Here is a 144,179-nt window from a genome sequence, read left to right on the forward strand (position 1 = left end):
GCAAATGGAGTCGCCCAGGCATAAACATTCCTGGCGTTTTGATATAGTATGATAAGTGTTATAGAGCTTTTTATAGAAAATTTCGATATTTTTATCTCGTTACACTTGCATCAATGTGTTTTGAACTTGTAAGATAAAGTAAAACGAGTAACAACACCACTGAGACGGGGAAATTTTTTTTATTCTCATGCATATTGTAAGCCTCAATAATCGACACCTGCGAGACAAAAATAGCATTAGCATTTTCTTAGAAATCTCAATTCATTTTATTGAATTATAACACCAAATTTGAATAAGATGCACCAACTATAATGTAAAAATAACGCATTCATACTCATATTACAAGCTCCAGTTTAAAGATGGCGTTTACACTGTGTTATAAAAAGCTAAGAGATCCAACATTTATATCATTTGTATCAATATTAAGATGACATTCTTCCTATTAAAAAAAACTTTCCATGACTTTTAAAGTACATTCAAATTGACATTGTATGTTGTACCGAACAATGAATGATTTTTTGGTATAAAACAGCGCTCACTATTACTCAGTAAAAATGGCTGTAAGGAGGTATGCATCATGTTATCTGCAAAGTATAGTCCCCCTTCGACCTTGATATGAACAGTAATATGTCAGAACAATAAACAAGTTAAAATTTGCATTTTCTGTCATTGACTAGACTTGTTTATAATAAGACGTTTTCGTCATAATTCCTAGCCATTGTATAAGCATTAAAAAAAAACATTCTATTTAGACCCTTCGCTCTCTTGTAAAGTCAACACAAGAAACGTGTCCTTCGATTCGGCATCTAAGTCACATCGCCTTGAAGACATAGTGCGGTCAAACGTGACCGTTCCGTCTTTTGTTCAAGATGAAGGCATGCAAAAATCTCGCAGGAGACAACGATGGATACGAGGCATTGGTAAACTGGGAAGAAAATCAACTGTAATTTTAAAAGGATTTCGTAGGATTGGCAAAATTCGACGACGATCTCGCATTGGAGTTTTGGAGGAGAATAAACAGGAACATAAGGAGCAGACTGATGACAATTTTGATCTCATTCACAACGAGCATGCGTTGTAGAGAAATTTTGTCACGTGATGTGATATTTAATTAATATTGTACCCTTGATAAGCCTGTTTGGCATTGCTAGCCTTTCCAGTGTCTATTGACATAAAAGCTAAGAGAAGCCCAAAGCCAATTGGAGTTTATGTAATAACTATTTGAATTAATCATTAACCTATCAATTAAATGAAATAAGTATATTATGTGTTGAAGTAAAGAAATGATTGAAGTGAGATAAATACGTTCACCAGATTATTTTTCTGGGCCCGGTTGCACGAAGGCTGAAACAACGCCTTTCTGTTGACAGGATTGAGTTTCAATATGCAAAAAATCTCTTAATGGGATTGTAAAATTTCTTGGTGAAAAGGAAGATATATGTACCTGCTCTTTCTGAAAGTTTGAAATATTTAAAATCCAAAGGATATCGATGTCTAGGCTTTGTGCAGTCTGTCCCAGGACTACAGGTTTTCTTAAAAAAAACGTAACTCGCATAAATTAATTATGAATTCACTGAAATGATTATGCACAATAATGGAAATTAGCATTAAACACAATTTAAGAGCATGGCAGTTTTGCGCCCTTGGATTTCATAGGGTTTGTAAAGTATTTAAAGCAAAAAAAGTTAAAACTTAAAAGTACTGTCATGCGCTGATTTTCACCTCAAATTTATTACATAAAAGCTGAGTAACATCAAAGCAACTTTAACTGAGTTATAACGGCTACAAAAGCAAATCATATTTTCTATAAGTTATTGCGAACATGGACAAGCGTGTAACTAAACTAACCAGATGGGAAAATATAGCTATTTCTGACTAAATTATCTTAGGCAGATTTCATTTAATGCACAGAAAATTATTTATGCGAGGTTCATTTCTTTGGAGACAGCCTTTAAGGCTGAAACACACTAGGCAGTCGCTTCAGTCGCGCGTCCAAAGCGAATTGATGCGCACGCGTCAGTCGCTTGAACGCTAGAAACACACATGCAGCGACCATCGCGACATTTACCGTGGCGTCTATTGAACATGGCGGTGATTTTAGTTTGTTACAGACACAGATATCACTTAAACTTTTTATTTTGGCCTTTATTATTTCTACTAATATATGAATATTTACTCAGTACAAAATACTATGTGGAGAAAAGAGAACAAGCCAGTTAAAACACGCCAATATGATCATAGCACATTACGCGTATATTGTGGATAATCTTATTCTGTGCACTTAGGTTGTGCATTAGGGTTCCAGTTTGTAGCTCCTGTTGTCCCTATTTGATAAGTCATATAAAAACTGAAAGATTCCAGTGTGAATTCACTACACATTGCGTTCGTTTTCCAAGGTATAATCTATAAATTTCGTAGATCAATCAGTGTAGCGACCAAAGTCAAAAGTTCAACATGTTGAACTTTCAAAGCGACTAGCTTACGCGACTACGCTACAAGCTTAGTAACCACGCAAAGCGGTAGTTTTAGACGCGCGACTAAAGCGACTGCCTAGTGTGTTTCAGCCTTTATAACTTCCAGACTGGCTACGCTAGTGCTCAAGCAAATTTTATATTTTACAGGATGTATATAAAAAGAAAACCTTTAGAAATTAACCCATTGTGACAATTTAAGTATTTTCATGATTCTCGGCACACGAATTTGTGAAAATTTTTAGCTACATGCAAATATTATGAAACTTTGTCATAAACGGGAACGCCAGATCGTCGATAATCCGGGTGGGAGAATACTCACACATGCGTGTTTTGCCTGATTACTTTCTTTAAAATCAATTGTTTTTTACGATCTTATTTTGGGTGGGGACCTGTCAGGTTGCGATGCCGGGGTGTGCAAGGTCAAAGCAACCCTTTAATGCAAAACTGGTATACTCAGGGAGGCCGCTACAAGCGATACAGATCGACAGAGATTGTGAGTCTCTCCCCCAAGGACAAAACCAACAGAGAACATTAAGGAGAGATGTACGATCTCTCGATGATATGAAGCCCGAGCACGAATAGCAGTACAACCAACAAAGGCGACCCCCACGGCACTCGACCTTAAACAAAAACAAACGAAAGAACAAAAAAACAGCGACGATGTTACACATTTGTTATCTGAATAAAATTCACTGTTCCCATGCCAACACATATGCTCTCTTCATCCATCAACCCATTCAAGTATCTCTTAACGTACAAATATTCACAGGGCCATATTGAACTCCTGTTTTCCTGCATTTGCACAAGAAGTGGATGGAACAACAACCCCAACAGTCTCCAAATGAAGTATGCCCTTCGAAAAATGTTGAAGAGAAATGCCATTACTGCATCAAAAGATGCAAACTGTTTGGACTTTACTGGCAGCAACAACTTGATGAGACTTTTTCATAAAAGGAAACATTCACCCACATTACATAATTATAAAGGCCAAAGATCACACCAAATCATTGATTATTTAAAGACCAGACCAAAGTATTGATAAGCCAATTGAACATGCTCTGGTTTAAAGTACAGCAATGTATATTTCATTCCAAGTAATGCATTTCACCCAGCTATTTCATTAAATATTTTATTTTTAATTAATTATACTGTACTTCAAAATTATGGCCTAAACGCACAAAATGCAAAATTCAAAAGTATACTATTTACCATATTGGATTGGCCATAATTGCTTGTTGAAGTGGTTAAGAGCTTGTAAATTACAGTCGTATTTCAGAACAAAATGATAATTTATAATCTTTCTATAAAGCACAGGCTTTTAATGTAGAATACTATTGAATCGTTAGCATTAGGGAAAACTTTCCAGTGATTTTTGACTCGAAGAGTCATTCGTAAAGGTCAAAAAAAGTAATTAACTGGCTGTCACTATGGTAATCACATTTTTAATAAAATATGCGTGGCACGAAGAAATTCAATGTAGTGGCTGAACAGTATATTCCTTTTTCTGTGCTTAACATGTTCAAAAATACTTGATCCACTTACATGACCAGAGTATATGATTGGTTTGAAATACAATGAAGAACAATGCGCTATAGAAATGATAAATCCCGAGAACGAAAGCTATTATTTATTGCTATAGTCTTATTAATCCACTTGAAAAGCACACATTCATATTAGGTAGAACGTCGTAAAATTTTTTTCTTATCAAAACAAAATTACGGACACAAATTAATTCTACATTGTTTATTAAAAGAACTGCTTCTCCTTCAAATCAGCCGACATTAATTTGTAATTTACATGATTCAGCAAAAATCATTCCCCAACACTGTAAATTAAACGCAATTGAAAAGAAGAATACATATGGACTGAGGATATTTTACATTTCAAATTTCGAGCAAGAAACACGGTTGAATCGCGTTCACACCCCTCCATGGTGATGAATTAATGCTGAATCATGGAAATTTAGATCGTTTAATTTCAAGGCGGTAAGCCCGTTTATATTTTGAAAGTTAAATAGGATTGTGGACATTATTTCAGTACAAGAAAAGGACTAAATTGCTTTATGCCAATGATATAGAACCCAGTCCCCTTGATGTCTAACTACCGTGTCAAATCTAGACTATCAACTTTGCAACTGTACAGGAACTCAAGAAAAGAAGATATTAGTCGTAAATAGCGTCCGCTTTGCCACCTTTCAAGCTGGTGGCTTGCCTCACTTTTATTTATAGAGTTTTGGCTGAGTCAAATATCTAGTATTGTGTACTTATGTCTTATTCAAAAGGTTGTTTTAAAATGTGCAGTCGGAAAAAAACGAAAAAGAAAAAGAATCGCAAATCACGAAAGCGTGTAAGTAAATATTTTAAAGTCAACCTGAAAAATGCTAGACAAAAGGATTTTCAAAAGATCTAAAACAGCCACTCCAAAAATTCTCAAAAATGATGGGAAAATTTAACAGGCCCCTTTTCCTCATCCAAGTTCTTTGAAGATCGGTTACGCAATTGGATTTTCTTTCCTCCAACATGTAATTTGCTTTCGATAGGCCTTATTTCTACAGCTGATGATTTACAATTTGTCAAGTTATCCATGCAGAGTGTCTCAAAACTGTGTCTTTGGTGGCGAGAGAACTAAATTTGTCCGATAAAAATGTGTGATGTAAATTTGTATGTCATCTCCTCTAGAAAAATCACTTTTTTGAATAAGATTTTGTCGAAATTCCGTTCATAATTAATTTTTCGTTTAAATTTCAAAAAAATTGAATTCTCTTCAAAACACTTTCTTCTCCGATAAGTTACCAATTTATTGCCTGACAAAACTGCAAACTTCAATTACTTTGTTTGTCAGTTTTTGGCAGTGCACGGCGGGTTGAAGCCCCCTCATACCTTCATAGGGCTTACACCCCTGGTGTAGAGTAGAGAGTAAAAAATGTCGTTTGACTTTCTTAAAAGTCAGCAAGCACCCGTAGCAGCAATTTTATTAACCTTGACAACAGTTGCAGCCAAGTTTAAGTATATCTTTTTGATTCTGGCAAAGAATCAAAGATAGTGCGTGTTCTTTGAAAATTTTTTTGCAAATTACGACATTGATCCTGAATTCTGAAAGGCCCTCGAGGAAAGAATTTTTTATCTGTTGAACTTGAACCACACTTGAACATTATAAACATGTGCAAGCTGATAGCTTGGCTTGGATTTTCTAGATAATGCTTTTTGACATAGGGTATACTAACTGAAAACTGAAACTGATAACTTCCTAAACTCAAAAGATTTCTACGCCCATGATAATGATTTGGTATTTTTAATGTGTAACATTAACAAAGATATGAGACATATCGGCATTATGAAACAAAGAGTACCATTCATTCTTGCGTGCATGTCGTAATGGATTTTTCGAGAAAAGGAAATTGGCTTAGGTGAAGTTTTCGCCCCTAAATACCAAACCTCGGGACGTCGCCTTCAAATCAAAACATCGAGCATTTGATCTGTTTTCATAAAGTAATAGGATACGACTTCGGCTTGTATGAAAAAATGTGAAATCGGAGCTTCAAAGCTCGTAAAAACAACATTCCTGTCAACAGCGAGAATCTATAAAGGTTCTTTATTAAATTTGTGACGCATTCTACGCAGTGACAATATACATAAGCAAACTCGTCTCGAACAAAGTTGCATTAGACGCGGGGTCTCCGACTGCTAAACTTTGATCAGAAAACATCCTACATTATAATCAACGAGCCTAACGCACAAAGAAACTTCAACGTGAAAATCTTCAAGAATTCGGGAAAGTTTCAAAGCATAATGTGGCGCGTTCTCTATTGTATTGCTCTCGCGTTTGTCGGAATAAACTTGAGCAAAGGAAGCCGAATCAAAGGTACAAAACTATAACCATTACTCGCCCACATCTCGTTAGATTTTTAGCCTAAATAAGGTGCCCACATGATTTGAAATTAGACTATTCTATCTTGGGAGCTCACGTGCACCCTAAACGAATCACTGGAGATGACGAAACCGTTATTTATGCATCCTGATGACGATGTGAGTTCCAACATATAGATGTGCTATAGCATAAAGGGTAAATGTTGTGGAATCGATACCCAACGATGGTTCTTGTGGCCTAAAAGCTCTCGACAAATATCTTTACAGATTTTCTGAGTTTGATATTAAAAATAACAAAGGGCATTTTCACAGGATTTGGGCTAGCGCGTGCTCACTTGTGTATTTTGAATGCACGAGTCAAGCTTGGGATTGTTTTATTTTACACACAAGCAAGCCGTGAACTTTGAAATTGCGTGCTTTTTTGCCAGTGATTTTCGAATGATCATTTTAGACGTTATTTCTAAAGAACCATTGTCCAACGACCTTAGTTCATAGTCAAGAATTGTAGCTCGATATAATTACAAACCATAAACTATAGGTTAAGTAAGTATGGACTGAAATTTGTGTCTTAGGATTTGAAATGCCTGTTTTACCGGGCGCCATTGTTCATACGAAAACCAATATAATGTAAAGTCTTTAATTTCAAGCCCTTTTGAACATGGGAACTTTGAAAAACCCACCTGCGTAGCCACTTTAACGTCCCTTGAAAGGCACTTATACGTACTGGTTTTGTTCTTGTACGAATCAAGCAAAATCTTGTTTCTTATCTGGATTAGGAAACTTATAGAGTATGCGATTATTGATCAATGTAAACGAGGCCATGTCATTATGCGTTGCTAAAAGTACTTATCGCAAAGGAAGCCAGTTCATAAACAAACGTAAAGGAAATGCAGACAAGCTTCATTGGCTTTTTTGTTTTGGGTCTAGTAAATTGAATTTCTGCATGAGGAAGATTAGTAGACCAAAGAAGGTTTAACATCCTGATAACTGTAAGACGAAAATCGTTATTCGTCTTATTATTTCTCTTCCACTTTTCTTTTGTTCAATTTTCTTGTGATTAAATCAAACTGTCCTAACAGGAAGGTTTCATCAAGTCTTGTTGAGAACACATATATGAAAGATAGATGAACTGAACATCATCGTTATCATCTTATTTTTCGTCTTCAACTTGTCTTTGTGCTTAGTTGTCTTGTGAATACATGTAACTCTTCTATAAAGGAAGGTTTCGTCAAGTGAAACCTTCAAGTGACTCATAAAGAACAAATAGACTATAGATTATTGTTATCAGCTCATTATTTGCACTTTATTTATCTTTGTGTTCTTGTGATTTTACATCAAACTCTCCAATACAGGAAGGTTTCATCAAGACTTCACATCGATGAAACATAAAGAGTAGGACAGTTAGACTAAAGGATGTTGTCACAATCTTATTATTTGTTTGCCATAAATCATTTGTTTCTACTAAAATGACAAGCCCCCATGCACAAATAGCTCTATCTTTGAAAACATATAATGTTCAGAAAGTGTCAATCAAATAACTAAATTAACGTTCGGAATGTTTTTGTCTCAAAAGGAAATAAAGGCAATAAATTATAAAAGCATGCAGGAAAGGCGTTCAAACGACCTGCCAAGAAGTAACATTGAATGACCGTAGGTGAATATGTATAATTAACGCATAGCAAGATGTTAAACGCTGCTATTATTGTGAGACGGTAAAAGTCCCTAAAAGGACGACAGACGAATCTTTCAAATAATTGAAGTTTTTCCCCGATGTGTTTCGTACAAAATCTCTCGAGGAATAGCCGTGAGATCATAAACCCGCTTATGACGTTAAACATTGCGGTTTTTATGATAATTTAGCTGTTCTTTTTAAGGCTCTTTTCCGATTGAATTTCATATCAATTACATAAAAAACCAATATTGCATTTTAAAGTGTCAACATGTGCTCGACCTCTGACACAGACACGCTCGAAGCAAAATGAAACCTAGTTTATATTTACCGTGTTTCAAACTTTAAGACAATCAGTATTGGTAAGTATAAGCTTTTTACGACTTAATTAGTTGTCTCGAAGTTAAGGCTGCGGCGAACTTTTTCCATTTCTCGCAGGTTTTAAGCTTCGGTTCGTCTGTATAACAATTAAGTGAGACGTGTTTTATGTGAAGTAATTACGACAAGCTATTTCCTTCCTTCCTATAATATTTCAATTTGGAAAATAACATGTTGTGAACCTTCCCAGATGGGTAATGTTATGCAAATTTCGTTATCTGCCATCTTCGTCTGGTCTTGCAAATTCATTTCAGCAATTATCGAGATAACTTTGTTTTCATTCAAAACACCATGTTTTAACGTCGTTTACTGATAAGAAACTTCACTGAAAAATGCCGTTTGCACATTGCTGTAATTCTATACCATTCATTTGATATATTTTATTGTCTTTGACAGTTAATCAACTTACAAGGTATTTTATCTTTCATCAATCAAACTGTAACGGTAACGGAAGGGACTTTTTGATACATTTTTCGTTCAATAGGAAAGCTAAAGCTTTCAAGAAATGCACGGTTCTGAATTTCATAGGACATTTTTAACACGCAATGAAATGGAAAAGACTCATTTGGGAATCGTATTTGCAATAAGACCGATACCCAGCATTTTGCTAAACGACATTCGAATGAGATCAAACCATAAAGTTAGTGAAGAATATTGCCCTTAGGCCTAAAAGGGTACACGACGTACTTGGTGGCTTTTAAAAGTTTTGGGTGTTTCATTCGTGTAACATGATCACGCACAATAGTTGTTCTGGTACTGAAACTGCTTGACATTTGTTATTTTCAGTTGTTTTTCTTATTTAACTGTATCATGTTAAAGTGAAAGGTCTGCTCATTGACTGAAGAAGTTAAGTACATTTGTACGACCATTGTAGTATAATATCGTAAACATTTAAGCATGACGTTATATTTGCGTGTGTCCTTCCTTTAAGATAGCCGCACTTCAAAAATAGCGGTTGTCAGGACAGCCAGACACCCTTGGCTTCCCAACACCCAGCACAGTATTCGTTTTTAAATATATTTTTGATCTTTTGGTGATTTTTTTGCTTGTTTATTTTCACTCTCCTGCTTACTTGATATGGGGGATTGGAACGAGTCGTTCTACTTAAGCGAGGTGATGCTATGAAATCAAAATTTAGGGAAAATAATGAGATGATGACGATTTCTTCGGTTTATCTGTCCTTCGTGTGTTTTCAACAAGACTTAATGAACAAACCTTCCAAAAAAGGACAGTTTGATGTAATCACAAGAAAAATGAACATAAAGAAAAACGGAAGGACAAATGAGATGACCAATATTCTTTAGTCTATCTCTCCTTCGTGTGTGTTTATCCTTAACTTGATGAAACCTTCCTATATTGGAGAATTTTGATGTAATCACAAGAAAGGTTAAGCATAAAGAAAAATGCAGGGAAAATAAATTTATTATAACGATATGCTTTTGTTAATCTGACCTTGATGTTTGTTGTTCACTGTTCTAAAATATTACTCCCTCTAACAGTTGTTGAAAAAGTGGTCGTCAATGTCAACAGCACAAAACCACGTGTTCTGGAGGAGACCATTACATTTGGCTCACAAGAGGACAAGTCTTCATCGAGCAGCGGAAGTAGCGACTGGAAGGTTATCAACATAAAGTTTTCAAGCCGAAAACGAGGGAAACAAAACCCGAGCGTTTTGACGACTGTTCAAAAGCTGAAGAAAAAATCTCGAAAGCATCATCACCATCGTTTGCGTAGGAAGTGTTGCACTGCCGGAGAACTGATGGCAAAACATGGTATGAGTTGCTTAATCCCGAGATTTTTCCGATTCCAGTTTTTCAATTTGGTCACCAGTACTCGCCAAAAATATCAGAGTACATCGAGTGATACATTTCGTGGCCGATTCCGATCGAAGAGAATCAAGCGTATTTTCAGAGAAACAAACCATTGTGTCAAACGCTCGAAGAAAGGCATTGTGCAAAAGTGTTGCTTTGCATACAAGGTGAAGATGCGAAACCGTTGGGGTAATTGAGGATCGCGTAGGGATTCGTTTTGATGAAGAGGGTTGCCTCTGTCGAGTATTTGTATATAATAGATTTGTAATACGGCGATATTGAACGTGATTGGTATGAATTTTTGTTATAAATGTTTGAAATTGAATATGGTACTTTGTTGATTTTAAAACTGTAAGGACATCAGATTTGTAAATAATTAAAGAATTTTAGTTCGTTTTTGTTGTTATGCCGAGCATTGTATTGATGCATTGGCTAGCCACGTTTGTAGAAAACTTGTTGTTTTTTTAGTATATAAAATCATTAATCTCAAGAAAGTATTAGTTCGATTCAAGAACTTCTATGAAGCATATGTCATGTTATCCCTGAAAGTCGAAAGAATCGGCGAGTTTTGTCCAGCGTCTCAACAAACAAAATTTTTTTTTTATTAATTAATAAATATTTCCCAAGAGAAATTGTTTTATTAAGGTCAGCGTGGGGTCACTTGTGCAAATAGAAATGATTTTGTTTGGGTTATAGACTTCGCATTCCGCGGGATATGGCGCACTTAATTGATGGGCCTGATCGCATGTACTTTCACTTATCGTAAAATCTGGAAGATAGGTTCATATGATTTTTAGGTCAGGTGTTGATCAGCATTAAGGTTGATTTTCATTAATTCCTAGCGCATTTGCGATCCTTTTATGAACTTTCGAATTTTATGACTTTCGGATTTTATGACAATTGTTGCTGTGGTATTTAAAGCAAAATTAGATGAGACAAAATACAAGAATTTTTCCATTTACAAGGATTTCCAGGACCTGAACGACACATTGCCTTATTTTAAATATACGGAATTGAATTACCATACGCATGACTGCGTTCCCTTTTATGCCGTTCGAAAGTGCTGTTAAAGTTCATCGGTAGTTGAAATGCCCTATGTTTTGTCAACACCACTATCGGTTTTTCCGTTATACCGCATCTGTTTTGATCCCATGCTATCTTTGCGTAACCTTTTATGCCCCAGCTTTCAGACCACGAATTCTTGATTAACCAGTAAGGTATACCCCGTTGTACACCATAACCAATGACTACAACTGTATGACTGTTGTCACTGTCATCTATACATACAGATGTCAAAAGGTAAATAAGAGCAAAACTGTCATTTACTATATAAAGGGTGAGTATTGCAAAGATGAATTATTACCAGTTTAGAGGGAAGCTGTAGGGAGCGAGGGGAAGGCAGTAAGGGGGCAGGAGTAGAAAAGATATGGGTAAAGGCAGTCAGAGTAAGGGTAGATGCAGTATTGTTAGGGGTAGAGGCAGTAAGGGGGCTAGAGACAGTAAAGATGTGGGTAGAGGCAGTAAGAGTAAGTGTAGATGCAGTAAGGGTAAGGGTAAAGGCCGTAAGGGAGGAATTGCCAAAGCAAATGAAACTGCGTCGTTAAAGTATGGATGGCCAAGAACGTTGCTGTACCTTTCATTAAAAAGGCATGCATTTAATCGCACCATTTTTCTGTTTTCATGTAAATACTTTATGTTTACAAGCGTAGAGACTCCACACAAATTAATCATGGCGAACGGTTATTACTGGAATTTTGGGCGTTTGGTTTACTCAGTTTCAGTCAACACAGCCGTCAAAGTCGATTTGGTGTTATTGTCTTAGTGCTAATTAAAACGTCAAGACAAAAAATGTAGGCATGAATGATGGGAAAAAGTTCGAAACTTGAATGCGCACTGGGCTAATCACGAATGTTGTTGCATGATATCTTGTCTTCTCAAGCAAGACTTCGCCATGTTTTTGTTAATGGAGATAATCAGCAAGGCTTTTTGAAGCTTTTAAAAGTTGCGGGTGTTCCATGCAAGCTATTTGGTAACTTGCGATCGATAAACTTGTGACGAAGCAGCTTGATGTTAGTTATTTTTAATGGGGTTGTCTTTGAACTGCATACAAATTGAAGAGTTTGCTTATTGATTTAAAAATTTCCTACAGCTGTAAAAACTGACATTCAATACGTCGCCATTAGAGAAAGAAACTAAATTTGTAAGCGTCCTTCCTATAAGATACTCCCACTTCAAAGATTACGGGTGTCCGAACACAAAGAGACTTGTCACTTCTCAACTCCCTCGTTCGGATAATTTTTAAGATACTAGAGATACGTCCCAATCAGCAAACACGAAATAATTTATATGAAAACCTACCACATTGAGGATCGTCATAGATTCCCCAGCCGTAAAACTTGAACGTCATGGGATTTGCATTAACTGAAACGGCAGCAGCGCCATATTTAGCGAGGGCAATTTTCAGAGCTGTGTTGTTCCTTTTGGGCACGTACGCAAACCCATCAATGGTTACGCCACTTTTGCTTTACCATTGGAGTGACATGAACCCTCCTGAAATTGTCTACACTTTAACGATTTTGTGGGAGAAGGATGGTTGTTATCAAAAACCATATAGTCATGTGGTTAAATAAATCACCACTTAATCTGACATTTCATCCAAGCTTCTTTCTACATAAACGACAGTCGCGTGGTCACTGACACACGTGATCAAAATATTCTACATAGACAATAGTCGCATGATCTATGACGTACGTAATCTAAAATACGTGTTCTACACAAGACAACATGCTCCTAATCCAGAGGCTTTGGAAGCTTTCAAAAGTTGTGGGTGTTCCATGCTCACAATTTGATAATGCGAGAAACTTAGAATAGTAATGAAACCGTTTCATATTAGTTATTTTTCATAGTTTTTTTTCCTTTTTCGGCATATATTACAAAAGTTATCCAAAATGAATTACATACATATGATTTGCATACATCGGCAATGCTCAAATCATTTGAATTTCCAGCTTGCTGGTGCCCGTTAATTTAAAAATTCGGTGTGCTTGCAAAAACTCAACATGCAACATGTCATGTATTTTCATGCCAGAAGCTAAATTTGTGGGTGTCCTTCCTATATAGAACACCCACACTCAAAATTTTGTGGGTGCACTGGCACCCGGACACCCACGGCTTCCCAAACCCCTGTCCTGATCAATGTTCTACTAACTTGCGCCATATATCGTCCGTAATTTTGTTCAGAACGCAAGGAATGCAAATAGACCCAACTGAATGCTTTGCTATACCAGCCACCTTTACAACCCTCGTTACCAGATCCCCACGAGCAGTCCAAGATCTGTTGCGAAGCTAAAGTAGTCAGGTTTCCAGTCTGAATAGGGAATGAAAGTAGATTTTAGACCTAATAAACCGTTTTTTATAAATTATTTTTATCTTACCACAAATCAACATGCACGTGGCTTAAATACATTGTGTGTTCTTAAATGTTCTTCACCATCCAATGGTCAGCCGTTTCATAACTGAAAGCTTATGTATATTTAGCTACCTCCTCCACTGACAACCATATAAACATTGAACTATATATAAACTGGAATGCTACCTTATACCACAATATTAGGTCGGCTTATTAGCTAGTATACTTCTTTTTACGCACAGCCCAATAAAATTTAATTAAATCCAATGACGCTTCTGAAGTTAAAATTTCGCTTCATGCGAGCATAGATATGTTTTCCGAAAAACTACCCTTCCTGTTTGGTTTTGTGCGCTGGTTGGCCATACAGGTGTATATTCAGTTCAGTGGATAAAAACGCTTCAATGTACAGGGTGTCCCAAAAAAACAGAATCCGCACAAGTTGCACGCTGGTTTGTCCCTGTTCGATGGAATTTATGGAAAATAGGATTACGTTTTTGTCAATGTTATAACTCAGTCAATATAGCTTTGACTTCACAAAGATTTTAGGTAATAAATTTGAAAATCAAAGTACGCAGTACTTTGTTTTGCCTTAACTGGTACTAAACAAAGCCTACAAAATCCCAGAGTTGCAAAACTGTCAAGTTTAGTAAACTGTTGTGAATAAATAGTCAATTAATACGGGTTCCCTTTTTTTGGGAAACCCTGCGTATGTTACTTAAAGCAATTAGCATGATTCATTTAATTTTTTTGAACGGGGGTTGATTACCTTCAAAAATTGCGAAGTCTCTATAGTTTGTGCAGCAACCAAGGCATAACACGACGCACAATTTCCCTGACTTGTTACGGGACCAACGGCACCTTGGAGATTGTAGAAGTAATAAAATTTAAGACCACAGAGCATAGATTTATGGCAGCATATGTGAGAAACACATTTTGCTTGGTCATAAATTCAAGTTTTGTTTATTAAAGACATATGACATTAAAAATCGTTATAATCTCATTATTTTTGTCCTTCATTTGTCTTTGTCTTCAATTTTCTTGTGATTACATCAAACTCTCCTATATTGCAGGTTGAACACACATGAAAGACAGATATAAATTATATAAAGAATATCATTTTCATCTCATTAGATGTCCTTTATTAACCTTTGTATTCAATTTTCTTGTGATTTCATAAAATTCCCTAACATAGGAAGATTTCATCAAGTTGGGGCTGTGAACACACATGAAGGACAAATAAACTATATTCATACAAATGTTTGAATTACAAAACCAATTCAAAGAAATACACAAGCCAAGTAAACTATTCAATGTACTAACCATAATCTCGCCAATCCAAAGAGAGAGGCACTCCAGTTAAGTTCACTGCTATATCGTTCATCATTTTCTGGTTGCTATGATGATTATAATACCGATGTTCCTCTTTGGAACCATGGTAGCGAACGTACTCCACGTGATCGACATCTGCCATGTGATTCGTCGAAAGCTTAAAGTTCAAGTTCTTGCGGTTCGTGGAATGGATAAATCTGAATTGAGAGGACAAAAGGATCGCTAGGATCGCTAAGTGAATATCTATGTACATGTCAAATACACTCCGAAAATTGTCTTACTATCTTTGTTTTCCTAACAAACGGCTTTTTATAGTTCGTACATAAAATAAAGAATATTCCGAAAAACGCATCTTGTAAGCTCAAATTTAAGTAATGAACAAGACAATTTAACTGTAATATTTTATTTCAAAACCATCATCAGACAGAATGATATACTTCCAAGATAGCAGCTAGTTATAAAAATATTAAATACAGTGTAGAACTAGCCAGTGCCGGATCCAAGGTACTTCAAACTAAATTACAGCTCCTCATTCATAAATTCAAATTATATTTAGAAAAAAATATTGGTTTTTAATTTCTAAAGAATATAATTTTACCAATGGTTTGCCTCTATGGTGTTTAGAAATGTAAGTATACGCTAAAATGTGCTGCATTAATTTATTTTGAGGTACCATAAATCCGCCTCTGGAACTAGCTGCCAGCTTGTATAAGTATATCATTTGTTATATGTTTGTAAATGATGATCGTCATTTTGACTCTGAAGATGACTACCGCTAAGGTTGTCGAAACGTCAGTCAACAACATCAAAAACAGTCCTTCTCAGGACTTTATTAACCTGGACGATCATCATTTACAAACATATAACAAATGATATACTTATACAAGCTGGCAGCTAGTTCCAGAGGCGGATTTATGGTACCTCAAAATAAATTAATGCAGCACATTTTAGCGTATACTTACATTTCTAAACACCATAGAGGCAAACCATTGGTAAAATTATATTCTTTAGAAATTAAAAACCAATATTTTTTTCTAAATATAATTTGAATTTATGAATGAGGAGCTGTAATTTAGTTTGAAGTACCTTGGATCCGGCACTGGCTAGTTCTACACTGTATTTAATATTTTTATAACTAGCTGCCATCTTGGAAGTATATCATTCTGTCTGATGATGGTTTTGAAATAAAATATTACAGTTAAATTGTCTTGTTCATTACTTTGAATTTACAAGATGCGTTTTTCGGAATATTCTTTATTTTATGTACGAACTATAAAAAGCCGTTTGTTAGGAAAACAAAGATAGTAAGACAATTTTCGGTGTGTATTTGACAAATGGTTGTCATGTACATAGATATTCACTTAGCGATCCCTCCTTTAGCGATCCCAAAATTACCAATCTCCAGTACCTTCTCAGGACTTTATTAACCTGGACGATCATCATTTACAAACATATAACGATACTCCCGGGTTCAAACCATTTACTTTATATCATTTGTCTGATGATGGTTTTGAAATAAAACCAAATTTTACAGTTAAATTGTCCTGTTTATGACTTAAATTTGAGTTTACGAGATATGTTTTCGGAATATTCTTTATTTTATATCTCGAGAAATTGTCGTGTGGTCAAGGATTATAATTTGTACAATGTTATAGTAATGAAATTCCACGGCACTTTTCAAGAAATTCAAAGGAAATATTTTGAAAAATTTAAGGACGATGAAGACCTTGAATCGCACACAAAGCACAATTGAAGTAAGAAATCATTAAACACATTATCAAAATTGAAACGAAAGAACTTTTTAGAGAATCGAGAAGAAACGGTGTGTTTTCATATGACTTGCAACTGTGTTGTCGTTAGATTACTTCAAACCTCTGATATAAAACCCTTCAGCACACGAGTTACTTTTTGGGGTTATAAACGGTTAAAATACAATTTCAGCACCACTTTTGCAAAGAAAGTAGTGCAATGACATGTTTACAAAAATTCGATCAAATTAAGATCTTGCAAGCACATTTTGAAAAATTCAAGAACTTTAAAGGTCTTCAACTTTTTGATTCTAATTAAAGGACATTCATGCTTTGTACGAATCCTCAAACCCTGGCTGGTTTTTTTATTAAAAAAGGATGCATTGCCATTAAATTAAACAACTATTTCACCAGTGACCTCAAATTGTGACGAAATATGTGCTTCCTCCTGCCATTCTCATATCTTCCTTTATAAAATTTCTGATGACGACGTCTAAATATGGAGTAAAGCCGTTCTAGATGCATGTCTTTGTCCAAGTGACGGGATAGCACGAACTCTTGCATTGGATTAGTCATGAGATGGGAAATAAGCTTGTGACTCCAGTTGTGACACCATACATCTTGACGTAAAATTTTCATAGAGATCAGAGTGAAAGACGTAGTAATATATAACAAAGACTTGAAGATGAGAGGTCATGTAAGAAAGTAGTAACGAGATGATACGGAGTTCTGGACTTTAGAGAGAAGATGAAGAAAGAAAGACTAAGGTCAAATGAAGATGAAATATAAAGAAATGAAGGAGAGTTGATCAGAGTTATTATGAAATGAAGAAATGAAAAGATATAGATCGGTAAACATTACAGAGAAGATGAAAAAAGAAAGATTGAGGTAAACAGTAAAGTAAGAAAAGAGGAAGGAGAGATGCTCAGAGATTTTAAGAAATGGACTTAATGAAGAAATGAAAAGATACGTGGTGATGGACATTGAAAAAGATGAAAGAAAAATAAAATATCATGAAAATAAAAAAGAAAACAGGAAATGAAGTGAAAAGAAAGTGTAGAACGGTTAAAGAAACGAAAATTCAGTGATACAAAGTGAAAAAATAGAACAAAAATCATAACAAACCTGAAGCGAGTTCAAAAACTGAAGCATTTGATCCCCACTGCTCAAAAGAGATGTATTCCAACACATAATAATCATAATGAGTCGCCAAGAGGCTGTCGTAACCTTTCATTTCGTACTTGACTGGACGAGGTGACGAACTCCTCGTCACCCAAAATGTGTAGATGTTGTTAAGATCATATGTCTTGTACTCATGACGCCATTTTGACGTTTCTATTCCGTCCAGCACTTCAATGTCTACGAACTAAGCAAGAAAAAGTCATATATGGTTTCAAGAAGTTTTGCTATTCTGGTTGTCGATTTTTCAAAAAAGACAAGTAAGGCATTTGTTACATACAACTCAAGACCTGTTTGTGGATGAAATTTCATCAGTCAAGTTTCTTATAGTTTCGAGTCCAGCACAAATTTGTAGATAGGTGTTAGTTTTACTTATAAAATATCAACACTACAACATGTGCGCTGGTTAGTCTATAGCTGAGATTGCATTAGCATGTGCAAAAATATCCTGAGCTCAATAAAATAAATCAATCAGAGAGGATTCGAAAATCAATCATAAATGCATGTTAGAGGGAAAAGGATTCTATGTTTTGCGTTATTGTCTCAACCTTCGGTCTCGCAGTAAACCTTTTCCATTTTTTAAACGTAAAAAGTGTGGAGCGGGGGGATGGGAGATTCAGAAAATACCTAAATCTATGAGAGAAAAATTTCATCAAAACTTCGGACTTTGGTAGAACGCAACTTTGAAGTGGGAGTGTTCTAGTGGGGAGTAGATTTGTAATTGGTCATTCCTTTGTCAGGAACGCGTGTCCAAAAAACCGGAGAGCTCTGCGTTTTGGGACCAAATTCGTAGTATCTTCATTTCATAGAGAATTGCAACATTTTAGCCGAACCGACTTTCCTTGTCCTCTATCAGGTAATGTAGAGAATTTATACATTATTATACAAAAGCCAGTGGATTTCAGACCCCTTAGCAACACCATGTGCTCCTCAGCTTTTGTGGATATCAGACTATCATTTATGGAGATTTCAGTCAACACAAAATAAATAAACTAATTTATCCAAGTATTTCCGACATAGTTTAGTTGAGAGATTTTCACTGCTCGATTACCAAATCCCAAAGAAAAAACATAACTTATATGTCTTATCCACTTACAAATTACTTAGCAAAAAGGCTTCTATAGGTTTTTTCATAAAAAAATTCCAATACCTCAAACTCCTCGATATTAGGAATGATTGGTTGAGGTACTATGGGCACACTTTTCGTTCCATTCCTATACCAACAGCCTTTGAAATTTCCTCTTCGTTCGTTGTACATTGGAACAACTTTAAAAGATGTCCCAAACTCGCCGAGATCCGAACGCTGGTAGGTCTTGTCTGTACCTAAATGTACAACAGAATCATTTTATACAGTATACAACAAATTTCTGTTTGAATTACAGAACACCCGTCTTTCAGTATCGCAATACATAAGAAAACAAATTCGGAAAACAAAAACCTCGTTTTCTTGATATTCAAGATCAATACAAGCGTTGAAATGGAGTAGTTAATAATTTGTCTTTATTACAAAATTCATCAGAACTTGAAATTTGTAATTTCAAAATTGTTTTTGGATTAAAGATTTTGTGTTTGGTTTTCAAGTTGTACCGTGAACGCAGAATTTTACACAGCGAAGTAAACACTTTGCAACTTTTAGTAAGTCGCTTGGAACAACCCGAGCACCATACATGTAAAGACAGGAAAGAAAAGACAATTGCCTGCCATATCGAACAACCACAATTTTTAAAGCACACGCATCACCTGGAGTGTCGTGGAAAAGTCTGTAGAGGTGCTTGTTATTACGCTTTAATAGAACCGTTACGTTTTAATTGTAGGAAACATGCGTTGCTTAACATCTATTTGTTAAGACGCTGTTAGTTTGAATATTCTCTCAAGATCAATGATTCGAGTTCGGGAGTAAGTTTAGTCTTCAATGCATTCCAAAATTTCTGGCTACCAACATTAAAAGGACCATGTCTAAATGATAAAATATCTAGCTAATTCGTCCTGCGATTTTTTAGCGAAACAAAGTTTCAGCATTTCACACAGAAAGTCTTAGTCCTTTTGGCTGAGAAGCAAGCATACACTGAGCATGTTTTCCTAAAATAAGAATGTTGAGGCTTCTTTATAGGAGTTAGATTAATTGTTTGGTATTTTTAATTATAATTGTGACTACAAAAGTTGCAATGAAGGTAATTGCCACAACATACACAAGTATTAAAAACTTACCGTAGTAGAAATCCACTCTGCTTCGTTGCTGTTCTTTGCTGAACCATATTTCAAAGGGTTCTCTTATCCCACTGTGAGGAAGCATCAGCAGTCCAGTGCTGTGATAGTTCTGCGGAAAAGACGGCCTCGGATGTCTGTGTATGAAGCGACGAATGATCTTCAAAACTTTACCGGTATGAAATGACATAGTCAGATTTGTCACAAGGAAAACGAACGCCGACAAAACCACAACCAATAGGACATAGTGAACAGACGACATGAAAGACATATAGCCGAGTTAATATGAACGATGAAAAGTTGTCGTTATAAATACTTTACGCACAAAATATCCGTTTATAACCCGAGTAAGCAGATTTACTCGAATCGAGAATTCAGCATGGCGGGTACCCGTAGAGGGAGCGAAAGCAATCATTTCATCCAACGCCAAATTAAGCTTGTGACATGACTTATACGTGAATATACAATGTCCCTCCCAAAAACGAAGCACACAAAACTTAATTACATTTCGCTGAAATATTTAGATAGAATGGCCGTTTTTATGCCTAAGACGGATAATACGTCTGGATGACTTAAGACGAATCTTTTTATTGCGTATATTAAATCGTCAGACGGCCATAAGACGAATTAACCGTCCAGACGACTTTAGCGTTTAATTCGTCTTGACAGATGAACTAAAGTTGTTAACTCGTCTCGATCAATTGATTTTTCCGTTTAGTTTTGAGTTAAGTCGAGTTAAAGACTGTTAAGACGAGTCTTTATGCTGAACAGTTTAAAGCTTAGACGTATAAATCGTCCAGACGTATTATCCGTCTTAAGCATAAACACGGCCAATAATGTAATTCGCATTCACAACAGTTTAATGAAGATGACATGGGATTTCATAGATTTTTGTACAGTATTAATTAAAGCATAACAAGCCATGCATTGACGTTTGTTCTAAATTTATTATAACACAAAACCTTTGTAAAATGAAAGCGACATGAACTGAGTTACAACAAATATTCTAAGTTGCAGCAAACATGGACAACCGTGTGACTAAATCAAACCTGGCGGAAGAAATAGCTATTGCAGACAGAATTATCTTATCCAGATTTAATTTAATGCACAGATAATATTTGTGCGAGTTCCGTTTTATGCGTGACACTCAGTATAGAAATTCTATAATTTAAAATGCAAGACGAGCGTTTCAAGAAAAGTCCCACTGTTTATGTGATCAATAGCTATAATTCCACACTGAAATGTGGCTGTTATAACTCAATTCATGTCGCTTTGATATTACAAAGCTTTTGCGTAATAAATTAGAGATAATATCAGTGCATGATTGTACTTTCAACTTGGTTTGCTTGAACTAAGACCGTAAATACCTTTAAACATCCTAGAGGCACAGACCTGTAAAGTTCGTTCTGAATGCTAATTACATTGTTCTGTAAAATAATTTAAGCGAATACGTCATTAATTCATGTGGGTTCCGTTTTTCTTCTGGGACACCCTGTATTAGCAAGTCATTTTACAACTTCCTCAAACACAATCCATATATTGGATATACATCTAATTTGAGATGTCTAGCATATAATTTAACTATCACAACTACATTATCAAGATACTGCGCTAATCGCCAAATGCAATCAATATATCAAAAATGCACATTATAAAGAAAGCAAAGAAATAAATTATTCTCGGTTTGAAGAATCCTTCGTTGTCATAAATATATATACTGTGTAGGTATCTATCCTTTTCCCAAGTCCACACAAACGGCGAAATTTGACGAAGGCAACTCAAACTAAGCATTTGATGCAATCATTTGAATATCGATGTTGAAGTTCAGAAAATTATCACAATATTCTTGGACAACCTTTTTCGCCTTCACTTTGACGAACGAAATCGTTGGCAGTAACTTTTCAAGAGCTGACTTTGCCCCGAATGTAATAAAATAGAGACATTGCGGAGGAAGAAAGCCGTTAAACCCAGAGGCAGCAGACAAGGTGTAGGCTCCCATCTCTTTAAAGTAAAGCCAATCACCCACGTCACATTCTGGCAACATCACGCTCTTGGCAACGCAATCCATTGAGTCGCAACTAGGACCCCAAATGCTTGACGGGTACTTTTCTACGTTGTCATGGTGATGACGTAAGAGTATCGGTTCAACGGTAGCATGATCGAATATGAGACAGTTAAAAGAGCCATAAACACCTTCGTTGATGTAATACATGTATCCCTGAGAATACGAAGGAACAGTAAACGGTATCAATAGGCGAAATTGATTAAATTTTTTAAAGTGTGACCCAGAGCTGGTTGACCGCAGAACGTTGGGAAATGAAATACTATGGGTGACAAATATACGTTCGCAGCTCGTAAAATTTGGAGAAATGTGTAAAAATGTGAAGAATAAATGAAATAAAAATGCGCGTAATGAATAAAAACTTTCACTTTCAAAGTTTATGTGCAGACTAAGCTATAACAGCTAATTATCACTTATTGACTGAGACCGAGCGAAACACACGGTTACCCTAGATTTCAGTCAAAAAGTATTTATTTACAAATGAATTTTTAAAATGAATACTGACAACAGCGTATACAAACGAAATATCTATTTTCCCAGAAGAATATTTAAACGAATAAGACCAAAAAAGCTTTGTAAAAATTCCCGCGCTTTTTCGGTCAAACAAGATGCTGCTGACCAAAGAACTGTGAAAATTGGTATATGATAAAACAGCCTATCTATCATGAAGCAATCTATTGATATCTTTGAACGGCTGTGTAATTTTCATAAGGGGTGGGAGGGGGGAGGGTTTATCTTCTTGTCCACACATTGTACACTGTACATCACCAATGATGCAGTCCAACCACTGAGTCCAACCCTTCAGTCCTTGGACCAAGTAAAAAATAATATTTCTTGCTCTATACACATACCCCGAAAAGCACAGTAGCGGTCATTCTTAGGCACACAGATATATATTAATAATTGATTTCTTACCTTTGAAGACTTTGTCTGAGAAAGATTCCCTGAAAAAAATGCAGAATAAACTTTTATGAGATTTTCAGTATTTCAGTCAGCGATTTACAAATACGTAGGAAAATTTGTGATTTGGAAAGTCAGGATTCTGTTGTCGAACAAGTGTTCCAATGAAACAAACAAAGGCTAGCTGACATTAATAAGACAGAGATATTTTACAGACAAGGAAAAGACAAGCGTTTCATTTAAACTAACAAATGTTAATCCACATTAATAAAACAGAGATATGCTACAGAAACAAAATAACAAGCGCTCTAATTTTTAAAATTAAAAAGTGCTAATTGACATTAATTAGAGTTAAAGACAAAGAAAAATACTCAGTAATACCGTAGCAAATAAAATATAGTGTAACTAAATATTTACGTCCAAATGATCGTAATAAAGTAAATGGTTTGAACTCGGGAGTCTCGTTACATGTTTGTAAATGTAGATCGTCCAGGTTGGTATAGTCCTGAGAAGGACTGTTTTTGTTGTTGTTGACTGACGTTTGGACAACCTAAGCGGTAGTCATCTTTTGACTCTGAAGATGACTACCGTTAAGGTTGTCCAAACGTCAGTCAACAACAACAAAAACAGTAATTCTCAAGACTATACCAACCTGGACGATCTACATTTACAAACATGTAACGAGACTCCCGAGTTCAAACCATTTACTTTATTACTAATAACAGTGTTATAAGCTTTTTATTTTTTTTTAATGAATGAATGCGCGCTTAGTAATTTATTTCAATTTCAATGTTTCAATGAAAACGCGCATGGTAGTAACTCAATTGCAAATGGTGGTCGTATAAAATATTTAATTGCCTTTGAAATGAGAAGTTATAATTTTACTAAGTCTTACTGTACAATTTCATAGCCTCTAATACTGTTATATTAATCTCCAGTATGTACACCACTTCTCTTGAATTTTTCTTGTGGGGGTGCCAGACAACCAGGATTTGGCAAGGTTTTAGTTTGCTAGTATTAATGTGCGGAATGCATACTGTAGGGATGTGCTAATTCCGGTTTTTCAGCTCCGACCTCTTGTCAATTCTGAACTCCGGTTTCAAACTCCGGCTTCGGCAATTTTATGACTCGAATATTTAGTTGTGGCTGGTTAATTTTGCAAGTCATTGTTTAACAGTTTAAAGGTATTTATTAGTAAATTTTTATATGTAAAATTAAATTTCCGCACTCCGACTTTCAATCATAAATCAGCATGTGTGAAGGTAATCTAGCGTCATGTTGTGTCAAGCATAACATGTTTTATTTTCAGGCAAGTTTTTCAATTTTAGCCGATACTTCTTTTTGTTAATACAAAAATACTTTGACTGATTCTTTTACTGAAGTCTGACAGTATTTTGCAGCAGAAACAACTGCTGGAATACACACAGCGGGTAAAAGCTTATACTGCTACATCTCTGATTCAAATGCATACGTAGCCCCGCCCCAATACAACAACTTGCTCACCTTTATTCAAAAAGGTAAACTTCGCGCTAGTCTCTCGTCTTGACGTCACATTCGTGACTAAAGTGAAAGCTGTGCTTACGTAAAAGCGACCTGGTTCGGCGATTATTTTCACATTCTCTGATGGAAAGCATTCTTCCAAGGTTTTATTCAAAACCAAACACACCTACACAATCAAAAAATCATTACGCAAAGAAAGAAGACGGAAGATAAGCTTGTGAATGACTCAGTACTCCAAGGTACCATTGTATATGAAGTTGAAAACCATACCGCTTGCCAAGTAGTGCATCATGGTAATAACAAGTCTACAAGTCTGGTTTAAATTACTAAGACTTACTTCTTCAAAACAAATATCTTTACTGGCGGAGCCGGGAAATCCACCTCCTACGTCCAGGAGTGTGAAATAATATCCAATCTTCTCCTATAACAAATATCCATCAATTTTATAACTCGAGTCTCATGTATTGTTTGTTATCAAAACTCTCGGAAATCAAAATTCACTATTTCCCTCGGGAGCATACATTACGTAAGTGTAAATTATTTTATTTATTTTTTACGCAACTGGTAGTCCTACTGGACAGGAAGAGCAGGACCGCTAACTATGCCACTGTATACCGTACGTACACTCCATATAAACTTCATATAAAAAAGTTGAACATCACTGTTACCCAATGCCAAACAGGAACATGACGAGTATAAATATATGCAAACTTTTCTCCAAAAAGATGACAAGTTATACACACAAAATTATGTACTCACGGCCCAATCAAAAACCATTCTTGCAGATTCAATGGCAGTTTTAAAAGCCGTGGCATCAAAACATCCACTACCAACATGGAAACTTGAAGAAAAAAAATACACACAAATGATGCAAACTAGCAAAAGCAATAGGAACGCAAAGTAAATATTGATAGTAAATTTATACCAAAGCAAGATCATACGTCTCATGTGAACAGTCCTTAAAGATTGTTTGAACATCGATAATTACAAAGACAGAACCTTCGTTTTTAACAAAAGATTTGACTAGCAAACAACACTACGATTTAAAATCCCACGAAACACAACGGAGTTTTTATTGGGATAAAGACAAATCATCATACCTTACACCAACGACATTCAAGTCAAGTTGGTAAGCAACTTCAAGCAAATGTTGACATTGCTCAAGCGGAGCACCATATTTCAGGCCAAGCTAATAATAAAAGCAACAAAGAAATCTGAAATTAGCTCTTCGTAAACAAAACTCGTTTCACTTATGACGTCATAACTTGTTAACATGGCCACTTGAAAGTTCGCACATTAGGTCCGTATTCAGGGGTAAAATTAACTAACTTTTACTAAAAAGAAAATGCTTATTTATATATCAAATTGATTCTAAAACTGTGGATTTTTAGTTAAAGAGAAAAAAAGGAGGGTCAAAATTAATTGCATTAACACTTTAAATAAACAAATAAAAAATAAAGGTACGTAATTCAAGAAAACACTGCAAAAGCGACTCAAACCTGACAAAGAGACTTTGAGTCATCGGTCAATAGTCGTAGTAGTAATCTAAATACCAGAAAAAAAGACATTTCATCACAAGAATTACTACAATCTGAATTAAAAAAAACCCACACAAACAAACAACTTGAAGAACGCTTGAGATTTTGATTTTCATACAGTATTTCATAAGCTAATGAAGTCATGTTAGTAAACTATCATACTCAATATAAATATTAGAGCTCAACAAATAATTTTGAACAAAGTCATAAACAATTTGGTTTTATGAAATTTATTAAAATAGTGACGCTATGTCTTGACTCAAGACATCTTCAGACTAATAAGGAAGTTAACAAGAATTATAGATATAGAGAAAGTTATTTACATAGTTTGAGGTATCAGATTAGTGTGAATGTGTAAGTGTGATGTGATTTATTGTTAGGGCGAGGTGTTGAGACTAGAAAAGTTTAAGAGGGATGGAGCTGCCTTGGGTGTTAAGTGAAGGTTTTAGTTTGGAGATGAGGAGGCTTTCGTGGATCATGAAATCGAACGTGTCGGAGCAGAATGAGATGATTTTAAAATCGTCTGGCGAAGCAGGGTGGTTGGAGGAGTTACTATGAGAAACAATACTTGACATTAATGGGGAAGTATAGCGTTTTCCAGTCAAGGGAGAGATCCCCAAGTGTTCCGAGATTCTGCTGTGTAAGTGGCGTGTGGTTTCACCCACATACGATGCGGAACAGCATCGACACGTGTATAAATAAACAACGCTAGATCTCAGAGACTTGGGAATTTTACCCTTAACGGGAAAAAATGAAGAGATTCGTGTGGGGGTACGAAAGACGAATCTGACATTGAGATGAGGGAAAGCAGCGTTGTAGAGACGATTGATTTGTGTGCGAATTTGTAACGAGTGACAGCCGGGGAATGGGTGACAGAAATACACTATTTTCTTTGGGACACTAAGGACAAGTGGTTCCTGTTCGAATTTTGTGTCAAGGAAACGATGGACAATGTGGTCGAACATATTAGTTGGATAGCAATTGAGTTTGAATAGTTTTCTGGTGGTTTCAATTCGGGCATGAAAAGTCTCATAACTAGAGCACACATTCGACCTCATGATCCACGAAACTCCTCATCTCCAAAACTAAAACCTTCACTTAACACCCAAGGCAGCTCCATCCTTCTTAAGCTTTTCTAGTCTCAACACCTCAACCTAACTATACATCACATCACACTAACACATCCACATTAATCTGATACCTCTAACTATGTTAATAACTCAATATATATCTATAATTCTTGTTAACTTCCTTATTAATCTGAAGATGTCTTGAGTCAAGACGAAACGTCACTATTTTAATAAATTTCATAAAACAGAATTGTTTATGACTATGCTCAAAATTATTTTTTGGGCTCTAATATTTATATGGAGAATCCGTTTCCCGCCTGGCATTTCATTGGAAACAATCATACTCTCTAGCACAAAAAATCAGAAAATAGTACAGCTATGAAACACGTTACTTCGCTTCCTTATCTTATTATGTTATTTTTTTGTTAAGTTATCAGGTAATTTCTATTCTTTGTTGCTGGAAACAAGAAACTCTCACGTCATTAACACTATATCGACTGCAATTTAGTATTCCTAGTATAGGTTATTTTAAAATTTGAGATGCCTTCATTAAAGTGATCTGATATTTAAACTGAGTCCTTATATACTCGAGTCTTGTGTTTTTGTCAGGGGTGATCTGATGTTGAAACTGAGTGCAAATATTCTCCAGTCTAGTAGGTACGTAATGTCTTTAACTGGTAAATATAATTTAGACCCAATACCAACCTGGAGTTTGGAGCAAGGTCCTTGATCTTCCTTAACTCCCTTTCATTATCAAAAGTCATAAGATCAATATCATGATCAACAGCATATTTCAAATGCGTCATTTGCTTGCATGGATTTGCAAAGATGATTTGATGAGGTTTGACATCTAATGCAAGCATCGTCTGCATCTCAACCTGAAAAATTATTATAATCAATGCATGTAATTTTTATATAGTATGGAAATGAATTAACTGAAGTTTGCTCATGTGAATTGCAATTGGTAGGATTATACTTTTTTCCTCCAACATTGCTATAAATGGTCGACTACGTAGTTCCAGACTTCAAATGCACAACAGCAGTGTAATAATGATATAAATGCCCATATCAAGGTCTGAAAAATAACTTCTTTGGATATTTATATCACATTCGATAGGACAAAATGAATTCGTATCATTAATCTTTTTCTAATGATTTCTTCATTCTTAGAAGTGATTTCGCACCGTATGCGACATAAAATAGCTACACGAATTGAAGACAAAGCTTTCATTATAATGAATACAGCTGTTAATAGCAAATTTAAAAAACAGAACTAAAAATTTCAGTTAAGATGCCGGATATGTGTATAGTTTGACGATATAGTTTGTGCGAATAATCAAAGAAAATGTTGAAAAACCTAGAACTGCGTTTTATCCTTTTTACGTCACTTCCGTCGTGTTGTCACCTACCGCCAAGCACAAAAAGACCATGTAGAATTTTTTACCATTAAAATATATAGCAAATGTTCTTAAAATCGATTTAACTATCTAAGGATGTTATTTTCCTCACCTGATGTATGCACGTAAACGCTGACTCACGTTAAACAAGTATTACGACTGTCTTTCAAAAGACCTTTAGCGCAATAACCATGTCCAGCCGACAATTTAAAAAAATATAGTAAAAAACAAATTCCGAAGTAACAAGACACCTTGAGATTAGAAAATATGAATAAGAACAAGACGAGAAGTGAACTGTGAATTTTCGACTTTATTTTAAAGTGATCCTCAGACAGTCATCTTCTTCCACAGTCTCTTTCTGTCTGAGGATGACTTTAAAACACAGTCGAAAATTTACAGTTCACTTCTCGTCTTGTTCTGATTAATATTTTGTTATCACAAGATGACTTGTTTCTGCGCAATTGTTTATCAAAGTATTGAATCAATCATAGTGATTTATAATGAAACGCAACTAATCACCCAAATGATTTTGAAAATCATTAAAGAACATTACTTCACGTAGGAGGTGTGACAAAGCATTTCCGCGAAAGTCAAAAATTAACGACGTCATGAAACTATACTCTCCATAAATAATTTACAATATTTTCAATTAAATTCTGCAGTTGCATCACATTATCGACGCTAACCGGGTACTTTCTTTCTTTTCTAAATTTTTCCCATTGGACAATGTAGCGATGGGTTTGCTAATGGTTTAGTCAACCATGTTCCTAATAACACACCAATGATCCTTACCTTACTAGCACAATCAAATCCCATCCCTAGGTTGACCATCATCTCAAGTACAAGTGGATCCGTATTACACTTGATTGCTGAAACAATATTGCTCAACATAAGAAAAAAACAACTTTATTTTCGGTTCATATCAACTACGTTGGGTAAAAGCAGTTTTTCCGAAGAATAGAAAATCTGCTTTTTAAATGCAATTCCACGTAATGAAGAGAGCACCCACACAAAAATTTGACACTTACCATAAAACGGCTCAATTCGCGGCAACAATTTCTTCCACTGTGAAAGAGACAGTAAATAGAAACATATATTTTAATAACCATTGTACATCGAAGTCTTGCATCATTGCAATCATTGCATGATTGTAGGATGGTACATTGTCAGTCATGGTCATTACATGATTGTAAGATGGTAGACAGGCATGGTCATTGCATGATTGTAGGATGGTAGAAAGTCAGTCATGGTCATTGCATGATTGTAAGATGGTAGACTGTCAGTCATGGTCATTGAATGATTGTAGGATGGTAGACAGTCAGTCATGGTCATTGCATGATTGTAGGATGGTACACAGTTAGTCATGGTCATTGCATGATGGTAGGATGGTACACAGTCAGTCATGGTCATTGCATGATGGTAGGATGGTAGATTGTCAGTCATGGTGATTGCATGATGGTAGGATGGTACACAGTTAGTCATGGTCATTGCATGATGATAGGATGGTGCACAGTTAGTCATGGTCATTGCATGATGGTAGGATGGTACACAGTTAGTCATGGTCATTGCAAGAATGTACTATGGTAAACAGTTAGTCATGGTCATTGAATGATTGTAGGATGGTAGATTGTCAGTCATGGTGATTACGTACATGATTGTAAGATGGTAGACAGTCCGTCATCGTCATTACATGATTATATGGAGGTCGACTATCAGTCAAGGTCATGACATGATTTTATTGTCATGATGGGCAGCTGTGATGTGGTGCTCAATTGGAAGTAATAGAGAGTTAACAAGTTTGAGGTTAAATTGACCTTTTGTTCTTGCAATATATATATTCCTTGACACTGCATTTACAGTTGCTATCTTTACCTTGTAATGTTTCAGTAAAATGTCACCAATATCTACACAGTAAAATGCATCGTCCTAGAGCACAAAGGCAACAAATGACCTTAGTTGTGTTGATTTAAGAGGAGAAACATTCAAATTTGTGGGGATAGCTTGAATATCAGTGATTGGGGGGGTGGGGTGGACTGCAGCAGTGGTGAGGGGGGGGAGGTGACGGAAAATGAATAGAATGATAATCTGAAATATTGCTGGAACAATGAGGCTCAAATGCTTAAATAAGTCATATCTAAATGAATAAATATTAATAAATCTTAACAAATGGTAAATTATCAGCTTTTGCCTGAACTGTTCAATCATGAAAAATATGCAAACTAAATATAAGCTAGACTGCAACAAATACAACATAATAAGTCCATGTTAGGTAAAACGCAAAATTAATTCAAACCCCAACATCAAAGCTTCTTACTGCTGAAGAAGTTTTTTGAAAATTATTTTTTGCAAAAACACTTGTCTTGATGAGTTTCATTTGCTTTCTTAGCTTAAAAGATTTAAGTAAATTAAGGTTGGGATTTGGATTAGTGATCAATTATGCCATTTACATAAGTGGGTTAATTGATTCACTACATGTGAATTAATTATCAATACAGCCTTGAAGTTTCCAGAGCTTTCCAAATGCACATTATATCTGGAGGAAAGTGCTACGGGCTCAGTTCAAAGTTTGAAATGTAGTAGAAACTTTACTTTAAAAACATGCTATCGTGAATCACCATGAAAAGGAAGGCAAATACCAACAATTTGTCAATAAGGTTATATTTCACTAAAGTTGGTTAAAATGTTTTATTTGAGAAATATAGGGGGGCAACCACCCCCCTTTGTGTCTGCCACTGTCGCAGATAAATGCAATGCCCCCCTAGACTGTCAAATGGCAAGACTTAGTACCCTGGAGTTGTTAAGCAGAAACAAAAAATGTAGCATAATTAAGGCATTTTAATACATTTCACCTCCGAGGTTTATAATTAACAGATTGCCAAAACTGATTTCTTGGCAAACAAACATATTCCTTGAGCAGTATAGGGGTGTGTGTGGTCAAAATACAGAAATAGCACTAGTTAAGTTCATGTATTATGGCAAATAGAAAGTAAACACTGTAAATTACATGAAGGAGTTCTGGTAAGCAGACAAAAGATTAAGACAAAAACAATAAAAGACAAGCTGGTCTTATGGCACAATGACTCTGACTAAATAATCCGCAACGTTTTCTACAAAGAAAACTTGGTGAGGGCAAGTTTGTCTTCATCGTCATTCAATAATAGTTGCCAAACAATTGTGTGCTAAACTGTCAACATCAAAAATGTTGGATGACAGAGGGAAGGGTGGGAGAGTACATAACACAATCAAGGTCAAAGAAGATGCTAGAGGGAAGTGCAAATTTCCATAAGTCAATTGAATTACATTTTCTGATACAGAGTACAAACTTAGAAATATTTACCTCATTTTCATTCATTTCCATCATTGTGGTGATGATTTCCTGGGTGGTAACACCATCTTCAAAGAGGGAGACTTCTGGGTTTGGTGTAACAATCTTCATTTTCAAGACGGTCAGTTAAAAAAACTAATGAAAATGAAAGGAAAATGTATCATCAAATGCGTGAAAAAATCCAAGAACGGTAGCTGTGAGAAATTCAAATTTTAGGATTAGAACATTATAATTGCTCGAGGTGACACAATGTATGTTTTGAAAATCAAGTTTGTTATCTTTATCTTATTCTTTTTTACAATGAACAGAATGTTGGAAGATCTAATGTTGAAACTTGAATCCTTGTAAATGTACTCAAGTCTAGTGTCTTCCTTGGGAAGGATCCAATATTATAACTTTAGTCTTTATACACTCAAATCTAGTGTCTTCATCAGAAGTGATCTGATGTTAAAACGTGAGTCCTCATGTACTTCAGTGGAGTGTCTCTACCAGGGGTGATCTGATGTTGAATCTTCAGTCCTTGTATACTCCAGTCAAGTGATCTGAAGTGATCTAAAGATTAGAAGTGATCTGATGTAAAAATTTTAGTCCTTATATACTGCAGTCTAGTGTCTTTCTTCATCAAATGTGATCTGATATCGAAAATTTGAGTTTCATATTGGAGTGGCAGGCGTATTGGGAATTGAAGCATCAGGTCCCAACTATACACGTGCCATATACAACAAGCATTTCAAACCGATTTGATATTACATTCACACATCATGGCATATTTAAACCACTGTTATCAATACAACGACGCTGAAATGTACGAGATAGAACTCATTCATTAAAATTAATAAGTCGATGACAACGCATACCTTGAAATTTTTCCCTTAGCAAATGCTAGCTCGGGTCGAGATCCCGGCCAAAGTAGAAGTCCAGTTTCAGTTTATAGAGCCAGAAGCCACTGATTTTGTTGTCTGTGGTATAAAATATTGCCGTACACCCTCCCTATGAACGAAAATACGAATTCAAAAATTGTTGACTTATCTGCAGACATGCAAGTAGGTTTGTGGTTGATGTTCGCAAAATGAAAACTTTCGAACGATAAATCAACAGTTAAACACTCTACAAAATACATACCCTAACACCAGGGTCACCGAACGAACCACCGATTTTCTTCTCGGACGAAATTGTTGCTGTTGTAAAGGCAAAACCACATAGAAATATAAAAGAATTGAAGAAACGAACAACACGAAAGAAATGAGATGCTCGCAGATGATCCGAGGCATGCGCCATGTGGTGGGATTTCACAAAACTAAATCACGTGGTTCCTAATGATATCCATATATGACAATGATGACGTATTTTATGCAAATTAACGATGCATCCACTGACTGATTTTGCGAGGATATAGGACTCTTTAGACTACAATCTTCACAACTAACATCTTTACATTTTATGTACGATATATTTGTACTATTTTACTGTTTGTTTTCCTTTGCGTACGAAATACGCGAAAGTTTTGCAGATCATATTTTCGTTTAAAATGTAGATCTGCGCTCAAAAATAGTTCTAAAATAAAGCCTGGATGCTCGAAAATAGTACTGTAAACTAATTCCTTACACAATGAAAAAATATTCTTACAAGTAGAGTTCACTGTAGAGTTGACTGTTGTAGAGTTCACTGTTGTAGAGTTGACTGTTGTAGAGTTGACTGTTGTAGAGTTGACTGTTGTAGAGTTGACTGTTGTAGAGTTGACTGTTGTAGAGTTCACTGTTGTAGAGTTCACTGTTGTAGAGTTCACTGTTGTTGTCACAACAATGTTTTCGCGCCAAAATGTCGTAGTCGTACTCGTAGTTCTTGCTAAAGCTCCCTAACGTTGTGTTAGGTTGCAGATAGTTAGGCCAAACATACTCCTTATAATTCCCCATGATTCCTACCTTACTAGTACAGTCACATAAGAAAAACATTGACTATGTTTTCCAAGCAACTAGATTAGATAGGTAAATGCAATTCTACAGAAAATACAATATAGATACATTTGAAGACAAAGTGAAGAGAACATCCATACAACAATTTGACATTAACCATAAAACAGCTCAATTCGAGGCAAAAATATTTTCCACCGTGAAAAAGACAGTAATGAGATACATAATATCATTTGATTAATTTAATAACCATATTATGTCCTGATGATGCATTAATTGCACTCAAACGTTCGAACTTATTTCACAAAAAAACCTTTAAAACAAAACTCTTGCATTTGAAATAATTGGCAATTTGATAGCTAAAATAAACCAAAACGTATGATTAAAAGCATGATCTGTTCAAACATGGTTAAACAGTGGCTTAATGCACTAGTTTAGATTGACCCTTCGCTGGTATGTGGTTGTTTATAGGAGCATGTTGCCATTTGCTGGGTTAAATTTTCGTGAGCAAAAGCTAACTCGGAAGTATATAAATCAGTCGAAGTAAATCAACCAGATTAAATACAGGTAACTAAGTTTACGTACAACAACCACAAACCAGTTTGGTTCGTGGTTGAAGTACATAAAATGACCATGTTCTTTTTTTTGTATAAATTTTCCAAATATTAGTGGAGAAAGGGGTAGCAGCTGTGTATTCTGTAAAAGAATCATAACAAACAAACCAGAATGAACAAAAATTCTTTCCACATGATTGATTGACTGAAGTTGCAGCCTGCAAACAGAAATCAGGACATCAATTTCATTACGACATTGAAAGTACTAATTAAAGCTCTATAACTTACGAGACAATAGAGAGCTTTAGCAAGAGTACGACTACGACAACGAGTACGAAGTTTGACTGTCTAAGACAGGGGTCTCCAAACTACGGCCCGCGGGCCAGATGCGGCCCGTTGGGCCCCCCAATCCGGCCCGCAGAGGTACTTAAGAAAAAATAATATTATTATTAAACAAAATAAACTTTGTGCAGAAAGTTCACGTTATGTCGCAAGCCAACTAGCAAGAGTGGCTTACGTCAATTTTTCTCCCAACTTCTTACTTCCGTTTCAAGCACATTGTGAAATTTAAAAAGCTGAAGGATAACGTGGAAATTTTTATATTCTTCGGCCCTCAACATGCTGGATGAAAGTTCATGTGGCCCTTTGGCTGTAAAGTTTGGAGACCGCTGGTCTAAGAGAATGGCACGAGGAAGTTTGTTATCGTTGTCGCTTCGTCAAAATTTAGTTTTAGTTATAAACAACAGAACGAGACTTTTTATTGTCAAAAACATCGACGTTTGCGAAGAAGCTACGGCTCCATTTGTCAATAATGATATCAAGTAATCGGTAATATTGATTTTGCGAGAACATAGTACTCTTTAGAGTGAAAAATCTTCACTATTTTAAGTTTTATGTACGATATATTTGTACTATTTTATTGTTTGTTTACCGTTCACTTTGCGTACGAAATACATGAAAGTTATCAAGGTCATATTTCCTTTTAAATGTACATATGCGCTCAAAAAAGGTTCTAAAGTAAAGCTTAGATGCTCAAAAATAGTACTGTAAACTAATTTCTTACACAATGAAAAAATATACCTACTTTCTTTGCTTAAAAAGACATCGTAGTCGCGACTACGATCTTTTTACAAAACATCGTACTCAGATTGATGACGGCTACGTGTTGTTGTTGTCAAAACTATGTTTTCGCGCCAAAATGACGTAATTCGTACTCGTAGTCGTACTCGTAGTCTTTGTTAAAAGCTCTCTATTCATTCACTCAGGACAACACTGACTTCGGGACGACCATTTTACACAGTAAGTAGTGACATCATAACATCAATTATTGATGCTGTAAGTCCACCTTGCAGCCCCCAGCATTTTGATGTATTTCTTTTACGATTAAATCAGCGACAACTTTACCTGGATCAGCTACAACTATGTTATTCGGAGACAAAACATTAAATGTAATTAAAGGTGGCTTATACAAAGACATATAGAGTTTCATCTTTCAACATTGGACACTCCAGATTGTTGAAGACATTAGACTGGAGTATATATGGACTCAAGTTTCATCATCAGATCACTCCTGATGAAGTACTTAGACTGGAGTATATAGGGCCTTAAGTATCAACATCAGATCCCTCACTAAACTTCAAGATAGCACACATTTGGGTGATGGCCAAGGAAACCAAGGCATTAGAAAAGTAGTATATAACGATATAAATTAAACATCCATTACTGTTGAAGACACTAGACTGCAGTGTATAAGAGATCAAGTTTCAAAAATATATCACTGTTGATGAAGACACTCGACTGAAGAATATAAAAACTTAAGTTTCAATATCAAGTTTTCCTAATAAAGACACTACACTGGAGTATACAAGACCTCAAGTTTCAACATCGGATCACTCCTGATGCAGACACTAGATTGGAGTAAATAAGAACTCAAGTTTCAACATCAGATCACTCCTGAAGAAGACACTAGAATGGAGTACATAAGAACTCAAGTTTCAACATCAGATCACTCCTCATGAAGACAATAGACTGGAGTAAATAAGAACTCAAGTTTCAATATCAGATCACTCCTGATGAAGACACTAGACTGGAGTATATAAGAGCCCAAGTTTAACATCAGATCACCACTGATTAAGACACTAAATTGGAGTATGTAAGAACCCAAGTTTCAACATCAGATTTACTCCAGATGAAGATACTAGACTGGAGTATATAAGGACTCAAATTTCAACATCAAATCTTTCCTAATAAAGATACTACATTGGAGTATATAAGAACTCAAGTTTCAACATCAGATCATTCCTGATGAAGATATCACACTGGAGTATACAAGGACTTAGGTTTCAACATCAGATCAATACTGATTAAAACACTACACAAGAGTGTACAGTTATGTATAATTTAACTGCAAAAAATACACAGTAATTTAATATCAACGTATAAAATACACTGAAAGCAACAAAATAAATCAATCTTTCGCACAATATGTACGAAGTGCTGGTTCACTCTTCTCTAAACTTCACTCGAACGATGGGACTGTATTTTGACAATTATATTTAACACTTCGAAAGGATATTTACAGTGGTTGTGCACGATTTTTACGTTACGGAGTTCCAAACGTTGGTTCTTTGCGATACGGAATATTTGAATTGATATCGTTAAGATTACGGACAACCGTCACTCCTTAAACTGAGTTTTCGAACTTTATTGCCTTCTGCAATACGACTGCTAATTTATCAAATTTTAATGACCAGTTCATACACCAATAACAGAAAGCTTTAGCAAAGACTACGAGTACGACTACGATTACGTCATTTTAGCGCGAAAACATTGTTGCGACAACAACAACCATTGAGTTCTATAATAACTGGAGCGGCTATCTCAAGCGCGGCCTTAGATATCTGATGATGCCAAAAAAATGGCGGATTTCGTCCTTTGCCGCTGAGATTTACCGAAATTGACCGCTTTTCCGAAAATTATTATAGAACTCAATGACAACAACACGTAGCCGTCATCAATCTGAGTACGATGTTTTGTAAAAAGTTCGTAGTCGCGACTAAGATGTCTTTTTAAGCAAAAAAAGTAGGTATATTTTTTCATTGTGTAAGAAATTAGTTTACAGTACTATTTTTGAGCATCTAGGCTTTACTTTAGAACCTTATATGACCTTGATAACTTTCCTGTATTTCGTACGCAAAGTGAACGGTAAACAAACAATAAAATAGTACAAATATATCGTACATAAAACTTAAAATAGTGAAGATTTTTTACTCTAAAGAGTACTATGTTCTCGCAAAATCAATATTACCGATTACTTGATATCATTATTGACAAATGGAGCCGTAGCTGCTTCGCAAACGTCGGTGTTTTTCACAATAAAAAGTCTCTGTTGTTTATAACTAAGGCTGCGTTTACACGATACCGGATAAGTTTTAATCCGGATTAAATTTGTGACGGATAGGCCCTGCGTTTACACGGATCCGCTCTGATCCGTGCAAGTTTTGTGTCGGCTAAGCGGTACAATTTTGTACCTGAAAAATCGAGGTACAATTCTGTGCCGGTACTGTTCCATTCTATATCAGTTACCGTGTAAACGGTTTAACCAGGTAAGTTTTTAACCGTTTTCACTGTTATTCGACAAAACAGTGAGTCAGTGCTCAGTCAATATTTTTTTAATACTGCATTTTCCAACATGAGACAGATTCTTATGAGCATTTTTGCATTTATTTTTGGTGCTGTGGCGACGTTGAACGTTGTTTATGAACTGGCGTTGGTAAATTTGGTAAATTATCGAAGGCAAAGACAAAGGTAAACGCTTGATGACAAACGGAAATATGTCGTTCTTTGCATCTAAAATACAGCATAAGTTTTGGATTTACGGCGGAAAATAAATAACGCAGTATTGTAATCCACACATATTATGACAAAACTTACTGGCTTATTCACTCAAAAGTTTGCTTCACTTATTTTCAAAAGGACGTTCAATTCTCTTTTTAAGGTATGCTACATTGCTGACACAGTCGTCCATCGTTAGAGGGAAGAAAATAAAAAGTAAAAGAAAGGCAAAAGGATGTTGGGTGAGGCCTGGGAGAACATCTCTGTGGTGGGAAAATTTCTTATCCGGTGCTGTAGTAGGTCATGAATGGAGAGAGAACTTTAGGATGTCACAAGACAATTTCATGAAACTGTGCAACAAAATCAGAATCCCACTTCAAAAGAAAGTCACAAATATGCGTGTTCCTACATCTGTTGAGAAGCAAGTTGCTATGACTTTATACTATCTTGCTGATGAAGGAAGATTACGAAAAGTTGCAAATGCATTTGGCGTTTCCAGATCAACTGTATCATTGGCTATTAGAAGAGTATGTTTTGTAATTTCCACCGTATTAGGTCCTGAGTACATCAGATTACCTCAAACAGAACATGATGTATTTGAAGCTGTCTCAAATTTTTATGAAAAACATGGCTTTCCACAATGCATTGGTGCTGTAGATGGCACTCATATCTTCATTAAACAACCAGCCAACAATGCAAGTGATTTTATCAATAGGAAGCATAGATATTCACTGAATGTGCAAGCTATTGCAGACTACAAGTATTGTTTTCTAGATGTTGTGGTCAAATGGCCGGGCAGTGTGCATGATTCAAGGATATTTTGTAACTCAAAAGTAAATGAGATGTTAAAAGAAGGTTCAATTCCCAGTTTGCCAAGAGTCTTATTGCCAGGCACTGAACCTGTTGGAATTTGCATTCTTGGAGATCCGGCATATCCTTTACTCCCTTATTTGATGAAGGAATTTCCTGGTGGGGGCAAGACTGCACAGGAACAATTTTTTGGGTATCGACTTTGTTCAGCCAGAATGATTATTGAATGTGCCTTTGGACGCCTGAAGAGTAGATTTGGGTGTCTGAAGCGTGAAATGGACATAAACCTTGCTGATTTGCCAAATGTTATTTACAGCTGTTTTGTATTGCACAATTATTGTGAAATGAATGGTGAGATAATAGCTAATGAAAGAGTAGATAATGCAATAACTTATGACAGAGAAGTTCAACCTGCATCTTCAAGTGTACGGAATCAAGGATGTGAGGCTTCAGCAAAGGCAGTAAGAGACATTTTTGTGCAGTATTTTGATTAGAGATTATATCTACAAACACCTTATTGAACAGACTTTACTGATAATAATATACTTGTACAAAGATGATTTAATTGTTCTTGTACATACAATAATCCATTTGTTGCATTTTAAGTAATAAAATTATTGGAATAAAACATGACAAAAAAAGGCAATTTAAAACTGTTTAAAATTATATAAGTACTTTGTCTAAAAAGTATATTCATAACAATAGTTTTTGTGCAATATTTAAGCAATGTATTACATTAGATTAAACAATGGCAACCCAAACACTAACAAATGTACGTTGAAGTATACCTATTAAAAGAATAGAAATCCTGGTTCTATGACTTTGAAAACGGTATAAAATTATCATTGGCATTACTATGGCTAGACTCGCCATTGTTATTAGTTGACATAGCTGCTTGTTGGTATCTCCATGGTTGTTGAAAATTTGGAAAGTTAAATTGATTTGGTTGCTGTTGAAGTGATGCAAGCAATGCAAACCCATGACTTAGTGTATCATTAAGTGATGAAATTCCTTTGGCAAACGCAGTCATGTTTTCTTGGTGCTTCTGTTCAGCTTTTTCCATTTGTTCCACAATCCTGTTCTTAAGACTTAAATCTTCCTTCGCCATGGCTATCATCTGTTTCTCAGCAGGTATTTTCTTATTTAACTTTGAATTTTTCTTTTGTTGTACTTTTGAGATGAGATTCCTTCTAGCTTCACTTACCCTACTTATTGCATCAGTATTTAAAATCTCTTGTTGAGCAGAATTGTCGAGTGTTTCACTGCTTACATCAGAAAGCTGAACACACGATTTATTTGATACTCCAGAAAGAGAGTCTTCGGAATCACTGACAGTTTCGGATGTGCTTGGTATGCTTTCTCGAGCATTCGATATTGCTTCTACTGCTGGGCTCCCACACCAAATACTAGCACATTCATCGTATAAAACAGCTACAACTCTACCGCCTCCGCTGCGTCTTCCAGAATCAACTGCTTTTCGAAAACAAAGTTTAATTCTTTTGGTTTTAGCTATTATTCGACTTTTGGTAAAAACGCTTGATATCGTATCATTAACATGTGGAAATCCTTCTGAATTTTCTATGGGATAACGCTCGAGGTATCTTTCGCGAATTTCATCGTATTTCGATTTAACAGACTCCCAGTCTACACCTTCATTTTCTTTATCCACCTTATACGCAGCAATCACATCAAGAAGAGGACGATTTTTTCCTTTTAGCAACGGTAGCCATTTTTCTCTCATGCTATCATTGCACATGCGCGGTACTCGAAACTTTTATTTCTCTCATAAATGTACAGGTTCCGTGTAAACAGAACGAATCCGTCACAAATTTAATCCGGATTAAAACTTATCCGGCACCGTGTAAACGCAGCCTAAAACTAAATTTTGACGAAGCGACAACGATAACAAACTTCCTCGTGCCATTCCCTTACACGGTCAAACTTCGTACTCGTTGTCGTAGCGTACTCTTGCTAAAGCTCTCTATTGTCTCGTAAGTTATAGAGCTTTAATTAGTACTTTCAATGTCGTAATGAAATTGATGTCCTGATTTCTGTTTGCAGGCTGCAACTTCAATCAATCAATCATGTAGAAAGAATTTTGTTCATTCTGGTTTGTTTGTTATGATTCTTTTACAGAATACACAGCTACCCCTTTCTCCACTAATATTTGGAAAATTTATACAAAAAAAGAACATGGTCATTTTATTAAATGAGATATGATCTTCGCACTTTAGCTGGACAATTTAAGCAATCGTCTCAGGACCTGAAAAAATCAGGTGACTCAACGGGATTCGAACCCATGACCTCTGCGGTGCCGGTGCAGTGCTCTGACCACTGAGCTATGAAGTCACATAGTGGTGAGCAGGTCAATATTGTTGGGCTCATGTTTTCTCGTGAAATGTCCAGCTAAAGTGCGAAGATCATATCTCATTTAATTTCAAACACCGCACTGCATAAAACATTCATATGGTCATTTTATGTACTTCAACCACGAACCAAACTGGTTTGTGGTTGTTGTACGTAAACTTAGTTACCTGTATTTAATCTGGTTGATTTACTTCCACTGATTTATATACTTCCGAGTTAGCTTTTGCTCAAGAAAATTTGACATTGTTGCGACAACAACAGTGAACATATGGCGTATGGTAAGCAGATTGATGCTTCTAAAATTGTTGTTGCCGAAGGACTTTTAGCTATGATTTCTTTAGTGCTTGGGGAGTCGTGGCCGTTATATGGCAGCGAAATCCTACATTCCTGCAAATATATTTGAATGGACAAAAAATCTGTAGCCATAAGGCGCCATACTATTATTTACTTTATCATAAACAAATGTTTGGGGCTTTTCAGTTTATGATCATTGATCATTCAATCATTGGACAGTTATACTACACATTGTTTAAGATTTGAGAAAACTAAGATTGATTACATGAGAAGCTGTTTACTATAACCTGTGACTTTCAGTCTTCTGATCCATGAAGCTTTTTATTTGGACAATTTGACTGGAATGATATAACCTGAGTATTTCACATACATGAAATGCTGTCCCATGTCACATATTGACCCCTTTTCTAACTGAACGCCTCATGTAGAGATGTCAAGGTGTGTTTATCTATGGCTCATGCCAGATTGTTTGCCATAAATTACAAAGGGCTATTGATGTATGAAAAGCATTTCTATAAAGTAAAAATGTGTTCCTATGTATGCAGATAAACCTTGAAATTTGGCAAAACAGCAAAGTATTTTTCATGATCACTAGGTAATTTTTCTGATGATCATTATAATTTCTGAACTAAATTATTTCAGATTTACATTTAAACGAGCTTTGATCATATGAAAAGATATGTATCATAATCAGTAAGCATGACACATGAACCAGTTTTAACATTCATGTAAATATATGATTAAAGGCATGTTGGTTACATTCTGTTTGTATTTGCAAATACAATGCTACTGGTGATTGGTATATAGCACACCTTGCATATACTTACAAAAGATAATAGTCTAGTGAAATGCCTAATAAACATTAATGGCATTAAGCTGTCCTTAATTGCAAATTTTCACTCCGATAATTTTTGTTTAATCTTTGGCAGAAAAAAATTTTGAGTTTTTTCTCAAAAGGTGAATTTGCTGGCACTGTATGTGGAGATGGGTAAAGGGTTACAATAAACTTGCATGGTTTGAAGTCTGAGGTTTTCTATATCTATGAACTGTAGTACTAAATTTCTAACTTAACTCATTACATAAATGTTTGAATGGGGGTCTCTAAGGTGGTCAATGCCTGACAACTTGGTAGAAATTTTTAAAGGCAATATCTTTTTTGGAATGGCATTATTGTAAAATAAATTTTATGTTCCTAGATATGCTAATGACCATATATTTGGTATGATAATGAGCCTAAATATTTGGCTAAAAATTCAAGTATTGTTCACTTCATTTTTTTTTTTTGAAAAAAAACGTAAGCAAAATGTGTGTTTTTACGCAAAAACGATGCCCACAAAATGCATTTTGTATTGCTCTAAAACGCTGAAAATAGCATTTCCAAGTCTCTGAAATTCAAAATTTCCCAGGGGAGAATGCCTCGGACCCACCCAGGTGCTGAGCGCCTCGGACGTTGTGACTGTTTGAAAAATCCCCCCCTGTTATCTTACTATTATAATAATATTCTAAAATAGCGTGAATACTATCATAAAATAGAGAACGGTTGCTGGTTCTTTGCTGGTTTGGAAAATGGAAAATAATCTAATTTATACCTACGATATCTTTTGTAGTTTAGTAAAATGCGAACTGACGCTGCCTCAGTGGGCGAGTCAACCATACACGTTTGCAATATTTGAATAATAATCTTTGTGGAACCGTTGACACGTAACAATATCGATTCAAGAGCAACGTTAATTTAGTCTTTTTAACAATACTATATGGTAAATGATCATTTTGACACTCGACCAGTTTTGGAAGTACATTGACTAAACTACGTTCTGACCAGTCAAATTTATATCAACCGTGAAATACAATCCACTTGTCAAAAACGCCGCCAGTGCCAATGCAAGAAAATGCTCTTCGGAAACCAAATCATAAAAAACCTTGGTCCACGCCTGAGGAAAGTTCATGAGTTTCACAAACACATTTGGCCACAGAATTTCTTCTATTACTAGAATCACGCGCCAGCTCACCGAAAATTTTAAACTCCTTGAAGATATCCAGCGCAACCGGTAACGGTTACAGCATTTGTCAAAATACCTTTGACTTCAAAGTACCTTCAGAACAACACTACTGGTTATGAATTTCAAAAGAAAAGAATTTTACCAATTGAGCTGCATCTAAGGTACTTGAGGTACAATGATCAGGATTCCACATTGAGCGCTCTCCGTGCCTCAATGTCTTGTAATTATAGTCTTGTTTAGTCGTTTGATAATATTCTTTTTCTAGTCCTTCCTCTTCCTTCACAAGCGATACCCCCACAACAACCTTTCCCCTTATATTTGGAGTATTTTTTAAGGTTTACGGTATTACACTGTTGAGACACAGTCTTAAATATATATTATGCTCAGAGTGATGATCCTAAGTGCTTTGTCTGGTTACCCCTGGCAACAAGTTTACCATCAGGTAGTTTCAGATCGGCTGTAGCAAAACCCATGGTCCTGCCAATTTTCAAAGCTTCAGCTGTGATTGTCACAAGATCTCCAATCTTTGCAGTTCCAATATACCTTTGAATAAAATATTTCAGACAAAAACAGGTGCAAAACATCTGACACATTTGAAAATTTGACACACCACAATATCAATAAGTATCTGCTAACACCTAAAGCATCCACTCACTTTTTATAATGTCAAGCAATTTTATGAGTTCAGACCTTGCCAATTTCTTTTAACTGCATGCATGTGCACTGTAGCTCAAAAAAAGTTTCACAGGGAAGTTTTTGAATGTGTAACTACAACACTGGCAAACATGTCAATAAAAATATGAAGGCCTAAAGCAAATTTGAAAAAAAAAACCTTTAAAATAACCATTTTTGGCATAAAGTGCCCAAATTTCATAGTGCCCAGGGATGGGAGCAGAGAAAGTAATGTATCATTTGCCCATGAATCTACAGCATTTTTACACACAGAATCCTGATTGACTGACTTCAAGTAACAAATCAAAATTAGGCCATTATTTTATTACTACACTAAAAGTAATCAAGCTCTAAAACTTACGAGACATTCAGATCAACACTGACTCCAGGACGACCATTTTCTCCACTAAGTAATGCCAATGTTGTCATGCTGTCAATTAATGTTGCTATAAATCCACCATGCAAAGTACCACTTGCATTTTGGTGTTCTTCTTCAACAGTTAATTCAGCAACAACTTTACCTGGATTGGCTGTAACTATTTTAACCTTAAACATAAAATATTAATGTTACAAGAAGTGGTTTATATAGAGACATATAAAAGCTCATCTTTCAACATCAGATCACTTCTTATGGATGAAGACATTTGACTGAAATACATAACTAAGTACTCAAGTTTCAATTTCAGATCATTCCTAAAAAGAAGACACTAGACTAGAGTACATACGAACTCAAGTTTCAACTTCAGGTCACAACTGATAAAGAAACTAGACTGGAGTATAAAAGAACTCAAGTTTCATCCAACATCAGATCACTCCTGATGAAGACAATAGATTATCGATAGACTGGAGTATTCTAGGTTGGACTAAATTAAATTACAACATTAGATCATATGACGACTGCTGATGAATTAATCGCTTTGTGTTCAGCGTTGCACTGTAAATTTTTGCACTAGCACAACAGTAATTTATCTGTGCACATCACAAAATCTCGTTGAAGACTCTTCATGCTGGTCGGTGACCGGCTTGACTGAGAAAATTGACATCGAATAGGTGTAGAGATAACTGATAGAACTAAATAGCATGAAATAAAGGTTGACAAATAAGCTGAAAAACTTTCAATACCTTCTTCAGAACTCGATCAAATATTTTTTGTGTCTCTAGAATTTCGTAAATTCTGAGAATTTTCTCAAGCGTAGACATTTTGTCACGGTTTCAAAAACCTTCCCACGCGGGCACCCATATATGGTCATATAGTGACGCACGATTATGTAAATTAGCAACCGTAGACAAGCGACATGTGACCGATTTATGAAGAATGTTTTATGCAGTGCGGTGTTTGAATTTTTCAGGTTCATGAGACAATTGCTTAAATTGTCCAGCAAAAGTGCGAAGATCATATCTTCATTCAATTTCAAACACCGCTCTGCATAAAACATTCTTCATAAGACATTCCTTTCACGAGAAAACATGAGCCCAACAAAATTGACCTGCTCACCACTGTGTGACTTCATAGCTCAGTTGGTCAGAGCACTGCACCGGCACCGCAGAGGTCATGGGTTCGAATCCCGTTGAGTCACCTGATTTTTTCAGGTCCTGAGACGATTGCTTAAATTGTCCAGCAAAATGCGAAGATCATATCTTCATTTAATTTCAATTACCGCACTGCATAAAAACATTCTTACGACATTCCTTTCACGAGAAAACATGAGCCCAACAATATTGACCTGCTCACCACTGTGTGACTTCATAGCTCAGTTGGTCAGAGCACCGCACCGGCACCGCAGAGGTCATGGGTTCGAATCCCGTTGAGTCACCTGATTTTTTCAGGTTCATGAGACAATTGCTTAAATTGTCCAGCAAAAGTGTGAAGATCATATCTTCATTCAATGTGACAGATTTGGCAATATGTTTTGACGTCATATGCATGAAAGATTTTCTCGGGTCACGAGCTTTTAGACTAGTGTGGCAGTGTTTCACGGAATTTAAAAATTTTGTTGGTCAAGCCATGAAATTTGACCTTGATAGTCAGTATGTGTCTAAGGGAACTTATGCATGAAACAAACAAAACAGTGTTGAAACACATATCAATTCCAAATTTAATGAAACACAATTAAATACATCTAAAATACATGATTATTGAAAACATTGGCGAAGGAAGAACACAGGGGAACAAACAGTTTAAAATAAAGAATTTACGTCACATTGACCCAATGATGTAGAACCCAATGTACTATATATCTGACCCCAGTAAAATTCTATAGTTACAACTTACAAGTGAGACAAGCTGCCATCTTGAAAGGAGGCAAAACTGACGATATTTACGACTAATATCTGCTTTTCTTGAGTGTATATACAGTTGCAAAGTTGATAGTCTACATTTAGTACTCAAAATGTTTGATAGGATTGTTTTTTGAACCTTCTTTTAGAATTTTTTTCATTTTGAGCTTTGCTTTTTGCCAATATAAGCACCTTTCAAGATAGCGTTTGTTGCCTCAACTTGACATTTGGGGAATTGGGTTCTAAATCAGCGCATTGATCTCTCTTAGTGGTACAGTGGCTTGTAATTATAAAAGTTAAGTTTGTTAATAATACTCTATTCCTTCCTCTTTCATAACAAGAAATACAAGCCATCCCACACCAAACAAAATCCTCCTTCTCCCTTCATACTACAGTGGAGTAGCAGAAACTTTCTAAATGAGGGGGTAAATATTCATATATGCAAGTCTCAATCCATAAAAAACAATGGATTTCAAAGAAACTTAACATGGCAGACATGCACTTATAAATAAGTTCTGCTCCCCCCTCAATCATCGAGTTTGCTAAGCGACTGTATTAAAGTATTAGGAGTATTTTCTTGAGGTTTATGGGATTAGCCTATCCACATCATTTTATTGTTAAGTACGTGGCCCAAGCCTTCAACATAATTATATAATGCTCAGTGCAATCAACTTAAGTGTTTAGTATGGTTACCCCTGGCAACAAGTTTACCATCTGATAATTTCAGTTCGGCTGTAGTAAAAGCCAAGGTCCTGCCAACTTTCAAAGCCTCAGCAGTGATGGTCACCAGATCTCCAGTCTTAGCTGCTCCCAAGTACCTTTGAATACAACGAATATTTAGATAAAACAGGTGTTAAATTTCTAACTGATGAATATGTTGAGGATTGCCAGTTTCATTACAAAATGCTAATACAACAAACCATGGTGATTTGTGTTTCATGGAGCACCCTTCCAAAAATCTTCCTCTCCCAATCATAATAAAAAAAGGTAACAGAAAGTAAAAAAAATTTAAACACAACAGAAACAAGAAAGAAGCAAAATCTAAATTCAAGTTAATGCATCCCTTTTCCATAATATCTAGAAAATGTACGTACTCTAACACTCACTATAACACTATCATAATAGCCACAATAAAAATAGATTTCACAGAGAGAAGTTATTGATTGGTCAACTAAAACATGGGCAAACAAAGCCAATACCAATATTGCCAAAAAACCCCTTCAAAATTACCATATTTTTCACATAAATTGCCTAAATATTGATGGGCAGGGGTTTGTTGTATGATTTGCAAATAAACCTCAACAAGCAAACCAGTATATTAAAAAAACTCTTCACAGAAAAACTTGGTTGATTGACTTTGAGTAGCATGCAAAATTAAAACCAGTATTTTTATCACTACAATGAAAGTATATAAGCTCTACAACTTACGTGACATTCAGATCAACGCTGACTCCAGAACGACCATCTTCACCACTCAGCAATGCCAATGTTGTCATGCTGTCAATTAACGTTGCTGTAAATCCACCATGCAAAGTACCACCGGGATTTTGATGTTCCTCTTCTACAGTAAATTCTGCAACAACTTTACCTGGATCGGCTACAAGTATTTTAACCTTAAACATAAAGTATCAAGGTTAGTAAAGTTGCTTTGTAATTTTGTATAAAGACATGTAAAGGTTAATCTTTCAACATCTTATAACTCCTGGACTACATATGAGCTCAAGTTTCACAACTAATAAAGAAACAAAACTGGAGTTTATAAGGACTCAAGTTTCACTTTAAGATCACTGCAGATGAAGACACTGACTGGAGTATAAAGACCTCAAATTTCAACATAAGATGGTTCCTGATTAAGACACTAAACTGAAGTATACATCAAACTCAAGTTACAACATCATATCATTCTTGACAAAGACAATAACCAATTTATCACCAATTCCTGCAGTTTTGCTTCTGTTGAGGCTGGTAAGCTCTAAAACCGTAAATGTGGTTTTTCCACAAGATCTTATTCTTCTGTGTGCACAGTTAAATTTGTACTTATTAATGTGATGAATGAAATGCCTTACAACAGAGTGAGTCCCCTGGACACAGACACAAACGCTGTAGATATTGTTTCGAAAAGAAAATATCATAAAAACGACAATTTTCTTGTGAACAAAATTGATAAAAAACTTACAAGTCACAAGTTACAAACATGCTTCGACAATAGGAAAATGGCAGGACATTGGATATCCATTTAATTAAAATATCACGTTAACTAAAACAAGTTTTAAGTAAGATAAAAAGCTTTTAATACTTTCTTAAGAACTTGATCAAATACTTTTTTTGTCGACAGAATTTCAAATATTCCACGAACTTTGCGCAAGATTGCCATTTTGCTAATGCGGGCGGAGAAGCCTGCATTTTAGGTGTGATGGCAATATGGCTAGCATTTTGTTTTACATTTTCTTCAAAATATCTGGCGGACCTCACCATTCGAGAAAATAAAAAAGTTCACTTTTTAAATTCCATAGAAAATATTTTTAATAACCATCCTAAACCAGTTGTCGCCGTTATATTCATCGTAAATCCTCTCTCTTTTTACTAACGATCAAAATGGTGGTTACCGACCGTCGTTTCCATGCATTTCCAGGAACCGTCGGCACGATTGAAAAATCGAAGAAAAGTTGCTTTACTCTGAGACACCAAATATCTTTTCATAATAGCATTACACACCAGCTGCAATTGTGTGCTGATGCTGGGTAACACCATGATGTAACAGGAATGCTATACTCGCTATTGGGCAATGTACTGGTTTAATTTGTTTTCAGTGGTGTACTGGCAGGGGGAGGGCGTGCTACCTCAGCTATTGATTTTGTGGGCGTAGAAATGAATATAAGGGTCGAATTTTAATATTTGGGTGAGAAAAACGCGTTCGAAATGATACGGTTGGTATATTATTTCATCTTACCAAAGTCCATGAAAATGGCACTTTAGAGCTTCTTCATTTAAAATTTTCTAGGGGAGCATACATTCAGATCCCTTAGTACGACGTACATCGTCTCGGGCATTTGGTCGTATTTTTTAAAATGTTATATCTTGGGGCGCATTTTAGTTGAACGCAGTTGGCCACCCCAGAAAATTATTCCAAGCAAGCCACCGTTTGTTTTCAAAGGCGTACGGGACATGGATCTTCAAGAAATTTTAAAATTAGGAAAGTAGGGTAAATTTTTAGCGCTAATCTAACGAATAATACCGAAATGAAAGAAATTAGGACACGTAATTCGACGTGAAGACGTTCGGTGAGTTGAGAAAATATTTACAGCTCCCCATCCTGGGGCGAGATAAGAACTCTAATAAGCGAGAAGGTGAATATTCCTATATTCTGCTCTGCCGACTGATTTCTTTCGAAAGCGATTTTCATTTTAAAAGAAATTAGTACGGCAGACTTTAGTACAATGGGATCTCGTTAATACGGTCATCAGCAAGACGAAAAAATATGACAATATTAACTTGGACCAAATTTTGGTCCTTAGAATTTTCGATTGTTTCCTTAATATTAATATTATATATATTCTCTGATTATGGCTTTCGAATAAAATTGTTTCCTTGATGTTGACATACAGTACGCTGAGAGAGAATGAGTTAACATCTCATTATTGTAATGTTATTCATGAATTTCAGCCAGCCTACACGGAATTCTCAAACATTGCAGCTCGCCTAGGACTGGTGGTGCCCACAATAGCATTAATAAAGCACTTTTTTGTATTTGACCATCCTTATCATAAGTGATCTGATATAGAAAGTTAAGTTTTTATGTACTCCAGTGTGGTGTCTTCATCAGGAGTGATCTGATGTTGAAGCTTGAGTCCTTGAATACTCCAGTCTAGTGTCTTCCTCAAGAGTTTTCTGGTGTTCAAACTCGAGTCCCTAATTGTATACTCCAGTGTAGTATCTTCAGCAGGAATGATCTGATGTTGAAACTTGAGTTCTTACATACTCAAGTGTAGTGTCTTTATTAGGAGTGATCTAATGTTGAAACTTGAGTTCTTATATACTCCAGTCAGCAGTCTTCATCAGGAGTGATCAAATGTTAAATTTGAGTCCTTATATATGCGCTCTTTGTGCCTCAATGGCTCGTAAATACAAATGAAAGTTTAGTTTGTTGATAATATTCTATTTTCTAGTCCTTTCTCTTCCTTAAAAAGCAATAAACTCCCTCCTCCCCCCAACAAATTTTCCTCTTTATACTTGGTAATTTGGAGTATTTTTAAGGCTTATATGGAATGACACTTTCAGATGATATCATGAACATCACCTTTTTGTTGAGATACAGTCAAAGCCTTAAATTTATATGGTGCTCAGAGCGATGGTCCTAAGTGCTTTGTATGGTTAGCCCTGGCAACAAGTTTACCATCTGGTAGTTTCAGTTCGGCTGTAGCAAAACCCATGGTCCTGCCAACTTTCAAAGCCTCAGCAGTGATTGTCACAAGATCTCCAATCTTTGCAGTTCCAATATACCTATGTATAAAATAAATAATTCCAATAAAACAGGTGTCAAACCTCTGACACATCTGAAAGTTTGACAGAACACAACATCAAATATATATCTCATAACACTGAAACCATCCACCAGTGTGTGAATTAGTTCAGAAAAAACGATGTGCAATTTTTATGACAAAAGTGTTTCTTTATAGGCATAATCAAATTGATATTACGTTAATTATTATGTAGCGCTAATTGCTAAATTAATATTTTCAAACGTGAACAAATTCGTATGATTTACGACAGTGTTTTTCGCTAAAACCGCTGATTTTTGCACATCGTTTGAAAAAGTGATGTGTAATTATTTTCATTTTAGCTAAAACGATGTGCAAATTGCACATCGCACACCGTTAATTCGCACACTGCCATCCACTAACTATTATATTGGCATTGTCAACCAATTTTATGAGTTCAGACCATACTAATGTCTGTTAACTGCATGTAAGTGCACTTTACCTCAGAAAAGAGTTTTACAGGGATGTTTTTACTGGATAAATATAACAATGGCAAATAAGTTATTTTCCATGATCATAAATTACCAAAATTAAATGGTGTGTGTGGGAGGGATAGGGAAGCAAAAAGTGCTATATCATTTGCCTATGAATCACAACTAGAATTTACAAAATTTTACAAGCACAGATAACTGATAGATTGACCATGAGTTGCATAGTAAACAGAATGTACCTAGGCCATTTCTTCATTACTACACTGAACTGAAAGTACTCAAGCTCTACAACTTACATGACATTCAGATCAACACTGACTCCAGGACGACCATTTTCTCCACTCACTAATGCCAATGATGTCAAAACATCAATTAATGTAGCTGTAAATCCACCATGCAAAGTACCACTAGCATTTTGATGTTCTTCTTCTACAATTAACTCTGCGACAACTTTACCTGGTTCAGCAGCAACTATTTTAACCTTAAACGTAAAATATTAAATGCAATTAGAATTGTTTAGTACAGAGATATATAAAAGATCATCTTTCAACATAACAGCACTCCTGATGGATGAAGGCATTAGACTGGAGTACATAAGGACTTGAGTTTCAACATCAGATCACTTCTGATAAAAACACTTGACTGGAGTATATAAGAACCCAAGTTTAACATCAGATCACTCCTGATAAAGACACTAGAATGGAGTATATAAGGACTGAAGTTTTAACATCACATCTCCTGATGAAGACACTAGACTGGAGTAAATAAGAACTCAAGTTTCAACATCAGATCACTCCTGAAGAAGACACTAGAATGGAGTACATAAGAACTCAAGTCTCAACATCAGACCACTCCTGATAAAGACATTTGACTGGAGTATATAAGAACCCAAGTTTAACATCAGATCACTCCTGATAAAGACACTTGACTGGAGTAAATAAGAACTCAAGTTTCAACATCAGATCACTCCTGATGAAGACACTAGACTGGAGTATACAAGACCTCAAGTTTCAACATCGGATTACTCCTGATGAAGACACTGGACTGGAGTAAATAAGCACTCAAGTTTCAACATCGAATCACTCCTGATGAAGACACTAGACAGGAGTATATAAGAACTCAAGTTTCAACATCGGATCACTCCTGATGAAGACAATGGACTGGAATATACAAGACCTCAAGTTTCAACATCGGATCACTCCTGATGAAGACACTAGACTGGAGTAAATAAGCACTCAAGTTTCAACATCGGATCACTCCTGATGAAGACACTAGACTGGAGTATATAAAAACTCATGTTTCAACATCCCATCTCCAACAAATCACTCCTTATGAAGACACTAGACTGGAGTACATAAAAACTCAAGTTTCAACATCCCATCTCCTGATGAAGACATTAGACTGGAGTATGTTAGAACTTAAAATTTAATATCAAATCATCTGATGACCACTAATGAATCAATTGCATTGTGTTCAGCGTTGCACTGTAAAGTTTCATTTTTGCACAAGCACAAATTATCTGATGACCACTAATGAATCAATTGCATTGTGTTCAGCGTTGCACTGTAAAGTTTCATTTTTGCACAAGCACAACAATACCTTGTGGGTACATCACAACATCTCGTTGAGGACTCTCATTACTGGTCGGTCGGTGACCGGTTTGACTGAGAAAATTGACATTCAATAGTTGTAGAGATAATAGCTTGAACGACATAGCATGAAATACAGGTTGTCAAATAGAACGAAAAAACTTTCATTACCTTCTTAAGAACTCGATCAAACTTTTTTTGTGTCTCCAGAACTTCGTAAATTCTGCGAATTTTGTCCAGTGTTGACATTTTGTCAGTGATATATTATATATCATCTTCACATGACATAGTTGATCATTATAGCATGACTTATATGAAGTTCTTCAACACTTACATCGTAAAGTTTATCTAGCAATAATTTGGAAGTTATTCATTGCAGTTGAAACGAAAATTTGGGATATACATATATATAAATGTGATATAAATGAAAATAATTTTCTAACGGGTATAAAGTATAAAATGTGATATATCGTTTACTCAACCGTTAAATCAACACGCAAGGTATGACTTGTATTTATTTATATTTATTCAATCCAATACTTGTGTATTTTTAGTAATTTTGGGACAACGCACCGTGCTGTTTTGTTGTTAGCTATTCAAAAGCATTTTTAAAAAGTTCTCTACCGACTAGAAAAAAGGTTGAAGCTTTCAGTGAGTGAAAACTTTGCACATTGCAAGTGTCTAATGTAAACATATCGCATTTCATCGTATTTCCTGTCCATTGTTTAACACTTTACGAGTCAATGTTCATGGTAATTTTGATATTTTGTAAATCCACAGAATTATTGTTTGTATTTTATTTAAAATTGCAAAGAAAATTAGACTAAATTGCTTTCTGTCTTTAATTTAACACAACAGCACAGAGAAGTGAGAGAACTCTGACCTCGGAGTGAACCGAGCAATCAGAGGCCGCGGAACCGGGGGGGCATTGGGGGCAAGTGCCCCCCCACTTTTTGCAACAGGGAAAAATGTGCCCTTTTTCTGGAATGAAAGTGTCCTTTTTCATGGTGTAGAAATGCCCTTGTTTTAGGTAAAATTGGACTGAAGAAGTTTTTCTTAGATACAAGTAGCCCCGAGAGTAGAACAAAGTCTGTCGGCATCATGCGAAATCAGCTATAGCTTAGTTTTTGATCTTGATTACCCAGATGGATCAAAAATCGCGTTTGTCGATTGGGGTTGTCTTCGCAGACGTCCGCCCAGTAACTTATTTAACCAATGAGAACTCGCAATTTATGATCCACATGAGACTATATATTCTACGGCAACGCATTGCTCCCGTCGTATTGTCTTTCAGGCCATTGGTCCTACAAAACTGTTGACAATTCATAATCATAATAATTGAAAATTTTGCGGTTTAAATCACTTCTAATCAAAATCATCATGCCTAGAGCTGCTAGGCGAAAACGAGAAAAGGAAAAAGAGCTTGTAGAAAAAGCTAAAAGGATGCGAAAACTGATGAGTTTTTTTAGTAGTGCTCCAGCAGAGAACGTTGTTGACCAAAACATCGACTCTAGGTCTAATTTCACACTGCCGTCAGCTACAGAAACTCCATCAACGTGTTTATCTCCTTATTCTCATTCCAAACCAAAATTCGGCGAATCTGACTCTACAAGAAGTGCCGAGAACAACTTAAAAAACACTCTCAGTCTAAATTTCACGCAGAGGCGACTGAGACAGTTTTATTATCTGATGATTCGAGAAGAGATATTGGAGCGATATTGGTCAGTGAATTGAAGAAAACCCAGGAAACTCGAAGAAGAATGTTGCTAAAACAACTAAGTAGTATAAGGTATTTGGCACGCCAAGCCCAAAGTTTGCAAGGTAAAACTGAACTTGAGAGTAACTTGCAACAGTTTTAGCAACTTTAGCAATTAAGAGCGGAGGATGTACCTGATTTGTTGTAGTAGATTGACAACGGAAGATATCTCAGTCACGACATCATAAACGAGTTGATTAATATGATGGGCAATGCAGTCCTGAGATCTATAGTGGCAGACATCCGTAAGGAATCACAATTATTTAGCCTAACTGCAGACGAGTCTAGAGACATAAGCAACAAGGAACAACTAACATGTATTTTGCGCTGGATACCTAGAACCGACTTGTCTGTCCACGAAGATTTCCTCGGAATGTACGAGCTAGAGAAAACCGATGCTGAAACAATCACCACTTCGCTGAAGGACATTTTGTTGCGATGCAGTTTGACGATAGACGACTGTCGATGGCAAACATATGATGGAGCAGCAAATATGGCTGGAAGCAGAAGTGGGGTTGCTGCCCGAATATCTTCTGAGAATCCTCACGCCCTGTACATTCATTGCGGTAACCAAGTCTTGACTTGGCTTTGCGTCATTGTGTAAAGGAGAGCTGGATTATCAGCGATACGTTGAAGGAGGTGCAAGAGTTGGTGTATGTGAACAAGTAGCAACTACCTTGCAGAAGCCTTCAATAACGTTACAAACAACTGTTACTTGCATAAATGCCTTGAAGACAAACTTGCAGCGTCAACGAGAAAACTTCTCTTTGTTTTACGACCAAGTAGTTGCTTCAAGCAAGGCTATCAACTTTGTAGGCGATCCAACACAACCAAGACCGAAGAAAGTTCCGTGGCGACTTCAACACGGAGATGGCGAGCAACATCATTTCCAAACTGCTAAAGACGCCCACCGTGCCCAGTATGTTAAAGCAATTGATGCGTGCTTGGCTTCACTTCAGGAGCGCTTCGATCGAAAAACATATTCTGTATTGATGAACATCGAAACCGTGCTCATTAATGCAGCAAACGGGTGTAAGTTTGAGTTGAATGATGAGGTTGAACACCTTTACGAAAATGACCTCGACTTTGACCAGCTGAAGGCGGAGTTAAAGCTTCTTGAAGAAATTATCTCGCAGCGACTTCCAGAAGTAAAGAAGGCGACATCAATTGACACCATAACATCAATATTCTCAACCGAAGAAAATAACTCATCGCAGATTGTCATGGCAATGTCTAATGTTGTCCGACTCTTGCAGATTTACCTTCTTGCTCCAATGAGCGCAGCCTCTGGAAAACGATCTTTTTCATGCCAGCGGCTTGTCAAGACACTTTCTCAGGAGCACAATGCGGCAGCACGCTACAATAATCTTATTGTTATGCATGTAAACAAGGCCAGAACTGACGAACTGGACTTATGTTTAATAGCTAAGGACTTTGTTCTCAAAAACGAACGTAGGGTTAGATTTTTTGGGAAATTTTAATGATATCGCATTACTTAGTAAAATTGTTCATGTAGTCATCTTAGCACGCACGCCGAGCAGTAGAGAATACGCATAGCATTCTAAGAATGTCTACCAATATTTTGCAGACTTTGAAACTTAATCATGATTCATGAAACAATGCATATCTGTAATATACTAAAACAGTAAGCTGCAAACTCACATGCCCTTTTCGGTCAGTGCCCCCCCACTTTTGAGATACTTCCGCGGCCCCTGCGAGCAATAGATGTGTAGAATAGTGTATGACATGCAAGTTGATCGTCAACTGTTGATGCATAGTCGTTATGACTTCATACGCTGAATTAGTCACCGCAGTGTACATGAGTAACATAACTGGACTAAACACAACTGCGGCGAGTGCTTGCATGCGCGTGGCTACCCACAGAAACCAAAATACATGTCTGATTGCTAGTCTCACAGCATTATTGCCAATTTAAAATCTCACATTTTTCAAAACTTTTTGGACAAGCAAACTCGGCTAAAAAAAGCTGGAGCTTTGTGTAGCTTCAAAGTGTTTCACGTTCTGTTCACGTGTATCGTACAAATTGATTATTGTTTACAAGGAAATTGAAACGTGAAACCAACCAACTGCTAAATTATATGTGTAAGAAACTCGTGAGATACGTATATAAATTGATATACATTATATACATTTATATTTTAGATCACATTAACTTTGTATAAATATGTCGTCGTTTATCCTTCGCATATTAAGTTCAACTGTTGGAGTATTGTGTAACAAAGTCCAAGATAAAACAGCAGAAAAACTTAAAGACGGTGATGTTACTGATGTAAAGCTTCGAGAGTTTGTTGTGAGAGAATTGAATGATATAAAGACTAAAATCGACGGACTGTCACGAAAAGATCTTCTCAGCAGTTATGATTTTTTCAACGAAGGAATTTATCTTTTACTTGATTGTATTGAGAACTCTTCACAACTAAAAAAGGAAGAACAGGAGAAATTAAGAAATTTAACTCTAGGAAGTCAAAATGACGCCTCTTTGACTTCAAGCAGCCAAAGCAGTGAAAGATGTAATGACTTCGATCAAGAGCACAAACTTGATGAAGCTTTTAAGACATTGAGTATTGAATGCCCATTTAAATTAAAAACCGCTGTCATAAGATTTCGAGACGCTAGCAAACAAGCAACTCTTGCATTCAATAACGAAAGTTTATCAATTGAAGATAGAATCTTTGCAGGCAAAATTCGAATTGTTTCAACAATTTGGGAATGTATGGAACGTCCACAAATGGCCATTACATTGTGTTTGCCTTTTTTGGAGAAACTTCATTCATTACCTGCTATTCGTGAGATATTTAATGTTTACATCAATGGTGGTGTAAAGTCACTGTTGAAAAGACACGATCGTATGGAAAATGTACGATCAATGATGTTCATTAACCGTATGTTGTATCAGATTATTAAAGAGTTTGGGAAAACATATCCTATGGCTTTAGATTGGCCGACCATTCAACTGAAAAACAGACAATTTAATCCAATATGGCATTGGCGTAATGTCTCGGAGAGATTTTCATGGCGCAGAGAGGTCCAAGGTCCAAATGAATTGGAGGTTCAGTTGAAATTAAAAAAAAATCAGTTTATCAGTACAGAAAATTTCAGTTTATCAGTCCATGTTAACAGTGGCAATGATTTAGTTTCTTGCTATAACAAATCAATTGGGATTATAAGAAAGGATGCTCATGATGAAGTCGTCTATGAATTTCCTGAATCCGACTACATATTGGCTACCTTTATAGATAAAAATGATGACCTGTACGTCCTTGTCCATCGAATATCGTCCTCTGAGAATGATTGCTTGTATCTAGTGGTGTTTGATCCTCATTTTGGTGTTAAAAGGGAAATATCCTTGGATTTTATTGTTGACGACTCTTGGTACGTTGGCCTATTCGTTTCGGCAGAAAACCTCGTGGTTTATCAACAGTCTAATAATATTGTGCTTGCGTGTGATATGCAAGGAAAATTAATAAAGCAGTTTAAAGTTAAAGAAAAAGAAGACCTTTGTCCGCGGGTAAGCGTTACCAAAGAGAAGGAAATCGTTTTAGGTGACAAATTTTCTATATACATTTATTCGATCGAGGGTTGTTTGAAGTCGACGATTAATTTAAATATACATTTTCAAGACTTTTTCTATCACTTTGGCCTGAAGAAATTCCTCATAATTGAAAACTGTTATGATCTTGAGCATTACCGTATTTACAGTTGTGATCGTTCAGGAAAACTCGAAACATTGACTGAACGTCTATACGTGTTTAATGTTAGGTTTTTACAATCAAGTCAATTTCCTGTTATTTTTTGTGAATCAATTCGGAACTCACCTTATCTTATGCCGTGTTACTAATCATTTTTTCATGTTTGTGGTAAATCGTCGACATATACTGAAAATAAAAGATGAGCGATTATAGACATCATACGAAATAAAGTTATTGATAGGCAGAAGGAGCAGTACGTGTATGTCCTTTGTATATTATAAAAAGATTTATGTCGTGTTTTTTTTTGGCAATGAATATTTAAATACATCAAAGACAAGGCTTTTCACTACAAAGGGCTCGAACTGGATGGGGTCCGATGTCTTTGGGGGGACTGTCTACAATATACTGATAAAGAATAAACATACATCCACTATTCTTTATACAAAATGAACTTTAAGCTCTGGATGGCAAAATGGGGTGAAATTGTTTTACCAGGTGCCCCCTGACGATGTGCTACACCCCAAACCAAAGATGTTCAACGTGTAAGAATAAGTCACTATTGAAGTAAATATTATTGAAGTTAAATAGTCTATGGTAATTTCTCCCCAGATTTTACCTTATTGAGAGCGAAGTCTTTTAGCCAAATAGGCCAAGTCTACTTGTCCCAGTCTGAATACCTGGGTTTTGAGTATCCTTGTAGCTAATGGTTACGTAAATCCCCGACCAATATGGCTGCGTGTTTTTGTCATTGAACTAAAATATATCTGGAGTGATAAGTCAGGGGGTAAAATCAAACCAGATTTTTTCATTTTTGTACGTCGCACCTGTCCTTTAAAAAATTTAAAAAATAGCATTTTTATATTTGAAAAATTTCAAAAGTAAATCTTGCGGCAGTTTTTCAAAATACCATCGAATTTTAAGAATATTAGTCTAAATTATAAAATGTCAAAAAAAAATCTGCCAAATGTCCTAGCATTTTATTTTAAATACACAAGCCTAAAAAGTTTCGTAAAAATTGAGGCTCTTTGTTGCTCAATGGCTTGTAAATATAAAAGTTTAGTTTGTTGATAACATTCTATTTTCTAATCTTAATCTTTAATTACAAGCAATATACTCCCCTCCCCGACAACCTTCCCTCTTTATATTTGATAATTTGGAGTATTTTTTACAGTTTATGGGATGACACTATTTGATAAAATCATGAACATTACTTTTTTGTTGAGATACAGTCTAAGCCTTAAATTTATATGGTGCTCAGAGCGATGGTCCTAAGTGCTTTGCATGGTTAGCCCTGGCAACAAGTTTACCTTTCGCACAACCTGTACGAAGTGCTGGTTCACTGCTCTCGAGACTTCACTCGAACGATGGGACTGTATTTTGACAATTGTATTTAACACTTGATAGAATATTTACAATAGTTTGTGCACGATTTGTGACACGGAGCTCCAAACGTTGCTTCTTTGCGACACAAATATGTTATTGAAACGTTGAGATTACGGCCAACCGTCAATATTAAACTTGAAACTTATTCAAACGCTATCGCCTCCTGCGATACGACTTCTAACTTTCACTTTTGTACGTCTAACAACGTTTGTTTTTCCGAACGCCGAACCAACGCTTGCACTGTAAATTTTGGGGGGTAAAAATTACCCTTAACGTTAGGGGTGAAATGAGTGCCACAGAATGCCCCGGTTTTGAAGGGTAATATTTTATGGGGGTAATATTTATTTAGGGGTAAAATTTACGGTGGTAATATTTAGTTAGGGGTAACTTCTATTAAGGGGTGAAATTTATCAAGGGGTAAAATTTATGGGGGTAAATTTTAAAGGGGTGAGTTTGATGGACATGCAAATGATGAAAATGGAGGCGTAGTATTGGAAGAAAATATCGATACCATAGAAAACACCAGATTGGCTGCATTATATATTCTCAAGATACAAGAAGAGTTCTCGATGCCGAAGACTACTGTTACAAGTATTATAGAAAACACAAAATCACTCATTCAAGACACATTAAAAACGGTGGAAACACAAGTAAAAAGGCGATTAGGTAATGAAAATATTTCGTGTCAAAATGAGCCTGGGCTGCAAGAGATTTTTGAAGAGAAAAACGCAATAGCCAATCCATTGAAAAACTTGGAAACTGAAGCACAACGACGACGTTTTTACAAAGACAATTTTGGATTAAAGGTATTACATTTTATTAACGAGAACGCAGAAACATATGGTAAAACTATGAAAAAGCTTTTCCTGGACGTCTTTGCTTTTTTTAAACAGGAACCACGTAGAATTATTCTGGGTCAAAAGAGAGTCTTCAAAAGAAGAAATGGTGTATTAGAGCAAATTCAAGTTAATGATGAGGCATATTATATACCACTTTTGGATAGTCTGCAACAGCTTCTAAATGACGACTTCATTTTAGCAGAGGTCAGGTGCATGGTCTTTGAAATTAAATAATAGTTAAGTCAAATATACATTATGGCAAATTGGAAAAGTTGCATTTACGATGATTTCACTTGAGATATCATTTTCACAATGATGTTTCTTAGAAGTTATTTCTTTCACCTCTAAATTTTAGGTCAAAAATCCTCACACGAGTTCAGAACAAACGTCTAACATTAAAGAGTATGGAATTGATGCAGTACTAAAACCATTCGTTACTGATTTAAAAAAGTTAGAAAAGGTATGCTCAGCTCACACAGCAGCATAATAAAGTAAACAACTTCACTTTTCCACTTTGGTTTCAGAACAGTGGCCATTCCTTCGACATTAAAGGTGTAGACGAGACCTTCTGTGGATCCATAGCATACACATCTGCTGACAATCTTGGAGCACAGTTGTTAGGAGGATTTAAAGAGAGTTGCAGTGCAAACAAGCCATGTCGATATTGTCTTGCAAGTGCTGAAGAAATGAAAACAAAGGTATAAAAAACATCTCTCATTGCAGCAGCTATCAACTTAATTCAAACTTGAATTAGTTAGTGGTTACTCTACATACAATAACGCAATTATTACTTTTAGTTTCATGAAAAAGACTTTGTTTTGAGAACAAAAGAAAACTATAACACCCATGCTGCTCAAGTTGTACAGTATGGCGAACACTTCAGTAAAGTGTATGGCATCAACCGTACATCAATCCTAAATCTAAGCAGCTACTACCATGTTGTTGGTGGCCTACCACCAGACATAATGCATGACATTTTAGAGGGGGTTCTGCAATACGAAACATAGGAATTATTAAAAAATTATATAAGAGAGGAACGTTATTTCACTCTGGATACATTGAATGAAAAAATTGCCGAATACGACTTTGGATATTACAATGACACCAACAAACCATCACCAATATCAGAAGCAAAGTTATCATCAAATGACAACAGTTTAAAACAACATGGTACGTTGTTCATTGGAAATGCACAATGACTTATAATAATTATTATCGTAATATGTTGATTTAGTTCCAACAGCTAGATAGCTGAGGTATGTGTTTTTATTCTAATTGATTGCAGCTGTTCAGATGTGGTGCTTGGCAATTCACTTACCATTCATAATTGGAAATATTGTTCCTCCAGAAAATGACCGATGGAAACTTTTTCTTAGTTTGCTACAAATCACATCTCTTTGCTTTTCACCTGTAATATCAAAAGATGAAGTGGCATATCTTCAAGTCCTAATCAATGACCACCACAATAAGTTCAAGGAGCTTTATCCCCACTGCAGCATAATTCCAAAAATGCATTTTATGGTCCACATTCCTAGTGCTATAATCAGGTATTGTAAGATCAAACAGTAATAGAGTATTCCCTTCAATAGATATCAAATAGCAAGGTACTATATTTAAAACTTGTAGAATGGGCCCTCTAGTTCGTGCTTGGTGCATGCGATTTGAAGCAAAACACCATTATTTTAAGAAGTTGAGCACTGTAATTGGTAACTACACAAACTTACCATTTACTTTGGCCATGCGACACCAACAATGGGTTTGCTATAAGTTGCAGTCTGGCAATCATGAATCAGGATTTCTCGAAAAAGGCATTGAAGTTGGACCAGGTACAGCAAATAATTTAAAGGATCTAAAGCAAGATATGAGCATGAATTACAAATGTAAATTTAAATTTTTAAATTTAAAGTTCCAACACTATGTGCAGGAGATCATGAGAACTATGACTTCTTAAGCAACCAGGATGTCTTCATACATCAAACTACTTCTATTGCCAGGTATACTTTAAAAATACTCACTGAAACTTGAGTGAAATACGCATGGCAAAGCTTTTATCAATAAGGTAATTTTTAAAAAATTCAGGTAAAATGCAGTTATTGCACATACTTTTTCATGTATCAAGAAGTAAAAAATGTAATTTTAAGAAAAATTTATACAAATAATGACTATTTGCAATTTTCATGATTAAACATTCCTTTTCCTAGTTTTTTTTTAGCTTTTGGCAGTTAGTTATTAATTCACTAATTCAATTAAGCAGATTTGCAGAATGAAAATACACATTGTTTTTCTCAATATTTTAGACCAAAATGGATTTCAGTTCATGGTACCAAATTCAAAGCTGGATGTGTTTTGTGAGTTAGTCATGACAAAGAAGAAATGCCATGTTTTGTGATATTGAAAGAGATTTTGGTGGGAGAAAGGAATTTGGAAAGAGCATGGTTCATTACTCAGAAACCTGGAACTGTCAAATTTCATGAGCATTTCAGTGCATATGAAATGGTTGACACAACTGAGCTACAGATAATTAAACAGCAAGAGCTACTATACCCATCGCCACTGCATTTGATTAATATTTCAGTTCATGGGCAAAACAAAATATTTGTGTGTCCAAAATATCAAATACCTGTTATTTAAGGAACAAAACTTTGCATTTTTACGTTAAATTAAAAGGCGAGCATAATATGAATTAAAACATAATCAGAAGCATAAACCTTCTCTAGTAGGAAAATATGTTTCCTATGAGTTGATCAAGAGCAACAATCGCAAAGAGAAACGTACTCAAAAGATAAATAGTCGGAACCCTAGACAGTTAAGATTCTATCTCCAGGTCATTTTGCCAAAATAACCTAAATGTAGCCTTTTTCATAGTACGCAAATATCTTAAATGGTTAGTAATACAAGAGGCTATTCAAAATACAACGAAGTTCAGAACTTCTGAGTAATGAGAGCATGTATTAAGTATTCGTTTACAACTCTTGCATAGTTACATTACGTGGTGTTATTTAATTATACTATAAATCAATATATATATATATATATATATATATATTTATTTAATATACTTACTTTCTTCAAGAAATCTTGGAGAAATAGACCATAAATGTTAATATTCCGACAAAGTGGTTTGGACTCTGTTGACGAAGAAGCATGTTTCTTCCACTCTTGCTTAATGTTTCTTCCACCCATGTTGATTTTAAAAAATGCGTTGCATTTGGCATTACACCAAACGCATGGGGTAATTTTTACACCCACATGTTGCATTTACACCCAAAGAGGGTCATTGTAAACATTACCATTATGTTGAGGGTAAAAGTTAAACCACGGATAGCAAACTACCCAAGATTTTAGAGTAAATATTACCCTTTAGTGAATTACCCATCTGAAGGTAGTAAATATTACCCTAAAAAAAGATAACTTTTACCCCCTAAAATTTACAGTGTGCAAGGTCTTATTTATATTATAATTATTTGGACATGATTTTTGGGCGTTTGCGTGACTTGCAACTACGCCATTCCGTTTATAGAGTACCGTCGTTACCTACATCCTACCACAATGCCACATTGGGTAGAAAAAGTGTTCCTAAGTATTTTGAATTTACGTGCAGGATTTCCACTGAAACCACAGTTTAATAACTATATACGTATTTTCCTATTTGTCTAGTAATATATGACTAACATTTTACAATTTATCATACGGTATATTGACACACTACACAACATAACATGACAATTTACAACATTACCATCTGGTAGTTTCAGTTCAGCTGTAGCAAAACCCATTTTCCTGCCAACTTTCAAAACATCAGCAGTGATCGTCACATGATCTTCAGTCTTTGCAGTTCCAATATACCTTTGAATAAAATAAATATTTCAGTTACAACAGGAGCAGTGTGCGAATTAACGGTGTGCAATGTGCAATTTGCACATCGTTTTAGCTAAAATGAAAACAATTGCACATCACTTTTTCAAATGATGTGCAAAAAACTTATTTATTGATTACCACCACATAAATTGAAAAAAGTTTTCAAGCTTAATCTTTACTGATATTTACTTTATAAACGAGTGCGCTACACGACATTAAAATCCATTTTTACACAATGTCATCAAATTCAAAGACGTTGTCACTTTGAGACTGGGAAGTCTGTCAAGAGTCGACATACATGGTGCTTATATGCTTGTGACAATAGGGGTGTAATACATTATTAATGTCAATTTTTGTATTTGCGTTGTTTTGTAAACTGTTAAGTACTGTTTTTAGCTATTGGTATCATAGCTATTTTGAGTATTTTCAGTAGAATCAGGAAACATTTTGATTTTGATTCCTGAAACATGTCAAAAAAACTTAAATAAGCCAAATTTGAAAAATAAACCAAAGGGAATTTTGATTTTAAATAAGCCTAACGCGAGAAAAGGACGCCAAATTTGCTCAACATATTATGCCAAACTGGCAACCTTGATCAGCCATACTTTTTGCTTTTATATTTTGCTTGCAACATGACATAAATATGATGCTTTTTATCGTAAGTAAACATCAAGGATGTTACTGTTAAAAATCAGAGAGCAAAAGTATATTCGATCGGTTATTCTCTTTTTACTTTTGCCTTTCTTGCCATCTTCGTCAAAAGGTTGTAGCTACCAGCAAAGTTAATACAGTAAAAAAATGGAAGGAAACATCAAATGCTGACTCGTTTGAGTACTAGGATGATGGCCAAGTGGTGGATTTATTGCGCTTTAAAGTTTGCAGAAAAAAAGAGAGAATAACATGCGCAAATATTTCTCTCATACATTTGTAACTGCATCAGCGGTTGTAACAAAAAACACTCGTAAATCAAATGAATTTGTTCACGTTTAAAAATATTAATTTAGCAATTAGCGCTGTATGATAATTAACGTAATATCGATTTGATTATGTCTATAAAGAAACACTTTTGTCAAAAAAAATTGCACATCGTTTTTTCTCAACTAATTCGCACACTGAACAGGAGTAAAACCTCTGACACATTTGAAAACTTTACAGACAACCAAATCAAATCTATATCTGCAAACACCAAAATCATTCACTCACTATTGGTATTGTCATCCAATTTTATGAGTTCAGAACTTACTAAGTTCAGTTAAATGCATGCACATACGCTAAGGCTCAGAGAAAAGTTTTACAGGGAAGTTTTTGACTGAGTAAATATAACAATGGCAATTAAGTAAACAAAAACATGAAGGCCTAAATGAAGACACTAGACTGGAGTATGTTAGGACCAGTTAGGACTCAAATTTCAACATCAAATCATCCAATGACTATTGATGAATCAATCAATTTGTGTGCAGCGTTGAATTGTAAAATTTCATTTTTGCACTAGAACAACAATAATTTAACTGGGCACATCACAGATCTCGTTGAAAACTCTTCACACTGCCTACTCGCCGGTGACCGTTTTGACTAAAAATTGACATTGAATAGGTGCAGAGATAATTGCTTTAACGACATAGCATGACTTACAGGATGTCAAATAAGATGAAAAAAAACTTTCAATACCTTCTTACGAACTCGATCAAACTTTTATGAGTCTCCAGAACTTCGTAAATTCTGCGAATTTTCTCCAGTGTTGACATTTTGTCGGCCGGTTATAAAAAACATAAACATGGCTGATTTTGGATGAAAATATCAGCGGAAAAGCGCAGGCCCTCAAAATTAAAAACATTTCTGCCCACCCGGATTTTCATCTAAAATTCATCTAAATAATATATCTATATACGATGATAGAAAATTTGAAAGCTTTTTTTCCTAACAAAAACTTTTTAAAATTTCATCGATGAAACGTGCTGCAAACTTGTGTAGTATACGAATGCCGAAGTAGTGCAAGAAAAGAAAATATTTCATGACACGGGTGAGCAAGGTAATATTGTTTCTTATTGCAAGAGTCGAGTTAAATTGTTGTTTGTCAATACTTGTAGTGTGATGGCATTTGGCATGTGTTTTGTTAATGTTTTTTACTACCTTATTATATTTTAATCAGTGTTTTCCAATAATTTTTATTGTTTATTTGAGACGGTAATCAACCAATTCTTTTCGAGCTATACATGTCTTGCAATCAAGAGGACTCACGTATAATTAATTAGGATTTGTTTATATTATTTTTCTGAAAATATGATGGATTAGTTATGAATAGAGTTGTGTTGAAATTGTACAAGATTTAAAAACACTGTGATAAAAGAAGTATGTTGTGTGGGTGTAGGCAGCCTGCAATTTTTTCATGTAATGTAAATATTTTGGTGTTCACTTACTGTAAAAACAATATATTTCTAAAGAATTGAGTAATGCTAATGTAAAAAGTTTACCTAGCATAAACAAATTTTCAGGTTGGCTATGCCACTTTTCTAAGTAGATTGATACACCAAACCGGTATGTGAGAACTGCTCTGTGCCAAAATTTGTTGCCATTAACAAATTTTTATTGAAGACAAGCTTATGATTTTGTGCATGAAAAGTTTAATCTAGCATTGCCTCATTTGATAACAATTTACACTTGGTATAGTCTTTGGTCTTCCAGGATTCACATCAAATGTTTTAGTTGCAATGAAGTCCAAGACAAACTAAAGGAGGGAGAAGAGCTGAGAGTGCATTGGAGAGCTTGTTAAAATTCTATGTTGAGTTTTGGTGTGGTAATATGTATTAGAGCACAATCGTTAAAATTTTGCAATACATCAATGCAAAGAACCTTTATATGTCTGACAAAAATGAAGTAGAAATAAATAAAATAAAAAATTTTGAATTTAAATAAAATCAATAACTACATTCAATTTAAATTGATAAAAATTTTTAAATTGTAAAGAGTCAAGATGGATCTGGGGAAAAAAGTAGTTACCCCCAACATTATTAGTCTCTTTGTACAAGTTATTATTTTGCCCAAACTTTATTTTAAAAACATTATGTATTCTAATTACTTATACTTTAATACACAATAATATTTATGAATCTTGCAAAATATCTTGACACTTACCGTTTAAATGTTTTATTCTTGTGCAGTAATACAATGTAATTACAGAGAAGCAAGAACTCTTTGATTTCAAAAGTTGTAATTTCAATAAAGAATAGTTTTGATTAATGTTGTTCTACTCTGCAGTTGTTCAGGCAATAATTTATGGTCATGCAATTGCTATATTACACAGCATGAATAGTAAATACAGGTGAAAGAAAATGCAAGGACGTTTTCATGTTTCGCAGTAGCTAATTACCGTTAGTTTAAACTGATTTTAAAAATTAATTCCAACAGTGAGCGAAGAAATACGCTAGTGATGTATTGTACTTGTCGTTTGTAAAACAAATAAAAGATTAAAAACGAAGAGTTTCAGTGAACCAGCTGTGGAGCGGATTCATCGACACTTTAAGTGACACAAAACTAGAGCTGCCCTGTCAAACATCATGTGTATATTTCCGTATATTCCCCCTCCACAAATCCTCTTCTATTTTCGGTTATTCCACGTCCATTCCCCTGTTATTTCCCAGTCTCTTCACTTCCTCGCTGTTTTCCCTTTCTCTAACCCTTCACCTATTCCCCTTTCCGTGTTTTAAAGATAGCCGTCGAAAAATTATACGAAAGTTTATTAAGCAGGTCCAAATTTGCACGATAGTATAAAACATGCTTCAAATGACAAATAATATTTCAGTGAATAAAGTCAATGAAAACGCTCTTGCAATTTCTTTCACCTGTCTATACTATCCAGTATCCATAATGTTTAATTTAGCAATCGCATGATCATAAAATATTGTATTTGCCTGAGGCTGAATTCTTAAGTTTAATCCCTAGAACACAGTCCGAATCGGCAGAAAGCGTCCACCAGTCCGCATTTTTCAGTCAATTTAAAACTCCATCCACACTACACTTTAGGCAGTCCGCGAGTCCGAGTCCGCATTTTATCCACACCCGTCAAAAAGTTTGTTTTCTATGGCCCCCAACACTTGGAACATTGAAAAGTCTTGATTTTGCAAATATCACGCTTACGTAATCTATAGGATTGAAGAAATGCTGTTAGCTAACTTAATGACGTGATAAAATGTGATTGGCTAACAAAATAAACAAGCAATGGCTCATCAATTTTGGTGAAATTTTGTTATCAAATACGAAATGTAAATCAACGTTTGAAAACCGGGTTTTTTCTTTTCTTTTTGCTCAAATACGTTAACAGCCTCAACTAGGTCTTTGTCAATACTTTTATTTTCCCATTAAGGGAGGTATTGCGATAAATTTTCGAATATATCCGCCATTTGTTTCTTTTTATAAACATGAATTTTCTATAAACATGTCAATTCTGTGCGTATGTCCTCTTAAAGATCATAGCTCTTGACCAATGAAATTGCTCAAATTTTTCTGGTTATTATAAAAAAAAACGCTAAAGCATATCTTTGCATAGAAAGCGTAATAGTTCTTGAGTTTTAGCACTGGTTGAATTTGTATTGAACAGTTAAATTGAATCCAACTTTAACTATAAACATAGTTTCACATGCAATAAAGAAATCAACAACTTCACATTAAATTAATAGAATATTGAAGAGCTTTTGCATCTAACAAATATTTTAAGTCCACAATTTTCCAGCAAAAAACTTTTGTAATCTATCTGCATTAAATTTTCATGCCTGGATCACATTGCAAAATACGTACTACCTAAGCAAAATTTCATGATTACAGTGCTTCAAAACAAAACTTTGTCCAACTATGGATAACACCGATTTAATGGCAGGCACAGTTTAAGTCAAAATAAATTATAGCAGCTCAATTGTAAATTCAAAATACTTTTTAGTTTTAGAATAAGATTATTAGAGATGAATTTCTAAAGAATATATTTTTACCAATTAAGTTGCCTCTACGGTTTCGATATGTAAGTATAACCAAAAATGAGCTGCAGTGATTTATTTTGACTTATTTTATACCTGCCTAAGCATTGATTCAGATCTGGATGTATGTGTAGAAACAGGTTTTCCCGGCCAAGAATATGCAACCAAAATGTAGAGTATTTTCTTTATCGCTGGTAAATTATAAGCAATGAAAACAAATATCTTGGTGCTATTGGTGAAAACTGCCAGAATATACGTTCCCATACGTAAAAACGCCTAGCAGTAGGTCACAATTAGTTTCAAAGTACGAACTAGTCAACCGCGTTGTCCAAACTCTCCCAATAGAGGGCTCTGGATCTAGACCCCTCTTCCCCTTTAGGTAATTTAATAGAACTCAATGCGCGGGCGCCGGGTGACCTCCATATATGGTCAAGTGGTGACGCACGTTTATGCAAATTAGCAACCGAAGACAAGCATCATGTAACAGATTTGACAATATGTTTTGACGTCATATGCATGATAGATTTTTTCTGGCAACAAGCTTAAAGACTAGTGTGACAGTGCTCCACAGAATTGAAAAATTTTGCTGGACAAGCCATGAAATTTGACCTTGATAGTCCGTATGGGTCTTATGTATGTCACACAAAAAAAACAGTGTTGAAACACATATCAATTTCACGTGTAATAACACACATTATTATGTGGCAAGCGTCACTTCCGGCAAATTGGCACGCTTTGATTAGCTCAGAAACATTTTTGCCGGTCCATTATTTTCCGTAATGGACCACGGTTCAAAACGCGTAATTTTTTAAAGTATAATGTAAACAAACTTCGTAAAGCAAACAGCAAAACGCGAAACAAAACAAAACAAAAAAAAAACATTTACGAATGTTAGTCAAAGGAAAAACACTTGGGAAAACAGTTCAACTATTCAGACGATACAATTTGAAACGATTTATTTTTTACTGACGTAAGACTTACTCTGTCTTTTTGTACTAACATCGCCCTACGGGCTCGGTCTGTAAAAAATGATATCGGTCCCTTATTTCTCCGTAAAGAGCTCGCCGTCGGTTATTAAGGGCTAAATAAAATATATCTAAAATACATGATTCTTAAAAACAATGACTGCTCTTTGTGGAACAACAGCTTGTAATTGTAGAAGTTAGGTTTGCTAATATTCTATTCCTTCCTTTTTCTTAAATGAGAAATACAACCCCCTCCAAACAACCTGTCTCCTCCGCCGTCTTTATATCACAACAATGGGATACCGAACTTGTTAATTGAGGGGGGGGATGTCAGTGGCGGATTTAGAGTACCTCAAAATTAATTACTGCAGCGCAATTTGGAATGTATTTACATATCTAAGCACCTAAGAGACAAGTAAAATTATATACTCTTTAGAAAGTGAAAACCAACAGCATTTTTATGAAAGTACTTTGAATTTAAAATTGAGCAGCTATAATTTATTTTGAGGTACACTAGATCTGCCACTGGGGGATGTATTCATATATGCAAGTATCAATCCATGGAAAACAATTTATTTCAAAGAAACTTAGTATGGCAAAACATACATATATAAATATGTGCCCACCTCTCCCAATTATGGAGTTTGCTAAGCCACTTTATTGGGAGTATTTCTCAAGGTTTATGGGATTGGACTATACACAACTGAGCAAATCACTAACAACACTTTCTTGTTGAGGTACATTGTCCATGCAAGCTTAAACATGATTATAAAATGCTCAGAACAATCATCCTAAGTGCTTTGTATGGTTACCCCTAGCAACAGGTTTTCCATCTGGTAATTTCAGTTCGGCTGTAGTAAAAGCCAAGGTCCTGCCAACTTTCAAAGCCTCAGCAGTGATGGTCACCAGATCTCCAGTCTTAGCTGCTCCCAAGTACCTTTGAATATAACAAATATTTAGATAAAACAGGTGTTAAATTTCTAACTGATAAAGATGTGGAGGATTACCAGTTTTATAACAAAATGTGATTTTCTTTCAATGGAGCAAAAATCACAATGTAAAAAAGGTAACAGAAATAAAAAAGAAATCTTATACACCACAGAAAGTAGCCAACAAAATCTTAATTCAAGTTGAATAACTCACAGCCAAAATCATTGTCAATCCATCCCTGTTCCATAATATCCTGAAAATACATTCACACTAATACTCTTGATATAGACAACAAGTTATCCATTTCTTTTAACATGCACTATCATAATAGCTCAGATAGAAATAGGTTTCACAGAGATGTTATTGACTGGTTAACTAAAACATAGGCAAATACCCAGGGGCGGATCCAGGCTGGTGCAACTGATGCGAGTGCATCAGTCATAAAATTGAATAGTTAATCTTTCACAACATATTATAACTTACAATCAATACGAGGAAAACGCAAGAAATATATCAGATTGGAACGTTTATAGTTTCTAAATGCTTTAAATACCTTAAAACTGACAATATATTGACAACAAATGTACATTGATGATTGAGAAATATTGTTAAAAACCTTCGTAGATTGTTTACATGTGAGTATCATTTTGATTACAGCCGCATTATTAAAAAATGCGTCGCTAAATATGGCGATTTTATGTGTCGAAATTTTTAGCGAAAATTTGTTTCATCACCCAGCTACACTGAGCTGAATTTGTATTTTTACGTCACGGTGGCTAGATTGTAATCACTACGTCACGGTGGGGAAAAAGTGCACCAGTTGGTGCAACAGTCCCGAGTCTCTTTGGCCGAGTGAACCACCTAAACGTCACGGATTTCATTGTTTTTTAGCCTACGTCACGGTGGGAAATCGCTGCTGACTGTTGCACTTAAGCCCACGAACACCAAAATTTCATTCTGACTGGTGCACTTGAGCCAGCGCTATAAATCTTCAAACCTTCAAAATTATAATTACATGACTATGGCATTTGGCTTATTTATATCTTGAAGTCATCATGGCTGAAAGTAGGCATATATACGATTTTGGCTCATTGATTCAAGACAGTAAAACCAGCGAGATTTCTTCTGTAAGAAAGGATTATGAAGCAATAGTCTCTGCTGCCATTCCGACTAAAACAGACCTGTTTCGAAAAGGAAAGCTGGCGAGAGATCTTAACGCAGAGTTGATTATCCCTAACCATATGGGAGATAATTGGCGGGCTTTAATTAAAGTAAGTAGCTTGAAGTGCTCACTGCTTACTATGCTTGACATTGTAATGCATAGCTATAGGTCTATACTTGTATTTATGCAATGCTTATGGCTTACTCTCTTTAATGTTAGGAATATGATGGGAAGGGGCACATTGGGTGTTTATTCCCTGTTGAATTTATTTAAATTTCAAAGCATCCTGACCTGCATTAACCTATTAAATCGAAATTTACTGTATTCTATTTTACAATGTCAATTTTCAAACTCCATGTCCAATATTGTTGGCTCAATGAAATTTAGCCAGTAGTATAATGCAATGCTTTGGATTTATGCCATAACTAGTGTGCACATAATTATGCATGTTGTTGTGCCAAGTTTATAAAGTGTCATGTAACATAAGATCACAAAACATTTTATTCACAACTATATGTTTGAATTTGGGTAATCCTGCATATTTATACTGGAGATTTCTTCCGAACAAAGTCACTGGTAGAAGTCTCTACATACTTCCTGGAGAAATCTCCACTCTAATTCTGCTCACATGGATATTGTGATTTCAAAGTTACTAAATATACATAAAAATATAAGAGCTAATTATTTAATATTACATTACTTCAGGATATTTCATAGATATTTAAATATTCCATGTAATATGTTGTAATATGTGCTCAATGTGACAGACAGAGAGGGCACATTTTTCAAACATTTTGCTTGTTTATAAATACTAACTTTCTGAGCTGTGCAATGTGTTGAATGTAAGAGCTATGCTGGACCAACCATGTTATTCATTAGAGTTTTTCATTTTCAAATTGCAAGCCTAATATTGTCAATTCCCTGAAATTTAGCAAAGCAAACTGTAATTACATATTATTTCAGCCACAACAACTCCTTATTATTTCTTCCACACCTAGCTTGATAATGACTTTCATATGAAGTTGAAATATTGCTTTGAATCTTCTCTGTTTCTGTTATAACTGGAATCTTGAGTTTACAAGATGATGTTTTTTTGAGTGTATGCTCTCATTTACAATCATGCACAGTGTGCCAAATTTCTAAATTTACCATAAAACATTATGATCACAAAAGGGTGGGTACACAGCAAAGCATTTCATTTACATAGATTTGATGTTACTGTATTGTCTTTACATGATTATTATTATCTCAAAATTACCCACTATACATAAAGATGCTAGAGCAACAGTTCTACATTGTAATTCTTTAACATATTTCATTGTATATTACATCCCCATATTTTATTTTTGCATATGTGCATATGTGTATCCTGATCCTTATGTATAGAAGTCTTCACCATTGCTATTTGATTAAAGCTAGGAGGGCACATAGTATTAGCTATTAGGTACGTACTTATACTCCCCTTGAAAGCTGGTCTCATGAATTTGGTTGGGAAAGTATAGCACTGGCATTACCATGCTTAGATTCAATTATCTAAGAAAATATTTATGGTTTGTTAAAGATAACCCAAAAAATTACACTTTAAGGCTTGATGAATGTTCCCCTAAAAGGCTTTTCTTTATCAACATAGAGTCAATAGTGATTTTATTCAATAGACTTTCTAATTTTTATTGCTTGTGTAGAACTAGAGGTGATGGTAACTGCGTGAATATTTTTTTTTCTATATCTACGTATCTTTTTCTGCTGTTGGAGGAGTGATATTATCAATGAAAGAAGAAGAATAACATTTATCATTACTTGTTGCCTGCCTTTGGTACGATGATTACATCGTGACCATTTCTTTGCTATATCTACGTATCTTTTCCGGTGCTGTTGGACGAGTGATATCAAGTGTGATTAATGGTAAAAAACTTGTGCTTCATTTGTGAGATATAAAAGGTTTCTTTGCGTTTCATGACAAAAAATATGCCAAGCTTCTATCTTTTCAAAATCACTCGTGGATTGGAATGATACCTTCCTGATTGTAAGTTTTGGCGAAGGTATGAAACTTGATAAATCTGATAGTAGTAATGAAAATGTTTAAAGGTTAGTGGAAGTTTAGATTTTATATCATTAAAATTTGCGAAAAGTTTACAAACTAAAGCCAATTTTTTTTAAATTCTGTTGTCAAAACGCAGGAAATCGCATTTCCGACGGTCTAAAATATAAAATTTTCCAAGGGGGAATCCTCCCAGACCCCCTACAGAGCTAGCGCCTTTGGCGCTCGCAGTGGTGCACCAGTCACGAAAATTGCTGGATCCGCCCCTGCAAATACCAATTTCAAAACTGCCAAAAAAAGCTTCAAAATGACCATGTTTTTTGCATAAATAGCCAAATTATTAGTGGGCAGGAATTTGCTGTGTAATTTGCAAATGAATCACAAGAAACAAACCAAAATTTACAAAAACACTTCACACAAAAACTTTTAGGAATGACAATACATTATATGTGTATTAAACTAAGTATAAGATATCTGATCATAATACTAGTCACATGATCTGGTAAGCACTTCTTATTGTATTGCACTATCTTATTGTTATTTAATCTCTTATTATGTTCTGCTCGATACCACATGGTTTTGGACAACACTTATTATGTAGCTTGTATTAATAAATATATCTTGTTTTGTTCCTGCACATTTGAATAATAAATGAACAAAAATTTGGTTGGTTGACTTGGAGTAGCATACACAAATTAAACCATTATTTTCATTGCTACACTGAAAGCAGTCAAGCTCTACAACTCACGTAACATTCAAGTCAACACTGACTCCAGGGCGACCATTTTCTCCACTAAGTAAAGCCAATGTTGTCATGCTGTCAATTAATGTTGCTGTAAATCCACCATGCAAAGTACCACCAGCATTTTGATGCTCTTCTTCTACAGTTAATTCTGCAACAACTTTACCTGGATCGGCTGCAACAATTTGAACCTAAAACATAAAGTATCAATGTAAGTAAAGTTGGTTTGTATAGAGACATATAAAGGCTCATATTCCAAAATCTAATCACTCCTGATGAAGACATAGAACTAGAGTATACAAGAGCTGAAGTTTTAACATCAGATCACTCCTGATGTAGACACTAGACTAAAGTATATGATATGGACAAGTGTTTAAACACAACTATTAATCAAAGTAAGCGTGGAGGTTTATAGCAAACTTCTGCAATTTGGCTTCAGTCCAGGTTGGTAAACTTTAAAACCGTACACGTGGTTTTTCACAAGACCTTCTTATTCTTTTGTCAGTGTGTGCACAGTTAAATTTTTACTTATTAATGTGATGTATGAAATGCCTTACAACAAAGTGAGTCACCTGGCCAGAGACACACAAACGCTGCAGATACTGATTAGAAACGAAAGTATCATAAAAACTACAATTTTCTTGCTAACAAAATTCGAAAACGTGCAAGTTACAAACTTGCTTCGACATTGCGATAATGGCAGGACTAAGAAAATCGCCATTTGATATCAATATAGATAACATAACACGTTAATTTAAACAAGTTTTAAGTAAGATGAAAAAACTTTTAATACCTTCTTTAGAACTTGATCAAATACTCTTTTTGTCGACAGAATTTCAAACATTTCTCGAACTTTCAGCAAGGTTGCCATTTTGGCGAATTTGCAGGCGAAGACACCTGCAAATTAGGAGTGGATGGCAAAGTGGCAAGCATTTTGTTTTACATTTACTTCAAAATACATGGCGGACCGTTCGAAACGACAAAAAAAGTTCACTTTTATAATGCCACAGAAAATATTTTCAACCATCCTAAACCAGTTGTCGCCATAATATTCATAGTAAAACGGACACCATACCTGTTCCTTTAAATGCGTCTTTAACAGCCAGTTCAAGGCGATGGCAATGAATAGTAAGCAGCCATGGTGAGTCTTTGCGAAGTTTGGCTGCAAGTCCGTTTATGCTACCCAAATTTACCGAAGCTCCATCCACGTTTAGCGCTGCCAGTTGTCTTGGGAAATTGTTCATGTGAAACCGGGAAAAGCAATCCTGTATCATCTTCTTAAGGCCATCTGCACTTGTTGATGTAGGTGATTCAATTGCCAAAAACCTTATTTGAGGGATACCTGTCCATTGAAAAAATAGAAATAACGCATCTAAAGACAAGAATCGAAATAATTCAGTTCAGTGTATTGCATTTACCTTCACTGCTTATAAAAAGGAGATACAAAACTTCCTATTCAGAAACGCCTTTGTCAGTGCTGCCGTCGGTCAACAAAGAAAAATAGCGTGTTTTCTTCAATTCAGACATCAGCTTCTGCTTGAGTTTGTCAGCAATTGAATCAGTGATGTTTACCATAGCACGCTCGTTTCGGAATTTGGAACTGCGAATCATTCCGTTCATTTCGTTTAACGTAATGATGCCCTCACTATCGCTATAGGGTCTTTCTGAAGTGGCTAAGTAGTAGGCAGTGTTGAAACGAGTAATCATTACTTTCCTGTCAATCTCTGCTATTTTCATCAAACCTCTTCCAATTGGAGATCGTTCAACAACTTGTGCGCCAAAAGTTTCGCCCAAAGACTTCTGATCAAAAAGACGTTTTGCATGTTGATGTGCTTTACCTTGGACATGTTTTTTCAAGCTATCTAATTTGACAGATGTTGTCCCATCTATCCATGCTTGCGAAAAACCAGCTATTGAAGAAATTGTTGAGGAGAAATCCACACAGACAGAACATTTTAACGCTTCTACTTTTTTCTTATCTGTACTAAGACTTTTGATCAATTTAACGTTTAAATCTCGCTCCCAATTTTCTACAGTCTTTTGCTTCGCCATCGTTAACGTAATGCAGTGTGTATTAGTTTGTGACTTTGTCACTTCGCGTTTTCAGATAATATTGAAAATGTTACGTTTCATATTACAATTGATAGCGACGTTTTTTAAAAAGTTGCGACCATTTTAGGATAAATTCCTGTTAGTCACATTCCTGAGGCATGATGTAATAGCAACGCTTTGAAATTATGCAAATAGTGCAAGAAATTTGATCATTTGATATTTCTTTTGACGTTTTTAAAACTTAGGGAGTGGTCGTAAAGCATAATAAAAACACATCCATCGCAGCAATATAAAAAGAGTGCTTTCAGTAAGCAAATTTACATTAAATAACAAGAAATGCGAAATGAGCTTCGCAATTTTACGAAATTTGCTTCGCAATATTTCGCCAAAATCAAAATCACTTCGCAATTTGCGATTTGCGAAGCGCTAATTCGGACCTTGCAGTAAGCATGACACATGAACCAATTTTAACATTCATGTAATTATATAATTAAAGACATGTTGGTTACATTCTGTTTGTATTTGCAAATACAATGCTACTAGTGATTGCTGTATAGCACACCTTGCATATACTTACAGAAGATAATAGTCTAGTGAAATGCCTAAGAAACATTCATGGCATTAAGCTGTCCTTAACTGCAATTTTTCACTTTGATAATTTTCTTAATCTTTGACAGAAAAAAATTTTGAGTTTTTTTCTCAAAAAGTGAATTTGCTGGCTCTGATGTGGAGATGGGTAAAGGGTTACAATAAACTTGCATGGTTTGAAGTCTGAGCTTTTCTATATTTATGAACTGACACTTGTAGTACCAAATTTCTAACTTAACTTATTACATAGAGGTTTGAATGGGGGTCTCTAGGGGGGTCTATGCCTTACAACTTGGTAGAAATTTTTAAAGACTATATCTGTTTTTGAATAGCATTATTGTAAAATAAATTTTACGTTCCTAGACATGCTAATGAGCCATATATTTGGCATGATAATGAGCCTAAATATTTGGCAAAACATTCAAGCATTGTTCACTTCATTTTTTTTTTTTGAAAAAAACGTAAGCAAAATGTGTTGTTTTTACCGAAAAACGATGCCCACAAAATACATCTTGTATTGCTCTAAAACGCTGAAAATGGCATTTTAGAGGTTCTGAAATTCAAAATTTCTCAGGGGAGAATGCCTTAGACCCCCCGGCGCGGAGTGCCTCCGACGTTTTATGACTGATGTTTGAAAAATCCTAGATCCGCCCCTGGCTGATGCCCTCTATAGAATTATTTTTATTTGCTGATTATTATGCAAAACATCCATGTTTTTCAAATCTTTTTGAAACTCAGCATAACAAACACTTTGATTCTATCTCAAGCAAGGTGGCCATGTCAGTCTCTTCTGAAGCTATTGATAGTGCTGGAAGTGGTTGTTCTGTTGTTAAACTGGTAAGGGCAGAAGCTGTGTTAAATGCAAAAGATATGTCATGGACTGTGTTTGTTTGTTTGTTGGCACTCTCTTCAGTTACATCCTGTATCATTTTTTCTTATTATCCTGACATATACTCTAGTGCTTATAAAGGGAATTTATTATTTGACCAAAGAATCCAACCTCGAATTCTATCTTTTGCTTGTGCTTCCACTAGTAATTATTTGCGAGTTTTGTTTTGCTTTGAAGGTTTAGCTCCTCAAGCGACTGCATTCAAACACAATCATTATGTGCCTTTGATACTTGGTGCGAAGGGAACTAAAAGAAAGGGAAGTAGTCACTTGTCACAAGCTAAAAAGCCCAGTATACAAACAAAGTTGATGTTTACACCTTCTGGTCCTACTGAGACAACCACGACAACTAAGGCTCATACATATGGTATATCTCACAGATAAATTTCCCAGGTTTTGAGAACATAAAAGTATTGTTAAAGATCTTAAGTACTATTCCAGTCACTTCTTGTGAGTGTGAGAGATCGTTCTCTGCTTTGGGAAGATTAAAAATCTATACAAGAAGTACTACTGACAGGTTAAATGGTCTTGCTTTATTGTATATTCATCAGGACATTAATCCAGATATAGAAAAGATTATAGATCTTTTTGCAAAAGACAAAAGAAGAATTGAACTAACTTTCTAGTAAGGAGTGAAAGTTTTTGATGCCTTTTCAAACTCTTGACTTGTAAAGATGACTGCTGCTAACCTCAGTCAATAAAAACACAAACAATCGTTCTCAGGACTTTACTTACCTGGACGATTGACATCTACAAACATTTTTTGTTGGCAACTTCATTTGATAAATTGACATAAAATCGTTTGCATAGTAATCAGCATATAGGTATGACTACTAGACCATTATAAAATGAAATTCCATATAAAAGTTAAGGAAGCGTAAGCAATTTTTTTAGGCTAAGTTTGTAATGAACCAGGCCATCCATGTCAGAAGCCCTCAAAGCATATTTTTCTGCGAGTTTCCTAGGCATGCTGATGAGCTCTGATATTGAGCGAAACGGTCAAAAATCAATGATATATGAGCAAGAATTTTAGCTTTCCAGTTGTAAATATTTTAAAAAATCAAATGTAAAAACGCAGGAAATAGCGTTTTCTGCAATCCAATTTTAAAATTTTACCGGGGGGACATGCTCCTGGACCCCCTAGAAAAGTTGCGCTAACGGTGCGACATTGTGCCTAAGTTTATATACGAAGCCCGATCCGCCCCTGATTCAATTGGTTGAGTTTTAGGTATTTAAGCAGGGGCGGATCTAGCTATACTAAACACCTGCAGCAAAATTTTGTTTTACAAAAAATTTTCATTGTTACTTCAGAATTTCATTTTGCTTTTAATAATCAGCAATAAGTAACGTAGGTCTATTATTCCAGAAATTTGCATTTTGAGTAAATACACGTCAACATTTTACTAAACATATCTTTGTAAATTAAGTATTTTCAGTAAAACTTAACTACCTTATTGTTTGGAAAAGCTTTACATGTTTTGTCATCTAAGCAAGAAGACTAACAGAGACACTGACATATAATATTCAAATTTCATTGACAGTCACATTAATAAGAAAGGGAAGTGGAATACAATTAGAAAGACAGTTCTTGTATTTTTTACCAAAAAACAACAGTTTTCTACTAATTAAATTTTAAAAAAGAATGTTCCATTAGGGTATTGAACAGACATAAAATTTAAATTTAAAATTCTAACAGTAGCATTTGCAATGAATTTTAGGACAAAAACATATGGGATTGCAAACAGAGTATTTATAAAGATAAATGTATCAATCTGCTAACTACATTTGCTTTACATTTTCACAAAATATCTTTTATTGTTGACAAAATATCTTTTATTGTTTCGTTTAATTTTTAAATTCTACTACGTCATTAGCTATGGTAGTGTCAGAGTTGTACGAGATTTTAAAGCAAGCAATGGAGTTAGGATGTATAATGTCTACTAACAAAGTGGTTTGCCTGCAAAATGGTTAACCACAGAAAAATAGAAGGTAGAAAATTTTACATAGCTACATTGATTATATTTAAAATTTAAATTTTTCCACAAAAGATAGCGATTTTAGCTAGCTCCGTTCTGCCTTAAAATTGTGGAACTTTTATAAAAAGGTTTCTTAATAGGTTTATTGTAAAATGTTTGAAAAATGGTTGCATTCGAACAGCCAATCGATTCAACGATTTTCGTTATATCCTCTACTTGTGTTGCAGCAAATGAAGCGGGTGCAACTCGAGTGCTGTGACTTCCAAACTCTTTGGTGTCAATACCTAAAGCGTTTAATAATGTTTTACACCAAAGTAAGATAGTATTCCGGAAAACCGCTTGATGCGGTTTTATAAAGCTTATTAAAAGTTTTTTTTGCATATAGAACTGCGCAAATCGTTAGTTTGATCAATGTATTCCTTTAACTGCCGTACAATACAGAGTTCTGGTTCATGAGGGTAGGCTTCATATGTAATTGGAGTAATGTGATGACTAAGTCTAGTTGTTTTGATCTTTCTTCAGATTGAAAATACACATTTCGATTCAGATAGGTCCATGTCGGTTAAGTTGAGCTAGTGAATAGTTTGCACACGTTTTCACTTAGTATTAGAAGAAGGAACGTTAATCGGATAGTAAGATCTTTTAATGTTAAATCATGTATAGGGTTTTTTCCCTTAAATAATTAAACACAATATTAACATCCCAAATAGAATTATATACAATTCTTATAGCGAGGGAATGTAGGTTTTAATTCAAATATACCCTTCATGGATCTTTTCACTAAAGGATGTTGCCTAAATGGAATAGTATGATTGTTGGTCTGGCATATGGTGGATATTGCACTGCGTGCAGAATTTATAGCAGAGTAAGATAACCCTCAATGAAAAAGATAAGCTAAAATTTGAATGATTATGGTAATAGAGGGATTAATTTTGTAACATTTTGTAGCAACACAAAATTGACTCTATTCGTTTATATAAGTTTGGTATTGGGATTTTGTTCCCTTTCTCCAAGAGGCCATGATTATCTCTGCTGAACTTGGAGAGACACCTATTGACGTAAGTTGTTACCTGACTCAAGACATATTTTCAATTTTAGCTTTTTTACTAGTGGATGCTCTTCTGTTGGTGCAGCTGGTAGTTTGAGCCGGTTTTGCGACGGTGGACAAACATGAGGAGGTTGTAAGAGTGTTGGTTCGATTAGAGGATACCAAGGCTGTGTTGGCCAATTTGGTATCACCAAAATGTCTGTGGCTTTTTCCTGTAGAATTTTTTGAACAGTTTGTAAGATGCAGCTGAAAGAAGGAAAACAATAAAACTTTCAGTTGTTCCATGGGATGGAGAACGCATTAATATATGCTTATGCTGTTCGCCTTGTCCGGCGTCGTCTATTATCAATAATTCATTGTTTTCAATAGACGCATGTGGTCGCTTTTTGGCGTCATTATGCTCTTCAAATATACCTTTTAGATATTTATTACTTTCTGACATGTTAGCCTCCATAGCCAAAAACAATGAGTATAAACGTGAGTCACCGCTAATGGAAGCACTATCGGGCCGTTGCGGCGCTCTGATTTCATAAAATTCGGACACGGCGTGCTGGTCATCGGTTAATGATTCGGATGACATACTTTAATTGTTTCTATATAAATGGAACAAGAGTTATGAACAATAACGTTGGGAAGACGATAAACTTATCTGTAATTAGAGATTATATCCTTTTAAGAAGATCCTGTGAAAAATTGTACTATGGATGGGAAGGATTATAAAGAATAAATATCCTTCCTAAATTTTTCCGTAGCTTCGCTTGCGACAAGACGTACAAAACTGGCTAACTTGCGCATGCGTATGCTCTCTCTCGCACAACTCTGACACGACCATAGCTGATGACGTAGTAGAATTTTCTTGATATGTCAATGTCATGTTTAATGCTTCAGTAGTTTATTGACTATGAAAATGGTAGCTTGGTCAACTTATGAGATTAACAATAAATGACTATGCTTTGGTTGTTTGAGTAAGTCAACATCACATCTCCAAATGATATCAATTTTAAAATACAATTATTGTCTAGCAATCTCAAACTGCAAAATAGTCTATGGATATAAAGTCAAAATATCCCAGTCCGCTTTAGCAAAGCAGCTTTGTTGTTGTTCTGACGAGCTTTTTATTCTTGAACGAGTTTCCCCACCACTAGTTGCCGATTATATAGCAATGTAAATGTTAAATATATGTTTGGAAGCGCCTGATCATGCCTTGCCGATGTTGTATTTGTGCTGTATTCTGCTGTATTCGATGCCCTTGTAACTTTGACGACTTCGCTAAGCTGGGGAAAAACAATCAAACCAATGAACTTCTTTGTTAGATTCAAACTAACCAATAATAGCTCTCGTTTGAAAGCCGATTTAGGGTTGCTAGACCTGGAAACGCAGCAAAAACACCTAAAAATTAGCAGGAAACGCAGCAAAATGGCCGAAACGCAGCAAAAATGGTAAAAACCGCTGACATTCACGTTTAGACTGATTTATATTCAATATTCATTGTAAAATCTATAATCAGAGTTTACAACTGGTATAAAACAACGTTACTTTTATAATGAATATGAAATTTCTATTAGTTAACCATGGCTAAATGTTATTTTAACGATAGATGAAATATACGTAAATTTTGGAAATTTTACGTGCAGCGCTTGCCCGTTTTGCTATACCCTAAATCCCCCACTGATTTAAGCATCACAAACCAGTGGCGGATCTAGGGTTAGTCAAAATAGATTACTGCCGCACATTTTGGAATATTTTGGAATATTTACATTTCTAAGCCCCTTAGAGAAAAGTCCATTGGTGAAATTATATTCTTTAGAAATTCAAAACCAATAGTGCTTTTCTGAAAGCACTTTGAATTTAAAATTAAGCAGCTTTTATTTTCCTCACTTGCTTATCGCAAAGCAATAAGCCAAGAAGCTAAAGCCATTGTAAAAACACAATGTTTGAGCGCCAAAAGTTGATTCAACGATCAATTTGCTCTGTTTACAATAACTTAACTTTCCCGCCTTCGAATAATTGTAATATGATTGGCTCTTAGATCACTTCTTTGTTTGACTAACCAATCAGGAGAACAGTTTTCAAAAATAAATTACACTGTATTTCTGTTTTTTTTGCACTGTGTTTCACATATTTGCACTGGTATTTACGATAAATTGCACTGCTCTTAACCAATCAGAATTGAGAAAATTTTTTATGTGTATTATTAATTGAGTATCAACGCATTGTATCATATTTCTGTCATATACATCACAAACTGTAAATAACACAGCTATTCACATCGAAAATGACTTACAGTTAAGACGAAACATGTATTTAATTAAAAATATAAAATTGAAAAATGCTGTCGTTTATTTAAAATGTTTGTTAACAATAGTTACTCTAGCACAAAAGTTTATTTTTCAGATTACCAAAACTTGCATTTCATTAAATATATTTTTGATGGTGTTGAGCATTCAGTCACACCTGCAGTTCATAGCAACTCCAAATAGCAGGATGCTCCTGCATCAAATGCAAGAACAAAGGAAAGGACACAGAAAAGGCTTCAAGTTGTTGCTGTAACCAGTAGCTACGTTTGAGCCCAGACCATTCCACACCTATTTTGAGTCAAACTTGACGCTTTAACCTCTCCCCTAATTGACTTCACTACGCCCGTGTTCTCCAGATCACTGATACTCCTGGGTATGGATGCGTTTTGTGTTTGGGGGCAGATCCTACATTCAACCTGGGAAAGTTTAATGTTACAATGATTTCGTACCGGAATTTAAAGGTTGTTGACTGAAAATGTTGGGACCATTTAGCAATGATTGGGTCCATGCTTATTAGTTAAACAAAAACGTTTGACGTCTTAGAGGTATTCTTGCTCTCAGCACAGAAAGTGAAGAGAAGCTGTATAATGCGATGCCCTTTAGTTTTCCGCATACAATTCACCTAAGGTGCTTTAAACACTTAGGAGAAAATTGCAACGACCAATTAAATCATCAAATGCACCAGAAGAAGCGCAGATAAACATTTCTCTACGATATATTTGGAAGAAAATGTTGAGATACTATGAAGAAAGGTGAATTTCTCGTATTTTTGTATTCTTTGTTGTAGTTGCAACGGTTGCTGATAATAATATTTTTGACATGTCTTCTTCATGCAGATAGAGCAGAAAACTTTCATATACGTTCAAATGAATTGAAAAGATCCTGGGATGAGAAAGAACAGCAGCATTTTCATCCGATCACAGGCCCAAATAATACAGCTGCATGAGCGACAAAGTAAGTGGTCGTAAACACTATTCAATTTTTGTCTTCATGTACCGTTTACTTTGTTCATGTCAGTTAGGGAAAAATCGCAAATTTCCTGCAAAAATGGGAGTGTAAAATGTTTTGGGACCAAATTTTTCAGTATTTGTATTCGATAAAAACCTTATATATTTTAGTCTGTCACGCTTTTTAGTGCTCTTTCAGTATCTGAACAATGTTTCATACATACTTTACCAAAAAATATATGAAAGAATGTTTTATGCAGTGCGGTGTTTGAAATTAAATGAAGATATGATCTTCACACTTTGCTGGACAATTTAAGCAATTGTCTCATAAACCTGAAAAATTCAGGTGACTCAACGGGATTCAAACCCATGACCTCTGCGGTGCCGGCAATTGCTTAAATTGTCCAGCAAAGTGCGAAGATCATATCTTCATTTAATTTCAAACACTGCACTGCATAAAACATTCTTTCATTTGATGCAACACTATCATAATCATCATTTGACTTAAATTATTTTCTGCAATTGACATTTTGCAGAAAGACGTGGTCGTCCAGTGCATGCTAGGAAATGTAAGCCAAACGCTGGTCTTGGTGATCCACCAAAACCCTTTTACAACAATGTATCGGAATAGGCAAATGCAATGATCACACGATGCGTTGGTTTTAAGGAGAATAAGATGAGTGATTTCTGCCAGGAGAAGAACAAACTCTTAAGCAGCAAAAACAAGACGTTGACTCTTCATTGATTAACCATGGTCCATATTAACTTGCTTCCAAGTTTCAACAACATCTCCAAATTGAAGAAGATAAGTGGTTTTGGAAAACAAAACAAACAGAAAGAGGCAGAAATCAAGAAATTTAGAATGCAGACTATGTCGTCTGAAAAAGTGAAGATAGTTTACCACAAAATAACGTTTCAAACGTCCTTATTTTCATTGACTTTTCGACAGCTAGCATAATCACAACTCACACAGAAACGCTCAAGCATATTTACGAAAAAGCACTAGATGAAAGCACTAGATGGATACGCACTAGATTGGATACGCAATAACTCAAGTTTTAACATCTATCACTCCTAATGAAGACTAATAATGGCTTGTCAGCCAAATGTTTAAACTGAGAAGCTTGTTCTTAAAAACTATAATAAATTTCAGAGATGGTCGTCGACGAAACTTTTGAAAGCCTATGAGAAAATCAACCTTCTCAAAAGGGTACCAATAGGGTAAGTTTATAAATACAAACGCGAGACAAATAACCTTTACGGATAACATTGCTGCCACTTTCAGCAGTTCAGTTTAATGAGATAATTTGTAGGTTAAGCAGAATGTAATCACTGTTTTTTTGGGGGCAATAATCAGTCCCTGGTGCCGTCGCCAGCTTTTAAAACTGACTAAACTCATCATTTCGTGAATACGTCTGATTAGTTACATAGAGTGTATATGTTGTTTTTATAGGTGCTCGTTCATTAGTAAGCTATATCTAAGCGTGCTCCATCAAAAGTTAAGATAACTTAGCCATCATTTGTATTAGGCCGTATAAGATCAGCATCCAAAAGATGCTCAGAAAACTGATTTCGTAGCACCCCTCTCGAGGCTACATAATTTTCACATGAATAGATAGATAACCTCTTTAAGCAGAATCAGTTGCCCCCCAAGTGAAACAGGTGAACAATCAAGAGAAATTCTACTTCAAAGTTTATGATATACGCGCTTCAATAAATTTGAGCTGCCATTTTTTCTGTTATATACGCATGCTCACACTTGCAAAACCTGTACAGCTGCTTAATAAAACATTAAGTATTATTAGAGGTTTTCCAAAGAGTTGTTATAAGTAGTATGGACAAGCCAGGTAGACATTATTAAACTGTTTGTCTTATTATTTATCTTAAATTTCAAAGAGATTGATATTTGATATATTCTTTAATTTCAAACAACCTTAAGGAAATTATGAAACAATGTGCCTGGCCCACGTCGGCTGCCACCAAAAATGGCATCGATGAAATATTCTTTTGTATTTGACCACAAACATGGCTGCTGTGACGTCATAGCATGCAATCCACTTGTATTTACCATAAAGTGTACGTAACGACAGCATTTCTTAAATGTTGCTGATTAGATAAGTATTGTTTGTTGAATGTAAAAGCTTTAGCATTTGCAAAAACCTTAATGCTTATCATGCTTGAGTCGCAATATTTTAGAAAACACTGGTGATTATAAATATTAGCGAAATCATATCGTTATGTCACGGTCACTTTGTGAGCTTTGGCAAATTTATATATTTTCCGTCATGTTTGATAAATATTGGTTTTTCGCCTCGCAAACTTGTACTGTACGCCTGACAATAAGCTATAAATAAAACAGTATTCTAGCCCTACAACTGACAGTCTTTAATAAAGAATTTTATTCATATCTCTTTGTTCAACGGGAAAACAAATGAACACCCCGCTGGGAACAACGGATTCTGGTTAAAGAGGTTGTTATCTACTAATTCATATAAAAACTATGTAGCCTCGCGAAGAGTGAAACGAAATTGCATCTTTTGGATGCTCAACCCATGGCCTAAGTACTTTGTGCCCTCATTGTGTCAAGTGCGTCAATTCCATTGAAATCAAACAATAAAGACTGCTACAAGTATCTGTAAAGCCCTTTTTCAGTTTTACGTTTAAGGAGGATCTGCATTTAAAATCAAAGATGTTTACTGTATTTGCAATTGCTAATGAAAACCAACGAGATCTTTGGGAGAACTCGATACGCAACAATATGCCTGTGCAAACACGAAAAATATCTTTTACTTTTTATATAAAAGAACAAAAATGTGAAATAGACAAATTCAAAGAAAGCTTTCAAATTTTCTTTTTAAATAAATCAATGATTGCTTGCAAATTCTTATTGATTTACTGATTCAATTAAGTAGTTGAGCTTGGTTTGGCATTAACAGGCTATTGCAAACACAGGTATAGACCAATCAGCTCATGCATTTCCTTGTTTTGATTTAATAAAGGTACTTAATACTTATGTAGCTTATTTCTGTTCCAACAGAATTAACTGCGGTGACGGTTGCGACGGTGCGAACTTTCCTGTACGTTTGAAGGCAGTGTCGGGATGCTGTCCGGGACAGTATTGTCTTCGTGGCGAATGCTTCTGGAACTGAGAAAGTAAAAGTTTCCTGAACTCGGCTTCAATATGTTTTCGAGCTCCTATTCTATTTTACGTTCTTTTTTAGATATTTTTATTTCGTAGAACATTGTAACAATGTAACCATCGTTTTGTTTTAAGAAAATGTACATTTTATTCTTACAAGTTTGTCAGACAATTCTAAATAAGAAGACTTTGAACTGGAATAACTTACACATGGTCACAAGTTTTAACAACAGATGACAACTGACTCACGAGACGAGAGTATAAAAAAACTGGAATGCAAAAGAAAATTTTAACACAATATGAGTGGATAGGGTACAGGTATAGAACACTTAGTCAGCATTTTTTACGGAGCTTTTACCCGTGTCTATTAGTTTCCAGTCCGTGAAAGTAAGTCAGTAGCGCGCGTGTGAACCGAAAACAGAGCAAGATTGCTCGTGACTGGTTTATTTGATGAATGGAGGTGAGGCAGGGGATTATTTAAAGGGAAAGATACCTTTTTAAGGTATAAGAATACAAGTATTATGTCCTTCTTTGCCGATATAGTAAAAAGGTTACGGTTTCATACTCGTTTTCTTCCTACATTAAAAATGGCTTTAAAAGTTGACATTGAACTAGCAAAGAAAATTAAAGAAACATTTGATATTGCTGACAAGAGCGAGGATATAGAGGAACGTGAAAAATTATACAAGATAGATTGTTGAAATGTTATGCCGAAGAAATAGGGTACATAATATCAGGTCTTGTTGCTAAAGAGTGTTACGTTCGCAGTGTAAATCACTTTTCGCAAAGACGCCATGAGTGTTTGATGATGCCGAACAATAAAAGAATATTATATTACTTTGATAATGCTACATAGAAAATTGATGAAGAAGATGTAATGAAATCCTTCTTCGATAGTTTAAGTGACCTTAGTCTTATAGTAATTTTAGGGTTAGAATTGATGAAGTATACTTGAATATATTCATGCAAGGACTGGAGAAATATATTTTTGGAAGAGCAAAAAGACAAACTGAAAAATGGGACAATGAACTTTTTGAGCAAGATTATTAATCTTTTGCATTCTTAATTATTCAAACAATTATTGAAGCTTACAATATGAATACTATAAAATAAAAGCTAACACGACGTAAAATTGTAAGTAGACATGTAAATTATTAAAACATACTACCTTCATGAAACTTGGAATTATAATTCAAAAACATTTGATAGTTAAACATACCTTTAAAAGAGTCATCGGTAATTGCCCTTGCTCAGGGCAGAATAATTAATCCTTATGCAAAATAGCGAACCGCTGTAGATCACCGACTAAAAATATCAAAAGTCGTAAAATTTTAATTAGCTCTACTTAATGAATGGTTGACAAATCTTTCAGCGTCATAAAAACCTTTGCTATTTTCGTTGATCTATTTTCCACGTGTTATTGCGAATTCCGTCTTATGATTATATCTCTCACGAGAGGAGGGAGGTTGATCTGCTTTAGCCTTGAGGTATTTGAATGCTTTTATGAAAATAAAATCATCTCCTCGAAGGATGAACTAATTTAATTTTTAGGCATGATTTTGAATGCCCAACTTTGATATTTTACGCACGCGCTGTATACTTGGTTGATGCTAATCATATTCCAAGATAAAAAAGATTGAAACAGAAACCATTATAAATATATTTGTTGTACATAAACGTTTTTTCACTCTATTCAAAACAGTTCATTTTAATTTATTAAACATTGAATATTAACGTAACCTAATAGTTCTTATAACAAAAATTCATTGATCACTGTTAATTATCTTCATTATGTATATTGAGGAATATATAATATACCTCCTAGGTATTTTATGCATATACAGGAGCCTCCCCCCCCCAATTCTTGACTTTCGACACAGTGGCGGATTTAGGGTAAGTCAAAATATGTTACTGCAGCACATTTTGGCATGTATTAACATTTCTAATCCCTTTAGAGGCAATTCCATTGGTGAAATTATATTCCATAGAAATTCGAAACAAATAGTGTTTTTCTGAAAGTACTTTGAATTTAAAATTGAGGAGCTAAAATTTGTTTTAACCAACGCTAGATCCGCTAATGTTTCGACACACCAAAGTTTACTGCCAATCAACAAGAACACATTACGAAATTCAATTTTACAAATTCTTTGATGAGAAAATTTAATTATGATACAGTATTGTTTAAAAAATTTTTGACTCAAAACCAACAATTTCTCTCAATCACTATCAATATTGCAATGAGCTCAAACGTTCAAAGAAAGGTCAAGACTCTACGCTTATGCGTTAAAGAATGTTAGCATGATTTAAAGTTTAATTGATTATTCAAATAAAAAACTAGTAGCTATTAAGCCTTCAGGAGGCCTGTTTTTTAAAACGTTGCATGCCATTTCGTTAATGTGGTTGTTGCAGTAGATTTGCTACACTTCCATGCACATTATAATAACACAGACTTTGACTTGGAAAAAACCCAAGTACGTAAGCATCTCTTAAGGAACATTTTGGCTAAAAAAGAAAATTTTCCCCTCAACAAGGTAAGTGTGCACACATTTGCGTCCTTCTTGGACCCTGACTATATGTACATGACAAGATTTTTCTATTCTTTTTTATTTCCAGCGCAGGTACATTCCAGCCGCATATCTTCACACACGCAGCAAAAACGATGTATCTAGTTTTAGCAGTGTTGCTATTTTTTTACTCAAAATATCATGCAAATGCTGAACTGTAGACTCGGCTCCCAAAGAAAATCCGCTTTAAAACTTACCTAGCCGTTGTAATTGCTTTTGCTAACAATAATTTAACTTTCCCGCCTTTGGAAATTTTTTATTTTGATTGGCTCTAATATTACTGCTTTGAGTAACCAATCAAGCATTATTTAAAAAAATTGGCACCGTAGTTCCTTTTTTGCACTGGTATTTGGGATGAATTGTACTGCTCTAAATCAATCAATATTGAGATATTTTTTTATGTATATTATTTATCCAACGAAAAAAATTCAGGCCAAAACACATCAAACTATTGATTTTGATAATACCTTACTTTGATGATCGTAGCATTCAAATACAAATGTAGTGATAGGAAATTCCACAGTTTCATAAAGACCATTACACGATGGAGATACCTTCTAAAACATTAAAAATACTAGGTCAGTAATGAACAGAGATAAATATTCTACAGCAATATTAACACTGTAAAAAATGATTGGTTAAAATAACCATGTGATTGGTTACAGTAACCATAAAAATAATGGTTAAAGTGTTTAAATGCGTCTGAGGTGACCAATTTTAATAATTATTTTAACCAATCAGTTTTAACAATGAATGTAGACTGACGTAAATCATCAAAATATGAGTAAATGTGAAAATTCCTCAATATCTGAAAGATCAAACACTTCGCATACACTATAAACTATGATTTGTATACAATATTGAGAAAAGAAATATTATTTTGTAATTTTTTTTGTAGATATTACTACGGTCAATATGGACAAATTATATTAGTTGTGCAATAGTTATAAACTAGTTAAGAAAAACAAATTTTTCATAGCAGACATGATGTAATAATTGTATGTCATCATCAGTGCTAAACAAATGAATTAAGTTGCCTAAGTTTTGTATGCTATGTAGGATCGCCTATATGTCTGCAATAAAATAGTTTGCTTTTACATTAAATTTATATTTTCAACTTTGCTTTTACAGAATTGGTGTAATACTTAAAATACATGGTTTCTTCTTTTTAAAATGGATATGTTGTTTTGGTGGTACCAATCTTCATTATTTAAATGTTTTATAGAACACACTACAAGAGCAAGTATCACTGTTGAATATTCCTTTGTCTATACTGTTTTTTGTCTCAGAGCTTCGAGCGTGATCAATTTGCCAGGGCAACGAACCCTCAGGTGAATTGAAATATGCCTCAAATTTTGATTGAATCTCCACATTATGTGCATAATTGTTGCTTCCAAGTCTTACCATACTGTGCAAAGCAGTGCTATCTCTCTTAACAATTGCTCGCCAGTCCCTAGCAATAATATTGCCACTGCTGTCCTCCGAATCAAAAAATACATTAGGATTATGGCTAGCACTTTCTGTTAAACGTAAATAGTTTCATGTGCAGCACGAATTGGTCTACGAATTATTCTCCACTTTTCAGATAGAGTGCCAAAGGTGTTTTCGATTTTTCGTCTTCAGACAGTTCTTTTCTCCATAAGGTATAAACAACCAGGATTTTAAAGAGAATATGTCGTTGCCCACAATAACAAATGGTAAAGTATGCCCATGTACATTATCTGGTCAAGGGAGATCTAATTTTCTTTTCAGAAAAACTTTACCAAAAATGCTGAAAATATGCTGCATCGTTGTCTCGGCCAAAGCCACCAAAGTCTACCATAGTGAAGCAATAACTGGCATCACACATAGCCATTAATACTAAGCTATGAAAGTGTTTATAATTGAAATAATTAGAATATCCATTTTTAGGGCAGTCCATCTACATTTCTTTTTCTGAATGCATGGGGCAACAATCTTTAAAGATTTTCCAGTCTTTCCGGAGACATTCGCAGATATCTAGGACATGATTTATTGAGTCTATATAACAGTACAACAATAAAATCTGATATGTGTAGTGCTGGTGAGCGTCAGGGGTAAACAAATATACATTTCGATTGTGGAGCTTTAATTCATGCACTGGTGTGTTATAATGACCTCGATTTTAACGCTCTTAAAGAATTTTCTTATCCAAATCTTTCTTTCCTTTTTTTTCATTCTAGTCCGTAAACGTTCTCGGGCTAAGTCCAACAACAGCATTCGTTGATACATTAAAAGGACTCTTTCATTAACACGCGCCATATTTCTCCTTTCCAGTTAAGATGTCCCAACGCATGCGCACATCAAACCAAAATCACCTTGACATAACGTGCGAAACCTCGGTAATACACAACAATTACAACTATATGTGAACGCTTACTTCTCTAATTGTTGTAGACTTCATCGCCAATGGAATTACAACAATTTTAACTATATGTGAACTAAGCTTTATTAAAGTAATTAAAACATATATATTTCTTACTTAAAATATTAGTCGCTTCGCCGCATTTTATAGATATGCAAAGCTGATTTAATTTCCGGTCATAGGTATTTTCTTACGAGTTCTGTCGTTACATATAATCCATTTATTACACGTACGTTGTTTAGCAAAAAGTGAAACTAATGATATATATTGTCAATGTTAGTAAGGAGAATAACTTCTTTATGATTTTTAAAGTTAAATACAACATTTCAGTGAGAAGTTGTTATGCAGCCTTTCTGGCATAGTGACAAATAACGGAGGTTTCGGTTTCTGAACAAGAATGTTAATTGCTTGTAATTAGAGTGATAATAACACGAAACAAGAAATATACACATTGCGGTATTTGTAAATATAGCTTCTTACTCTGATCTATGCATTAAAACATGCATTCGGCAATTCTCTTCCCATACCAAAGGTTGATTTAATCTTTTTCTTTCATTCAATAGCGCTGCCAGAGCGAGGGAGAGGAGGGGTGGCAAATATTCATAATTGCATGTTATAATCGGTTGAAAACAATAATGCTATATGCTGGATGTATGAATATTTGAATCCCCCCGTCACAGCCCATTAAGATTAAAACAAATTATTTGATAAATTTATTTATTTTAATGCATGTTGTTTTATATTTTTGCCATTGAAATTTCTAGCAAAAACCACACAACCTGCAAGATTCTAGCGAGACTGAAGCCTCGTGCATTAATGAGTTATGTCATTCGACCAATCAGCGCCGTGTTTTCAAAAGATTATTTCATAACAATATATAATTGTCTTTTGAATAGATTTTCCAGATTAAGCATAGTTTTCAAAATTTAACTCTGTGGTATAGCAAAGCCGAAACACGAAAGACATAGCAAACCCTTGATAAATACATGTAAAAACTGTTGATCAACAGTCAGAACTCTTTTGTGATATCGATTGTGGAATATTTCTATTTCATTGTTTCTAGAACATCTTAAACTCCTCAAAAGGTAAGCATAATGAAAAGATCACATTATATTTCTAAATAAAGTAAATTTAGCAGACACAGTTATACAATATGAGAAGTACAGCGTTCCTTCAGGGCGATTGTTTTTATGTTCGTAATAGTAATTTATCACTTTCAATTTGTATTCAAAGAGAAAGAAGGGTAGTTTCAAATTGCTAAGCATTAACAAAATTGAAATGCAACTCAACATTTGTGCACCTTGTTCACTATACGTAAATGGCTATTGGGAGGAAAAATACTATCTAGAATATTATCTGTGCTTAGTTTTTTCGTTCATTTTGCAGCTTGGTGCAACATGGAATCTAAAGAATCGTCTAGATTTATTTTTTTGCTGTCAATGTTATTTTCTCGAGGTATGTTACTCATTCCACATCATAAAAGAAGTCACTCAATTGCCTCTGGTGGAATGCTACAACCCGCTGTCATTGCAACTTAAGTGTAATACAAATAAAATTCGTTTGTACAAAATTATTCAAAACTCTAGCCAACAAGCTATTGAACTTGAAATTTCACGTAAATCTTTTTATATGCGGGATTTACTTTGCATATGATTGCACGTTTTTTTGGATTTTAAACAATTTAGAATAGACGTCACGATGTTTCTTCAATTCTTTACCGTGTTAGGCTGACAAAAACATCACAAAGCATAAAAAATGTTTCTAGGCGTAATGTTCGGCATTAAAGTCGGGTGTTGTTTAATATCACTTTGACTTTGAAGCTTTAAAGATGTTCCACTGTGCAAGGTATTCCTTGACGCACATTGCAATATGTTATAACCATAAGGCAGACGAGTAATTTTATTGTTTACGTTTAAACTGTCATAAAACTGTTTCGGGAAATCGATGTATTTTTCTCTGCAAAAGAGAAACTGAAAACGAAAGAAAGCACAAAGCGCGTTTTGCATATTCCAGTAAAGAAAGGCGTATTGTTTTTTAAGCAATATTCTTACAAAATATACAGTTATGATCATTACTAAAGCAGTTTGCTATTATGGATTGAATCTGGAGGAGTTTAAACGGGAACAAGAAACTTTACTTGATTAATTACGATTTTTGACTCTTTAATTTAAAAATACATAACACTAGGACAAATGCAATTCGACGCAAAATAAGGCAAATATTTTCTGAAATTCTTTGTGCTATGCTATAATTTTACCTCGGGCAAATCAACAACTAATCAAATACTTTAGCATAAAAGTAATGATATATCTGTCATTTGATAACAAACAAGTTAAGTGTAATTATTATACATGGTGGAATGTTGATTGTGATTGGCTAAGCGCCAACAGATCATTCTCAATTTATTGTTGCCAATGAATTGTAAGTAGACTGGAACGATAGTTTTATAAGTAATCTGAAGCCAATTGAAGTTGTTATGCTGCTTCACATATTTTTCGCGAGGACAGTTTTATCTTCGTAACAGAATGGATTCCTAAAATCATTTGGAAATAAATATTTGCCAAAATATACACATACTAGCGTTTAAAATCATTGTCGATGTTTGGTTATTAAAGTGTTAAGATTGAAGATGGACATTCTAAGTAAGATGGACTTGTAAATGCAATGCTATATTACATAAATAATATTCTTTTGGATACTTCTCGACTGTGATTGGCTGATTGCAGTGCAGTTTCTTTGTAATTGCATAGTAAAATCATGAAATTGCACTGTTGAAAAGCTGTAGTTGCGCTGTAAGTAATGTTTTATCATTGACTGAAAAGCAGTGAAAGCCAAACAAACTTCTTTTTGATTTAAAAAAAACATGCTAGCAGTTGCAGATTCAATCGCTTGAATATCAAGAATTAAAAAGGAATGCAAAGAATTAAAACAAAACAGCAAGTACTGTGTTTTGGGGTTTTAAACAGTTAGGCCGCTTGACGAGGCTTTTTTGAAGCAATAGAGAGTAGTGAATCGTGCCAGAGTTAGACTATACACTGTTTAAAAATCTCACTCGTGCATTTCTATTCGTAATTGCACTTGAAAACATATTATACATATACTTATAAAAGCAAGAATTGCTTCAAGAAATGAATTTGTGATTTGTCATTGAAAGATCAAGAATTTTAACATAAAAGGTAGTCTATATTTTGAAAGTCTTGCAAATTGCAAATAAGGCACTTCGTCATGTCTCTATAACTCTGTTCCCTTTAAAACTGTACTTGTTGTAAGAATGTCACATGTTCTATTTGCGTGTAAAGTGGGAAAGTGATGACCTGCTCTATACAAATGCTAAAACGCAACACACATATTGAATAAATTGAATCCAATTTTACAGTTTTTCTAAGGGCCTGTTACAACTGTTTGCGAAACCCCACACGTCACTCCAGTTGTAATTCTCAAATTTGGGCAAATTGATTGTTTTAATTTTAAATGTTTTGCGTAGTTATTAAATCAGAATATTGCGAAATTGCTTTAGAAAATTTATGTGATGACAAGTATTGAATCGTTTCCATTTGCCAAAATCATTTAACGCTTGACCAAATCCTGGCTACCGGGCTCATGTAATTAGCCCCTATAGCAGTTATATCCTCTGAGTCTCATGGAAATTTTCAATCATGAGACTCATGGAAAGCCTATCTCTATTTTTGCTCTTTAGAGCATCATTATAAATGTATATTATGCAAAGATGACGTAAGTTTTAAAGGGACAACTGACAACACAAAAAGTATCGCAAAATCTTGTTCGAGATTGGCAAGCGTTTTACCTTCTGTTTTCCATTGAATTGTTTAAGCTAAAGGCGTAAAATAACTCAGAAGGGGTTACACTATAAGCCAGAAGAGTTTCTTCGTATTTTATCAATAACACTAAGCTTATAAAGATGCTTCGAAGAAAGGTGTCCTTAGAATAGCGGGTAGAATTATGGATTAGTAATTTTCTTTGTTTTATTTTTCGTGAAGGTTTCAGCATAAACATTTGTACGGACATTGTCGTGAGATCATCCAGTGGTTATATTACGACACCAAATTTTCCAAACACGTACCCTGCAAATATTTCTTGTACTCTAACCATTCAAAGACCATTCGGAGAGAGAATCAACTTCAAGTTCATATATATGAGTCTTGAGACAAGAGGGAATGGTATTTATAGTTTTTTTGTCATTTTTTCATTTTATTGAAATAAGTATAGTTTATAGAGGTTATTTATAACGTGATGTAATTTGACAATTTTGATACACTTTCAGTAAAATTCCAAATTTGTTTTCTGCATTTGACTTTTAAGTGGCGCTGTATAGGGTGTCCCCCAAAAACGTAAAACACATAAATTAATCATATATTTGCCAAAACCATTTTCCACAATAGTGTATATAGCATTTACAAGAGTTTAATGAGCTTTTAATAATCCTGCACTTCTAAAAATACTTTTTCAGCTTTGTACAGTATTACTTAAAGAAAAACAAGTTAAAAGTAGCTGCTATCATACACTGATTTTCATCTCAAATTTATTACGCAATTGTTTGTAAAATCAAAGCGACATTAACTGCGTAATATTATATGGCAAGCGTTACGGTCCAAAACGCGTAATTTCACAGTCAAGTGTAAACAAACTTCGTATGGCGAACAGCAAAACGCAAGAAAAAAGAAACAAAAAAGCATTTACGAATGTGAGTCAAATGAAAAATACTCGGAAATCAGTTTTACTTTCTAGGCGATACAGTTTGAAGCGATTTAATTTTTACTGGCGAAAACTAAAAAACTGAAAGCCAACCCTTACAAAACATCAAGGACAAGAAAGAAAGCAAGCTTCGTTTCAGGTCAAATAATTACATGTAATAAACCTTTTAATAACCTCGCTTTCTCGGTCTTTACGGAGAAATATCAGACTTTTGTGTTTTTGTACAAACCTCGCCTACAGGCTCGGTCTGTACGAAAAGACCTCGGCCCGTTACTTCTCCGTACAGACCTTAAGCGGTTGTTAACGGCTTAATAACAGCGACAAGAACGAGGTCATATTTTCTGTAAGTTGCAAGAATCATGTTGCAACAGAGCTAGCGTGTGACTAAGTGAAACAGGAGCGGAACAAACAGTATATATTTTTACGCTTATCCTTCCACATGTCCTTTCAACTTAGGCAGTTCTTTTTCGCAGATAAAAGATGGACGCTTTATGCTTGTTATCACCGTTGTGCAACACGTTCTTGAATTTATAACGCAAATTTCATTTTAAGTATTTTTTTTATGTGAGGCCATATCTTCCTTGGCTATGCTAACTTCATATTAATTTCCTTATAATTTGTAACTTGGGTAAAAGAGATATTAATATTTCTTTACAAAAGAGAAATATCTGTGTTTAATTTTTTGTTTAAATCTATTCTACTTAAAATCAGGTAGCTGCAGCGACAGCTTAAAAATATCCGGGAAAACAACAAAAACATTTTGTGGAAACGACAAGATGACATTCGTTCCTGGGGGAAGTGTAGTCAGTGTGTCATTCTTGTCTGACTCAAAAGTTGGATACAATGGGTTCAACATTACTTTTACTTCATTCAGTGGTATGTTTATAAATTCTTTCGAATTCAACAAGTATTCACTTTAAAGACTATGAAATGCCTATATCTGGTGTGAGAGCTGATTTCTTTTAACAGTTAAATCAATTATATAAACATACAATATATTTAATACGATGAAAATGGTATCTTCATGTGTGTTTTGAACATATAAAAAGGTGACTCCTTGCAAGATGTGACGTAAATACGAGAGCACGCGCATTGAAGATATACTTTTATTATACAGGTTTATTGCATTCAATAGACGTTCAAAAATTAGAACTCTATGGATGCTATTTCTTACTTAAATCATAAATTATTACACGGTGTTTATACTTCACAAAACGAGCGTATTCTCGGAATGCGCTTAACATCCTTTAGCATTTTTTGAATGTATTAAGTGATGTTTGCAAACGTAGCTCAACTTGTTGACTGTAATATTCAAACGTACTAAACAATGTTTACGTACGATTTCGTAACCACCAAGATTTAGACCTCGTTACATACTTGGCAAGTTCAAACTTTTCTCAACAACAATCAAAAGTGCTCAATACTTATCAACACTCCTCAACAGGATGTGCAAATACTCTCAACATATTGTGTGCACAATTTCAAAATCCTTAGAGTGTTCCAATTTTCTAACTCTTCCTTAGAAAGCTGCAGTTTTGATGGTGGCTTGCAAACAAGTGTTTGTCCTTGGAGCAACGTGAATTTAGAGGATGATTTTAATTGGTCGATTAATTCTGGAAGTGTACCTACTTCGGACACAGGTCCAAGCCATGATATTACAGGATCAACGTCTGGTAAGCGTGTGGAGGATTTGATTTCTATGCATGGAAAATAGAGAAGCTGCTCAATGATTATAAGAAAAGAACTTGTCAAACTTCTTTCTTTTTGTTTAACAGGAAAATATCTTTATACAGAAGCATCTCCTCAACTGATTGGTGATAAAGCTTGGTTGGTCGGGAATAATCTTACGAGTTCATTCACGTGCTTTTCTTTCGTTTATCACATGTATGGAGCTGAAATGGGTACATTAAATATTTACTTAGAGTACAAAGTTAAAAAGTCATTGTTGTGGTCATTGAGTGGCAACCAAGGTAACCAATGGTGGTATGGTCAAGTTACAGCAAATTTTACTTCTTTCCCATCTAGAGTAAGTATTGTTTCTACTCTCTACTGTCATTTTTGCCTTACTCATCATTCAACTTAAAAGTCTTGCAAGCAAATGAGTCTACACAATACATAGAGTGCATAAAATTTGTTTGGTGTGTGAAACGTCAATAGCATTTGTAAATGAGAAAAACTTTACGACGCGATATTAAACACTGATAATTTCGGGTATTAATTTAGCACCTTCTATATGTGAATTTGAGATATTGCAGGAGTGCAAGTTACAAGTGTTGATTTAGCACCAATGTTGGTGTTAACTTAACGCCGTGCAGAGGTTTGTTTGCAACAAAGGGTGAAGTTAACATTTCTTTAACATCTTAAGAACGTTAAAAAAGCATCTCGAATGTAACTTAAAGTGTGAAACTAGCATAATATTTTAAGTTGAGTGCAAGGAGTCAAATTGACACAATATAAGCATGATCTCTGTAATTATAACGGTGGACAAATATGAAGTTGCAAACAAAGAAGCTATCAACGAGTATGTATTAATAATAAATTGTTTTTGCTGTGACAACAAAACAATTTTTAATAATTAAATAAATTAAATAAAATTTTTGTCTTACTGATAACAAAAAAATTTCTTAACTAAACAAAATTTATGTTTCTGAATTCGAGCACTTACGGAAAACAGATTATTGATTCACACAATTTTCAACAAACTTACTGGTAATAGCTTTCTGATTCCAGTGCTTAAAACTAATAATTGCAATGCACAATCAAATTTTGTTCTATGCGATATGAAAGTTAATCGCAGATGACTAGGAACGAAAAATTGTATTGGGGGGAGGGAGTCTTAACGTATGTTTGCTAACATTGACAAGTTACTTGCTACCAATGCATGATTATACATTTACATTTTTGTTGTAATAAATCAATAGTGAACAAAATGTTTAGAGCTGCTTATTAAAAATTCAATATGTTATATTCAACGTGTTAATATTTTGAGCCAACAGTTTTTATTACAGAAGAAATATTAAGCGAACTACTAACGGAATGCAAATGAAGCATGCAACGTACATCTTTAACCAGCACAAAGCCTTTTGTTCATTATATATTCATAAATAAAAAAATTCATTACATAATCACAGAGATGTTAAAAAATTATACAGCTCTAGGAAACTGGCAATCATTGTTAAAAATAGTAACCAATAATTTTTGGGAAATTATCAATGTTAGTAGACATGCTTTACCACCTATCCCGGCTATAGTTTCTTGTTCCCAGTCTGTTCCCACTCTTTCTTGGTTTTGATTAAAAAATAATAACAATAAACTAAAAATTTTAACCATATTTTTTAACGTTCTGAACGCTTAATTCTCATCACAAGGCACTCCCACACACCATTTGTTTCCACTTAACACTTCATTCTGTCTGAGAATGACTTTGAAATAAAGTCAAATTTTACAGTTCACTTCACGTCTTGTTTTGATGCATATTTTGCAATCTCAAGATGTCTTGCTTCTTTGGAATTTGTTTTATACTATAGTAACGTTATGTAATTTCTATCACATGTCGCATTGAGCAAACCTTAATTGCGCAATGCAATTATTGACTTGGTGCACTGAGATTAGTTTTATTTTGTATTACGTTAATAAAGTTTCTCATAACTATTGACTAAATTTGTATCGTGACAAATTTTTTGTGAAAGCGAGATCAAAGCTTTTGTATAAGAAACAAAGTTTTGCAATCAATGCAATGTTCTTGTATTGATAAATTAAATTGTGAATTATACAAGCAGGCCACCGTACTAGAGTTTAAATCTGGGATCCTACGACACCAAGTCACCAATATTACTGTCATTTGACAACATCACAAATTGCTGAATGTGCAAATTGATCTCTATTTCTTAATTTGTAGTTGATAATAGAAGGTGTTCGTGGATCATCATTTACAAGTGACATTGCGATAGACAATCTTGCTTTAACTCCAGGATATTGTGAAACCGTTCATACTCACGTTAGGTTTAATGAAATAGACTTTAAAGGTTAGTAGCTACCGATATTCTTATTGTGTATATTTTGGATTGTTAATTAGTAATTTATTATTGTTTATACTTATCATTCTCCGCGTAAGGACAGTTAGAGTGGGAAATCTGGCGAACGTAGAGAGTAGTTTACGTCAATATTTTTAGGATGCTAAAGTCATGTATTTGTCGTTGATTTTAGGAATGTAAGAACCACTAAAAATATTCTAAGTGATTCATTGGGTCAACTATTTTGAGATGAGTCATATGCAAGAAAAATGTAAGACTAAATCAATTACCTCAATTCACACATTCACACATAGTGTCATTCTCGAACAGGCTGCGATTTTGAGAAAGGTTTTGGTACAGTTGATTGTCCTTGGAACAACGCGCGAAGATCGGAAAATTTTGACTGGGCAATCATCAGTGGAAATGTAAAAAGGGCTATCTATCTACCATATTTGGACTCCAAGGGATCAAGTAAAGGTAACATGCACGCCATGACACCATTTTCCGTACATAAGTGTTATAAGCACCTGCATAAATATTTTTGTGAAGTTGCGACCAGGCTTAATTGTAGAACAACAATCACAGTCATCAATAAATTTGAAAACCTGAAAACCTTTAACATACAAAATAAGTACATTGATTTCTTAGCATAATTTTGATGCTATTATTATCGTTGTCAGATATATTGGTCGTTATTTAAAGTGTATGACATAATTGCAATTTTTTTGCCAAGAATAGTTAGTGAAAAGAACATTTTGAATGATATAGTTCACTGATGGAAAACTTTTTGAACTTTAAGAAATATATGTTAGCTCCGAACATGCGAAAATATAAGTTTTTTAAACTCATGATCATGAGAAAAGAGTCTGAGCACGAAAGCACATTGTGATGTCATACAAGGCACGGAAGTCAACTGACCACTATAATTTATTATAGATTTTTATCAATTGAGAAGATTTTTATGTGATGATAAGTATTTAATTGTTTCCATTTGCCATAATCAATTAACGATTTGGTGAATCCGGCTACCCGGGCTCATGTAATCAGCTGCTTAGACACTTTGAATTCTACACATTATATTCTTTATGTTTTTTAATTGAATTTTATTAAAATTATCCATTTTAACCACACAATACTAATCGAAACTTCATACATAAATTCACTGCCTTAAGTTACCTCGTGTAGACTATAGTTTGTCTTAGTTCTAGCGCAAGCTCGTAATTTTTTAAAGTTTTCCTTTATTCCTTGTATACTTACACATTCCTCGTAAGAACTTTCGTTTAAATCAATGCACAGTTTGAACATTGAAAGATTTTGGATGCTGCAAGTGCAACAACATTATCATTGTCTTATGTGATATGTTACGTCAATTTAGAGTACATACATTTCTCTCTGCTCAAAATGTATTATCACTTCGATATTTGAATTTGGATGACTTGCGCCTTTACGATTCATTTTAGTCGACATGTTCTCAAAGGATTCCAGATATTTCAAGTTCAAGAAATTTCTTGCGATAATGTAATACAAATTATAATTTTTTTATTTATGCATGCCAAATGATACTTCTTGATATCCTGCAATCTGATTGGAAGCAGCATTTTACGATATCTTGACAAAAGGCTTTTTTGAGACCTCGTGAAAATATTTTTCCTTTACTGCCCTCCCAACTTATAAATAATCATACAATTATTGATTGATTTACTTCTGTGCCTTGTACGACTAAGCGATGCACTTAGTCAGGCTCGTTTCTTATGACAATGATTTAAAAAACCCTAAGTTCCCACATGTTTCAAGCCAAATAGTTCTTAAAGTTAAAAAAATTTTCCATTAATCAACTATATCATTTTTCATGGCGAGAGAAACTTTCATCAAACCAAGCAATGTGCGAGATTTTTACGAGACTGAAGCTCTCGTGCATCATAGAGTTTTATAAAATACAAGCAACTGAACGAGCAGGTGCAAACCTGCTATCAAGTTTTCCCAAAGGTTCCATCGGTATCATTTGATCAATCGGCGCTGATGTTTTATTTACACAATAAGAATATCGGTAGCTACTAACCTTTGAAGTCTTTTTCACTAAACGTGACGTAAGTATACACAGTTTCACAAGGCTAGTTGATAATCTAAAATACTACAATCAAAACAAAAACATATTTAAGTACCAAAGTAATGTATTGTGTCTGATTAACACGGATATTTTTTAGGTAAATACATGTACCTAAAGAGCAGCAATGGAGAAAAAGCACGGTTGGTCAGTCAGTACTTCAAAGGCTCTACAAAATGTCTCCTATTTTACTATTACATTTCTTCTGCCTATAATTCTGGGACATCTTTTTACGTTTACCAAGAAACAGTTAATGGAGCAAAGAGACAACTTTTTGTGATAAGTGGCATCAATGGCCAATACCAGTGGCGCCAGACTCGCATTTTGATCTCTAATTCCAGTATTATCCAAAAGGTTAGCTAGCAATAAAACCAAATATATAAATATTGTTACTAAATATATTCGCAAAACACACAAAAATCACCACTTCTTTAGTTTTGAAATAACTGAAAATATGCAATAAATTTATAGGCAAACAAAACCTCCAAATTAACACAGTATATTAATGGAGACTTCTGTAAATGAGCAAAAGATTTACGTATAAAGGGGATTTCATTGACCAAATTTAAAGTGTTTATAGTACAAATTTTAGCCCCCCTTTTTTTATTAGCTAAATTGAAAGATATTGTTTCAGTGATTTTAAATCTGCAATTATAATTGAAATTGGATTAGTGAAAGTGATTTTACGAACGTTCAAAGTCATGATTTTCAGCATTTTTTTCGCGAACTTTTTGATCGGTATGCTAATGACTTGTGACGTAGAAAGTTGAACACATATGTAACATCGCGTATTCTACTAGTAATCTTAATAAGAAACGCGAAGGAAAACACTGTGTTGCTGGCGGACCTAATCAAATTAGTTGCGCCAATGATTCAAAAACAGAAGGAATGTCGATGCATCTGTTTCCTAAAAAAGAAACAGAGCCGCAAAGACATAGAAAATGGGTAAATTTTGTGCGTAAACATAGACCGGGTTTTGAGGCTTCCTCTACCTTGTGTCTGTGTTCTGCGCATTTTGAAGATTCATGTTTTGACCTTAATTTGAGCGTGCAAGTCAAGCTCAAAAGAAGGTTGAAGAAAGATGCTATCCCAACCATTTACGTGGCTGGGATTCCTGAACCATTACAGGACGAAATAACCGATCGAAAGCGAAGATCATGTCTGCCTTAGTTTTCAGCAAAATGTTTTATTGCTCGTCCGTGTGGTCGAATACCACCAACAAAAATATAACAAAACTTCAACTGCTGCAGAACTTTGCCTGTAAAATCGTTACGGGCACCAGGAAATATGACCATGTTTCGCCACTCTTGCGCCAATTAAACTGGAAGCCTGTTCAACAGTGTCTAGACTATCGGGACTTAGTCTTCACATACAAGTGCGTAAATAACCTTGCTCCCGAATATCTCTGCAAAAAGTTCCATAAGAGTCCTCACGATCGGGCCACCCGTAATAGAGACCTATTTCAAATTCCGAGGTTCAAAACATCAACGGGCCAACGCACATTTTCATATAGGGCAGTCAAAGATGTGAAAAATTCCAAGTCTCTTGATTCTTTTAAGAAAGCTTTAAAAGATCATTTGTAGTTCCATCTTGTAATGTTACTTTTATCTTTAAAATCCTTTTAATAATAATCTTTTTTACATACATTTATAAGTCAAATATGTATATGTATTCAATTTTGTAAATAGCTACTGAAAAGCCCTATAGGGAGTACCTATTGTTAGTCATTAAAGTTCAAGATAAGTAAGTTTACGCTTGTTTATGTTAATTTTTCTTTTGTCATATGTAAATTCGATATAAGTTTTGTAGATTATTCGACATACTCTCCATAAGCCATCGTTAAAGGAAACATGTTCTCTCGATGAGGAAGTACCATCCACTAGTGATGGAGCTGAGCATGTTGAAAAATGCACTGGGGAAGCAAACGATTCGCCATTTGAAGAAGAACTACATGCAGTTGGTGAAGATATTTGTGAATCCCAGTCTCCATGTAAATCATGCCATCGTCTTAAGAAAAAACTTACATCTTTACAAAAGACTTTAAGCTGGTATAAAAAGAGAAAAAACCCAGAAGTTCCAAAATGAATATCGAAACGAAATCAAGGAAAATCGTAATACATCCGTGGTGACCAGCATTAATATAGACGATGAAATGCAGGGGAGTGCTGATGAGCTTTTCGATGGAGCATCATACATGGACTACTACTCTTTCGAAGAGTCTAGTCGGAGTGAAGATTTAAATGAAGATACTACAAGTAGAAAAGTCAGGTATTTTATCTTATAAAGAAGTAGATCTCTGTTGTATGTCATAATAATGAATTTTCCGAGTATTCCCCCATCCCATAGACCCACAAAACCATTGCATCAACTACCTGTATGCCACAGCTCTCAAGTACCTGAAGTAAATAAAAAGGTTGGACTAATTATTGTTGATGAAACAATGTTGATGATAACATTGTTTCTCATACAATTTACAATCTTACATATTTAATGATTGTTGTGCTTGGCGGAAATAAGCACGTCCATTCCTATCTCTCAATAGTGGCACGACGTTTTCAAGGACAGCCTCATGAACTAAAGGCCCCAATTTGGCATGCTGTGTTATGCATGATATTTTCTCAATGCTGCCATCGAATGTTATTTTCTGCAAAGCTGGTCCTATTTCCTTACAGCATCTGTACTCTAATGCGCCTTCTAACAAATCGGTATGACAGCATTGACAATTACACCTGAAACGTGGGAGCAATGTGGTTTATAAAGTAACTTTATGTATATTACAAACAGGAGAAAACAACAACTTACCATTCACCGAGTGGAATTACGCCATCTCTTCGTTGTTCTAATGTCGCAGGGAGAATTCCATCGGGATCATCTGGAGTATGCACTTCATCACCATCTCCTGCGAGCGGTTCATCGTCATATGCGAAGTCGTTTAAATGCTCGACATAACCCACGCATTCCGAGCTCGAATCAGATACGCATTCAGACATCAAATTTGAATTATCTGAGCACTGATTTGAGACCATACTTTCCAGAAAACTTGTTTTATAATATTCTATTGATAATACTGTCATTATTTGTTTTTAAGACAAGAAAAACGACAACAAAATCACCTCCTATAATATAAAACTATATGGACGGAAACAGACGTGTTCAACTATCTACGTCACAAGTATCAATATGGCGTCGTAAAAAATTCGCAAATAGTACCCGACTTTGGAGGCAAAATTAAGGAACTTATATTTATCTGTTTAAGTCCAGCGACATGTCATCGTTCTTCGAATAATCCAAATTTTCAATTAAGCTCATAAAAAAGGGGGGGCTAAAACTCGTAATATAAGCACTTTAAGGATTATGCACAAATAGCCTAAAATAAAGCAAAAGTGTTTCGAGCATCAAAGGGTACATCATTCTGTAAATTTTCATGTTTGTTTACATCTTTCTGTAAAATTTCGCATTTTGGACAGTAGTTAATTACAGAAAATGACACATAAACCATACTAATAAACCTTAAACACGTTGCATCATGATGTAAAGGAAACCAATGAGAATGCGTTTAAAATTGTGCAATATATTTATTCCTTTTTGTATACAAACTTCTTACAGATAATTATTGAAGGCATCACTGGTAGTTCATATGCAGACACTATTGCAGTGGATGACTTGCGATTTATTGATTGTGAAGCAAGTTCGACTACACCTCAGTATTATTCCCTGGACACAACAACAAGAATTTTGCAGCAGACAACCCAAAAGCCCTTGTCAACTACTCGGAAACCCTCGTCTACTATTCGAAACCCCTTCATTACCATTCGACTTTCATCGCTTGCAACTCGTAGCCCTTCGCCTACTACTCAGAACCTTTTGCATACTACCATGACCTCCTCGCCTATTTCTAAGAACTCTAGGCAAACTACTCAGATGCCGTGGAGCACAACATTGAAGACATTGCAATTATGTAAGTATTTTTTGCTCAGTTCTGAAATCAGACTTTCAAATTGAAATCACCAAATTGAAAACACGATTTTAAACCCCAAAACCCTGCTGCATAATCTTAATTGCTTTAAGTTTGCCAACTACTGCAGCTTTTTAGAAGTATGAAATGATTGAATTATACGCAATGCTTTAATTATAGTGCACCAGTAGTGCACGTAATTTTAAGTAGGGCTTCACCCTACAGATTGTTTTCATCAGTCGCCATGTTGGGGCAAAGTCCTATGCAGCGAAAAGAATTTATGCTAATTTCATACTCTTTTGACATAGATATAATAGAACCTAGATTGCTAACGCACATCGTGCGGCCGTAGCAAATTGAACATTTCAAGATGGCGGCTCAAGCGGAAAAAGAACTATAATTTGTATTATAACATGATATTTTTCGCATTTCCCGTCGTTGTACCTCTTTCATCGACGTTCTAGCCACTTTTTCGCAAATCGGATGACATTGCAGAGTTTCTGTTCGTAAATTTGGATGCATCAAAGTAATAACGCGACAAATATCGCTTCGTCAAATTTTTACCAAGTGGTCACTTGAATCAAATCAAGCATTACATTGTGAGAAATACCGAGTTTGGTTTGATGTTAACTTTTAAAAAAGGTGACTTACGGTGAAAGAGAAAACCATAAGAACAAGTATACAATGTTTCATAGATCCAGTGACTCCTTTCAGTACATTCAACGACAGAAGCAAAATCGACCAAACTTTTATGTTTCAAATAAAATATAAATATTTTACACAAATTGAAGTATTTTACAGTTATGCAGTTTACTCTTTCATATCATGGCAACAATATTACAATTATTACACACACACACACAATCAGGCCACAGTAATGAGTGGGGTTTGTCATTAAAAAATACATTTGTCTCAGCATGTCATGGCTGCAACATTTCTATCAACAACTTATATTTACGCATCTAAACCATGTCTTGATTGACATATGAACCGAACAGCTTGAAACATAAGTGTCCCCAAAATGCACACAAAAATGGTAATGACAATTTGTCTTGTAAATATTTACAAAATCAATTGAAAAGCATTTTAGCCGATTCCAGATCATTTATTCTCATTTATTATTATTCATCTTCTTCTGTGAGTTTAGTATGTTGTGTCAAACATCAAGAGTCTAGTCCCAGACGAACATATAAAACCATGCAAGAGTCAATACATGTGGCAGTTGACCAAACTTACCTTAACTTTGGAAAATAAATAATAATTCAACTTGCTTCACTACTATGCACCTACACTAAGTAGTTTCAAAATAATATACATTTGACATGTCCATCTCTTTATGTAGTAAAAAGGAACAGGCAGACTCCTCAGCCTCAAGTGTTTTGACTAAAAAGTCTTCGGCTGTTTCTGCTCTTTTTGGTGAATGTTACCAATTAAATGAGAAATTCAACCAGGAAACATCAATATTTCGACCTTACATAAGACAAGACTCAACGAAATAACTATCTTTGGACTCAGGTGACAACACGATAAAAATTTGACGAAGCGATATTTGTTGTGTTATTATTTTGATGCATCCAAGTTTACATCCAAAAACTCTGCAATGTCCTGCCATTTCCAAAAAAGTGACCAGAACTTGAATGGAAGGGGTACAACGACGGAAAATAGGAAAATCCTTATTTTCGTAATAGAAATTATAGTTTTTTTTGCCCGATTGAGCCGCCATCTTGGAATGTTCAAATTGCTACGGCCGGCTACGTATAACTTGTATATACGTCAGCAATCTATGTTTATTATATCTATGTCTTTTGATCATCGACCAAAAGCTTTAATGTATCACCAACAAGGCCGTTTTGACGTCACATGCAAACACTCCATATATGAAAAAATCAGGCTATTCGAATGCCATTTTCACAACGTCCTATACAATATGTCATGTTTGTCAAACTTCCCCATTACTTGTTTTGATTTTGTGATGCTGCAAACAGCCAACTGCAGAACAATTGATACCAATATTAGCAATTATATAAGTATCCACTTTCTTTGTCTTAGATATTAAATATTTCTTCATTTAAAGCAGCCCAAGGCTGTAATTTTCTTAGTACATTTTGGACCCGCAACTGTCCATGGGGAAACGTATTGTCAGATGAAAATAGCTATGACGACTATCATTGGAGAGTGAACTTAACTTCGACTAGTAAGCAACTACATCTGTTTATTATTATTCCAAATCTTGATATTATATTGTATTTTAATGGAATCATATTAGTACTTTTATTAAAATGCCTTAATTTCATTGGATAGCTACTTTACTAGCTATTTATTTAGGAATTAGATTACGAGCTCGATTTATGAGGTGATGGTTTACAAAAGCGATGCCCAAATTAACTATCACCTCATTGAAATCGAAAGCGAGTAATCTAAAAGAGTCGAATCATATCAGTATTCATAAAGAAAAGGTTGCTACAGTTTTTCTTGATGCTACAGCATTTTTATGCATTTCTTGTTGTTTCTACTTTTTATATCAAAAAGGGGACGATTTTTCTCATTGAAGTTTTTGTATTTCATTTTTGTCTACTTCATTAGTAATATCTTAAAGTTGTATTTTGTGGCAACTTTAGCCTTCTAAATCAAAAAACAATGAAGTTTATCGTCAGGGGGCGGTTGTTCAAAAGCCAGTTAACTTAACCTAGAGTTAGCAACTAAGCTAGGGTTAAATTCGTTAACCAAAGGTTAGGTAAACAAAGGTTAAATTTGCATTGTTAATAGAAGTATTAAGCCAATGGCGGAGGCCGCGCAAACTCGATAATTGGGCAAGGCAAATATTCATATATGCATTTTCTACCTTAGTAACTTCTGTTGAAATCAATTGTGGTTAGGGATTAACAAAGATTAAAACATACGATTGTATGAATATTCCCCCCCCCCCAAATTATCGAGCTTGCGTTGTCTAGTATGTGGCCTGTAGACTAAAAGAAAGTTGTGGGCCTTTAATTGATATAGATTCCTCCCATTAAGTTTAGTTTTTGCTTGCTTTTACGTTTCCTGCTTGTAACCCCATAGGGTAAAAATTAGGAACATAATCAAGGAAACTGGGAAAAAACCACTACTTCATGAGTTCTGAGCATTGCGCATTTCAACAGTAGATAATGCAAAAGCCATTTTTCATTTGCATCCGACTGCTCGTAAGGTTTTCAACAGGATAAATGATCTAAGTTAAGCACATTTAGCTGGCCCGGGAAAGCAAAACCTGCAGATCCTAATTTTATAAATATACAATGGGCCTTTTAAAAGCACGGGGATGTAGGCTTAAGCCTACTTAGCCTACTGGTTATCCGTTTCTGAGTTAAGCGCTGAGTTAACTTACCCAGGGTTAAGACAATTAACCTTGGTTTAAAAAGCGCGCAAATCCAAATAAGGTCAAATAACAATGTCAGTTCATTCAACACAACCAATCACACACTGAAAGTCAGCTTGTAAAAAAAATTGTTTTCATTCTATCGATTACGTAGTTTTTCGTCAATCAAAGATGGCCAATTTTAAAAGTGATTCCTAGTTCTATTTAATGCCAATGATAAAGCTCTTATCATTTCCCACTGGTCAACAATTCGATTATCTTGCACAACTTGTACGAAACTGTCCGAAGCAAAGAACCTCAAAGAAATTACGAATTGTTGTAGATGACAAAAGTGCAAGGCTTTGCTTTGTATTCTAACTAAAAATCTTAAAGAAGCGGTTTTTTTATACAATTATTTCGCTTCTGCCGAATTTAGTTCATGCTCACCAGGGGCGGATCTAGGATTTTTCAAACATCAGTCATAAAACGTCGGAGGCACTCCGCACCTGGGGGGGTCTGAGGCTATCTCTCCTGAGAAATTTTGAATTTCAGAGCCTTGAAAATGCCATTTTCAGCGTTTTAGAGCATTACAAAATGTACTTTGTGGGCATCGTTTTTGCTTAAAAACAACACATTTTGGTTAGGTTTTTTTCAAAAAAAAAAAAATGAAGTGAACAGTACTTGAATGTTTTGCCAAATATTTAGGCTCATTATTATGCCAAATATATGGCTGATTAGCATGTCTAGGAACGTAAAATATATTTTACAATAATGCTATTCAAAAACAGATATAGCATTTAAGAATTTCTACCAAGTTGTCAGGCATAGACCCCCCTAGAGACCCCCATTCAAATCTCTATGTAATGAGTTAAGTTAGAAATTTGGTACTACAAGTGACAGTTCATAGATATAGAAAAGTCTGAGAAAAGCTCAGACTTCAAACCATGCAAGTTTATTGTAACCCTTTACCCATCTCCACATAAGTATTAGCAAATTCACCTTTTGAGAAAAAACTCAAAATTTTTTCTGCCAAAAATTAAGCAAAAATTATCAGAGTGAAAATTTGCAGTTAAGGACAGCTTAATGCCATAAGTGTTTATTAGGCATTTCACTTGACTATTATCTTCTGCAAGGTGTGCTATATAGCAATCACTAGTAGCATTGTATTATCAAATACAAACAGAATGTAACCAACATGTCTTTAATTATATAATTACATGAATGTTAAAATTGGTTCATGTGTCATGCTTACTGGTCATGATAAATATCTTTTCATATGATCAAAGCTCGTATAAATGTAAATCTGAAATAATTTAGTTTATAAATTATAATTATCATCAGAAAAATTACCTAGTGATCATGAAAAATACTTTGCTGTTTTGCCAAATTTCAAGGTTTATCTGCATACATAGGAAGACATTTTTACTTTATAGAAAATGCTTTTCATACATCAATAGCCCTTTGGAATTTATGGCAAACAATCTGGTATGAGCCGTAGATTAACACACCATTACATCTCTACATGAGGTGTTCAGTTAGAAAAGGGGACAATATGTGACATGGGACAACATTTCATGTATGTGAAATACTAAGGTTTAATACCATTCCAGTCAAATTGTCAAAATAAAAAGCTTCATGGATCAGAAGACTCAAAATCACAGGTTATAGTAAACAGCTTCTCATGTAATCAATGTTAGTTTTCTCAAATTTTAAACAATATGTAGTATAACTGTTCAATGATTGAATGATCAATGATCATAAACTGAAAAGCCCCAAACATTTGTTTATGATAAAGTAAATAATAGTATGGCGCCTTATGGCTACAGATTTTTTGTCCATTGAAATATATTTGCGGGAATGTAGGATTTCCCTGCCATATAACGGTCACGATTCCCCAAGCACAAAAGAAATCATAGCTAAAAGTCCTCCGGCAACAACAATTTTAGAAGCATATATCTTACCATACGCCATATTGACATAAATCGCATCACACACTCGCATAAATTGACTTTGATATATTACATTCATGCATACTCTTCAGTTGTCCTTTACTTACGATTTTGGATGTAAATTTCTGCTGATAAAACTCAAAACAATGTTGGCTTGCTTTTGAACATCATTGACTGAAATGTCGCTCCGAGATCGTCTTTGCCAAGCATTTACAATTCATCCATTAATTTTTCGCCCTCTTGAAAAAATTCCCAGTTTGGAAAGCAGCATTCATGTCAATATATGAATTTGTAAAAGATTTCCATAAATTCCATCTGATTGTAGTTTAGTTTCTATCATGCTTTAGAAAATTATTATAAAACGATCAAACATTCAATTCAGACAGTGAGCTTGACTATGTTAGTTTAGTTGGCTATCACTCGAAATAGGTCAAACCAATCACAGTAAGGCAAAAATTTAAACGAACCAATTACACGATGGCAAGTGGACTCCCTTATAGATCCGGCCACCCCGCTTATCGGTCGAGATTATTCCAGATCGTCCACTGATCTGGCTATTGACCAATGAAATAAGCGTTTTTGGCGTTCATAGACTCCTTTATATGTCGAACCAGTCAAGCCATCCCGCTTATCAGTCGGTTATTCCAGGTCAATTAAAATTCAACTGATTTGGTTACCAAGGAGATATTCATTTATTTGTCATTAGTTTTCAATAATAAATAAAGCTGGATTTTTATCACGAAGTAAATGCGATAATAAAGTAAGAATAATTAATGAATTTTTAACTAATATGAAAAAGTAATTTTTGAGTTTCAAACATCAGTCGCGCGACGGATTTGACATACTCTAGATCCGCCCCTGATGCTCACTCTCGCAAAAACTTTTAGTATTTTGTCCTCGTAGACGATATCTTTTGCAACGATGATAATTTACACTGGAAATGAAAAGCAAATTCTGTCATGAGTTGTTTTTTTTTACGAAAATAATATGTTAAGCTAGTGTTAAGTAATTTACCCCACCTAGTGAGGAGGATTAAAGTAACCCCATGTTTTAACCAAGGGCTTAAAATAACCTAGTTTCGAGAAACGCAAACTAACCAAGGGTTAAAATTTAACCCTTGGTTAAGTTTATTTAACTCTGGGTTAGCGTTAACCGGCTTTTGAACAACAGCCCCCAGGAAGCTAACTCAAACAGAAGACGGCAGGTTCGGCAGCCATGTTAGTTTGCAATAAAATTATGATAAGAAACATACTCTGAATAAAAGGTCTATGTTTAACTTAAAATTTGAGAATCAACCCGAAATTTTTGTTAATATAATAAATTTCGAATTTATTCAAAATTCATCATGAGATTCGTGTGGCAATAAATTTGAAATATTACTGTGCAGGCCGAAACTTCTGGGGAGGGATGGTACACCGCCCCCACAATTTTTCCAATCTTTTATCTCTATAGTCGGTAAGTTAAAAGAACTTATTGGTCAGATTTTAGAAATTGAGATAAAAATAGAATCTGATGTACTTTATGACAGAAAACATAAGACAAAATTATTAAAATGATATGTTGTTTCATATTTTAAAATGCTCATCGGGTATGATTTTTGTTTTCGTATATATCAACTCTGAAAACAAGCATTGCAAACTTTTAAGATAAAGCATTAAGAAAAATTTGGCAATTCCGTGATGTGTCAAAATGATATGTGGAGATACTGTTCCATTTTACTGAGGAAAGCAGTTGTTTTGTAAGCTCAACAAAAGTAGACAATAGCGCCAGTTTATCGTTATTTGTAATATTGAATTCTTTTGTCTGGTATATATTTGTATAATATTATTCCCATTACTGTCCATGTTAAATAGTCCATGTTGTTTCCATGTAAAATTCATTTATCCTAAGTCCAATTCACTATACTGAACACTAAAACCTTGGTTTAACTTTAGTTGAACTCAACCAATATGAAGACGTAGAATGAATTAAACTAAAATCAAACCTGTGTTAATAGTTTTAACAATTTAAAAAAGACATACATGAGTCCATTTGTACTTGGATTGGATCTAAATTAGTTTATGTCGCGGAAATTAGGCTGAGGTTTACATCAACGTATAATTAGTTTTATTTACTTGTAATAAATTATATAGTTATTCATACATTGTTGAATAATATCCCTAATTGGAATAAATGGACAATATAAAGTATATGAGCGTAATTTAGAAAATTCAATGTGAACCTTATCCGCGAGATAAATACCGTTACACAAACATATAGCTAAATGAGAAATTAAAGAATAATACGTTTTCCACCTGTAATTATAACAAACAAAGTTCTCGCGCTGCACCACGTAAAAACAACTTCTTTAAATAAACTTAGAATAGTTCAAACTTTTAGACATATATAGTTTTATAGAATTTCTAATTAATTGTGGAAAAAAAGTGGAAAAATTTGCTTGCAAAACTGACTTTAATATAGCTTCATTGTGGGAACATAATAATTTCTGATAAACTAAAAAGCAACTAGCTACATGTTTTACAGCAATTAGTCCGGAATCATAGTAATTTGTTAACAAATGGGCATCGCAAAAAAATTTGAAAAACTCAAAATTAAGTTGAAATTGCATTATCATGATTATAAACAATTAAAAAAAGTGCATGCATGATGTCATAACTCGTTATTGTGAAAGGAAATATGTTGTATAACCATGATCTTTAGCGCCATAAAGCTATATTTTATCAGCTTATTGATCATCAAACTATGCAAGTGAAAATTGAAGAAACTGTTCACTGACTCCTATATACAAAAGAACATAGCAACTACCAAATGTTATTGGATTTTTATATTGTATTTTATCATTTCGTATTAAACTTTATCCGTCTATATCTGTCCAGTAAATTACCTTTACGAGTTGTCAAAATTTATCGCGCAATTCTATGGCCACGACCTTCATGTCCGGAAAAATAGTCCGTCACCTTCCAAAGTTTATACCCAAGTTTCGGCCATGTTACTGTGATGCAATAAATTAAAAATATTACTGTGTCAAAAAAGTGTCTTGTTTGTTTCTAAAATTTTGAGTTACGCATGGACCTTTCATTCGGAGTATGCTTTTTTACTGTGCAATAGATTACAATTATGATTCTCCCAATAATAATTAGCAAAAACATGCCAGCCAACCAAGTTGTCACGTGCTTTACTTGGGTTTCTAAAGGTAAACTTCATCATTTACTTCAGAAAACAATTTTCGAGAAGGCTTAAGGTATCAATATATACGACATTAAGATATTTAATGGTAAAAAGATAAAAAATTTAATTTAACTAAGTAACTATGGTTTGGATAAGAGCCATTCGATTTTATAATATAAAATATAATATAAAATTGTAGCTACCTTACTCTTTATGATTACTAATATGACTTGCTCTCGATTTCCATCATCGGATATTTTGTATTTGGGCTTTCTCCTTATCAGATATCACCTTATAAAAATCTCAACTTGTACTCTATTGTTAAATTTGAAGAGTTCTTTCATTACTATTTTGTATTTTGTTAATTTGCAATCAATTTCGTGTAGGTTTCGTTTTTAACTAAATAATTAAAAATCCTAATTAGGAGGAGGATATGCATATGTAAAATGGCCATCGGAAACAACAAAGAAAAAGGCCTGGTTTGTGAGTGAATATTTTAGTAATTCTAGTGAGTGCTTCAAGTTCTCCTATCGCATACATGGCACACATAGACAAAAAGTTTTACAAGTCTACCAGCAAGCTTTAGGAAGAGTGAAAATATTGCGTTGGTCACAAAGCAAAAGTAAAACATCTGTTTGGCATGACGCTGAAGTTACGATGCCAAAGCTGGAGCACAATTTACTTTATAGGGTAATTTTTTAAAATATATTTGGAACCTATCTTAGTTAAATTGGAAATTGTATATTGTAATATTGATATGCTTTTTTCTGTTTTCTTGTAGCTAATCATCGAAGGTGTTTTTGAGGCATATAGCAATGGCGAAATAAATGTATACAAATTTTCGTTTACTTCTGGAGCTTGCAATGGTTAGTTCAAGATGTCGTATATACTATAATAATTTAGCCATAATACACAGATCATCTATTTACAAATATATGTAAATCGCAAAGAATGATGTTTACTTGAAAAAAAGTGTTCTAAAACCATGTGTACTAGTCTGTGCAAAAATGCATATACTAAAATTTTCATTTGACGTTAATGATACTAATTGATTTGCAAACAAGCGTGTTGTTTTGAGCAGTTTATATACAACTTATGTAGGACATTTTCCCTTAAGTACTAATTTTTTTGTCTTCTCAACGATCAATTTCCAGACAGTAGTAAATCCTCTTCGAATGAAAATGCTGGTGTCATTATTGCATCTGTTGCAATCGCTCTTCTGATAGTCATGAACGGAATTTTCATCATTTGGTATATACGCCATAAAAACAAGCAGAAAACATCTTCCACAACTTCCTCTGACAGTTATCAGAATCCAGCCTATTCAGACGGTGAACAAAAGAAGACGACTGTCTTACCACCACCACCAAATTTTAAAAGTGAAAGTAAATCACCACCAGTTGATAGCAATGCGCCATTTGCTATGGCAAAGCGTGGTGTTTTATATTTTGTACCTGATGATAATCAATCAAATGTTATACCATCCAATCCACCTCACAACAACACAAATGCAGACCAAATGTCTTTTATTTCCACGTCCGCTTCTGAAAATCCTTACTACATTCCCAGTTTATCGCTAGACCAGGACGTTCAATCACAATATCATTATTAAAATAAGCTTTGGGTGCTGAAAGCTTAATAAGCCTCAAAATTGAATATTCTAAATGGCACTTATATCACTTGATAATCAAGCACTAGTTCATTTACCTCCTCAAGAAATACATTGCTCGCAATGGACCTTGTGTATATTTAATGAAGTTATAATTTTTTTAAATAAATTTGTATGCACTTACTGATTTTTCTTAATAATTTTAAACTTAGTTGTATACTCAACTTGCAAAATTTTAATCATGTTTATCACATTTTTTATTGTTTTTATTATTTTGTGTACAATAAATAAACTTGTAAGCAATGCAGGCATAAATAGGTTCAGTCGATCACCGAAAAAGTACGAAACTGTCATGGAATACACTTGATGTTCATCACTTTTAACATTTAAAGCTATTGATGCAAGGGTAGACAACGACAATGGATATCATTCTCTTCAAGATTCAAAAAAGTGATTATTAATATAAGGTTTGTTATACAAAAATTCAATTGTTTTCGAAATGTCATTTACAAAAAATGTCAAAAATATGTCACTCTGCTATCATTTACTTTTTGCAAGTGATTACTTTTATAAAAAATAATTAGTATACATAAAATATCCGAGTATTGAAAAAGCTCAATTACAAGCAATTAATGGCCACGAGAAGTGTTTAACATGGTAACAGCAAATTCCTAATTTTTTTTACTATCTTGTTCTAGGATAAAACCATCCCATGCACCTACCGAAAGTTAAAAGGACTTTCTTTCGACATTGCTGACGTTTTGCAGTTTAAGACTTTATAATTATGAATTTATATAATTTTAAAGAATTACATCCAACTTGGAATACGTGTTTGCAGTATCCTTATATCCATAGGATACAAAATTTTAATTATAAATACTAAATATTGCTGGCTTATATCCAAGTGCGATACTAAAAGTAAAAGTATAGCTATATGCGAGTTTCATGGGTTGAATCTTTGGCGGAATGTATGTGAAAATAACAATTTTTCCTTATTTGTCGCACGAAATATCCAAGATTCAAATCCTTTCGGAAGCTTGTGAAAAAGACGAGCGTTTTTAGCCTTTCTAGCATTTTATTGTGGAAACCTATGCTGGAGTCACCAAGTCAGCCCGTCGCCATCTTTTTCAAATTATTATTGTTTCTTCATTGGTTAAATATTTCATAAACAATCTTTTACTAACCAATGAAAGAAGTCTTTAAATTTGAAAAAGATGAACCAAAAAAAATTCTTACACCACGATGGTTTGTGAACCGATGTTGTATACGACGCAATAAAAAGTTTGATTTTGGTATTATTTGTAATATAAATAAGAAGCTATAGTAAAATATAAGATATACATAAGAATTCCAGTATAAACTTGTTCGGTATAAACATGTAAAACATGACAATAAAAAACTACGAACAACAGTTTATCGCAAGCCAACACATACTGACCGACTACTAGACCAATCATCTTACAACCCTACATCACACAAAGCCACCACAATCAGAACTTTAACAAGACGTGCACAAAAATCATATGTGATTCACCGGACGCTCTACAAAACGTAAACAACTATCTCAAACGTGTTTTTGACAAAAACAACTATAACTCTGACTTTATCAAACGCAACACTTACAAACCCAACGAACCCAACGAAACGAACAACTCAGTGACAACAGCAAAGATACCTTACATCAAAGGTACGTCTGAGACTATCTCGCGTATCTTACGACCATACAACATACGTGCCGCACATAAACCAATCACAACGTTACGACAAGTACTGACGAACATAAAGGACAAAGAACAACCCAACGAACGACAAGGTGCAGTTTACAAAACTGCTCTGACTGCCACGCCTCCTATATCCGGGAAACTGGCAGGAACTTAAGCATAAGACTTACTGAACACAAACGAGCTACTAAGAAACAAGACAAAACTAATCAAATTGCCGAACATCACCGAATCACAAAGCACAACATTGACTGGGACTCGGCAAAGTGCATCACCTACAGTACTGACTATAGACAACGGCTTACATTAGAAAGTTGGTATACCAACTTGGAACAAATCCCCCTGAACAGATCACAGCAATTACCGGCACCTTACAAACGACTTATTCACAATACATACAAACGATCAACTACAAACATTACACTTCACACAAATTCCCAATGACAATACACAATTGACACCCACACATTACAACTAAAAACATCACAACTAAATCACACATCACAACTAAAAATAAAATATTTCACTTCACACTAATTCACAATGACAATACACATTTCTTGTACACACAATACAATGACGTAAGAACCAGATAACAAATACGGCTATCCTGACGTTTACTCCTCATTTGACTCTGAAGATGACTACCCCTAAGGTTGTCGAAACTTCAGTCAACAACAACAAAAACAGTCCTTCTCAGGACTTTATTAACATGGACGATCATCATTTACAAAACATGTAACGATACTCCCGGGTTCAAACCATTTACTTTAGTATAAACTTCGTTCAAGATAAATCCATCCCAGCGTCAACTTACATTTGTGCCATCCATTGTCAAAAGAAACAAATAATTTAAAAAATATATCATTTTCTACCGATATTCCAGAGGTTTCCTTCTTCGTGCTTGCAATTTGCAATATGAAACTGCTAATGATTTCGGGCACATTTTACTTACAATCCATTACTTTATTTTATCTAATCAAAACGAAACTAAGATTAACATTTAAATTTTAAACTGTTTCCGATGCTATCAGCAAGATATATGACAAAAATCTGACTGAAGGAATGAGAGTAAGTTCTTTCCTTCATTTTTATAAAAACACTGCTAACTAAATCATCTTGTCTTGTAAACACTTGAAATACTTTACAAGTTTCCATTTTCCTCTCACTGTATATGGACAAACGACGACAGCGTATCATTAACTCGAATATTTAGCAATTCTGTATTTCAATTCTTTTCTATGAACGATTTAAAGTAAAAACAACCTCGACCACTTTTACGAAAATAATTCCATAACTCGTCAAAAAAATTCCAATCTCTGTGGGTTCTTTGTTTAGTTTTTATTTTTTATTTATACATAAGTGACAGAAGCACAAAATTTAACCTAGGAGGGGGCTACAAGTAATATTTACTAAATTTACATCTTCCTTTTTGGATCAAGTTAGGCAAAATTATAAAAATGTTAGCAAAAACTTTATCTCGGAGAAAAAGTGAGAGGATCAAGCCCCCCCTCCCCCCAGTCTCCTCTTTGGCACCGTTTCTATACACTGTATTGTATACTAAAGTTTGATTACAATAATGATTAATGATGAAATTTCACGAGTCGTTTTCATGAGTTTATTTGACTACTCACATCTAATCTTTTTGCTTTAAATTTATAAATTGTATTATATTATTTAAATTATATTATAACAGAAAATAACCTCCCATAATGAGGTGGCATTTATGGATATCAATTGCATTACATATTCAAAATTATTTGTTAGCAAACCTTTTATTCCTGTAAGAACCCCTTTTGTTAAAGTAAAGAAAATTAAAAATGACGAATGAAAAATGCCTTCAAGTCGTTATAATAAACTTAAATTTAGTTTTAAAAGTTGCTTTAGATACATAAATACGAGTTTCATTTGGAATGCAAATAAACATTGATCTGTCAGGCATGTTTAGTAGTGACACTTCAACGAGATGCTTCTGTAGCTAACTCTTAATGTCAGTAGCTAACTTCGTTATAAAAATTTCACTTCCATTTTACAAAATTACCTTCCTTCATTACATGTCCCATACATCAATCAAAAAATGTTGATCATAATTCATGCCTTATTGTGACGTCAATTTTTTCAAGCATGTGAGTTTCGTTACATTGGCAAATACAAACAAAGATGAAGGGCGAGTGAAGTATCTCTTCAACAAGCAATATTATAGAACATAAAACATTAATGACATCTATGTATAGCCCCTTACGAAAATTTCTCATTTGATTTCATATATATGTGAAATTGGAATTTCATATATGAAATAGACACATTTTATATATCAAGTGTTTCAATTTCACATAAGTTTCACATATCATTTTATATATAAAATCAAATGTGAAATTTTCGTAAAGGGCACTTCAGTTATATAACTAAGTATACATCAGTGACTAAAATAACTGTCATTGAAATAAAAATACAAATAGATACGAACCACATGCAGAGTGCATGATAACATTGAAATTAGACAAATAACGAATAACTGCATGTGCTAAATATAAAAGGTCTACACAATTAATCTCTGAATGAGATGATCACCTTTCCATGACATACGACAAGATTTCAAAATTGTATAAGTGGAGTTTTTTGCCTAGTTACTCAAAACTCATGCCTGTATAGTATAATGAAGAGAAAGTTCATATTATGAAAACTATTGTCATTAAAAAAATTATTGTAAATTATAATTACGTGTCAAAAATCAACTGCACGCAATTTTAGCTATTTATGATGAGTGAAATAACAGAGTAGGTACAACAGGAAAGGATGCAATAAAAATAAAAGTTAAAACTACCAAACTAAAATTACATAAAGTATCATTTTGAAAGTCCACTGTGCGACAAGTCAAAAGAATTAACATTATAGAGAAAATCAATTTGTTTGCGGTCTTCTTCTGTGTAAATATTGACTTTTTTTTGTGGATACCTAATTGCCGAGCTAAGGACTCGATTTTGGAATCCATTAACAAAATTTTAGTTCATTTTTAAAATAAATCATAATGATCCAAGCTTTTAATAGAGAATTTGTTTTTCTATATGTAAACGAAAGATTTAGAACAATTATATAATATGTTGTCTATCAAGGTGGTCAATAAATAATAAAAAGCACAATTTTCCTTGAAATTTGAAGTACTACACTAGTTGAGAAAGAATAATAAAGTGCGTGCATAATGGTAGTTAATGACAGTTTCGGCTAGTTTTAATAACGCTAACCTTTGCTTAGACATGGTGGTCCATGGTTTAAACGTTGTCGCTTAGACATGTCATTCCATCGCGTTTCACGGTTTAAACGTTGAACGCTTAGACATGGCGTTCTAACAATAACTCAGTTTTAGGTAATTCACCAAAACAATACATTCCTTGCCAAGCCATTCAGTTGACGAGCCATCAGCATGACGTATGTTTTATTTGCTTTTTTTATTGTTGAAAATGATTTATTTGCCTCTTGTATTTTGATCACTACGTAGCGTGTAAGAGCATCTCTAAGGTCCTAAAGTTTTATGCAGAGTTAAGGCAGAAGTCATGCATAGGAGCCATTGCCAGAGTTTTTAACTCTGCCACATCTCTGAGCACATTGACAGTTTTGCATTTTCATAGATTGCAAAACACAAACACAAAGCAGGTACCTGAAGACAGTGCCGTAGCTATGCTTCTTCGGCTTTAATGAGAAAGGGTTGTTTGATCAGAGGAAATGGAATGATCTAATTAGAAAATAAATGCGTGTGAGTTCGAAGAATCCTCCCCAAAGTGATTTTAGTCTTACTTCAACTCATTTAAAATGACCTCTTCACTCTTGACCTTGTTCACATGTTATTTAGATCACTGTGCCTGACAGTGGTTAGTAGCAATGCAAATTTAAATTGGTAAGTAAAATTGACATGGGCGAATTAATTTTTTATTCGTTACTGAATTTAGATTGGTTAGTAAACTAAACATCTGTGACGTAACTTGTTATATTCTCCAACCATCTGAGAACCAAATTGGATACCACTGTTAGAAAAGAAACATCATTGTACTTGCATAAATTCCTCAACGCTGGCATTTATGCCGTTATATTTATTCTGACCAACTTTCAAGTTGATAGGTCAAAAATAATCAAACGATGTACAGAAAAAAAATCGAACAGATATTTGCAGACGAAATGTTGGCGAACTCGACATTAGCAGCTTTTCTGTTCTTGCTTCAATTTTCCTGCAAACTGCACACTTACTTTTCAGCACTTTTGCAGCTCTATGTGCTTTGATAATCCAGTACCTTATTATGCTTTTAGTTACTGTTTTTGCAAATTCATTCTGGCCAACTTCGTTATATCTTCAAGCGTGATGATCCATAAGACGCAATTATCATAAGCTAGCAGAACTAGTCTTTGACTTTTGTACGAGTCAAAGGTTTGATTAACAGACTTCTATTTTGTGAGATGTATATCGCTGACGAAAAGGGAGAGCATTTTAAAATTTTTGTTTCTTTAATCTGTCAAAAAGGTTTAAATGTCCTTGCTTGATTCGAAGTATTTCTGCTTTGCGAAGTTCTTCATCAGTTAAAGATTCGTTTTCTGGTAGTAAGCCCCCATTGTTTTCCAACTTGGAAGATTTCTAACAAATCTTGTAATAGAAGCAGTAATTCTTAATCCTTTTTTAAACCTAATCTTAATCATTTTAAATGCACTCCGTTCTCTAGGATGCCATTAATATCAGAAGTTCATGTTTAGCTTTTTCAAGTGCAGTTTGTGAATCAAATGCGTACATCATATAGAAATATTTATTTATACCTTCTGCTGCCTCTGGTTTCGTTTTTTCTTCCAGCCTTGGAAGCATTATGCATTGAGACTGTGCCCATTAGGGGAGATGGGCAATCGCCAAACGTAAAAACAATTCTAAAGCATACATCGCTTCTCAATCCGTTTCTAAATTGGGCTAATTGTGGCTGATGAGGGCTCAACTTTTGTTCATTTATCACTACCTATAATGACATACGTTATCTTTTTTGTCATATATTTTACGTAGAATAAAAACTGCTCTCATTCTCTGTTGTTCTTTTATCACTACATGCAATGACACACGTTATTTTATTTCTTATATAATTTAGATAAAATAAAGACTGTTCTTCTTCTTTGTTTTTTATTCATCACTACCTGCAATAACACACCTTATCTCAAATCTATAAATTTTCTTGTACAGCTATTACTAATAATAGGTACAAAAAGGGTACATGTGGGTAGCCTGTCAAGAATATTATTACTAAAAGAAGTAGATGAAATGAGCCTTATTCAAAAAAAACTATATACTTAATATCATTTACGTCAAACTTGTTTAAAGTTTTAAACTCTTCTTTAGTTATATGACCAATTAAATGTTGTTACCTCTCTTCATTTTTCGAAGCCTTTAGCTTAGATTGCATGTCACGTAACTGTGCTCGAGCCTCGCATCAAGAAAAGTAACGTCATTCAGATTTCTCGCGACTTTTCACCGAAAAGCATTTTTGCTATAATTATGTTTCAAAAAGGTTTTCTGACACGTCTAAGATATCGCTCAGACAACACTTTCCGTAAAACGCTGAATCAACACATGCAACACGCCCAAATTTGTATTTTATTTCATTTGAAAGTAAACGCTTTGCCACAGATTATATACTATACAGAAGGACCACTCTTGAGTTAACTTGTCGATAATTTTTTATGCGCATGCTCTAATTCTGCCATCTTCCTGGCCAGTCAATAGCTGGCAGCGGTATATAAAACTATATGGTAAGATGCGAAGTGGAGAATGGAAAACGTCGATTTTTTTCAATTGAGGCTGTTCAATCTGATGCGTAACTTATAAAATAGCAAAGCAAGGTATGTTTTAACTTTTCTGAAAGTTTTAAGGAATCTCAGTCGTACTTTATGCCGACTCATCGTCATTGCATGTTCGATTTGGTCAAACGATCACACTATGAATCTTTATGACACCATACGACTTAACTTTGATTGAACTACAGAACATTTATTTGGTGTTTCAGGATACTTTTCTGTGTTATTTAAGAAGAAAACATCCAGGAATATGTGCCAATTTAAAGCTGCACTGTTTATACGATACCATTAAGACCAATATATTACTATAAATTCTGTATATTTATAGTTTTATTGAACATGTAATTAACATTTTATCAGTGGTTAGGTAGATAAATATACGATATATTAATCTTGTAAATGATCATATACCTTTATAATGTATCTGAGAAATAGTGAATTGCATAAGAGCATGCACACTGGCTGAACTGAAGTTTTGTACTGTTGTTTAAATTTTGGTCAATTACAAAGACAGACATGAGCTAATTGAATGATAAGATAATTTATTACTTACCTTTGGTATACAAATAAATCTTAGTTGGACTAAAAAACAACTTTGACCATGACAAATGGCATCTATGCTGTGTGTTGTAGCAATAGTTGGTAGTTGAGTAATGTATTATTGCAGTAAATCTCATAGACCAAATTTCCACTATTTATTTTATTTTAATAGAATCCTTCTGCTGTAGTTTTTTACTAGAAATAAATATAAACTGTATGGCGGAACTGTCCTGAGAATTAAAAGCAATGATCTTTAATTTTGTGAATTGTCTTGAAAACCTATGCTCATATTTTATTTTCCTTGTAAACTCAAACAATACTCAACAATGCTCAATTGATGATTGTATATGCTTTATCTGTAATAGTAGTTTGTTCCTACAGTTTGTTCCTAAATATGATAATTCAAAGTGGAAGTGGTATATGGAAAACACAATTTACAAGTACTTCTTGCAAACTTTACATAACATCAGCTGTGGATTCAAACATTAATTAATGTCTGTTACACGATAGCAACTACTATCATGTAATATCAATATTATATCATATTATAATCTGATTTCTTAACTACGCAAACATTTAAAATGAAAACAACCAATTTGGACTCATTTGAGAATCACAACAGGAATGGATTGTGGCGTTTAACAAACGGTTATAATTTTTACGCTTGAAGTATTGCCTCCTTTCAATGCCTCAAAATGATTTAACACCTCACTGAATCCCGGCTAGCCGGAATCATGTAAGCAGCCACCAAAACGCCAAAATGTAGCCAAAATTCATTAAGAGGCTTGACATATTTGTACGTAGCAAACTTGCGTTAAATTAGGCCAAATCTTTGATATTTGGCCTCCAAATAGCAACCTTGGTTTTCAGTGGCATGCTGGCAGTGGTTTTGTTGAGAGGGGGCAGATCATATGTGGCAGATGGTCCTTGCCCCCTCTGGCCTAAATTTTGAGACGTGCAGAAATGAGTATATGGGGCGTCGAATTGTAGTGTTCGGGTTAGAAAAATGCATTTGAAATGATGCAGTCAGTATATCTCAGCAAATGGTATTTTAATACGAATTTGAATTTTATTGAAACATGAACTTTTTTGTAAACGAAATGGCTAAATAACAAAAGTTCTTACAAGTAAATTTTTAATTTCATTATTTATATGCATATATTTACAGTCAATAAAACATTAAAAAACTAACATCTAGATACAGTTACTTATTATAATACTTTGTGGTAAAAAGGAATTTTTTAAACGTTCGGTCATGCAACAAAAATGTTATTAAGATCCACAGCTTTTTAGGTCGTTATTAGGAATAATTCTTTTTGGCAAGAGTTCGTGGAGTTTAGGATTCATATTCTTGTTCATAAAAAATTTTTACAGAGGTTGTCACCTCTATTTTTTAAAGTGTTTACGTCGTTCAAGTTTTTTTCATGACTTAATGACTGTACAATTATTCTCAACGCGCGTTTTTGTAGCACTTCAATTTCTTCACATAAAAAAATCAGGATATTAAAGCGCCATACTTGACAAGCATATTCCAGTACAGGTCTTATGACAGTGGTATATACTATAAGTAAGGTGTTTTCATTAGCATTTGATCATTTTAGAGCTTCTTAATTTAAAACTTTTCCTGGGACCATTCCTAGGGACTCCCTATAGTATGACTCTCACTTGCGGTGATCGTCTGATGCCTTTAGCCGTAGTTTTCATTTGTTATATCATGGGGCGCATTTTAATTGAACGCGGTTAGCCTCCACCAGAACAATTGTTCCAGCACGACACTTTTTATTTTATTTTCACACCAGCACAACAATAATTTCAATGTGCACACAAAAGATCTTTTCGAAGATTCCTTTCAGACTTAAGACCAACAGACTTCATCTTGATTCATAAAATTGACAAGAAAGACATATAACAGTGGCGTAGCCAGCCTTGATAATCGTGTGTATGAGGAGTAGGGCGTATTGAAATATGCATACTATAATCCCCAAAAAACGACTGATTCAAAGGAGCGTAATACAGTGGAACATGAATCTTTGAATGCTTCCCCTCCTCTCCTAATTATCGATCTATCTACGCCATGACATGTTTACCTTAACAAACTGTCCAAAAAGATAAAAACTTTCAATTCCATTTTTAGAACTTAAGCAAACTATTTTAATGTTTCCAGATTCTCATAAGTTCTACGAACTTTCTTGAATGTTGCTATTTTGTCTTATGCAAGTGGAGACTGCCTTTACAGTGGCCGCACTCGGTTGATGATATAAGGGCTAAAGTTTTAACATCACATCACTCCTGATGAAGACACTAGACTCGAGTACATAAGTAAGTTTCATTTATAATTTAATGGCTAAAATTAGAGTTGTGTGATATTAATACATAAATTAAATCAGTATATCAACGATATAAAAGAAGCAGTAAAAGAAATTAATCGCAGTTTAATGAATCATTCAATGGGATTTATACATTTAGCATGTCATTATGTTTTTAAGTCCACAAATATCATCCTGCTCATTTCATTAAATCATTTGAGTATCATTCGATGTTTTTACTAGCATTACAACTTTCTTGAACAACATTTTTTGTCTTGACACTGACACTTTCAAATATAAAGAAATTTTTCCAAACGTTTATAAATGCTACAAAGTTCTGTTTACTGCACTAGTAAGTGTGGCTGATATTGAAAGATCATTTAGCAAAATGAAAATTGACAAGAATTATTTGCGCTAATCAATGAAAGTTGAAAAGCTGGAAGAACTCATTGTCCTCTTAACCGAGAAGAACTTAACAGATACAATTCATCTGAATGTAGTGCTAAAATCTTTGTACTAAATTCACCAGAAAAAACCGTAAACTCAGAATAAAGTTTAAGTAAAAAGCAAAACCTCAAGATTACGTTGAGATGATTCACACTTAAGATTCGTTATAAAGTAAATGGTTTAAACCGTGGAGTATCGTTACATGTTTGTAAATGTATATCGTATAGGTTGGTATAGTCCTGAGAAGAACTGTTTTTGTTGTTGTTGACTGACGTTTCGACAACCTTAGCGGTAGTCATCTTCAGAGTCAAAAAGATTCGTGATATGGGAAGAAATATACATTGTTTTATTGTGATGTCCGAAACAGGAAACAGTAAAGGTTTATATTTCAAAAACAGATTTTGTAATGATGTATTTGTTAGAAACATAGTCTTTAATAAGGTTTACTAATAAATCACGCATGCTATAATAAAAATGACTATAATTTGATAGCCTTAATGATTTGAAGGGTCTTAGAGGTAATGCCCTTTTGCAGGGCAAATTTTCTCCACACACCCCATTACTTCGAGTGTAGTTACCCCCCTGACTATAAATAACATAATTTCATCAAATGTTCATCCGGTGTGATCTAATATAGAAAGTTCATTCCGTAATTACTAAAGTTTTGTGTATTGATCATGAGTGATCTAATGTTAAAACTTGAGTCCGCGTATACTCTAGTCTAGTGTCTTCAATGGAAGTGATCTGATGTTTTTCACTTCATACACTTGAGTTCTTATGTACTCCAGTCCAATGTCTTCATCACGAGTGATCTGATGTAAAAACTTGAGTCCTTATATTCTCCAGTCCAGTGTCTTTATCAGGAGAGATCTGATGTTGAAACTTGAGTCCTTATATACTCCAGTCTATTGTCTTCATCAGAAGTGATCTAAAGCTAAAACTTTAGTATTTATATACTCTAGTCTAGTGTCTTTATCTGGAGAGATCTAATGTGAAAACTTCTCTCCTTTCCTTACTGTACTTTTCTTCAATATTGCACCTATCGACAAATATCAGTGGGTAACATAGGTTAGAAATGACGGCTATTTGATAAAGATGAGGTCAAAAATGCACAGGTTGAACAGCACTTCGATGCACGTGTTATGAATCAATAAAGTGGATTATTAAGTAAGTAACTTGAGTAATTAAGTTCTCGGTGAGAACAGATTTTTCTTCGTTGTCACTAATATATTGCTATCAAAAAATATCTTTCTTTTCGCACTGTGTTTCACATATTTGCACTGGTATTTACGATAAATTGCCCTGCTCTTATCCAATCAGAATTGAGAAAATTTTTCATGTATATTATTAATTGAGTATCAACGCACTGTATCATATTTCTGTCATATACATCACAAACTGTAAATAACACAGCTATTCACATCAAAAATGACTTACAGTTAAGTCGAAACATGTATTTAATTAAAAATATAAAATTGAAAAATGTTGTCGTTCATTTAAATGTTTATTGACAATACTTAACTCTAGCATAAAAGTTTATTTTTCAGATTACCAAAACTTGCACTTCATTAAATATATTTTTGATGGTGTTGAGCATTCAGTTACACCTGCAGTTCATAGCAATTCCAAATAGCAGGATGCTCCTGCATCAAATGCAAGAACAAAGGAAAGGACACAGAAAAGGCTTCAAGTTGTTGCTGTAACCAGTAGCTACGTTTGAGCCCAGACTATCGCACACCCATTTTGTAGTCAAATTTGACGCTTTAACCCCTCCCCTAATAGACTTCACTACGCCTCTGCTCTTCAGATCACTGATACTCCTGGGCTTGGATGCATTTTGTGTTTTGATCGGCAGCTGGAAGACATCGCTACAGTTTGTGGTGATCTTCAACAATTTTTTGTTTTGGGGGCAGATCCTACATTCAACCTGGAAAAGTTTAATGTTACAATGATTTCGTACCGGAATTCAAAGGTTGTTGACTGAAAATGTTGGAACCATCTAGCAATGACTGAGTCTATGCTTCTTAGTTAAACAAAAACGCCTAGCATTATATTTTAAGCAAATTAATAATTTTATGAAAAGGTATTCTGGCTCTCAGGACAGAAAGTGAAGAGAAGCTGTATGATGCAATGCACTTTAGTTTTCCGCATGCAATTCACCCAAGGTGCTTTAAACACTTAGGAGAAATTGCAATGACCAGTTCAAATCATTAAATGTACCAGAAGAAGCGCAGAAAACATCAGATTTATCAAGTTTCATACCTTCTCCAAAACTTACAATCAGGAATGTATCATTCCAATTCACGAGTGATTTTCACAAGTAGAAGCACGGCATATTTTTTTCATGAAACGCAAAGAAACCTTTTATGTCTTACAAATGAAGCACAAGTTTTTGACCATTAATCACACTTGATACCACTCTTCCAACATCAGCAGAAAAAGATACGTAGACATAGCAAAGAAATGTTCACGATGTAATCATCGTACTAAAGACAGGCAACAAGTAATAATAAATGTTATTCTTCTTCTGTCGTATGAAATTCATACATACTTTACCAAAAAAATTAGATACAACACTATCATAATCATCATTTGACTTAAATTATTCTCTGCAATTGATATTTTGCAGGGAGACGTGATCGTCCAGTGCATGCTAGGAAATTTGAGGCAAACGCTGGTCTTGGTGATTCACCAAAACCCTGTTACAACAATGTATTGGAATAGGCAAATGCAATGATCACACGATGCGTTGGTTTTAAGGAGAATGAGATGAGTGATTTCTGTCAGGAGAAGAATAAACCTCTTAAGCAACAAAAACAAGACGTTGACTCGTCATTGATTGACCATGGTCCATACTAACTGGCTGTTGTATAATTTAGGATATTTCATTTATATTTTTTTATTGCATGCCAGATTTTATAAGTTCCCATGCATAGTTTTATGTGTGCCAAAATTATAATTAAAAATTAGGGTGTATATACTTAACACTTCCTAAGCATTTTCTCTCTTAATTAATTCATGTTGTAATAGTGCACGTAAGTCACGAAATGTAAACATATAAATAGACTCAAATTTGTAATAGTCAAAGAGATTGTGTAGATTGTTCATTGCTAATAAACTCCATAAAACAAACCGAATCAGAGTGCAGATCAATTTTCTGGACGAACTCAGTGAATTCTGCGACACTGGCTTCCAAATTTCAACAACATTTCCAAATTGAAGAAGATGAGTGGTTTTGAAAAACAAAACAAACAGAAAGAGGCAGAACTCAAGAAATTTAAAATGCAGACTATTTCGTCTGAAAAACTGAAAATAGTTTACCACAAGATAAAGTTTCAAACGTCCTCATTTTCATTGACTTGTCGACAGCTATCATAATCACAACTCACACAAAAACGCTCAAGCATATTTACGAAAAAGCAAAAAAAAATTGCTCTACAAAAGAAGTACGATATTGCCAGCACCAACGCTCAAAAACTTTCATAGTTTTAAGGTCGACGCCAGTTCGTTCTTGAGCTCCGTTATCGGTCAAATCAGTCGAGCCACCCCACTTATCAATCAGCCAGTTAACATAATTCCAAATATGTTAAAATCTACTGATCTGTTTACTAAGATTGTATTTATGTAAGTTTTCATATATAAAACAGAACTTTGACGATGAAATCCAAACGATTACAAAACGGGAATTCAATGATCACAAAAATTGTAATCAATAAATTTGATAAATAATATTTGAACTATAAACATCAGTCGCGAAACTGATTTGACATACACTAGATCCTGCCTTACACCCTTTACAATTCTTTTTCTTTTCGAGAAACAAAATTTTGATTGTTATATGTTTCGTGTGCCTCTGATATTTTATGATCAATTGTTTGACTAACTTCTTTGTTTCTTTCATCCTTTTCTAAGATCTTTGTCCTTTGTTATGCACTATTGCCGCCATAATGAAAGACATATCATTGAAAAGCTAAAGAGCTTGCTACACAAAAATGTAAGCGCAAAACACAATGCTTTTTCTTGCCAAATCTGTTATAATTGCGACGCCAAATAAGAAATAAAATGCTAATTAAATAAATGTCTCACCCTCGCAAAAATGCTATTCTCTTTTATCATTTGATCTCCCATGCGTTCTACAAAGAGTTTTCTCAAAAACACAAAGAGTTTTAACACTCAAGACGTGCACTCAAAGTAGCTGGCGTAATGTTTTCAACAAATCTATAAAGCGATATGCATTATAACAGAATATTTATTTGTGACTGACTGTGACTGCAAATACCTATTTGTCAAACTGATAGGTTACTGCAGCAAATTTTGGCATGTATTTACATTTCTAATCCCCTTAGAGGCAATTCTATTTGTGAAATTATATTCCATAGAAATTCGAAACAAATAGTGTTTTTTTGAAAGTACTTTGAATTTAAAATTGAGGAGCTAAAATTTGTTTTGACCAACACTAGATCCTCTAATGTTTCGATACACCAAAGTTTACTGCTAATCAACAAGAACACATTACGAAATTCAATTTCACAAATTCTTTGATGAGAAAATTTAATTATGATACAGTATTTGTTTGGAAAATATTTGACTCAAAACCAACAACTCCTCTCAATCACTATCAATATTGCAATGAGCTCAAACGTTCAAAGAAACGTCAAGACTCTAGCTTATGCGTTGCAGAATGTTAGCATGATTTAAAGTTTAATTCATTATTCAAATAAAAAACTAGTAGCTATTAAGCCTTCAGGAGGCCTGTTTTTTAAAAGGTTGCAGCCATTTCGTTAAGGTGGTTGTTGTAGTAGATTTGTAACACTTCCATACACATTATAATAACACAGACTTTGACTTGGAAAAAAACCAAACAATACAAAGAAATAAAATTAATGATGCGTCAAGGCGATTTGTAACTCACAGCCTTTCAAAAAATTTTATTTTCATATTTTTTTTCAATTTCTCACATGAAAGCGGAGTAATATTTGCTTGCTCAGTGGGATATCTCACAATTCAGGCTCACATGAACAGACCCTTATAGTCTCGTGATATGATAAAGTTAAATTGAAATATGAGGTTCATGTCTAAAATGTTTGGATAAATGGTAAAATATATCCAAGAGATTATTTTGATATAAGTGAAATTAAATAAGTGAACATTTTTCGTTGTGTTGCTATATACCATCTTCTCATTTGATGGATCGAAAATTGACAAACAACAAGAAACATTTTTTATATTATCTTAAGTAATATATATTTGTAGTATTTTACAGTTTGGTTACAATTCACTTCGGGTTCCAGATACATGGAAGTTTTGCAGTTCGTATATTTTCATTTTATATGTACATCTACTTTTAAATAAGAGACTGAAATAAAGACTGGAAGGTCAAAAATAGTAGCTATTGTAAACTAATTACTTACACAATGAGGAATCAAACAAACTTTCTTTGCTTTAAAGACGTCGTAGTTGCGACTACGAGATTTGCACTAAACATAGTAGCTATTCATATTTATTAGGGTTACGTGTTTTTTATGTGTTTAAGAAATAGATAACAAATTCCGTGTTCTTGTAGAGTTTTAGTTGAATTGTATTATAGTATTCTATAGCAATTGTTTTAATTTGATTGGCTACTTTTCTCACAATGTATATTTTCAATAGATAAGCCAATAGTAAACCAATAGATAGCGTAGCAAGAAGCATGACTGCCATGTTGCGTTTTAATTACGTTTCTGACGATGAACTTGATTATTTACATCAAAAAGCAACGCTAACGAAGGCGAAAGTGGTAGCTAATTACAACGTTAAAATATTTAACGGTAAAATAAACAAAAATTTATAATGTGCATAGTTTGAACGGTCGTAAGCAAACATCCACGGTAGCATTGTTTTATGTCGTATGGGGAGTTTCCAGTTACCAAGTTTAACAAATTGCGTGAAATCGAGTAAGATTTGCACCATTATTAAAAAAGATGACTAGAACGAAGCGATCCGTTTGCGTTTTTTGACATACTAAATATTTTTGCATTTTTACAATTAAAAAGGTTTGAAATTATTATTGCAAAATTTTTCTTCCATGAAAAATTGGCTGATTTGCATTTTTGAAGATAGCCACTGCTTTAAGAACTGCGGGCAATTCTATTTTTATAAAATACATGGCTGGCATTCGTAAATTTCAGAAGTGCACAGGAAAAGGTGTTGACAGTCTTCTTCAAATAAATTGAAGGCAGCTAACATTGACAAAGTACTTAAGCAACTCTTAAGGAGCATTTTGGCTAAAAAAGAAAATTTGCCTCTCGAAAAGGTAAGTGTAAACACATTTCTGTCCTTCTGGCAACTGACTATATGTACATGACAAGATTTTTCTATTTTGTTGATTTCCAGCGCAGGTACATTCCAGCCGCATATCTTCATACACGCAGCAAAAACGATGTATCCACTTTTAGCAGCATTGCTATTTTTTTACTCAAAATATCATGCAAATGCTGAACTGTAGACTCGGCTCCCAAAGAAAATCCACTTTAAAACTTACCTGGCCGTTGTAATTGCTTTTGCTAACAATAATTTAACTTTCCCGCCTTTGGAAAGTTTTATTTTGATTGGCTCTGATATTACTGCTTTGAGTAACCAATCAAACATTATTTAAAAAAATTGGCATTGTAATTCCTTTCTTTGCTCTGGTATTTGGGATAAATTGTACTGTTCTAAATCAATCAGAATTTAGATATTTTTTATGTATATTATTTATCCAACGGAAAAAATTCAGCCGAAAACACATCAAACTATTGATTTTGATACAGATCTTACTTTGATGATTGTAGCATTCAATTACAAATGTAGTGATAGGAAATTCCACAGTTTCATAAAGACCATTACACGATGGAGATACGTTCTAAAACATTAAAAATGCTAGGTCAGTAATGAACAGAGATGCATATTCTACAGCAATATTAACACTAAAGTAAATGGTTTGAACCCGGGAGTATCGTTATATGTTTGTAAATGATGATCGTCCAGGTTAATAAAGTCCTTAGAAGGACTGTTTTGATATTGTTGACTGACGTTTCGACAACCTTTAAGGTTGTCGAAACGTCAGTCAACTATCAATGTCCTTCAGGACTTATTAACCTGGACGATCATCATTTACAAACATATAATATTAACACTGTAAAAAATGATTGGTTAAAATGACCATGTGATTGGTTACAGTAACCATAAAAATATTGGGTAAAGTGTTTAAATGCGTCTGAGGTAACCAATTTTAATGATTGTTTCAACCAATCAGTTTTTACAGTAAATGTAGACTGACGTAAATCATCAAAATATGAGTGAGTGCGAAAATTCCTCATTACACTATAAACTATGATTTGTATACAATATTGAGAAAAGAAAGATTATTTTGTAATTTTTTTTGTAGATATTACTGCGCTCAATATGGACTAATTATATTAGTTGTGCGATAGTTATAAACTAATTGAGAAAAACAATTTTTTCATAGGAGACATGATGTAGTAATTGTGTGTAATCATAAGTGCTAAACAAATGAACTAAGTTGCATAAGTTTTGTATGCAATGTAGGATTGCCTATGTGTTTGCAATAAAATAGTTTGCTTTTCACATTAAATTTATATTTTCAACTGTGCTTTCACAGAATTGGCGTGATACTTAAAATACATGGTTTCTTCTTTTAATAATGGATATTTTGTTTTTGTGGTATCAATCTTCATTATTTAAATGTTTTGTAAAATACACTACAAGAGCAATTATCACTGTTGAATATTCCTTTGTCTATATTGTTATTTTGTCTCAGGGATTCGAACGTGATCAATTTGACAGGACAACGAGCCCTCAGGTGAATTGAAATATACCTCAAATTTTAATCGAATCTCTGCATTATGTGCATAATTGTTGCTTCCAAGTCTTACCATACTGTGCAAAGCAGTGCTATCTTTCCTAAGAATTGCTCACCAGTCCCTAGCAATAATATTGCCACTGCTATCCTCCGAATTAAAAAATCCATTAGGAATATGGTTAGCACTTTCTGTTAAACGTAAATTGTTTCAGGTGCAGCACGAATTGGTCTACGAATTATTCACCACTTTTCAGATAGAGTGCCAAAGGTGTTTTCGATTTTTCGTCTTTAGATAATTCTTTTCTCCATATAAGGCTTAAACAACCAGGATTTTAAAGAGAATATGTCGTTGCCCACAATAACAAATGGTAAAGTATGCCCATGTACATTAACTGGTTAAGGGAGATCTAATTTTCTTTTGAGAAAAACTTTACCAAATAATAATTCTGAAAATATACCTGCATCGTTGTCTCGGCCAAAGCCACCAAAGTCTACCATAGTTAAGAAATAGCTGGCATCACACATAGCCATTAATACTAAGCTATGACAGTGTTTATAATTAAAATAATTAGATTCTCCATTTATAGAGCAGTCCATCTACATTTCTTTTTCTGAATGCATGGGGCAACAATCTGTAAAGATTTTCCAGTCTTTCCGGAGACATTCGCAGATATCTAGGTCATGATTTAATGAGTCTATATAACAGTAGAACAATAAAATCTGATATGTGTAGTTCTTGTGAGCGTCAGGGGTAAACGAATATGCACATCGATCGTGGAGCTTTAATATGCACTGGTGTGTTATAATGACCTCGATTTTAACGCTCTTGAAAAATTTTCTTATCCAAATCTTTCTTTCCTTTTTTTTCATTCTAGTCCGTAAACGTTCTCGGGCTAAGTCCAACAACAGCATTGATACATTAAAAGGACTCTTTCATTAACACGCGCCATATTTCTCCTTTCCAGTTAAGATGTCCCAACGCATGCGTACATCAAACCAAAATCACCTACGACATAACGCGCGAAACCTCGGTAATACACAACATTTACAACAATATGTGAACTAAGCTTACTGCTCTAATTGTTGTAGACTTCATCGCCAATGGAATTACAACAATCATAACTATATGTGAACTAAGCTTAAATAAAGTAATTAAAATATATATATTTCTTACTTAAAATATTAGTCGCTTCGCCGCATTTTATAGATATGCTGATTAATTTCCGGTCATAGGTATTTTCTGACGAGTTCTGTCGTTACAAATAATCCATTTATTACACGTACGTTGTTTAGCAAAAAGTGAAACTAATGATATATATTGTCAATGTTAGTAAGGAGAATAACTTCTTTACGATTTTTAAAGTTAAATACAACATTTCAGTGAGAAGTTGTTATGCAGCCTTTCTGGCATAGTGACAAATAACGGAGGTTTCGGTTTCTGAACAAGAATGTTAATTGCTTGTAATTAGAGTGATTATAACACGAAACAAGAAATATGCACATTGCGGTATTTGTAAATTTAGCTTCTTACTCTGATCTATGCTTTGAAACATGCATTCGGCAATTTTCTTTCTATACGAAAGGTTGATTTAATCTTTTTCTTTCATTCAATAGCGCTGCCAGAGCGAGGGAGAGGAGGGTTGGCAAATATTCATAATTGCATGTTATAATCGGTTGAAAACAATAATGCAATATGCTGCATGTATGAATATTCGAATCCCTCCGTCACAGCCCGTTAAGATTAAAACAAATTATTTGATAAATTCATTGATTTTAATGGCATGTTGTTTTATATTTTTGCCATTGAAATTTCTTGCAAAAATCACACAACCTGCAAGATTCTAGAGAGACTGAAGTCTCGTGCATTATTGAGTTATATCATTCGACCAATCAGCGCCGTGTTTTCAAAAGACTATTTCATAACAACATATAATTGTCTTTTGAATAGATTTTCCAGATTAAGCATAGTTTTCAAAATTTAACTCTGTGGTATAGCAAAGCCGAAACACGAAGCCATAACAAACCCTTGGTAAATACATGTAAAAACTGTTGATCAACAGTCAAAAGTGCTCTTTTGTGATATCGATAGTCCAATATTTCTATTTCATTGTTTTTAGAACATCTTAAACTTCTCAAAAGGTAAGCATAATGAAAAGATCACATTATATTTCTTAATAAAGTAAATTTAGCAGACACAGTGATACAACATAAGAAAGTATAGCGTTCCTTCAGGGCGATTGTTTTTATGTTCGTAATAGTAATTTACACACTTTCATTTTGTATTCAAAGAGAAAGAACGGTAGTTTCAAATTGCTAAGCATTAACAAAATTGAAATGCAACTCAACATTTGTGCACCTTGTTCACTATACGTAAATGGCTATTGGGAGGAAAAATACTATCTAGAATATTATCTGTGCTTAGTTTTTCGTCGATTTTGCAGCTTGGTTCAACATGGAATCTAAAGAATGGTCTAGATATATTTTTTTGCTGTCAATGTTATTTTCTCGAGGTATGTTATTTATTCCACATCATAAAAGAAGTGACTCAATTGCCTCTGGTGGAATGTTATAACCCGCTGTTATTGCGTTTTTATTGTAATACAAATAAAATTCTTCTGTACAAAATTATTCAAAACTTTAGCCAACAAGCTATTGAACTTGAAATTTCACGTAAGTCTTTTTATATGCGGGATTTACTTTGCGTATGATTGCACGTTTTTGGGATTTTAAACAATTTAGAATAGAAGTCACGATGTTCCTACAATTCTTTACCGTGTTAGGCTGACAAAAACATCACAAAGCACAAAAAACTGTTTGTAGGCGTAATGTTCGACATTACAGTCGGGTGTTGTCTCATATCACTTTGACTTTGAAGCTTTAAAGTTACCTTTGTGCAAGGTCCTCCTTCACGCGCATTGCAATATGTTATAACCATAAGGCAGACGAGTAATTTTATTGTTTACGTTCAAACTGTCATAAAACTGTTTCGGGAAATCGATGTATTTTTCGCTGCAAGAATGAAACTGTAAACGAAAGAAAGCAAAAAAGCGCGTTTTGCATATTCCAGTAAAGGAAGACGTATTGTTTTTTTAAGCAATATTCTTACAAAACATACAGTCATGATCTTTACTAAAGCAGTTTGCCTTAGTAAAGATCATGACTGTATGATCGGGAACAAGAAACTTTACTTGATGAATTACGATTTTTGACTTTTTAATTTAAAAATACATAACACAAGCACAAATGCATTTCAACGCAAAATGTGGCAAATATTCCGACATTCTCTGTGATATGCTATAATTTTACCTCTGGCAAATCAACAACTAATCAAGTACTTTACCATAAAAGTAATGATGTATCTGTCATTTGATAACAAACAAGTTAATTGTAATTATTATACATGGTGGAATCTTGATTGTGATTGGCTAAGCGCCAACAGATATTCTCAATATATTGTTGCCAATGAATTGTAAGTAGACTGGAACGATAGCTTTATAAGTAATCTGAAGTCAATTGAAGTTGTTATGCTGCTTCGCATATTTTTCGCGATGACTGTTTTATCTTCGTAACAGAATGGATTTTTAAAATCAATTGCAAATGGAATATTTGCCAAAATGTAGATATATTAGCGTTTGAAATCGTTGACGATGTTTGGTTATTAACGTGTTAAGATTGAAGATGAACATTCTAAGTAAGATGGACTTGTAAATGCGATGCTATATTACATAAATAATATTCTTTGAGATACTTCTCGATTGATTGGCTGATTGCAGTGCAGTTTCTTTGTAATTGCATAGTAAAATCATGGAATTGCACTGTTGAAAAGCTGTAGTTGCGCTGTGAATAATGTTTTAGCATTGACTGAAAAGCAGTGAAAGCCAACAAACTTCTTTTTGATTTTAAAAAAAACATGCCAGCAGTTGCAAATTCAATCGCTTGAATATTAAGAATTAAAAAAAATGCAAAGAATTAAAACAAAACAGCAAGTACTGTGTTTTTGGGATTTAAACAGTTAGGCCGCATGACAAGGTTTTTTTGAAGCAATAGAGAGTAAAGAATCTTGGCAGAGTTAGACTATACAGTTTTTAAAAACCTTACTCGTGCATTTCTATTCGTAATTGCACTTAAAAACATACTATACATATACTTATAAAAGCAAGAATTGCTTCAAGAAATGAATTTGTGATTTGTCATTGAAAGATCCAAAATTTTATCATAAAAGGTAGTCTATGTCTTTGAAAGTCTTGCAAATTACAAATAATGCACTTAATTCCTCATATCTTACTATAATTCTGTTCCTTTTAAAACTATACTTGTTGTAAGAATTTCACATGTTCTATTTGCGTGTAAAGTGTGAAAGTGATGATTTGAAATTTGAGCAGTGTAAAATTGTGGTTTCTGTCATTGACTTATCTCACTTTTCAAGAACTGGTCAGGGTGTATATATCAAACATTTGTCAAACAGTTAGGCTGCTAAGTTCGAGCTTAAATTTAAAATTTAATATAGCTACATAGGAATTTGTGCATTGAGTTAAATATTTTGAACAAGTTCATGCTTAATAGCCTGTTGGACAAATATTTGACAGAACAAATATTGACAGAATGACCTACTCTATACAAATTTTAAAACGCAACACACATATTGAATAAATTGAATCCATTTTTACAGTTTTTCTACGGGCCTGGTTATATGGAGGCGAGCTGGCCTGGATAGCGAGCTAGCCCGATGATTTAAGGAATTAAAAAGAGGCAAAAGTTCAAGGTTAAAAATTACAACTGTTTGCGAAGCCCCACACGTCACTCCAGTTGTAATTCTCAAATTAGGGCAAATTGATTGTTTTAAATTTAAATGTTTTGCGTAGTTATTAAGTCAGAATCTTGTGAAATTGCTTGAGAAGAGTTATGTGATGATAAGTATTGAATCGTTTCCATTTGCCAAAATCATTTAACGCTTGGCCGAATCCTGGCTACCGGGCTCATAATATCAGCACCTATAGCAGTTATATCCCTGAGTCTCATGAACATTTTCAATCTCATGGACATTTTCAATCATGAGACTCATGGAAAGCCTAACTCAATTTTTTCTCTTTAGAGCATACATTATAAATGTATATTATGTATAGGTGACGTAGGTTGTAAAGGGACTACTGACTACACAAAAAGTATCGCAAAATCTTGTTCGCCAGAAGAGTTTTCTCGTATTTTATCAATAACACTAAGCTTATAAAGATGCTTCGAAGAAAGGTGTCCTTAGAATAGCGGGTTAGAATTATGGATTATTAATTTTCTTTGTTTCATTTTTCTTGAAGGTTTCAGCATAAACATTTGTACGGACATTGTCGTGAGATCATCCAGTGGTTATATTACGACACCAAATTTTCCAAACACGTACCCCGCAAATACTTCTTGTGCTCTAACCATTCGACGACCATTCGGAGAGAGGATCAACTTCAAGATCATATATATGAATCTTGAGACAAGGGGGAATGGTATTTATAGTTTTTTTGTCATTTCTTCATTTTATTGAAACAAGTATAGTTTATAGAGGTAATTTACATCGCGATGTAACCATTGAGTTCTATAATAACTGGAGGGGCTAACTTTACTGGGGTGAGGATGCCAAAAAAATGGCGGCCAACGGACGTATTTCCGCTGAAATGATCGCTTTGCAGAAAAATAATATTCTCGACCACCCCCTGGTGTCTATAGTATATTATAAAGAATTTTTCAAAAACAAACACGATATCACAGAATATGGATATCGTTAGTTCCATAATCTGTGACGATTCTTTTTTGGCATTTCTTTTATAATGCCAACACTTCAATCGTTCAATTGTTGGATGTCGTAGTTTCCACAAAAAGGAACATATCGCTTCTCACAGGTGAGGTAGTTGTTTGTTTTGTTAGTCCGTCAACGATTGAAAAGCAATTATACATGCACTTGAAAAGCCATAAAATACATATTAAAGATCGTATTTTTTAAGACTGACTTGAACGCCAAATATACTGATGTTTTCCTGTTTATAAAACTCTGTATACTTGTAAAATTTTATAAAATTCTGTATACTTTTCTGTCATTTGTTAATGCATGAAATCGTAAATTTACCCATCTATTTGCAAAATAGTTTCCTAAAGCAAAAGACACTGCACACATTTTGCTCTGTATCAAATGTGATCTGGTATCAAAAGAAATGATCAGCCCCAACGGTACCCATGATTTGGAGCAGAGCTTGTTATGTTCTATTTGCTGACAACATGCAGGGAAGATCAAGGAGTAAAGATGACTGGAAGATGTTATTGACCAGGCAGAGTCTTAAAAAATGATAATGCTGTAAAGATAATTGAATACATCAAATTCTATGGATGGAGACAATGGATTCACTAAGGATGCCTTGAATGCTTTGAAGTTAAGGTTCATGATCCAAAGAAAGATGGCAAGAAGGTTGTGTGTGTTTTGATGCTTAATGAAATGTCAATTCACAAACATGTAGAATGGAAGGCCATAAAGTTTGTGTCTATGTAAACATTTGTACTGAGATTGATGATGACTCGATGCAGATGTGAAGCTTCAAACTGTATAAGCCATTGGGTTTTATGTAACTTAATGTTTAAATCATGTCATATCTTTATCAAAATATTTTAGTTGAGTGTTGTTTGAATGTTACTAATATCTAATGCACTATACTGAAGCATTAAAGATTCAGTGATGAAACCTTTAAAGTTACTGTACTGTATATTTCTTATATATTTTATATTTCTTCAAGAAAATTTGAGCTTATTTACCTATTAGAGTACAGAATGGAGATTTATCATATGCATTATTGTTTTTTTAAAGAAAAGTTTTTCACTTTTCAAAGCTTTTCTACAAATTTTTGCTTCTTATTTCTTATCATGAGATTGATGATATAGAGGTAATATAATCCAATAACTTTCTAATTTCTAAAAGCTTTAAGCTTCTAGCATAAAAGTACACTATAGGAATGTAATTCATTTGGTTTTATTGCCTTGCTATGACATATCTACTTGCACTTCATCATTCTTGTATGAGCAAAACAGCAGATGTGGATACTCAGTGTGCATTACCAACTGCTTATGAAATTTATTATTAAGGTGAAAACTGTGTTAATCATTCAAATTATGCTGCACTTATATTGCAAATATAGGAAAAACAAAACAAAGTGAAAAAGAAAGGTAGAAGTATTAAAACTACAAATGAATTATAAACACCATTGGAAGCATAAGTGTTTTGATTATTATTTGCATTTTGCCCAATTCATATATCAATACAACAAAATCAA

The 144,179-nt window shown here is 34.4% G+C and overlaps 11 protein-coding genes and 3 long non-coding RNA genes across 21 annotated transcripts in view; 8 read left to right on the forward strand and 6 right to left on the reverse strand.

The window, feature by feature from the left end:
- The first annotated feature begins 6,056 nt into the window (after positions 1 to 6,056).
- LOC124450802 lies at positions 6,057 to 10,692 on the forward strand. The gene is made up of 2 exons (XM_047001452.1): positions 6,057 to 6,335; positions 9,887 to 10,692. The coding sequence occupies exons 1-2, from the start codon at positions 6,263 to 6,265 to the stop codon at positions 10,393 to 10,395; spliced, it is 582 nt and encodes a 193-aa protein (XP_046857408.1). The 5' UTR covers positions 6,057 to 6,262; the 3' UTR covers positions 10,396 to 10,692.
- Positions 10,693 to 11,051: 359 nt separating this feature from the next.
- Positions 11,052 to 20,466, reverse strand: LOC124450801 (cathepsin K-like). Its single transcript, XM_047001451.1, is given in 10 exon segments — positions 11,052 to 11,475; positions 12,557 to 12,707; positions 12,710 to 12,748; positions 13,407 to 13,565; positions 14,374 to 14,465; positions 14,928 to 15,133; positions 17,103 to 17,304; positions 17,810 to 18,050; positions 19,014 to 19,186; positions 20,072 to 20,466. Coding segments are annotated over 10 exon segments (1,809 nt in total). The 5' UTR covers positions 20,340 to 20,466; the 3' UTR covers positions 11,052 to 11,197.
- A 1,137-nt stretch (positions 20,467 to 21,603) lies between these two features.
- On the reverse strand, positions 21,604 to 33,138 carry LOC124451138 (ornithine decarboxylase-like). 2 transcript variants are annotated; one of them, XM_047001768.1, is made up of 15 exons: positions 32,983 to 33,138; positions 32,718 to 32,850; positions 32,350 to 32,412; positions 31,873 to 31,995; positions 30,408 to 30,461; positions 29,564 to 29,600; positions 29,328 to 29,404; positions 27,844 to 28,016; positions 26,030 to 26,075; positions 25,631 to 25,719; positions 25,290 to 25,371; positions 24,868 to 24,951; positions 24,534 to 24,696; positions 23,046 to 23,074; positions 21,604 to 22,286 (listed from the first exon to the last, which is right to left on the reverse strand). In XM_047001768.1, exons 4-15 carry the CDS (start codon positions 31,969 to 31,971, stop codon positions 21,852 to 21,854), a joined length of 1,368 nt encoding a protein of 455 aa, XP_046857724.1. In that variant the 5' UTR covers positions 31,972 to 31,995; positions 32,350 to 32,412; positions 32,718 to 32,850; positions 32,983 to 33,138; the 3' UTR covers positions 21,604 to 21,851. The 2 variants fall into 2 exon arrangements, with proteins under 2 accessions (XP_046857724.1, XP_046857723.1); XM_047001767.1 differs by lacking the exon at positions 32,350 to 32,412.
- Positions 33,139 to 37,690: 4,552 nt separating this feature from the next.
- On the forward strand, positions 37,691 to 39,614 carry LOC124451608 (protein ANTAGONIST OF LIKE HETEROCHROMATIN PROTEIN 1-like). Its single transcript, XM_047002223.1, has 2 exons — positions 37,691 to 38,131; positions 38,322 to 39,614. Exons 1-2 carry the CDS (start codon positions 38,016 to 38,018, stop codon positions 39,460 to 39,462), a joined length of 1,257 nt encoding a protein of 418 aa, XP_046858179.1. The 5' UTR covers positions 37,691 to 38,015; the 3' UTR covers positions 39,463 to 39,614.
- Positions 39,615 to 43,179: 3,565 nt separating this feature from the next.
- Positions 43,180 to 50,645, reverse strand: LOC124450384 (acyl-coenzyme A thioesterase 13-like). Of its 3 annotated transcripts, none has more exons than XM_047001043.1 (3): positions 48,875 to 50,645; positions 48,007 to 48,191; positions 43,180 to 44,172 (listed from the first exon to the last, which is right to left on the reverse strand). In XM_047001043.1, the coding sequence occupies exons 1-3, from the start codon at positions 48,950 to 48,952 to the stop codon at positions 44,013 to 44,015; spliced, it is 423 nt and encodes a 140-aa protein (XP_046856999.1). In that variant the 5' UTR covers positions 48,953 to 50,645; the 3' UTR covers positions 43,180 to 44,012. The 3 variants fall into 3 exon arrangements, with proteins under 3 accessions (XP_046856999.1, XP_046856998.1, XP_046857000.1); XM_047001042.1 differs by lacking the exons at positions 48,007 to 48,191; positions 48,875 to 50,645 and adding exons at positions 44,663 to 44,847; positions 45,424 to 45,527 and having other exon boundaries at positions 43,289 to 44,172; XM_047001044.1 differs by lacking the exon at positions 43,180 to 44,172 and adding an exon at positions 46,374 to 47,396.
- A 68-nt stretch (positions 50,646 to 50,713) lies between these two features.
- LOC124450386 (acyl-coenzyme A thioesterase 13-like) lies at positions 50,714 to 53,411 on the reverse strand. The gene is made up of 3 exons (XM_047001045.1): positions 53,308 to 53,411; positions 51,844 to 52,028; positions 50,714 to 51,078 (listed from the first exon to the last, which is right to left on the reverse strand). The coding sequence occupies exons 1-3, from the start codon at positions 53,383 to 53,385 to the stop codon at positions 50,919 to 50,921; spliced, it is 423 nt and encodes a 140-aa protein (XP_046857001.1). The 5' UTR covers positions 53,386 to 53,411; the 3' UTR covers positions 50,714 to 50,918.
- Positions 53,412 to 57,077: 3,666 nt separating this feature from the next.
- On the forward strand, positions 57,078 to 58,855 carry LOC124450383. Its single transcript, XM_047001041.1, has one exon. It carries the CDS (start codon positions 57,078 to 57,080, stop codon positions 58,749 to 58,751), a length of 1,674 nt encoding a protein of 557 aa, XP_046856997.1. The 3' UTR covers positions 58,752 to 58,855.
- A 1,588-nt stretch (positions 58,856 to 60,443) lies between these two features.
- LOC124450387 lies at positions 60,444 to 61,058 on the forward strand. The gene is made up of 2 exons (XM_047001046.1): positions 60,444 to 60,791; positions 60,879 to 61,058. Exons 1-2 carry the CDS (start codon positions 60,555 to 60,557, stop codon positions 61,056 to 61,058), a joined length of 417 nt encoding a protein of 138 aa, XP_046857002.1. The 5' UTR covers positions 60,444 to 60,554.
- On the reverse strand, positions 60,764 to 64,178 carry LOC124450389. The gene is made up of 4 exons (XR_006949956.1): positions 63,888 to 64,178; positions 62,549 to 62,673; positions 62,143 to 62,232; positions 60,764 to 61,502 (listed from the first exon to the last, which is right to left on the reverse strand). It is a non-coding gene; the product is annotated as an uncharacterized LOC124450389 (long non-coding RNA).
- A 6,986-nt stretch (positions 64,179 to 71,164) lies between these two features.
- LOC124450388 (acyl-coenzyme A thioesterase 13-like) lies at positions 71,165 to 76,363 on the reverse strand. The gene is made up of 3 exons (XM_047001047.1): positions 76,277 to 76,363; positions 75,490 to 75,674; positions 71,165 to 71,548 (listed from the first exon to the last, which is right to left on the reverse strand). The coding sequence occupies exons 1-3, from the start codon at positions 76,352 to 76,354 to the stop codon at positions 71,398 to 71,400; spliced, it is 414 nt and encodes a 137-aa protein (XP_046857003.1). The 5' UTR covers positions 76,355 to 76,363; the 3' UTR covers positions 71,165 to 71,397.
- On the forward strand, positions 74,507 to 75,408 carry LOC124450390. Its single transcript, XR_006949957.1, has 2 exons — positions 74,507 to 74,788; positions 74,881 to 75,408. It is a non-coding gene; the product is annotated as an uncharacterized LOC124450390 (long non-coding RNA).
- Positions 76,364 to 86,071: 9,708 nt separating the features above from the next.
- On the forward strand, positions 86,072 to 88,618 carry LOC124451160. Its single transcript, XR_006950349.1, has 2 exons — positions 86,072 to 86,500; positions 88,317 to 88,618. It is a non-coding gene; the product is annotated as an uncharacterized LOC124451160 (long non-coding RNA).
- Positions 88,619 to 94,291: 5,673 nt separating this feature from the next.
- LOC124450772 (MAM and LDL-receptor class A domain-containing protein 1-like) lies at positions 94,292 to 118,393 on the forward strand. 5 transcript variants are annotated; one of them, XM_047001415.1, is made up of 15 exons: positions 94,292 to 94,450; positions 94,752 to 94,820; positions 97,364 to 97,543; positions 98,790 to 98,954; positions 99,602 to 99,751; positions 99,854 to 100,104; positions 101,977 to 102,103; positions 102,422 to 102,568; positions 104,296 to 104,549; positions 107,802 to 108,022; positions 108,065 to 108,153; positions 110,225 to 110,344; positions 117,026 to 117,291; positions 117,383 to 117,467; positions 117,756 to 118,393. In XM_047001415.1, the coding sequence occupies exons 2-15, from the start codon at positions 94,763 to 94,765 to the stop codon at positions 118,211 to 118,213; spliced, it is 2,571 nt and encodes an 856-aa protein (XP_046857371.1). In that variant the 5' UTR covers positions 94,292 to 94,450; positions 94,752 to 94,762; the 3' UTR covers positions 118,214 to 118,393. The 5 variants fall into 5 exon arrangements, with proteins under 5 accessions (XP_046857371.1, XP_046857372.1, XP_046857368.1 ...); XM_047001416.1 differs by having other exon boundaries at positions 110,228 to 110,344; XM_047001412.1 differs by having other exon boundaries at positions 107,802 to 108,153.
- Positions 118,394 to 138,863: 20,470 nt separating this feature from the next.
- The window catches only part of LOC124450771 (MAM and LDL-receptor class A domain-containing protein 1-like), a 26,559-nt gene continuing 21,243 nt past the window's right edge, over positions 138,864 to 144,179 (forward strand). The window contains exons 1-3 of the mRNA XM_047001411.1: positions 138,864 to 139,020; positions 139,323 to 139,391; positions 142,191 to 142,370. Of these exons, the coding sequence (XP_046857367.1) occupies positions 139,334 to 139,391; positions 142,191 to 142,370 (238 nt within the window). The 5' untranslated portion in view covers positions 138,864 to 139,020; positions 139,323 to 139,333. The remainder of the gene's footprint in view (positions 139,021 to 139,322; positions 139,392 to 142,190; positions 142,371 to 144,179) is intronic.

This window comes from Xenia sp. Carnegie-2017, unplaced genomic scaffold (assembly GCF_021976095.1).
Source record: "Xenia sp. Carnegie-2017 unplaced genomic scaffold, XeniaSp_v1 HiC_scaffold_24, whole genome shotgun sequence".
Taxonomy (NCBI): domain Eukaryota; kingdom Metazoa; phylum Cnidaria; class Anthozoa; order Malacalcyonacea; family Xeniidae; genus Xenia; species Xenia sp. Carnegie-2017.

Excerpts from the sequence above, each read along its gene's own strand:
- LOC124450802 (XM_047001452.1), top strand. The coding sequence starts at position 6,263 with ATGTGGCGCGTTCTCTATTGTATTGCTCTCGCGTTTGTCGGAATAAAC. Across the intron at positions 6,336-9,886 it reads CAAAGGAAGCCGAATCAAAG|TTGTTGAAAAAGTGGTCGTC; the intron begins GTACAAAACTAT and ends TCCCTCTAACAG.
- LOC124451138 (XM_047001767.1), bottom strand. The coding sequence starts at position 31,971 with ATGAAGATTGTTACACCAAACCCAGAAGTCTCCCTCTTTGAAGATGGT. Across the intron at positions 29,405-29,563 it reads GCGAATTGAGCCGTTTTATG|CAATCAAGTGTAATACGGAT; the intron begins GTAAGTGTCAAA and ends ATATTGTTTCAG. Across the intron at positions 26,076-27,843 it reads GACCTTGCTCCAAACTCCAG|ATTACTACTACGACTATTGA; the intron begins GTTGGTATTGGG and ends TCTGGTATTTAG.
- LOC124451608 (XM_047002223.1), top strand. The coding sequence starts at position 38,016 with ATGAGACAGATTCTTATGAGCATTTTTGCATTTATTTTTGGTGCTGTG. Across the intron at positions 38,132-38,321 it reads TATCGAAGGCAAAGACAAAG|GTATGCTACATTGCTGACAC; the intron begins GTAAACGCTTGA and ends TCTCTTTTTAAG.
- LOC124450384 (XM_047001043.1), bottom strand. The coding sequence starts at position 48,952 with ATGGCAATCTTGCGCAAAGTTCGTGGAATATTTGAAATTCTGTCGACA. Across the intron at positions 48,192-48,874 it reads TTGATCAAGTTCTTAAGAAA|GTTAAAATACTTGTAGCCGA; the intron begins GTATTAAAAGCT and ends TTTATGTTTAAG. Across the intron at positions 44,173-48,006 it reads AGCGTTGATCTGAATGTCAC|GTATATTGGAACTGCAAAGA; the intron begins GTAAGTTGTAGA and ends TTTTATTCAAAG.
- LOC124450386 (XM_047001045.1), bottom strand. The coding sequence starts at position 53,385 with ATGTCAACACTGGACAAAATTCGCAGAATTTACGAAGTTCTGGAGACA. Across the intron at positions 52,029-53,307 it reads TTGATCGAGTTCTTAAGAAG|GTTAAAATAGTTGCTGCTGA; the intron begins GTAATGAAAGTT and ends TTTACGTTTAAG. Across the intron at positions 51,079-51,843 it reads AGTGTTGATCTGAATGTCAT|GTATATTGGAACTGCAAAGA; the intron begins GTAAGTTGTAGA and ends TTTTATACATAG.
- LOC124450383 (XM_047001041.1), top strand. The coding sequence starts at position 57,078 with ATGTCGTCGTTTATCCTTCGCATATTAAGTTCAACTGTTGGAGTATTG.
- LOC124450387 (XM_047001046.1), top strand. The coding sequence starts at position 60,555 with ATGCCGAAGACTACTGTTACAAGTATTATAGAAAACACAAAATCACTC. Across the intron at positions 60,792-60,878 it reads AAGACAATTTTGGATTAAAG|GAACCACGTAGAATTATTCT; the intron begins GTATTACATTTT and ends TTTTTTAAACAG.
- LOC124450388 (XM_047001047.1), bottom strand. The coding sequence starts at position 76,354 with ATGGCAACCTTGCTGAAAGTTCGAGAAATGTTTGAAATTCTGTCGACA. Across the intron at positions 75,675-76,276 it reads TTGATCAAGTTCTAAAGAAG|GTTCAAATTGTTGCAGCCGA; the intron begins GTATTAAAAGTT and ends TTTATGTTTTAG. Across the intron at positions 71,549-75,489 it reads AGTGTTGACTTGAATGTTAC|GTACTTGGGAGCAGCTAAGA; the intron begins GTGAGTTGTAGA and ends TTATATTCAAAG.
- LOC124450772 (XM_047001412.1), top strand. The coding sequence starts at position 94,763 with ATGGAATCTAAAGAATCGTCTAGATTTATTTTTTTGCTGTCAATGTTA. Across the intron at positions 99,752-99,853 it reads TATTACAGGATCAACGTCTG|GAAAATATCTTTATACAGAA; the intron begins GTAAGCGTGTGG and ends TTTGTTTAACAG. Across the intron at positions 117,292-117,382 it reads AGCACAATTTACTTTATAGG|CTAATCATCGAAGGTGTTTT; the intron begins GTAATTTTTTAA and ends GTTTTCTTGTAG.